We start from the raw sequence: 144,179 nt of genomic DNA, 5'->3' as shown, positions 1-144,179 counted from the left end.
AGACCTACAGCAAATATGAAAGATCGGGCCTGAAAGAATGGAAAGTACTCTGAGAGTCAGGAACTGATAGCAGAATGAAGAAAGCTGAGGGGGTTAAAATAATAATAATGCAGCAGTGGAAGATAGGGATGAGATGGCTCTCTTAGTTCACTGGCTGTCCCTGAGTAACAGAAATGCAACTATGAATAATCCACAGTCCCGGCGCTCAAGAAGCAAGAGTTTGGGGTGATTAACACCGTTCACTCGGACCAACCATTTACACTTCTGTGTGAATCTGGACAGCAGCCCTTTCCCAGAGTAGGGAGAAAAGAGCGCCTGAACTCCTGGTACGAGCTTGGCGACGATGGGGGTGGAGGGAAGGAAGGAACGTCCGTCCCTTCCTCTGCAGTTTATATAAAGACGTGCTTCGACCCCAGACTTCGCTGCAGGAGCCAACGCTTGCCTAACTGTACCCATCTCTTCCCACCCAGCCATCAGCTTCCACATTGCAACTTCTGGGCGCCTAGGAGGAGGATGGGAGGGGCGAAGCAGAAGGGGCGGGGCCACCTCCTCTAGGCCCACGGACCCCACCCTACAGTCTCAGGTCACATTACCGCGAGAACGCGGAGTGCCCGGAGCGGCGCACGCGCAGACCTGTCAAGCCCGCGCTTCAGGTCCCGCCCACCTTCGCTGGGGGAGCTCTGTTTGGAGTTACCATGGAGCCCGGCCGGAGGACGCTGCTTGTCGCCGGGGCAACCGGGAAGGACAAAGCTTGACCGAGCTGGCGGCGGCCACATCGGCAGCGATGGTGTCTAACCCTGTGCATGGCCTGCCCTTTCTCCCGGGCACGTCCTTTAAGGACCCCACGGTGAGGACTTGTGTGCCCACCCCCACCTATCCCCGCCTTCCGAATACCTAGATGGGTTCCCACTTAGTGCCCCTCCATTCTCCACCCGAGTCAAACCCGTCCTCTGCCCCGAATTCTCTCTTCAATGCAGTTCTGTTGTTCTCTTCTACACAGCCTCATCCGCTCTCCCGTATCCTTTGCCACCCCTCCATCCCTCTCTTCAGTTTTTGCACTGATCCCTTTTTCGTTCTCATCCCCTTAGTTGCGTTCGTACTGCTCGGTTCCTTCAAACCTTACCACACCCTACTCCCAAGCTCCCGTTAGGTCCTCACCCTAGTTCCTTCTCTCACACCATACTCTTGTCTCTGCTCAGCTCATCCCTGACCTCGGATAGTCTCCTTCCTTTCGCCCGCTCAACATCTCTCCACCTTCATCCTCATCCTACCTGTTTCCCCCAGACCCGTCATTCTCGCCCTGCCTCCTTCCTCTTCTTAATCCTGGATCCTAATCTTTACATTCCCAGTTCCGTTTCCTGTCTTGGATGTAAATGGTTTCTATCCCCTTATTTCCATCGGGCCCTTTCGCACAGTCTCCGCCCTTCGCGTTTCAGCTTCTATACAACCTCATCCTTTTTCTCTCTCCAGCTTCCACATTTTGTACTGTCTAATCCTACACTCTGTCCATCTTTGTTTTCTGTTTCCATTGCGGTTTCTCTTCAAAATTTGCTATCTTCTTCCCAAACCATCACCCTTCTCTGCTTTGTAGATTTCCCGTTCCCCTCAGTCTCAATGGGTTAAGTGCTCTTTCGTCTTCCCTCAGCCCTATACTTTCACTCTAATATTTTTGTAAAAAGCTCCTGTTCAGATTGTGCTTTGCTTCCCCCAAACTCAGGCATTTGTTGTCACATTTTCTAGACAAATTATTTAATATTTGTTTCAGTTCTAACAATGTTACTAAATTATATGTTCTGCAAAATCAATATTGAGATTCAGTACACTGATTATCATAGATGAGGCAACGGTAATTTATATGAATATAGTTTAGTAATTTAGACTCTTAATTCCTCTCCATATTCACATAGCTAAGGTAAAATATTTAGTCAACATATTTTCTTCAGGAAAATAAATTTAAATTGAAAATAAAGTGTAGTGAGAGAATTTGGGTTCTCTCTCCTTTGTTAAGACACGGCAGCATAGATTTTCAGTTTCATTGGGTTTCCAGTTTTATGTAATTTAGAAAATGTTATAGGAATTTTACTGCCCTGTACAGAATCAGCTTAAAGGCAGGCTTGAGTTGATTTGGGGGATTACAGAGATGTGAATGGAAGTGCCAGGATCTAAAGATACTTATTGCCATTCTATAAGTAAGGCGAACTGTGCAGTGGTTATATTTCATGTTTTAAATACACTGGCCAGGTGTTAACCAATTTGCCTTATTTGAAATTTGAAAATATGGTCACTGTATCTTCAGCAGCGAAGTAATAGGTATATATAATTCTGAAGGTGAATATATATATTCAGAAGGTGAATCATAATGAGTGAGAAGGATAGAGAGGCCTTGCCATGGGGTGCACCATGGGTCATAGCTGAGTGATGACAGTGATAGCTTGTTGAAAATGAAGAAAGCAAACTAGTCACTGATGTTGCTCTTTTATTTGTTTGGTTGCTGAGGACAAAACCCAGGCCTAGCACCTCCTAAGCATGCACTCTACCACTGAGCTATACCCTTATCCCCTACTGATATTATTTCTACCTTTAGAGGTGGAAGAAGAGGTGCTTGATGCTGTACAAGTTATTCAATGAGGAAATCAATTCAGCCCATTTTGGTTTGTATCTTGTGTGTTATGCACTTGAGCAGTTATGTCAAGTGACTTGTGGCACTAAACACAAGACCCTTTATAAAAAGTCCATAGTGGCCAGGCGGGGTGGTGCATGCCTGTAATCCCAGCTGCTCGGGAGGCAAAGGCAGGAGGATTGTGAGTTCAAAGCTAGCCACAGCAATTTAGTGAGGCACTAAGCAACTCAGTGAGACTCTGTCTCTAAATAAAATACAAAATTGGTTGCGGATGTGGCTCAGGGGTCCAGTGCCCCTGAGTTCAATTCCCAGTACAAAAAAAAAAAAAATCCATAGTACATAACTCTTTTAGCAAGAGAAGTTTATTCTGTTGTACCTTTCATGTTGGTACAGATCTTGAAAACTGGTAGGCAGGGCTTCAAAGAAATTAGAAGATAAACAAGTAGGTCTTTTGTATTTTGTATTTTAATTTTTTTTTTTTTTTGTATTTTGGAACTGGGGATTATTCAGGGGCACTCAACCACTGAACCATATCCCCAGCCCTATTTTCATTTTATTTAGAGTCAAGATCTCACTGAGTTGCTTAGTGCCTCGCTTTTGCTGAAGCTGGCTTTGAACTTGCTATCATCTTATTTCAGCTTCCCAAGCCTCTAGGATTATAGGTGTACACCATGGTGCCCAGCTTTTGTCTTCTTAAATATATATTTTGCAATTAATTCCAAATTATACATGTAGTTAAGTATTTTACATATAAAAATTTGAAAGTAACCTCATATTACAAAGAATGGAGAAAGGAAAAATTAATCCAATTTGCTTTTCTACTCTTTCATTTTTTTAATTTATCTTTATTTTTTTCTAACTATTGAGAATATGTTCATTATATATATAATGTATAAAAATAAAATACATAAAAATCAATATAATTAAAAAATGTATAATATAGACAGAAAATGTTTGCCAAATCCAGTCTCTCTTCATATTTGCATGCTTACAATTGTAGTATGATTTTTTTAGTCTTATTAAATCATAAATCATTTTCTTCAGGTTGCTCTGTGGTCTGTAAAGCCATTATTTTAATGACTTTGTGTAATAGTCCATTACTGAGTTTTCCATCATTTACTCATGTCTTCATATGTTTGTCTTTTAAATTGTTTCCAAAGTTTTACTGTTGTAAATAACATTCTTATGGGATGCTCGAGGCATATAGTTCTTTCCCATAATTTTGGATTATAACCTTAAAATCAATGATCAAGAGTAGAATTATTGAGTCCAAGAATTTAAATACATGCTATCTAGTTGCTTTCCAAAGAGTTTTATGAATCTATCAGTGTGGCACATAAAAACAAACAGGGCTTTTAATATAAAGCACTTTCTAGTCCAGGTAAAAATAAAATTCACAGACCTTTGTCTTCTGGGTTCCATGATTCACAATCACTGAGAAGATTAAAAAACATAGAAAAACTAGTAAAAAAATTAAGTGGATAGAGGAGCCCAGCATGGAGACACACACCTGTAGTCCCAGCTACTTAGGAGGCTGAGGGAGAAAGATCATCTGAAATCATGAATATAAGACCAGCATGGGTAACACAGTGAGACCCTGTCTCAAAAACAAAAATAAAATGCAGATGAGATAGTATTTTAATCTTTCATGTAAGGTGAGCTGATAGTTAAATTGAGCATTATAGAGAAAGATTTTAAATTTTAACATCTAATAGTTCTTTCCCTCCTCATTCCTAAGTGTTATAGTTTAAAATACAGAAGCTTTTAATGTAGGTAAACTTTAAGATGTAAGTTTTGTGATATTTATAAGCAAAGGTTTGAGTTATAATATTTTAAAAATATTTTATATAACAAACATATAATGTTATTAATGACATATTTCTTTTCTTCTCCAGAAAACAGCTTTCCATAGAAGCCAGACGTTGGGCTACAGGAACGGCTATGCAGTTGTTCGACGTCCAACAGTTGGGATAGGTGGGGAGCGGTTACAGGTCAACCAGCTGTCTCCAGCAGAGCTGGATGAATTGGCCAATAAAGCACCAGTTCTAACTTATGGCCAACCTAAGCAGGCCCCACCTGCAGAATTCATTCCAGCACATGTAGCTTTTGACAAAAAGGTATCACCTGGGATTCTAGGGTACCCTTGAATTTAAATGCCTGAAAGCCAACTGGCTACAGAAAACTTAAATAGTCAACCACAGGATTCCCACAGTGCTCTCTGGAGAAAATTGTTCAAATGCCTTAACCCTTACTCATAGACAGCTGAACTCAGGCTTGAAAGAAGCTTTCTTTAGTCAGGAAGTTGATTACAGAAAATAATTCCCTGTAGACCTCACTGGAATATTTGCAGATACAATTAAAGAAAAGTTGGTTGAATTCTAGAATAGTGAGTTCATATTGCCCTATGTTTACCAGCTCTATGTTTTCTGTTTCTTAAAAGTACTCTATTCTGCAGCAATGAGAGATGTTTATTCTTTATGAAATGCAAAATATCATCTTTAAAACAATGATCCCATCTATTGTCAGTTTTCTCCAGGCTGTCTCTATAAGTTTTTGTTTTTCAGGAAACACTTTACATTTAAATGTTACATAACCAAAGGGTCATAGAAAATTTTTGTTTGTTTCTCATTTACTCTTATGCTTTTGCAGTGTGAGTTGCTTTATTTCCATCTCTTGATATTTCCACATAATCCTTTCTTTTCTTCCCCAATCTTTTTTTCTCCTAAAAAATCCTCTTTCTTATTTTAGGAACATGGTCATACATTCATTCATGGACTGAACCTAAATATGCACTGAACAAATTATAAATTATATAATTGGCTATATTATTGCCATTTGCTTATTTTTCTTGTTTATTCATAGCCTTAGCAGGCACTGATAAATCAGTATAGAAGAGAGAGAAGTGAAAATACAAGAGAAGGGTACATTAGGGATTTAATAATTTATCAAGAAATCCTTGTATGTTCATTTTTACTAAAAAGAATAGTAAATGATTATAATAAAGTAGAAAATGAGGGGCTGAGGTTTTGGCTTAGCAGTAGAGTGCTTGCCTAGCACGTGCAAGGCCCTGGGTTCAATCCTCAGCACCACATAAAAATAAATAAATAAAATAAAGGTGTTGTGTCCAACCACAACTAAAAATAAAAATAAAATTAAGTTATTTTATATTAATTGTTATTAATTTATGCTTATTTAATATTATTCTTTTTTATTTTAATTTGTTTTTAATTGCTGATAGATCTTTAGTTTATTTATTTATATGCGGTGCTGAGAATCAAGCCCACTCAGTGCCCCACACATGCCAGGCAAGTGCACTACTGCTGAGTCCCAGCCCCAGCCCCTAATATTATTCTTTTTTTAAAAATTTTTTAGACTTGGGATTGAACTCAGAGGTACATTATCATTGAGCTACATCCCCAGCTCTTTTTTACTTTTTATTTTGAGAAAGGGTCTTATTATATTTCTGAGGCTGGCCTTGAATTTGCAGTCCTCCTGTCTTTTCCTCAAAGTTGCTAGTGTTATAGGGGTACACCATTGTGTGGCTCATTGGCACTATCTTTAAAGAAATGTATTGTGGCCGGGCACAGTCACACATACCTGAAATCCTAGCAATTCAGAAGCTGAGATAGAGGACTGAAAATTTGAGGCCAGCCTGGGCAACTTAGTGAGACACTGTCTCAAAATTTTGAAAAAGGGCTGGGGATGTAGCTTAATAGTAAAATGTCCCTGGGGTTAATCACCAGTACCAGAAAAATAAAAATAAAAAAGGTTAGTATACATAAATAATATTATTATAACATTCACATATTTATTTTCTAGCTTATTTATTTTTATCTTTATGATTTTTAGATAAATAATCTTTATCATAGATATGAGACAGACAGTAGTTAAATGCATGGTTTTGAAACTATTTTGTTTATTTGTGGGCTTTTCTGAATTAAATCAGAATTCAATGTTTTAAAGACTGTTTTGAGGTCCTTTTTTTCATTTATTTTTTATTTTTTGATAACAGGGATTGAACTCAGGGGCACTCAACCACTGAGCCACATCTCCAGCCCTCTTTTGTATTTTATTTGGAGACAGGGTCTCATTGAGTTGCTTAGTGCCTTGCTGTTGCTGAGGCTGGCTTTGAATTCATGATCCTCCTGCTCAGCCTCTGGAGCTGCAGGGATTACAAGGCATGTGCCCACTGTACCTGACTGGAGGTTCATTATTGATAACCAACATATTTGTTCATATTCTGGATATTCTTGAGGCTGTTCCTCATAGACAGAATATAACTTCATTTCTTCTTAGGTGATAAAGAACAGGACATTTTCTACATCTACTGTGAATCCCCTGATCTTTTCTCTTTGTTCCCATATAATTTTCTCTATCATTACACATTGTATTCTCTATTTCAGGCTGACTTCCCACTCTGTGTACCTGATGTTACTCTTCTTCCATCTTTTCATCTTCAACTTTCGTATTTTCATTTCAAACAAATATGGTATCCTTCTCTAGCTAAGAAACAACCGTAATAACAAAACCTCCTTTTACTCTGTGATTTCTTTAAGCAAGAAAACTTTCTTTCTCAGTGGAATATCAGATAATTTACAATCTGATTTTCTCTGTCCTCAATCTCAAAATTCCTTTTTCCTGAGTAGCTAGTATTATCCTTTTTGCCAAATCTAAAGAGGTTTACTTCACCCACATTTTCTGACCTGCTTACAACATCTGACACTGTTGACCCTTCCTCTCTTCTTGAAACTGCTTTTTTCTTGCTGCCATGATTATTCCTCTCATGATTTTCCTCTTCCTCTCTATTACTTGCTCTTTCTCTGGTATCTCTCCCTCCTGTCACTTCTTCACTGTAAGCATTTTCAAGGTTCTGTGCTAATTCTTATATTATCTTCTTGAGACACACCCCCTTTTCATAGTTTCACCTTTTCCTCAATTAAGACAATTCTGGCCTAGTTGAAACTCTGATCTGTGTCCCTCTCCCCATGGGATAGCTTCACCTGGATGAGCTGTTAGCACTTCAACGCCTCTGACTGACCTCATCTTCCTTTTCCCTAGATCTGCTCTGCCTGTGCAATTTCACCAGATAATCTGAGCTTGGAACCTGACCGTCTTCTGCCTTTTCTCCCCACATTCAATGAGTTACTGAGTCAAATATGTCTCACTTTCATTTCCTCTATCACTTTTGTGGCTCAAATGAGCAACTAGACAACTGTTAATGTAGGCTCATACGTAATTATTTGCTTATACTAGGTCTACTACCTCCTTTATTCCCTGAAGCACAACTTTGATTCTATCACATCTTTAGTAAAATGCTTTCTGGATCCTTTAAACGAATACTGTGAACATTATCACCACCCATCTGGCTGCTCTGACCCCAACTTGAAAGATATCTTTCTTTAATCCTTCTTTCTCCTCACAACTCACATCCAATCAATTAATAAGCTCTGTTATTTTTAACTAATCTGTCCACGTTTTTCTATCTTCAATATTATAAATTCACTTTCCATACAGCAGTCAGGCTTATCTTTTAAAAATTAAACTATGTTACATATTGACCATGGTTGGTTCCATGACTTCCCCATCATATGTAGAGTAAGATTCAACTGTACAGTTTCCTCCCTCCCCTTAGCCTAGATGGCCTTCCCTGATGTTTTCTTACTCTTTCCTTCATCTACTGTGTTTGAATAATAATGGATTTCTTTTCCTCATTTCCTTGAAATGGAAGCACTTCCCCCACCCCATCCCCCCATTTCAGGGTCTTTGCACATGCTATTTCTCCAACCTAGATGATGTTCCTTCTGATCTCAGGTGGCTCACTTTGTCTTATCATTCATATGCCTTACCTGAGGCTTTTTCTGACCACTGTACTAAGGAAATCTCTATTTTCTCTGTTGTTTTCCTTTCTTTGTTTTCCTCATGGCACTAATTTCTGGTCTCTGTCATTGTTGATAAGCTTAACATACTACCCACACAGGTAAGAGTAAAATTAAAAGAATGTGACAAGGCTTATTATTTTCATTGTATATGATATGGAAATATTTGTTCAGGATTTCCTCCTTCTGGAAATAAACACAAACATTCCCATGTTTATTTGTGTTATTCTGAGCACTTCCTGGAAATCAGAAGAACTGAGTTCTAATTCTGGTCTTCTACCAAAAGCATTGTAACCCCAGAAAGTCTCAATCTCTAGTTTACACATCTATAAACTCAGAAGGTTAGAATCTATAACTAGGAGCCCAGGTTGCTATAAAAAGTTCATGGAAAATACATTTTAAAACACATAAATATTTTGAAATATAAATATTTTTCCTTCCCTTTTATATAGTACATCAAGTTATTCTACTTGATGTTATCCCAGCTGCTTGCTAAATATCTTTTTTTCCCATCCAAATTTTTTAATGGTGCATTGTAGTTGTATATAATGGTGGGATTTGTTGTTACAAATTATTACAGTCACACAATATAACAATAAGATTGGCCAATATAATTCCCTAGTATTTCCCTTTTCCTTTCCTTCCTCCTTCCTCCTGGTTCCTTTCCTGTACTCTACTGATCTCCCTTCAATTTTCATGAGATCTATCCCCCATCTTTCTTTTCCTTTTTCCTCTCTGACTCCCACATCTGAAGAGAAAACAATGACCCTTGACTTTCAGAGTTTGGTTTGTTTTGCTTAAAAAATGTTCTCAAATTCCATTCATTTTCTTCTAAATGATATAATTTCATTCTTTTTTATGACTTACTAAAACTCCATTGTATATATACCACATTTTCTTTATCCATTCATCTATAAATGGCTGGTTCCATGTTTTAGGTATTGTGAATTGTGCTACTACAAACATGGTTATGCATGTATCAGTACAGTATGATGACTTAAATTCTTTAGGGTTGATATTAGGGAGGGGTATAGCTGGTCATATGGTGGTTTCATTCCTAATCTTTTGAGAAACCTCCATACTGATTTCCATAGTGATTGTACTAATTCATAATCCCACCAACAGTGTAAAATTGTTCCTTTTTTCTATATCCTCTCCAGCATTTATTATTATTTGTATTTTTGATGACTGCCATTCTGACTGATGTGAGATGAAATCTCCATGTAATTTTGGTTTGCATTTCCCTAATTGCTAATTATGTTGAATATTTTTTCATGTATTTGTTGGCTATTTGTATTTCTTCTTTTGAGAAGGGTCTGTTTAATTCATTTGACCGTTTACTAATTGGGTTATTTGTGTTTTTGTTAAGTTTTTTGAATTCTTTATATATTCTAGTTAATAATCCTGCTAAAGAGATTTTTTTTTCTTATTACCTTCTTTTGCAGTGATTTCTTTACTAGAAGGAGCACAGACACTATTCTTGATTACCACTCAACAAATGAGGACTTTTTAGGTTAGAGTATTCTTTACCTGAGACCTTATTTATTAATTTGGCTCTCTGTATCATGAATTACATATTGAAACTGTTGTTTTACCAGTTGTGTAGATTATATGGCAGAGGAAACTTAAGTACTTCTTTTATAGTCATATTTACCCCCAATTCTCAGGCCAAGTTCCTGTCACCAGATGTATCTACATGCCTTCCAATTTTAGAAAACAAACAGTTTAAGAAAAATGACTGTGGGGCTGGGGTTATAGCTCAGTGATAGAGCGCTTGCCTAGCCCATGTGAGCCACTGGGTTTAATCCTTAGCATCACATTAAAAAAATGAATAAAATAAAGATATTGTGTCATTTTACAACTAAAAATATTAAAAAAAAAAAAGAACATGGTTGTGGCCTCAGAATCAGTCTTTCATCTTCTTTCTCTGTGCTCATTCCTTTGATGGGTCATTTTAGATTCATAGATTGGACTGGCCTCCTAATGTTGACAAGCTGTCCTCTGAACATAGCAAATAATAACCTATTTGATATTTCCTCTTGAATATATAATAGATATTTAAATGAAACATGTCTGAAACAGAACTCCTAATTTCCCCCCAAACCTTGCTCCATTACCCATTACTATCAGTTTGATATTAATTCTATCTATTCTGTTTATGTCTGAGTCATCCTTGCCTATTCTCTAATGTTTATTTCTTTTCCAAAACCTTAGGTCTGCATCTTAAATTACCCCCTGCAATATCAACTTGTGCTGTCACTTAAATTCAGTAGTCTAAAATCAAGCTCACCAGCTGTCCTGTTAAAATTATCTTCTTTTTGTCTCAATTTTTATGGTCTTACCACTGTATCCCTAGCACTGTGTCGTTCATCCTCCTCCTTGCTCATTCTCAGTCCAGTCAGCCACCTTCTGCTTTTCCATTGTTGGTAACTAATTATTGCAGCCTGAACCATGGAAAGGGCTTTTAATGTGATCACCATACCTAGCATATCCTGCATACTGCTCCTGGGTTTCTTTTTGTTTGTTTGTTTGTTTTTGCATTACAATTCTTATTACACATATATACCACAATTTTTCATATCTCTGTTTATATATAAAGTATGTTGACACCCAATTCAAGTCTTCATACATGTACTTGGGATAATGATGTCGATCACATTCCACCACCCTTGCTAATCCCCTGCTCCCTCCCTTTCCCTCTTCCCTATCTAGAATTCATCTAATCCTCCCATGCTCCCCCTCCCTACCCCACTATGAGTCAGCCTCCTTATATTAGAGAAAACATTCAGCATTTGTTTTTTGGGGATTTATTAACTTCACTTAGCATTATCTTCTCCAATGCCATCTATTTACCTGCAAATGTCATGATTTTATTCTGTTAATGCTGAGTAAAATTCCATTGTGTATATATGCCACATTTTTTTATCCGTTCATCCACTGAAGGGCATCTAGGTTGGCTCCACAGTTTAGCTATTGTGAATTGTGCTGCTATAAACATTGATGTGGCTGTGTCCCTGTAGTATGCTATTTTTAAGACCTTTGGGTATAGTCCGAGGAGAGGGATAGCTGGGTCAAATGAGGGTTCCATTCCCAGATTTCCAAGGAATCTCCATACTGCTTTCCATATTGGCTATACCAATTTGAGTCCTACCAGCAATGTATGAGTGTACCTTTTTCCCCACATCCTCTCCAACACTTATTGTTGTTTGTCTTCATAATAGCTGCCATTCTGACTGGAGTGAGATGATATCTTAGAGTAGTTTTGATTTGCATTTCTCTGATTGCTAGAGATGATGAGCATTTTTTCATTCATATTTGTTGATTGATTGTATATCCTCTTCTGAGAAGAGTCTGTTCAGGTCTTTGGCCCATTTGTTGATTGGGTTATTTTTTTGGTGCTTAGCTTTTTGAGTTCTTTATATATCTTAGAGATTAGTGCTCTATCGGATGTGTGAGGGGTAAAAATTTGCTCCCAGGATGTGGGCTCTCTATTCACCTCACAGATTGTTTCTTTTGTTGAGATTGCTTCTGGATTTCCTTCTTCTTTTTCTGTTATTACATTGCCTAAAATCCCCTCATGTCCCCTTTGCTTATCTAACATTTTCTCACTCTTCAAGTCTAATATGTATTCTCAGTTAAGATTTCTCAGACCACCTATGCAGATTTTTTATGAACCATCATATTATCTGTTATCTGGGAAATAGTGAGATATGTGGAGAGAACACTGGGCTATGAGTCAATAGACTTACAGAGTTTCAATCTTAGCTCTGATCCTATTCCTCATATGGCCTCAGACAAGTCACTGTGGCAACCTGGGTCTAAGTTTTCTTTATAAATAAATGGGGTTGGATTATCTGATCAATTCTGTTTTAATAGTTTGCATGGTTATAAATCTGTGGCTCAAATACAGGCTATTTTATATTTGAATTACTGTGATCATATCTCCACTTGTAATTTTTTATAATTTACCCAAAATGTTACTTAATTATCTTTGTCTTTTGTTTTTACTATTTTTCTACTTTAAATATTCACTACACTTACCCATTTTACCTTTTTATTATGAGTTTTAAGGTCTTAATTTCATTGTAGCTATTTTTCTCCTAGGGAACAGCCAGTTTTCTTTCTTTCTTTCTTTTTTTCTTTCTTTCTCTTTTTCTCTCTTTCTCTTTCTCTTTCTTTCTCTCTCTCTCTCTCTCTCTCTCTCTCTCTCTCTTTCTTTCTTTCTTTCTTCTTGTTCTTCCACAGTAGATACTATACCCTTTCTAACAACATTGATGTGTAGAATTATTTTTCTGTTCATCAAGCTGTTCTTGTGTCTTCATTTAACGGTTTTCTTGATTTGTTCCTCTGAGTCTAGTAGAAGCTTGGGTAAACTCTCTGGTCTACTTAGAGTATCATTCTGATACTTTCTTTCTCTGAAGAGAAATATTTTTAATTTCTTAATTAAAAATATTTTAATTTTTATTTTTAAATATTTTTTTATTTTTCAACCATTTAAATAGGTTTTTTAAAAAACCCTCTAGGCCTACATGTCATAAAAAGAGGGTGACAGGGTAGATTTATAGTGTGGTCATGGATTGCAGTTTGCCAACTCTTGATTTAGAGAATGAATAATGAGTATTCATATCTCTCTGTGTGGTCCTCTTTTTCAGGAAGGTACTTAATGTTTTTTAGATGACAATGACAAATTAATACTACACCATTTCTCCTTGCCTTGTGTATTATAGGTGCTGAAATTTGATGCCTATTTCCAGGAAGATGTTCCTATATCAAGTGAGGAACATTATAGAATCCGTCAAGTAAAAATTTACTACTATCTAGAAGATGATAGTATATCCGTAATGGAGCCTGTTGTTGAAAACTCTGGCATCCCTCAAGGCAAGCTAATCAAACGCCAGCGAATAGCCAAGAATGATGTAGGAGACCATTATCATTGGAAAGACCTAAATCGAGGAATAGACGTAACCATGTATGGAAAAACTTTCCGCATTGTTGACTGTGACCATTTCACACAGGTATATTAAATATTTGTGGAAGTTGTGGGATCTTAGGCATCATTCTCACTTATAGCCAGATAAATTCGTTTCTTAGGGTAATGGGAGCACACTGATAATCTGTCCTGTGTGAATTATTATGTAGGTTAACTTAAGTATTGGTGTGCTATGTGTTGAATTGATATGTGTCAACACTATTTGTAACATTATTTTTTTAGAATGACATTAATACACATCCACTCAAAATCAAGCTCTACCATAGCTGAATCATTTAGTAAGAAACCAGTTGCAGTGGCAATTCAGATAGGAAGTAGGAGAGGTAATGCCTTTAATGGGATAGAAGTAGGGAAGAGGAAGAGTCATTGAACATTTTAAGTTCAAGTTTATAAAGACAGTACCACCTCTATTAACAAATAGGAGCCCCAAATTTCTATGTGTAGTTTATATAGTTTTTAAACTATACTTTGCTATATTTGAGGGAAATTTGTCTGATGGATTTCTGAAAAAATTTTTTTTGAATATTTTATATCAAGAAAAGTCCTTCACTTTCTCTATTTTGTAAACTTTGATTTTTTATGCAAAATTGGCTTTTCTTAAAGATATATATATATATATATATATATATAGAGAGAGAGAGAGAGAGAGAGAGATACCCACCCCCACCACACACACACATACATGTGATATGTGATATGATGACCTTTCTTTAGCATAGAGTATAAATATTGGGAAATCAATACAAACTTTTTCAATTTAAAAGAATTTCTAGCAGCAAGGCTTTTATGCCCTTTATCTCATACTACTTAATGCCAAATGTGATTATTACATGCACTGAGCTCCTATGAATTCATCAATTTTTTATTTGATAACTTATTTAATTAAATATTTACTATATACAGAGACTAAAGGGAAGTGAAGTAGTCATAACTATACTGTCACCAAAGACTCTGAATTAATAAATACTGAACCATTGTTCTTGGGACAAATGCAGGTTTAGGTTTCTTCTGATCTCTGATCAAAACATTTTTGTCAAACAATATATACCTTTTTTATGTATGTTTCTGTTCAAAGACACCTGATTTAATATATATTTCATTCATTAACATTGAGCTCATGACCAACAGCACTATAACTCACACCCCAAAGAATCTTATGTAACACATGTATTTTCTCCATCATTGGAGAAAATGGTGTGTTAGCCAATTGAGGTTACCATAACAAAAGCTCTACACTTTAAGACCATTTTAAACAGCAAAATAACCAAGAAAAAGGAGAAAAATGAAAAACGTGGCAAAAAAGATCCTTTTTTACAATGTGAGAATTAGAACAAGAAGGCAAATCTTCACCTTTTCTACCTCCTCTGAGAATGTATACATCTGGGCAACTCAAATTTTCTGCAACCTGTGCATGTCTGTGAATGACAACAACATGTAAGAAATATTCATTTTAGGGTTACAAGTAGATTTTAGCAAGTAGGGAAATTTACAAATATGGAATCCATGAATGTTGAGGATCAATGTATTTTAATAACTGAAATTTGACTAGAGGTATATATTTCTACATTTTAAAACTTACACGTTTGAACTGGGCATGTGGCTCAGTGGTAGAATGCTTGCCTAAGCATGCATGAGGCCTTAGATTCCAGCACTGCAAAAAAATAAAATTATATAAATAACTAAAAGCATACACATCTAATTAGTGTTCTTCATTAGGGGTGGACCTCTGAGAGGATAGAGCCCTCTCAGAGCCCTTTTCACAGCTCTCTCATAGTCCTTTTTCACTCTTCTGAGACAGCATCACACTCAGTTTCCCAGGCTGGTCTCAAACTTGCAATCCTACAGTCTTAGCCTCCCAAGTCTCTGGGATTACAGATGTGCATCACCATGCTCAGCTATTATACTTTTAAAAGGATGGAATGTCAAGTTGTATTAAAAGAAATGCCAGAAGTTATGGCATGATTTGAACCCAGAAACAGCGCCTCTCACCACCTCCTCACTGCTCCAAGTAAATATTTGGGGCTACAGTCCGAATTGACTAAACACATTAAAAAATAAATCTCCAGAAATCATAGATCTAGAATATATTATTTTTTGTGAGAGTTTTGTTTCTAGTGTAACAGGTATAAATCCTACTGCACCAATGCTTATGTGCAAGAAATATTGTTTTGTTTCTAAAAAAATAACATAAAACCAACTTGAGCCGCAGTCTAATTTGGCTTGTATGTTAGGCAGTTGAGGTTACCATAACAAAAATACTGTAGACTTGGTGGCTTAAACAGTATAAATTTATTTCCTCTGGAGGCTAGAAGTTGGAGTTCCTCATGGTGCTAGATAATGGAAGGGTTCTAGTGAAGGCTTTCTTCCTGGCCTGCAGACAGCCCAATTCTTTGGTGCTCACATGGCTTTTTTTTTTCTTCTTTTAAAATATTTGTTTTAGTTATACATGGGCAAAATATCTTTATTTTGTTAATTTATTTTTATGTGGTGCTGAGGATCGAACCCAGGGTCTGACACATGCGAGGCGAGCACTCTACCGCTGAGCCACAACCCCAGCCCCTCATATGGCTTTTTCTTAGTGCATGGGCATGGAGAAGGAGAGGGAAAGAGAGCATGGGCACAAGTGAATACTCACAGAAGTACTTTTAGTTTTCTGACTAATCTTATTGGATCAGAGCCCCACCTTTTTTGGCCTCATTTAACCTTAACTACTTACATACATAAAGGCTCCATCTCCAAAGAGTCATGTTGGGCATTAGGGATTTAACATGAAATTTGGGGGGTACATAAACATTCCATCTATAACAGCTAGTGTTTCTAATCATTCAGCTTTGCCAAGATTCCAAGCCCTAAGAACAACAAGAAAACAGACCCACTCCTAGGCCAAAAGGATCATATAGGCAGGGCCCACAGACTGTCCAGAGACCAAGGGCACCTCTCTGATGCTTGGTATCAGTAAGATCCTGGATCTCAGAATAACTGAGATTGGATGGCCTGTCTGGGGCTACATGTGTACTTCAGAGAACTGACACTGAGCACATGTACAGGTCCTGCTTGTTTGAGGCCTACCAACCTGTAAATTTTCTAATCTGGAGAAATTTTCTGCTTTCTGGTTTCTTGCCTCAAAAATTATTCCATTTTCTCTTATCTTCTTGGTACATTTTAGAGTAATATCTTCAAAGAGTTTAGGCTTCTTTAAAAAATAGGAAAACTTCAGGAAGCTTCTATGTTCCTGCCAGAATTGCTAAGGTAAAATTTAAAAAGGGCTTGCTTCTGTTGGATGTAATAGAAGAGAGTAAAACACCCATTAAATGCTTCAGTCAATAATTGTGTTACACTAATGCTTCATTTCAAGAGAAAATTTTATAGTTATTATCTTTAGTTCAATAGTTTTAGTGGAAGTTAAGATTATAATATTTTCATACTGAAATGAGATTGGATATCATATCTAATAAAACTTAATACTGACTTCACATACTAGTTAGCAGTAGAGATAACACTCAAACCAATGTATCATGGCCCTGAATTCTATATATTTTTTTATTGAATTGTCCAAAAGAAAGCTATATGATTCTCAAAAATTTTTTTGTTAATTTCCAGTTCAAGAATGTCCTATTCCTTTCTGATATTAATTAAGGTACAGTTTATTGTACTTTTTCTTTCTTTTTAAAAAATATTTTGTTAGTTGTTGATGGACCTTTATTTATATGTGATGCTGAGAATTGACCTAGGGCCTCACACATGCTAGGCAAGCTCTCTATCACTGAGCCACAACCTCAGCACCGTATTGTACTTTTTCTTTTCTTTTCTGAACTGGGACTTGAACCTCTGAGCTATATCCCAGATTTTTTTTTTCTGTGCTGGCAATTGAACTCAAGGGTGCTCTTACATCCACAGCCCCTTTTCACTCTTTTGAGACAGCATCACACTCAGTTTCCTAGGCTGGTCTCAAACTTGCAATCCTATTGTCTTAGCCTCCCAAGTCTCTGGGATTACAGGTGTGCATCACCATGCTCAGCTATTATACTTTTAAAAAGATGGAATGTCAAGTTGTATCAAAAGAAAATTACTTAGAAAATAATATTTGTATTTGTAATTAGAAAAACAAAATTGAGGATCTTATCAAATTAAGTTGATTTTGTTGACTTTTTCTAGTGAGATATGAATACTTGATTTATCTTTCCTATTTTGCTAAAACATTTTTTGGTCTAAAATAACCAGTGGGTATGCTTTCTTTTCCTTTTGGTGAGGGGGATCAATTTAATAATATACTTGTTTTAAGTAAATTGGAAAGTTGGGATATGATTTCATCTTATCTTAGCCATTGTTCAGCTTGCTTGCACACCAAATGTGAATTGCATACTATTGAAAACATAATTAAGTTCCAGATGTGTGTTTTGAAGCAAAATACACACAAAGTAATTCTAGGATTTACTCTTCTCTTGGGCACCTAACTTGATTCATCTAAATTCATATTTGAATCCAGTTACCTTACCAGTATGCCTCCCAACTAACTTAGCAAATAACCTACTAATTTTATAGAATATGGAATACTTTGGATATTACATATTAATATCAATTGGGTAAATATCAATCATTATTTCTATCACCATAAAGTTAACTGAAGATAATATTTCTATGATATGCTCAAGTTACAAACTAGTGGTAATTTGCATAATGGCATATGTATTATTATTGCACCTATTTTATACTATCAGTTTATTACTTATTCCAAGAAGCTCTAAGAAAAATTATCATTATTAATTTTGAAATATTTAGGTATATTTGGAAAGTCAAGGAATTGAATTAAATCCACCAGAAAAGATGGCTCTTGATCCTTACACTGAACTCCGGAAACAGCCTCCTCGTAAGTATGTCACCCCATCGGACTTTGATCAACTTAAGCAGTTTCTCACCTTTGATAAACAGGTAAGTGACCTGGGAAAGAAGGTGCACTTGTTTCAAAATATGACACATGTGTTTATTGGCAAGCTGTTTTACTAGCTTTATTGGTAATGATTTTAAAATATTATAATTTAACCATTTGGATACAGTGCTGTCTTTTTGGTTTCATGTAGGGTTAGAGTTATGCCAATGGCTAAGTTTCTTATTAGAGATCAAAAGAATATTGTGGAGTTAAGTTTTGTGAATCTCAACATATGTTCACATCTTAAAAAATTCCTGAGCTACATCTACTCCCACTTTACATTTTCAGTTGACCATTTCTTTCCCCTAAAATGCATTAATCTCATAGAATCTTTTTGGAAAACCTGAAGTGGATTATTGGGAAATTTCAAAGCTGTTGCATATTTTTTAGTTTCTAATATTAAAATAGTTAATTTCACAAAAACCTCAGTGTAAATGCTTCCTTTTTAAATGTTATGCTAATGTTGGAGTACAGAATATTGTGAACATTTTCCGACTCTTTGTTCCAACCTTCCTAATTCTTTTCCTTGTAAGTCCAAGTGTGTAAATTGATTGAATCTTCTTTCCCTAGTAAAGAGGAAGTGAAAAGAGAAAAATTATCCTCAATACTTGGTTATTTTCCCACCTCTCCCAGAAGTTAAATTTCTTTTTGTTGAGAAGATTATACCTAGTGCTATGGTCATCTTTTAAGGATTTTCTTTGTATTAGTCATTATCTGTTATTACTTGCTATTTAAAGATTATGTTGATACTATTACTAGAAGATGTGTGCTAATAGAACCAGAAAAAAATAGACTGGTTAATAGTTAATAGATGAAAATTCTTTCCATCTTTTCATACTAATTATATATCAACCATTCACATGTATCTTTATTGATTTATGTAAGCCACTGTATAGAGTACCTCTTTGCTCTCTTAATTCAGCTTCTCTTTCATTGATGAACATTTTGAGTTAAAGTAAGCTCTTCTTAGCACAAATAAGCCTTTTCTTCTCTCCAGCTATTAACATCTGATAGGTACCCCAAGATGTTTTAGGATCTTTGATGAATATTTTTTTTTCCATTTACCATCTGAAATTATCACAGTCTTTCCAGATAATCATTTCATTGTCTCATGTATAATGCCAAAGTAAGTTAAACTCTCCAGTTTTAGAATTCTTACTTAAGTTTTTACTTTGAATTCCACAAAGGTTCTTCGATTCTATGCAATCTGGGATGATACAGACAGTATGTTTGGTGAATGTCGGACCTATATCATTCATTACTATCTAATGGATGATACAGTGGAGATTCGAGAGGTCCATGAACGGAATGATGGGAGAGATCCTTTCCCACTCCTGATGAACCGTCAGCGTATGCCCAAGGTTTTGACAGAGAATGCAAGTATGTTCAAATTATCCTGTTATTGAGGACTTTTTTTTTTTAATCTTTAAGGAGTTTTTATTCAGTGTGGTTGTTCCTTTATACTTGAAAAGTTCTAGATGTTTTCTTAGCAAATGGTTCTTAGGTTCTTAGCAAATGGCTTTCCCACAATACCCCACCGTTAACTTGATTCAGACATGACTCCCAGACAATCTGGTAGAGATGACTGATATGTAGATCAAGGAAACCAAGCAAAAATAGCAGTGGGAGATTAATTTAAGGAAAAGTGGAATAGGTTTCTGAACTGAAGTGATTTAATAATGGATTTTTATTGTGCTTTTTAAACAGGACTTGTGATTTAAGAATGTAGCTTAGCTTAGCATTTTCTTATATGCTTTCCTGATTTCGCTTCTCATCTCAACTAATTTGTAAATAGGAAGTTTCTATGTGATTTAACTTGAGATTTGGAAAGACATGTCTGTAACTCAGAGGGAGGGATCCAATTGCTCAGAACCTACTCTTTTTTCACTTATCTAAAATAACACCTTGCATGTTGGATGGTAAGAAGGCAACAAAATGGTAATGGGTAGCTGCTGTTTAATATTTCCTAGGATAAGTAGGCTTACTTTACTTATTGACTTAGCAGTTAAAGACTTTTCTCTTACAAAATGTCATCTTGGTCTCATGTAATAGCATCTCCAATGTTTGAGAGTAAAACAATTTTGCAAATGTGTTCATTGATTTTTTTTTCTTTTTACTATGTTTTTTGGAACTAGGAGATAAGGAATTCTAGGTATTAAGCAAGAGGTTTGACTAGATTAGTGACTATAAACAAATTGGGCAATGCAAAGGCTAAATTCAACCCACCCAAATGTATTTCTTAGCCTGTACAGTGTTGTTGTTTAATGCACTGTTTTTTGTGAGCAAGGAGTTGGAGGATTTTTATCCCTGTGAATATAGATAAATAAAATGTGGTGAAGGTGCACCTTGATTACTATGAATTAGTGAGAAGAAATAAACAAGATGTACACAGAGAGCAAATGAATGGATCTAAAAAAGAGTGCTGTGTAGAAAACAAAGAAAGAGAACAAAATAATGCACTAAAATTTATATAATGTGAAACCCACACAGAACAATACTACACATGGTACACATTCAGTCAAAAATGCTGTACATTAGTGGCAGAGGAGTCTGGGGTTGGTCCTTTACAGTGATTCTGACCAGAGTCAGAATCCTACAGTGCTGGACCACAGGCCAGTGACTATGGATGAGGCATGTGGGCCTACCTTGACCCATGGGAGAGGATTGGGGAGAATGGACTACCTTTTTGAGGTATTCCCTGGTTCGTGCTGATCTCAAACTGTAAACTATTGCTGCACCTCAAGGATTTAGAAGAAAAAAATCAAACAAAACCTAAAATTAGTAGAAGGAAAGAATAAAGATAAGAAGTAAATGAAATAGACACTTAAAAGAATGTAAAAAAAATCAATGAAACAAAGAGCTGGTTCTTTAAATATGTTAAAAAAATTGACAACACTTAGCTTGACCAAGAAAAAGAGAAAAGACACAAATAAAATCAGAGATGAAAAGGGAGACATTATAGTTGATACCACAGGCATAGAAAAGATCATAGGAATTATGAACAACTATATCCTAGCAAACTTAATAGCCAAGAAATGGACAAAATCCTGGACACATGCACCTTATCAAGACTGAATCATGACAAATAGGAAAGTTGAACTGACCAGTAACAAGTAACAAGTTGATGAATTAGTAATAAGTTTTCCATTAAAGAAAAGCCCAGGGACAGATTACTTCACTGCTGAATTCTACCAAACACTTTGAGAAGAACTAATACCAATTCTTCTCAAATTATTTTAAAAAACTAAAATGGTAGGAGTTATTCTAACCACAGTCTATGATGTCAGTATTACCCTGATGTCATAACCAGACAAGGGTATAACAACAAAAAGAAAACTAAATGATTAAAAAAAATTGATATGGAGGCAATTCTTTGAAACAAATTCTATGAGGCCGGCTTTATGCTGATAAGAAAATTATAGGCTGATATCCTTGGTGATCATAGATTGAAAAATCCTCAACAAAATACTAGTAAACCCAAACCAACAGCACATTAAAAAGATTATTCACCATGATCAAATGATTTTCATTGCAGGGATGCAGGATATACAAGTTATGTTTTAGATTTGAAATGTCTCCCCAAAGCTCATGTATGAGACAATGCAAAATTTTTCAGAAGTGGAATGAGTAGATTATAAGAATTATGTATTAATCAGTGGATTAATCCTCTGACATGAATTAACTGGGTAGTAACTGTCAGCAGCTAAGGTGTGACTAGAGGAAGAAGATCACTGGAAACATGACTGTGGGGTTTATATATTCTCCCTGATGAGCAAAGCTCATACTCTGCTTCTGGTGGCCACATTCCAAGTAACTTTCTTCTTCCACACCCTTCTGCCATGGGCCTCACCTCAGGCCCAAGGCTAATGAGTTGTCAGACCATGGACTGAACCTTTTAATCCATTAGCCAAAATAAACTTTTCCTTCTCTAAGTTGTTCTTGTCAGGTATTGGACACAGTAGCAAAAAGCTGACTAAAACATGTGATATGCCATATCAACAGAATGAAGAACAAATACAACATGATCATCTCAAGAGATGCAAAAAAAGCATTTGCTAAAATTCAACCTTTCTCTCTCTCTTTTTGGTTTTCATACACTTTACTATTTATTTATAATATTCAACATCTCTAACAATGAAAATGCTGGGTAAATTAGGTAAAGAAGGAATGTTTCTCAACACAATGCCCATTTAGAAGAAGCCAATAGCTAACATTATACCAAATGGGGAAAAGCTGAAAGTTTTCTAAGATCTGCAACAAGACCATAATGACAACTTTTACCACTTTCATTTATCATAGTAGTAGAAATCCTAGCCAGACCAATCAGGCAAGAGAAAGAAATAATAAAAAACATCAAAATTGGTCAAGAGGAAGTCAATGTCACTGTTTTCAGATGACATGATCTTATATGTAGCAAACCCCAAAGACACCACCAACAAAAACAACAAAATCAGAACTAAAAAGTTAATTCAGCAAATTTTAGGATATAAAATAAATATACAAATATTGCTAGCATTGCTATATGCCACTGTGAATTATCTGCAATAGAAACAAAGATAGCAATCCTATTTACAATAGCTACTAAAACCAAATACACAAAAACAACTAGGAATAAATACCTAGAGGTGAAAGATCTCTACAATAAAAATTAAAATTATAGAACACTGATGAAAGAAATTAAAGAAGACACATAAAATAGACATCCTGTGTACATGGTTTGGAAGAAGCAATATTATTAAAAAGTATATACTAAGCCCAGATCTGCCTCGCTGACCTATGCAGGAGCTCTTGCCCAAGGTAGGCCTGAGACCACCCCGTGACCAGCAGACACCTGCCAGAGCTCAGGCTTACCCCAGGACCACCTCTGCCCACTGGTAGACACCCACCAAAGTCAGGCTCAGCCCAGATCTGCCTCGCTGACCTGCACAGGAGCTCAGGCCCATGGTAGGCCCAAATCCATCCCATCAATGGCAGACACCAATCAGAGTTCAGGCTTGACCCAGGACTACCTCTGCGCAGCAGTAGATACTGCTGGACTCAGGCTCAGCCCAGACTTGCCTTGCTGACCTGTGCAGGATCTGGGGCTCAGGATAGGCCCAAGTTCATCCCATCCCTAGCAGTCACCTGCCAGAGCTTAGGCCCAACTCAGACCCAACTGGCTGACATGTGAAAGAGCCAGGGCCCAGGGTAAGTTTGGGTCTGCCACACTCCCACCATCACCTGGGAGCCCAGGTCTAACCTACTTTCATCTTGAGACACTGCAGCCATCCCCAGAGCCTTCTCCATGCAGTAGCCTCTACCTTGGACAAGAGAGAGGGCCTAGAAGCAGCTGCATCTTGGATCAGGAATCCCAAAGCCAGTATAAGGCCCATCCTGTCAGCCCCATCTCTGAAAGACATTGTATTCATCTTGGGGCACTTCCACTGCTATCTCCAGTTACCTCCTGCTATTGCCACCTATAATTGCAGTAGCATCTATCCTGGAAAACCGGCAGTGCCTGGAAGCCCAACACCAAGGTGAAATACAGATAATCTGCACAGATGCTACAAGATGATAGGGTAGAAACTGTAATACCTCAGATCCACACAGCAAGTAAGGAAATCCCATAGACAACATGAAAAAATAAGGGAGGAAAGTGCCCCAAACAAACCAGCATACTATAATATCAGAACCCATAGACAGTGCAGTTGATGAAATGTCAGAAAAGGAGTTCAAAATGTTTATAATTAAAATGGTCTGTGAATTAAAGAATGACCTAAATGAGCAAATATAGGCAAAAATTGGTCACTTCAACAAACAGATAAGAGAGCAAATATAGGCAACAATTGAAGACACCAATAAATAGATAAGGGAGCAAATACAGGCATCCATTAATCACACCAACAGAGAGATAAGGGAGCAAATACAGGTAGAAAAAGATTACTTCAAGAAAGAGATAGAGACTTTGAAAAAAATAAATCAGAAATCCTTGAGATGAAGGAAATAATAAACCAAATAAAAAAAAACTCAATAAAAAGCATTATCAACAGACTAGATCACTTGGAACACAGAAGATCAGATAATGAAGACAAAGTATACAATCTGGAAAATAAAGTTGACCACACAGTGAAGATATTAAGAAACCATTAACAGAACATCCAATGATTATGGGATAGCTTCAAAAGACCAAATATAAGAGTTATTGGGATAGAGGAAGGCACAGTTTCAATCCAAAGGAATGCACAATCTCTTCAATGAGATAATATCAGAAAATTTCCCAAACATGAAAGATGAATTGGAAAATCAGATACAAGAGGCTTATAGGACACCAAATGTACAAAATTACAACAGATCTATACCAAGGCACATTATAATGAAAATCCCTACCATACAGAATAAGGATAGAATCTTAAAGGCTGCAAGAGAGAGGAATCAGATCACATATAGGGGGAGACCAATTCATATCTCAGCAGTTTTCAATTCAGACCCTCAAAGCCAGGAGATCCTGGAACAGCATATACCAAACTCTGAAAGAAAATAGGTGCCAACCAAGAATCTTATATCCAGCAAAATTAAGGTTTAGATTTGATGATGAAATGAAAACCTCCCTTGATAATCAAAAGTTAAAAGAATTTACAACTTGAAAGCCTGCATGATAGAACATCCTAGGCAAAATATTCTAAGAAGAGGAAATGAAAAACAATGATGAAAATCAGCAGAGGGAGGTATTACACTAAGGGAAAAAACTAATCGAAGGAGAAACCAATTCAAGTTAAATATCAAAAATAAACAAAAGTAGCTGGGAATACAACTCATATCTCAGTAATAACCCTGAATATAAATGAAGGTGAAAGGTTGGGGAAAATCATACCATTCCCATGGACTGCAAAGGCAAGCAGGGGTTTCCATCCTTGTATCAAATAAAGTAGACTTCAAGCCAAAATTAATCAAAAGGGATAAAGAAGGGTATTTCATACTGCTTAAGGGAACCATTCATCAAAGAGACATAACAATAATAAATATATATGTCCCAAACAATAGAGCATCTACACTCATCAGACAAACTCTTCTCAAGTTCAAGAGTCAAATAGATTACAGCACAATACTTCTGAGTGACTTTAAAATACCTCTTTCACCAGTGGATATATCTGCCAAACAAGCTAAACAAAGAAACTATAGAACTCAATAATACAATTAAAAACTTAGACTTAACTGACATATATAGAATATTTCATCCTTCAATGAGCGAATACATTTTTTTCTCAGCATCACATGGATCCTTCTCTAAAATATACTACATATTATGCCACAAAGCAACTTTTAGCAAATATAAAAAAGTAGAGATACTACCCTGCATTCTATCAGATTATGATGAAATAAAATTCAAAATCAATGATAAAATAAAAAATAAAAGCTATTTCAACACCTGGAGACTAGATAATATGCTACTGAATGAATAATGGGTTCCATAAGACATTAAGGAGGAGATTAAAAACTTTTTAGAATGAGAACACAATTCTTAGAATAAGAACACAAATCTGAGACACTATGAAGGCAGTATTAAGAGGAAAGTTCATTTCATGGAATTCATTCCCTAAAAGAAGAAAAAGTCAACAAATAAATGACTTAACATTACATCTCAAAACCCTAGAAAAAGAAGAACAAATCAACACCAAAAGCAGTAGAAGACAGGAAATAATTAAAATCAGAGCTGAAATCAATGAAATTGAGACAAAAGAAATAATTTAAAAAATTGACAACACAAAAAGTTCATTCTTTGAAAAAATAAATAAAACTGACAGACCCTTAACCATGCTAATGAAGAGAAGGAGAGAGAAAACTCAAATTACTCACATACTGATGAAAAAGGAAATATCACAACAGACACTACAGAAATAAAGAAGTATCCAAGGGGGATAGGTTTTTAGGACCCTGTTGAGGAAATCAAAATCCACAATACTCGAGCTCCTTATATAAAATAGCATAATATTTGCATATTAACTACATACATCATCATAAATATATTTAAAATAATCTCTACATTATTTATAATGCCAAGTGCAATGTAAAGGGTATATAAATGGCTATTTAGGGAATAATTCAAGGGAAAAAAGGTCTGTACAAATTCAGATGCTATATATTTTTAAAAATATTTTTAATATGCATGTGTTGAATCTGTAGATGCAGAAACAATGAACAATGAGGGCCAAGTATAATAGGAAATTATGGAAGTATCTTTTTTTAGATGTTCATGGACCTTTATTTTATTCATTTATTTATTTGTGGTGCTAAGAATCAAACCCAGTGCCTCACACATGCTAGGCAAGCACTCTACCACTGAGCCACAGCCACAGCCCTAGAAGTGTCTTTCAAAAATTCTCTAAACCAGGGCTTTCTTTTAAGTCATTAAGATGAATCAAAATTATATATTTATGATGGACATAACTGAAGTATCAAGATTCTGAAAGTTCTTTCATTGTTGAAGGTAATTGTTTGAAGGTAATGTCAAATGTGTATTTGGCTTACTAAAAGCCTTCTGTTCAGCTGTTGAATGCCATGCACACGGTTCTGAAAATGTGTTTTTCTTTAGACTAACTTCTGAACTTGAGTCTTATCTTTTAAATGAATCTGGAATACCTCTTAGTTGGACCTTTAGTACTCCAGAAAGTTGAATGTTTTTCCTCACTTCTCTGAGCATGTTTAGTAGCTCATTCCATCATTTAAAAATGTTAATTTAATATACTTATGGATGAAGAAAATATTGTGCTAGGTATTGGAAATCTAAAACTAATAGAAGGCCATATCTCAAAGGCTTTATAACCTGTGAGAAATATACACCAATAGCATGAATTCACAATATCATGTGATAATGTTTCATTTAGAAATAATATTAGTGGCTCTGTATACTAAAATTACCTATCATAATGCAGATCCTGAAACTTTCATTTCAGTAATATGATAGATTGTTTATTTATAGAAACCCTAATATGTTATAATTTCAAATACAAATATGGCTCTTTTTTTTAAACCTGGCATAGTGGAGAATGGTGATAAAGGAAGAGAGCCCTTAAAGGCAAGAAGTGAGGTAAAAAACATCAGTTCACAAAGAAACAAATACTAGATGTGGAGTTTGTGCAGGGCTATACAGGAAGATAGGAGAAAAGGCCAGGAGGAATAAATAGGGTAAGAAGACAGGACTCTACCTATGAAGCTGGGATCTTAGAAGGATCTTAGAACTATCATGGGGGAACCACTCTGCCGACTTAACTGACGTAAATTAAAAATTTACTTTCTTCTTCAGGTCTTGACTCTGAACAGAATGGGAAAAAAGAATCCTCCAAAGAAATCCCACAAACCAACATTCTCACATTTGGAGCCAGAATTTACATATTCTGTTTGTTCCCAGAATCCAAAATTGAAAATTTAGATAATAATGTTGTGGTTTAGTAATGCCCACACTTGCCTGTTAAAAACAAATGTAAATCCATTCTAAAAAGACTGATTTTGAAACCCAGGTCTCAGTGAATTTCCATAACTAATAATCAGTAAATATATCCCAAATGCAATACTGATTTTACATTTAAAAATTTGTTAATTCCTTCATGCATAGATTGCTATAATCATCTCATTCATTGTCCCTGAACCCTGCCTCCAGTACTAGGTTACACTGTTCTCACATCAATGATTATGTTGAAATGAAATCATTATTTGTGTATTTGTTTAGTATCTGTCTCCCCAAACAGAATATTTTCTCCAAGAAGGCAGGAATTGTATTTATATTAGCAATTATTGCAATCACAATACTTAGTGTTACACTTAATGTATAGTTAGTCACTAATAAATGTTGGATGAATAAATGAGTGGGAAGTTGTACCTCATTTGGTTGGATCCCTCCTCATCATTAAGATCATCTTATATGTTTTATAGAGAAGGACATTTGTTCTTTCTTCCTGTAATGATTTCTTCTAAGCATTAATTTTGCTAAGCTTAGTGACTTGTAGTGATATTCCAGCTGCATTTGGGAGAAAGACTTTATAAAAACCCTTTGGGATATTATTTGTGTGTCCTGTCAATAGAAGGAAACACACAACCTTGTGAGAATGTAAGCAAAAGACTGTACTGCCCCAGGTTCTCAAGAATACTCAACTCATGTGCCAGGGTTTTTTTCCCTTTATGCTCATTCCTTCCTCTTTTCTCTTTAATCCCACCTTATGTTAGAGAACTTCCCTCAGTGTGTGCTGGAAATCTCTGATCAAGAGGTGTTGGAATGGTACACTGCCAAAGACTTTATTGTTGGGAAACCACTCACTATCCTTGGGAGAAATTTTTTCATTTATGATTGTGATCCATTTACTCGACAGTTCTACAAAGAGAAGTTTGGAATCTCTGATTTACCACGCATTGATGTGAGCAAGCAGGAACCACCTCCTGTAAAACAGGTAATAGAATAGTAGTAGTTCTGAGTATGGTGAGAAAAAAAAATACTTTATGTAGAAATTGAAAAAAATTAAAAGAGAACTCCTATATGAATGCTCAATTAAAAAAACAATTGAAGAATATGTAATAGAGTAGTTCACAAAATAAATATAAGCGGCCAATTGACACATGAAAAGACCTTCAATCTAATAATCAAAGAAATGGATTGAAAATTATAATGTTTTTGAGTCTGTCTAATTTAAAAAAGATTCACAATATCCAATCTTTGCCCATGTGAAGGCATGTGAATTTTCACATACTATTAATAGAAAAGCCAATCAGAATAATTTTTCTGAAGGGTGGTTTGTCATTTTGATTTTTAAAAATAAAATGTTATATATTTTTGGCCTAGAAAATGTCTTTGAAGACAAAGAGATATGTGTTTTATAGTGAAATAAAGTATAAGGCGATTGACAATTTAAATTAAGATATGTTAATCCATGTAATTAGAAGACTTAAAGGCCTGTAAAAGAGGAAGTAAGTCTGTGTGTACTAACATTGTCCAATGTGCATAATACATTTTAAGTGTATTTATATTTATAACATGATCCTATTTTTGTAAATTTCCCTATATAATATCTGCTTATATATACTAAGGAAAAGACCTGGAGGGATGTCAGCTATATTATTAATGGCAGTTGGTTCAACATATGGGAATGTGGAGGTGCAGATGACCAGAGAACTTCCTTTTTGTACTCCTATGTTTGGCTTTAATTTTTCTTTTTGTATCAAATCAGGTATTGCTTAAAAAAACATTTTTATTTTATTTTTTAAATTTTTCATTTATTTTTGTTGTGATCAAATACACACCAGCATACCATCTTGACCACTTAGAAGTTCATGGTATTAAATAGTTCTTTTAAATTGTGGTTTTGTGTGTATGTATGTGTGTGCTAGGGATCAAACCTGGGGCCTTGCCTTATGCATGCTAGACAAGTGCTTTACTACCAGGCCACATCCCCAACCCTCATAAATTATGTAGAAAACAGGAAGTTCCAAATCAAAGTTACAATAATACTAGCTTTTAGACAATTTTTAAATGTAATGTATTAATCTCTTAATGAGTCTCTATGTATTCACTTTTATCAAGATTTTTATTTCTTCATATATCTTCAAATTACTACATAGCATCCTTTAATTTCATTTAACCCTGAAGGTGCAGGTCAGTTGTAGTGACAACTAACTTCCTCAACTTTTGTATGTCTAGAATGTTTTAATTTCTCTCACATTTTTGAAGGCATCTTTGCTGCATATTGACTTCTTAGTTGATAAATTTTGTTCTTTTGAATATTTTTTGCCCACTGCCTTTTTGGCTTTCAATGTTCCTGATAATAAACTTGCTGAAAGTCTTATTGATGATCCTTGTATGTGACAAGATACCCTCTCCTGCTGCTTTCACGATTTCTCTTTTTATCTTTGTATTTTGAAAGTTTGATTATAATATGTCTTACAGTGTGAGTCTCTTTGAATTTATCTTACTTGTATTATCAAGCTTATAAGATATTTTTATTCATGGCTTTCATCAAATTTGGAAACTTTCCAGATATTATTTCCTTCAAATATTCTCTCTTATCCTTTTTCTTTTCTCTTCCTAAGATACATACACTGCATATATCGGCATATTCCCACAGACACTTTAAACTCTGTTCATTTTCCCCATTTTTTTCCCTTTATATTCCTTAGACTCAATAAATTCCATTATCCTAACTTCAAGTTCACTGATTCTTCTGCTGGTTCAAGTCTGCATTTGAATAACTTTAATTTTCAGCTCCATAATTTCTTTTTAGGTATTTTATTTTTCAATTCATATTTCCATTTTGTCCATGTATGTATCTATTGATTTTTTTCATGTCTTCCTTTTGTTCTTTGAGTACTTTCAAGACAGTTGTTTTAAAGTCTTTGTCTGATAAATCTGCCATCTGAGTTTTTTTCAGGGATTGCTCTATTGAATTTTTTCCCCACTTGAAAGAGCCATACTTTTCTAGTTCTTTGTATACCCTGTAATTTGTTGTTGTTGAAAACTGGACATATAAATTTAATAATATGGTAACTCCGGAAATCAGATTATTCTCTTTCTCTATAGTTTGCTGGGGTTTTGATGTTGTTGTTATGTTTTCATTACTTTTATTTTCAATTGTTGTAGGCAGTTTCTGTATTAAGTATCAGCCTGGGGTATAAAATGAAGATCTTTTGAAGTCTCTTCTGCATATTTCCTATGCAGTAATTTAAAATTTTTCCTTGTATATGCAGTTGTTTTTGAATGTCCTTCTTGTTAGTATCAAGCTTCCAAAAGAGGAAAAAGAATAGTGAAATGCAGGAAATGAGGTACCAGCCCTTTAGAGTTACTTCCTCTGAGAGGGAATGGCTTGTAGCAGTGCAGGGAGGTGAACGACAATGGCCATCTGCCTGTTTGTCAATTCTCTGTGATCAGAAATAGCCATCACTGATCCATACTCAGATCCCCAATATTTGGAGGACAGAGTAATTTTTTTTTTTTTTTGCCTCCTCTGGCTCCTGCTGGTTGTATGCAAGTTATGTAGTCTGCTTGCCGCAGGGTTGAGGGGTATAGGATTGGTAGCTGCTACTGTATAAGAGCTGAAATTTATGAAAATTCACCAATTTACTGCTTAGGCCTTCTACTGAAAGTTACAAGTCTTCAAGAGACTCCAGAATTTAAAAATTGCTACCTCAGATTCTGCAGTGTAATTGTTGTTTAGGTAGAGAGAGTGAGTTCTGGTATTTCCTACTTTGGCATCTTCCCAAAATTTTCCCTTGTATTATTTTTATAACATTTTTATTCAGTTTGATTTTTTTTAAAAAAAGAGATATCTTTTAAAATTTCAGATCCTAGGGTATTTCATTATTCTTTTCCTATTCATCATATTTATCATATCCTTTTACTTAAAAATGGTTGGGAGCAAAAAAAAAACAAAGACTGATTAATTAAAGATGTTGGAAGATGACCTTTGGTTGAAACATAGCTTTCTTAGAGCCACAGTGGGACACACAATTCTGTGTATTCCAGAAGTCTACTCTGATCTGAGAATAAGTTCATAGCACCTTATAATGTGCAAAAGTAGTGATATGATAAACATGAACCTTCAGAATTTTATCCAAAGCACATATTTTAAAGAATTTCAAAAGAAAATTGCAAGTCATAAAAATTACATATATAGTAAATTGAAGAAGTATCTAAGGTATTAAGATGGTATTGTATCATGAACTAAGAAAACTGGCTTTTTGTTATACTTGTTTGTACAGAAGCACCTCATACAAATCTCTCTATGACTGTGTAAAATAGGATATTAATACCTACCCCCATATTTATTTTGCTGGTGTGTGCATAAAACCACATCGTTGGGCTTTTTCTCCTCAAAAGGAATAAATAAAAGGATGGAATTATTGAATTCCTCCAGCCCAGGCCCTTCATTTTTGCCTCATTTCCTTCTTCTCCTACTTTTACTTAGCCAATAATCATACTAAATTATATGAGATTCTGCCAATAGAATGTTCTGTTTCATTCTGCCAAACTTTCTCTTGTTCTCTTCCATCTGCTTGAACCACTTTTCCATCATCCCTTCACATGGCTAATTTATACTTTAACACTCAGTGTTGGCTTTCTCTCCTCCAGGAAAGCTTCTCTAAAGTTCCAGTCAAGGCTAATAAAAGCTTTTTGTCTCTGCTCTTGGGGTATTGTATGCCTCCCTCCTCCCTGGCATTCATCAGTTATATTAAAAATTCTGTTTATGAATATTTTCTACTGGACTATAACTTCCTTGAGGCCATGGACTATATTCTTTTCATTTTTCAGCTCCTAGCACCTATTGCAGTGCCCAACAAATAGGAGATATGTAATATGTTTTTTGAACTGGACTATTGAAGACTGCCTGGAAACATATGTTATGTTCCCCAGGAAGGCAGCAGATATCTTTAGACAAGTCTTTCAGAAACAATGTTTCATAAAACCAGTTAAAAAGAAGGATTTGGATTTTGGTAGACTATGAGTTCCCATGAGCAATTACATTTCTGGAAGGAAATATGTTAGCTCTTGCTGTCAGTTTTTTCTCTGATAAAACTCATAAAAGAGTGTTCACTGATTAAGAATTATAATTAATCATCTGTTGCTAAATTTGTTTTGTAGAAGTTGATGTACTACAGAGAAAATATCATAGGAAAAGATCTAGATTTTTTATGAAACAAATTATTCTACCACTTTAGCTTTTAGATAAGGACAAGGCAAAATGGTAGTTTAAGGTACTTGCCCATTGTAAGCCACAAGGCATTTCTATTATACATCAAAAATTCATACAAGAAGGAGGTAGTATGGACAGGGACTGCAACATAGTAATTCCCTTAATGAAAAGGCTTTGATCCATCTTTTAACCCAGTGAAATCTTTTGAGTCTTAGGTTACCTCTGTCCCTCATACCCTCATAATCATTACTATGATCTCCACCCCCCACCCCAGTAACCTGTCTTTTAAGGGGGGAAAAAAGGGATGAAAAGCTTGGATAAAGAACAGAGATAACTGAAGAACCACAGTAGATTTTAGTTTGTTTTTCTCCCCTTCTCCTTGCTTCTATGTTTAATAGAAAAAAACTGTATATATAATAAAACATCCATACATATGGCATATTAACTATAGCATTGGTTAATTTTTTAATGACTTCTCCACAATATATAATTCTCATATTAATAAATTCTCTGCCAATCTCTGAAAATCTTTGTTAGAGAAGAATAAGAAAGCTCCAGTTATCAAGAAGCAAATACCTTTCAGTCCTCACATGAATCATCCTTGGTTATTACACATCATTTATTTTAACTCTAAACAACATAAATGGAAACCAAGTATGGGAAGCTGTAGCAGGATTGAGATAGATAAAGCTAGAGCCAAACCAATGGCCAAGGACAGTAGTAAATATAAACTGGGTATATTTAATTTGAGAATCAAGGCACTTTTAGGTCAAACTGCTTTGCTAGGTCAAGAGTAAGTAACTTTAGATCCAATGACCACATGTATTTTATCTTGGCTGGATCCATCTGGAGGAAAAGGAAGGAACCAGTGTTAAGAAAGCTAATCTGATTGGGGTTGTCCCTAAAAAGAATATCTGAAGGAATATGAGAATCTCAGGCTCAAAGTGTAGTAGCTTGGTTAAGAAAGCTCAGGCATAACTCTGGTAGGTATGTCATATAAACAGGAGAATCCAGGAGTGATGATGATGTCCCATGGTCAGAGTGGCTTATCTATTTTAGAAGTGCAAGAAGCAAAGTGCCAACCCCAGCCATGATGATTTAAGAAATGTCATTACTCTACTCAGGGGAAATTAAGTATGATTCAGAAAATACAAGTAGGAATTTGAGAGAATAAGGCTCAGAGACCTATAAATGCCTCTCTGTAAATTCCTCAACCCTTGATTGCACCTCTAATCAGGATGTTCCCTCTATATGTTGATACATATGCAGAGTAAGTTCAGGACCACCACTTTGATATTTCTGCCTGGTCTCTTGAGAAACTCAAATGTTTAATGTGTCATATCTCAGCCAGAGGTCCCTCTGTCACAATAACCTGAATATTTATTGGGTATTGATTTTGCAATTGAAGCAAATTAGGCCATTGTCCACCTGCTGAATCCACTAGTCATATTCTGGCCATTACCTTTAATTACAGTCCTAACAAGTGGGTGAGTGGGTCGAAATTCCAATTAGTATACCTTAGATGAATATAATGGAGTCATTTGTTTTTGAGGGGATATCCTGTTATAGCTAGAATTGGGGACTATATGAAATAATTTGATAATGAGCCTGAATATAATATGTAAAAATATTTTGAGAAAGCATGTGCAAGTTTAAAATATATATTATAAATAATTTTTTACATTAAATATATGTATATATACATTAAATATATTTATATTAAATATATACATTTACAAATATATATATAAATAATATGTATTTATATGTGTGTGTATATATATAAAAAATACATACACACACACACACACACTCACATACACACAGGCTGAGTTTCCTGAGTGTACATGATAAAAAAAGAGTCAAAGAAAAAGAAGATTGTTGATGTTTGCCTAGTATTGATGTGGAAAAGGAAAACTTAGTCTCTGACCTAAGATTTTAGGTAAACAAATTTCAGCATTTTATAATGATGCTTTAAGCTCCTCTTCTATGTAAACAAAGGGTCTGAGTTCTCAAAAAGTATATCTGCCCTCCTCTCCTGTGTGGCAAAAATAAAGAAATAAGAATATTAAAAATATAGAGATAAATAGAAAAAAAATGTATGAATAAAGTCCTGACCACCCCTTTGCCACCTACAACTTACACAGAAATGCATGCACACTTTGGGTGATCTGAGAAAAGAGTTTTCAGATCTGCCACCCTGAGGCTAGCATCCTAAAACAAAGAGACCAGAGAGACCCATGTGCTTCACCATCTTAGGGTGACCATAAGGTCATTTTCACTGGCAGGGTAGGATTAGGTCCTGCTTTGGTAGTAAGTAATCAGGGGACATCACTAATAGTTTCTAGCCCTAGCAGTTACATTGTAGCATCATTAGTCATTTCTGTGAGCAGTAAACATCATAAAAAAGGAAGAATGGAATTTAATTTTTTCTGATTGAATTTGTATATAGTGCAATTGGTTTTGAATAAGTGTTTTCCAGAGGATTTTTTCCCCCAGAGGATTTTTTAAACTTAACTTTGATGTAATTTTTTTTGTGGGTGGGTACTAGGGTTTGAACTCAGTTTAACCACTGAGCCACATCTCTAGCTCCTTTTAGTGTTTGGATTTTTTAAATTTTATTTTGAGACAGTGTTTCACTAAGTTTCTAAGGCTGGCTTTGAACTTTTGATCCTCTTGCCTCAGGTTCCCAGGTTGCTGAGATTATAGGCATGAGCCACCACACTTGGCTTTAATATAATTTTAACACAAATAGCATCTGCTTTACTTCTTGGATCCTGTGTATTTCTAGGAATTACCTCCTTACAATGGTTATGGATTAATTGAAGATTCTGCTCAGAATTGCTTTGCTCTTATTCCAAAAGCTCCAAGAAAAGATGTTATTAAAATGCTGATGAATGACAACAAAGTGCTTCGTTATTTGGCTGCACTGGTGAGTCAAATTTTTATGTACCTCCTGTTAGAATTGTGTACTCTTGTCCAATTTGCCTGTCTGTTTTTACTAAAACAAGTACTGAATCTAGACCCTAGTCTTCAAGAAGGTTGAATAATATTGAGTATAGTACCCCTGAACTAAGACCTAGCTGAAGTCCTGAAGTCCTTTCTCCCCCATGAACCTTTTTTAGATCATTAATCTCTCTTTTATTCTTCAAATTTCAACAGACCTTGTTGCCTCTTTAGTAAGCATTTATGAAATTTTGTGCTGTATTCAAATAATTTATGTGTCTTTCCAGGTAATGTGATTTAGTAATGTCTTACTAAATTTTATTATTAGCTGTGATATCTAGCTTGATATATTTTATATTCATTAAATGTAATAAATTGAGTCATACCATATTAATAGACACTGCCTTTTAGAGGTTATGTGATTATGGTTAAGAGCATGGAGATTGAAAATAGACATAAATTCAAAATTAAACTTCACACTTTTTTTTTAGGTACGAAGGATTGAACCAGGAGCATTTAACTATTGATACACATCCACAGTCCTTTTTAGTTCCTGAAACAGGGTCTCCCTAAATTTCTTAGCACCTTGCTCACTTATTGAGGCTGGCTTCGAAATTGCAATCCTCCTGCCTCAACCTCCCAGGCCACTTGGTTTTTCAGATGTGAGCCACCAATGCTCAGCTAAACTCAAACATTTTTAAAACCATGTTTAAGGAGGTAAACAATAAGATAGAGAATTTCAGCAAAAATTGAAAACCAAACCAAAAAAGTCTATTTTAGTTTTGAAAAATTGTCATATTGGTAGAATAAAAGAGAAAAGATAGATTCTGAAAAGCATTTGATAAAATTAGTCTCTTATGATTTAAAAACAAATCTTTTAATAGAGAATAAAACATTAATTTTTTAATCTTTTAAAGGCTATCTACCAAAAATCTACTGTAAACAGTATACATAGTGAGGAAATGTGAGCAGTATACTTCCTGACGTTAGGAACAAGGCAAGACTGCTCTCACACCTATGTTCAACATTGTTCTGGAATTTCTTGCTATGGCAATAAGATAGGAAAGTACAGAGAAATGCATAAGGAATGAAGAGGAAGAAATAAAATTTTATTATCCAAAATTAGTGGTTTTATATGTAGAAAATAAAAAGAATCTACATTCTATGTTAGTAAAGTCAATAAAAATGTCAATAAACAAAAGAAGTTAAAAATACCATTTACCATAGCACCAAAAATATTAAATTCCTAGAAAAAATCAAACAAAAGGTATATAATACCCAAAACAATATAAAGAAAATTAAAGAAGACCTAAATAAATGAAGGGGCATATTATATTCATTGGTTAGAAATTTCAGTATTATAAAAATATTTGCTCTGAATTTATCCATGATTTCAAAGTTGTTGTAACCAAAATCCCAAAGTGTTTTTACTTTTGCAATTTGACATACTGATTCTATAATTTATGTGGAGATGCAAAGCATCAATAATAGCCAAAACACTGTAGGAAGGGAATCAGATCAGTGGATTTACTCAGCAAAACATCTCAATGTATTATACAGCTATAGTAATGAAATCAATATACTTTTGGTGCAAGTATAGATAATTATACCAATGGACTAGGATAGTCAGCCCAGAAACAGAGCTACATGTGTAAGATACATAGCAAATATGGCACTACAGAGAGGTTAGGAAATAAGTCATTTTTAATAAATTATATCAGAACAGGTATATCCACATGGGAAAAAATAAAAATATTTGAACTCTACTTCACACCAAAAATAAAAGTAATTCTGAATAGATTGAAAATTTAAATATGAAAGGTGAAACAATAAAACTTCTTAATGATAGTATAATCTTAATTTGTAGTAGAGAAGATTTATTTAGTAGGAACCAAAAAGCAGTACTTGTTTTAAAAATGGGTAAATTTAACTACATTAAGTTGAAGAATTTCTGTTCCTCAACAAAAACACACCAAAAAACAAAAACCACCATTGAGAGAGTAAAAAAGGCAACCTCAGAATGAGAGAAAATGTGTGCTACAGAAATCCTAAGAACTCATATCCAAAATATGTGAAGGACAATCTCAACTCATCCCTTCCTTCCTTTCTTCCTTTCCTCCCTCCCTTTCTTCTCCTTCATTCCCTTTCCTTCCTTCCTCCCTTCATTCCTTCCTTCTTTCTCCCCCCACCCCCTCTTTTTTTTTATTTGTATGGGGGATTGAACCCAGGGGTACTTAACCACTGAGCCACATCACAGGCCTTTTTATATTTTATCTTGAAACAGGGTCTTGCTAAGATGCTTGGGGTCTCACTAAGTTACTGAGGCTGGCTTTGAACTGGTGCTCCTCCTGCCTCAGCCTCCCAAGCTTCTGGGATTACAGGTGTGCGCCACTGTGCCCAGCTCAATTCATTTCATATCAGGCATTTCATAATAAAAGAGAATATCAAAAAAGCCTTTAAACATATGAGAAGGTGCTCAGCCTCCTCAGTAATGTGGGAAGTGCAAATTACTACCTCAATGAACTACTTCTCCTCACCCATCAGAATGATTAGTATGTTGGTGAGAATATGGAGCCATAGGATCTCTCATACTCTCAGTGATACATCCACTTAGTAAAACAATTTAGCATAGTCCAGAATACCATATTGTGCCAAAATGATAGTATTCTATTTATACACTAAAATATAAAAATGTTCATAATAGTATAATTCATAATAGCCAAAAGTAATAGCCATAATATCCATACTAGACCTAAGTATCTACCTATTAGAGAATAGATAAATAAATGATGGCTAATTTGTACAATGATTTGAATTCTATACAGTGAAAATTAGTGAACTGTAGCCTAAAATATTAGCATGGATAAATCATATGAACATAATTTTGAGGGAGTACTGGGGTTTTAACCCAGGGACACTTAATCACTGAGCTACATCCCCAGCCCTTTTTGTCATTTAAGACAGGGTTTCACTAAGTTGCTTAAGGTCTCAATGAATTGCTGAAGTTGGGCTTGTGATCCTCTGGTCTCAGCCTCCTGAACTGCTGGGATTACAAGCATGTGCCGCCATGCCTGGCCAAACATAATTTAAAATGTAAGGTTACAGACAAAATTAATACATACATGTCATATAATTTCATTTATATTAAGATTTAAAAGCAGTCAAAACAAAACTATTTTGGGATGCCTGTTTGTGATGATAATAAAGAAAACCATAAAACTCAAGATAGTGGCTTTTTTGGTAGGGAAAGGTAGCATATAGAGAGCACTTTCTAGGTTCTGTCAGTGTTCTATTTCTTGACATGGGTGGTGATTACATGGTTGTTCACTTTGTGAAATTCTTTGAGCTGTATATTATGGGTTTTTCTTTGTTTTTGTAGTTTTCTCTGTGTTGTAGTTCATGATAAAAAAACATTTAAAAGAAAGCCATCAGAATTATTAGCAATGAAATACTGGGTATGTTTGAATGGTCAGGGAAAAAGAAGTGATATTCTTTCTGGTCAAGGTAATTTTCAAATGTTTTTTCTTGACTTATTTGCTAAAGTAGAGAACTGTATTTATTAGGCTCCTCACAAAAGTTCTAAAAAAAGAAAGCATGCTGGACAATCAGGGGAAAAGGTGTAGGAGTGAGGTGGGGACTTCAGAAGAAAAGAGGGAAATTAAGTTAAAAATGACCAGAGACAAATATCAAAAGGTTCAGTATAATTGAGTTAATATAAGGAGTTCAGACAAGGACACTGGACATGTTGTGAGACAATAAAGTGAAAGAAAACTAGGCAGGTGATGGTTGCCTAAGTAAAAATCTGCTGGGTAAACTGCCTGGGACTCAGAATAGAGTGCTGGCCCAGGAACTAGGGGAAGTGTAAAAAACATTAATTTGAGCACAAAAGAAAAACTTTATGCCATTACAAGAGAAAAATTGGTTCTGATGCATGTCCTGCCTGTCAAAGAAACTCTGAAGACCCAAAACACAGAAGAATCCAATTTGCTCAACAAAGTTTGTTTACATCAGGTACTACACATGGTGGTTGTCTGATATGAATTTTAGTGTACTATGTTAGGTCCTTTGAAAAATATGTAATTACATTATTCACAAATGAGGAGCAAATCATTCAACTACTCAAATTTTCAATTTCCTTTTTTTTTTTTTAAATTTTGAGACAGGGTCTCATTAAGTTGCTTGGGGTCTTGCTAAGTTGCTGAGGCTGTCCTCAAATTTGTGATCCTCCTGTCTCAGCCTCCTGAGTAGGTGGAATTACAGGTGTGCACCACCATGCCCAGTAATATATCATATTTTTTAAAAGTTGTGGCCTGGAGTGTAGCTCAGTGGTAAAGTGTATGCTTAGCAAGCTAGTTGAGGACTTGAGGAAGTGTTAGAAGAGCATAAAAAACAGAATTTGAACAGTGATTTTTAAAACAGTGTACATGCCCTCCAAAGGGTATACAAGACCATTCAATATGTAATGTTTGTTAAGAAAATATTATTTTGTCTGTTTATTTTATATTCTTTTTTTTTTTTTTTGGTACCCTGGAGTGAACCCCAAGTCTTTAACCACTGAGACACATCCCCAGCCCTTTTTCATATTTTGGAGACAGGGTCTCGCTGAGTTGCTTAGGGCTTCACTAAGTTGCTGAGGCTGGCTTTTAACTTGTAATTCTCCTGCCTCAGCCTCCCATGCCACTGGAATTACAGGCACGTCACCATGCCTGGCTATCTATATCTTACTTATGAGTGCACTTATTTCATAGCCCCCAATATTTTTATATGTGCTTTGTAATGCATAAAATATGTAGCAGAACTTATGTTTATTGATTGATTTTTATTATATACCTGGCTCTGTAGGAATTTAAATTTGGGGAAACTGGCTAGATTAGGAATCTTCATAACATCTTCTTTTCTTCACCCTTCTAGGAATCCCCTATCCCAGAAGACAAAGACCGCCGATTTATCTTCTCTTATTTTCTAGCCACTGATATGATCAGTATCTTTGAGCCTCCTGTTAGAAATTCTGGTATCATTGGGGGCAAGTACCTTGGGAGGACTAGAGTTATTAAACCATTCTCTGAGGCAGAAAACCCCATCTACTATGGCCCTAGTGACTTCTTCATTGGTGCTGTCATTGACGGTAGGTCCAAACACAGTTCAGAATTTCCCACTGACTGAGTAAATGGGTTCTTCTTAGTTGTAATTTAATTAATTTAAGTTTTGTGAGAGGAAATTAGGTTTTATTCCAGATGAGATAAATCTAGTAAACTTTTATAAGTGGTATAATATCTTAACCTCATTCCTTATCAATTAAACTTTAAATTGGTTGCATTTGTTGCCACTAAATTTTTTACATTAATGCAACCATGTTAGTTAGGTGTTCACAATGGTCTTCCTAAAAGTTGAGAAAAGTACTGCATATTAATTTATACAGCTATTGATAATTCATTGGTCTGGGTTATATCGTTGGAGTGTTAATAGTATTTTATCTCTGATCACATGAGGGAAACAATAAAACTAAGTATATTGCTACCTCTTTCCAGTGTTTGGCCACCGATTCATCATCCTTGATATAGATGAGTATGTTCTAAAATATATGGAGAGCAATGCTGCCCAGTATTCACCAGAAGCACTCTCATCAATTCAGAACCATGTCCGAAAGCAAGAAATTCCTGCAGCAGAACTGGAAAAGTATGTTTGACTGCCTAGGATCCTTTTTGGCCTTGGTATATGCAAAATTTCCGGGAAGTAATTCTTGTCAAAATGAATGTGTAATAATATTTTAGATTTTCAGATTTCCCTCATCATATTGGAGTTTATTAGGTCTACACAAAAAGTTCCCTGAATTTAGTATAATAACTAGTAACTTGGAACTTTTTCAGCTACATTTATTTAGCAAATAATTATTGAATACCTGTATTTAAGATGCTGTCACTAGGTCATTGAGCTTTAGCAATAAATAAAATAGACAAGAAGTTGTTGACATCATGGAATTGACCTTCTAAGCAGCAAGAGATAGACATTAACACAAATAAGTAAATTATACAGTATACTAAGTGACAAATGCCATTGGAAAATAGGACAAAATGCACATGATAAGGGCTTCTGGATGGGGGAACTGGGTTGTAATCACTTAGTGTGGATGGTTGTACCTTAAGAAAGTGACCTTGAGCAATACTTTGGGGAGTTCACCTGGTGGACATCTGGAAGAATAGCTTGTATAAAGAGTACAAAGTCTCTGAGGGGTAGCACACACCCAGCCTAGAGTATTCAGGTAGCAGTGGCCAGCAGTAGACTAGTAGGAGTAGCTAACATGGAGGGAGGTGAGGGAGAAGAAGAAATTGAATTAGAAAACTAACAAGGGGCCAGGTTGTGTAGGGCCTAACAGGTCTGTGGAAAGATCTTGGTCTTTCTCTGAATGAAATGAAAACCCCGTGGGATTTTCTGAGTAGAGGAATAGCAAGATGTGATATATGTTTTAAAAGAATTACCCTGGCTGTTCTGTTGAAAATAGATTAGGAAGGAGACCAGCTAAGAGGATCACAGTAGTAATCCTGGCAAGACATGATGATGCATGGACCAGGGTGGTGAGTGGAGGTGTGGGAGAAGTGCTGTGATTTCATTATATTTTGAAGGTAGAGCCAGTGTGACTACAGACAAATTATACAGGGGCTATGAGAAAAAGAGAATAGATAAGGATACTCTAAGGTTTTTGGTATGAACATCAGGAAGGAAGAACTTGTCATCAACTGAGATGGAAAAATGTGGACTATAGATAGGAGGTTTTTAGTGGAATAAAGGTGGGAATTTTGGTTTTGGATATACTAGGTTTAATACTTAAAAGAAATAGCCAAGTAGAAATGTCATATAGACTGTTGGGTATGTAAGTCAGGAGTTCAGGTGAGAGGTCTAGGCTGAAGAAGTCAATGTGGCAGTTGTTGTCATATAGATGATATTTTAGGCCATGAGACTGAATGAAATTTCAAAGGGAGTTAGTATAGATAAAGAAGTGAATAGCACAGTGGGGTAATCCAAGTTACTTGGAGGCTGAGGCAGGAGGATCGAAAGTTCAAGGCCAACCCCTGCAATTTTTTGAAGCCCTAAGCAACTTAGTGAGACCCTATCTCAAAGTAAAAAAATAAAAGGGGCTGTAGTTCAGTAGTAAAGCATGGGCTCAATCCTCAGTACCAAAAAGAAAAAGTGCAGCTAGGCTTTGAGGTCCTCTGATGCTAAGAACAGGAGAAACTGGAAAGGACCACCAGTAGGCAGAAAGAAAGCCAAAAGAGAATGGCATCCTGGAAGTCACATAAAGAGAGTATGGACAGTCCTCCTTTCTCAGTTGTGTGGGACTTGAAACACCATTGAGTGACTGTGAAAAACAACTGTAGTAATATAGGAAAACTTACTATTATTCTGCTAAAAATTTTTGTCACCATATTAATTCTGATCATTATGTTCATGTAGGGAAACAAAAAAAAAAATGGTAACACTAGTTTTTACTCAGCACATTGTAGTTTAAAACAGTGGAAACTGAGAAGTAAAATATTTTATTTTTGAAAAAAAAGTATCAAGAGTAGTTTGAACAGTGCTTGCCTTGTTCTCATTGTGTAACTTTGATACAGAGTGAACATGTTTTCTGTGACTTGGCACATTGTCATACTCCTGTTTAAGTTTGGTCAATTTCTAACATTTTTATCATTTTTACCTTCAAATGTCATGAAAGATATTCTAGAATTTCTTTACTGAGGGTAAGTTGTCTCTGAGAGTTCTTCTCACGGCAGTATTTTTATGGGCCTCCAAGGCATTCTTGTCCTTTTCATTGCAACTGCTTTCCTCACCTGTGTCAGTAGCTTCACCTTCATGGAGTTCCTCTGGCCACATAACTACCATCTTTTGAAAGAAAGCAGCATCCACATTACCACAGTCAACTGTTTCTTTCATAACTCCATTTATATTTGACCAGAATTTCACTTTTGGACAATTCCCTCTTTTGATGATCCATTTCTGTAAAATATCATGTTGCTGTGTCCCCCAAGAAAGGGGAGGCAAAGTAGTTATGCACTTGGCTGTGAATGAACTGAAAAACAGATGCACGGGAACCACGAGACAATAGACTTGGAGACAAGTGATGTGATTGTCACTGATCATAATGTGCATCTGCTATTTATGTTACACTAAAGATCTTACATAGAAGTTTTTACTTTATGCAATTACTCAAGGTTAATAAACTGTGGTAACTGGGATTTGAACCATGTTGTTGAGGGACTGGATTGTTTTATTAAATGGTGGTGACTGAGATTCATGCATCTTAGAACTGTGCAAATCTGGAACTGTCATTGTATCAAGGAAGATGGAATGATTTATGTGTCAAATAAGGATTTGGCATTTTGCACAGAATTGGGGAACTTAGTGAGGAGTTTAGGGCAAAGAGAGGCATAAGAAAATTTAATGGGAGTGGATTTAAGAGAGAATGGAAAGAGGAATTTTTGACCAGAAGTACAGATAACTCTTTTGAGAAGGTTTGGTGCAAAGGTGAACAGAGAAGGAGTGGAGAAGCTGGCAGAGGAAGCAAATTCAAGACAGGTTTTGTTTTGTTTTAGCTTTAAAATAGAAGAAATAATAGCATTTTATATATGAAAATTCTGTAGTAAAGAGAGAGAGAGAGAGAGAGAGAGAGAGAGAGAGAGAGAGAGAGAATTGCTAGAGTATGTGAAAGAGGATGGAGTTAGTATTCAAGACAAGAAGGTGGCTTTAGGTAGAAGGACTAACCCTGCATCTAGGTCAATCATTCTTGAATATTTTGGTCATAGGACACTTTTGAAATCTTAAAAATTATTGAGGACCCTAAAGAATTGTTGTGTATCTTTATTTATATTTAGCATTCAAACTATATATGAAAAATTTAAATATTAATTTTTAAAAGAAGAATAAACTCATTTCATGTTAACAAAAAATATAATTTCCGTGGGGAAACAAAACTCCTCCATTTTCTCAATCAAAAGCCTTCAGTGAAAGGATGGCATTGTTTTATACTTTTGCAAATCTCTTTAATGTCTGGTTTTACTAATAGAAGAGAGCTGAGTTTTTATCTGCTTTTTTATTTAGCCTTCTATGATATCATTCCTTGTGAATCTTTGGAAAACTCCATTGTGCACTTTTGAGAAAACCTGAGTAAAATAATAAATAATGACCGAATTATTATGAGGATAGTTTTGGCCTTATTAACCCCCAATAGCATCCTGGGAACCTTCAGGGATCCTGGGATTATTCTTTGAAACATTGTTCTTTGGCAGCAGGCAGGAAGGCAAGGCACCTGGGTACAGATGCTGGTAAGTGCTTAGATATGCTTGGGACCCCTCCTGATTGTGGCAGTGAGGTAGTCAGTAGGAAGAATGAGAAGTTGTGAAATGCTTTATTTATTGAATATATAGATGAAGTTAAAAATGAATATAAAAATAAAGTGAAAAAGACATAACATTATTTAATCTCCTAATGAAAAAGAGAGAAAAATGCAAATTATAATCCACAGATGCCATCAACTGAAAAATGGATTCTAATTCCAGAGATGTTAAAATATTTGTCTCAGGCCTGAAGAAACAGGGCAGCTGTCTAGGAAAGCGGGAGGCTTAGTGGGGACTAAATACCACTAAGGGTCCATCCATGGTCATATTTAATTCAAGTACTTCTCAAAATACTTTGTTCTGTAATTTCCCCATGTCTGTGCAAATACCAGCAGACAATAGAAAGCTACTTGCTTCAGCAAATTACCTTTCAGAAAAATCACATTTTTGATTTTGTATTGAGAAAAGAATACCACTGGGGGTCAATAAAAATAAAGAAAAATTCAAGTTCTTGGTTAAGAAATCTATTGCTATCCTTGTTTTGATCTTCACTTCTCCTCTTTTTTGATGGGTCAGAGATAAGTGAGAGATAATTCTTCAAGATATGAATCCAAGTGTCATACCTTCTTTGTCTTCTAGCTGTTTCATCTTTGGCTTGCTTCTACCTTTCCCATCTTATTATGAATCTCACAGTAAGGAAATACAAATCCTTTATTTGACTGAGACTAATGAAAGGGTATTTGTCAGGCCTGAGTGAAAATTTTTATGTCACATGATAGTTACAGGAGAAGAAAATTTGGAATCAGCCATTTTTTTCTCTGAACCAGAAAATTAGAATGGTAGCTGAGTATTGGACTGCATTTTGAAGTTCTGAAATTCTTTTGGGGTCTTGATTTCTCATTGCAATTTTTTAACTCATATTTAAGGATAACAAATGCCCATGCTCTACACAAAACCTGCATGTTTGACTAGCGTAACACACAAGTCCAGATAGATTATTCTTGTTCTATTTTTGTATCATTTATGACCTTCAACTTCAAGACGACCTCCTCTTCTTTCTTTTTCTCTCCTTTTTCTCTCCTGCTGCTTTTCCCAAGGAGAAATTTCCATATATTCTCATTTGTTTTTCCATTTTCTTTAAGCCCCAAGCTCTTCTATATTTTCTTTTCAGTTAGCTTCAAATATGAGATCAAAGTGATCCAGTATTTCTACTCTTTCCTTTAGAATGTTTCTATATCATTACTCATTGTTTCTTTACCTTCTTTTGGCAGAGTAAGTAGCTTCTATTTCTCCAAATTTAATTCTTCTATTTATGTCTGAACCCACATTCTGACTTTTCCAAAATTGAAGTGCTCCTTGTTAATTGCTTTCTTGAAGGTCATTTCTGTTTTCCAGATATAATGGTGTCATCTCATTAATTCAACATATTCTTGAGCTTATACCATATGTCAGACCTTGTAATAAATATATGAGAGAATGGGGAGCTTGGAATATAGAGCAGGAGCTGGCAAATATCTGCTTGTAAAGGCACAAATGGGAGATGATTTAGGTTTTGGGGCCGTACCATCTCTGCCCTTGCAGTGTGAAAGCAGCTATTTGTAAATGAATAGGAGTTCCTATGTTCCAATAAAACTTTATGCCTAAAAGAATGCAGGCAGCAGGCTGGATTGGCCTCTGTGCCAGTTTCCTGATCCTCTACTCCAATATTTGGCCTTCCTGACTTACGTGTGTTAACCACCCATTTTTTGACGCCCTCTTTTTTTAAGTTCTGGAAAGCTAATTATTCCTACCTCTCTTAAAGCCTATTTTATGTATCTTTTTCCTACTTACTTCTAGTAGGCTGGTGTTTCTCCAGGTCCAGTTTTTGGTCTTGTTTGCCTTCTTTAAACTCCCTTAGTATCACACAGTGTGTGAGCTGCTCTCCATCCTAACCATTCTCTGGAAGGAATTCCTACATTTCTGTCTGCTGTAGGTTCTAGGTATTTTGTCCATATGAATCACTGGCACCTCACACTTGTACAACAAAAAAGTCATTGTCATTTTCATCTTTCCAGCCCACCTGCTTTTGGCCCTGTTTTTTCTTTCTGCCTATCTGTCCCATGGAGTTGAGTTAGCAGTGAATTGTGACGACACATAAAACACCAACATAATGATGAGAACACATGAGACAGTCAGTAAATGCTAATTCCCCTCTTAATGCAATCATTATCTTGATTTGAAACCTTGGAGATAACCTTGACCTCTTCTATTTTGCAGCACATCCAATACACTGTATTCTTTTGTTTTATTCTCCAATCTCTTGCCTCTGACTTCTTATTTTCTTTCTCAACACCATTTTCTAATTTAAAGCTCTCTATCAGTTAGAAGTTACATTTGCCTGCACATGATAACTGCAACAGTAACAACACAGCAAACTTACATCAGCTTAACCCAGTGGAGTTTGATACTTCTCATGGAACACTATGTCTGGAGGTAAATAGACTCAGGCTGGTGTGGTGGCTTTATAATGCCATCAGAGATCTGATGTCTCTCTCCTCAGCTTTCCCAAGTACCATTTGTCATCATGCTTTTCACTCTGTGGCCACAAAGTCATGTTCCATCTCTAACTTTACATCTATATTCCAGGTCAGGAGAAAGGAAAAAGGGCAAATGGTAAAAGGCCAAAGAACTAGAGCCAGGTGCCGTGACTCACACTTCTAATTCCAGCAGCTCAGGAGGCTGAGGCAGGAGGCTCACAAAGTGAAAAGCCAGTCTTAGAAACTTAGTGAAACCCTACACAACTTAGTGAGACCATGTCTCAAAATAAAAAATAAAATAGGTTGAGGATATGGTTCAGTGGTTAGGTGCCCCTGGATTCAATCCTTGGTACCAAAAAAAAAAAAAAAAAAAAAAATTCTGATAAGAATGTTTGTGAGATGGTTTCCTTTAACTGCTACCCCTCCCCCACCTATTACAGATGAAAGCACTGAGTTGCAGAGCAGTTAAGGAACTGGATGAAGATTATGCAGCCTTAAAATGGCCAAGCTGAGATTTTGAACCAGGTGCCCTGAGTCCAGAGCCCAAGTTTTGTACTACAGTCTTTTTGCTTTTCCAGAGAAAAGCACCAATAAATCAGACACGTTTTCACTTAGTAAAACTCTTGGCCATAACCGAAGCTCCCTGGGCCAGTGACTGCCTGTCCTGGGATGGGTTTACCTTTACTGGGGCAAAGGGGAGGTATGGGTTACAGATCAAGAGCTAAGGTCACGCCAGGAGGTCTACACTGAGTCTTTTCAATAGAAATGGCCACTTAAATCTCTGATCCATTATTATAACTGCCTTCCACCAAAAAGAAATACTGTAGGAAAGGGAGAATAGGATTTCAGACTATTTACTTAAGAAAATACATTAGTTCCACTCAGTTCCTGCTAAGCAGAGGACTTGCCAGGGTGCTTGTAGCAGAATATTCTAAGAGCAGACTGAAAAATCATTAACATTCATCTTACCATCTTACCCATGGGATCACTCTATAGAATACACATTTACTTTTATGGAAAGTAAAGGTAGAGCATTGGAGGGCTTGGAACAATTTTTATCCACGTATTGGGTTCTCCAGCCACCTCTCAGTAGGCAGTTCCTGCTAAGCATAACTAGCAGGCCCCTGAGTTCCATTTAAAAAATATATTTATTTATATATTTGTTTTAAGTGGACACAATATCTTTATTTTCCATTTTTGACCCATGGGAGCAACAACTTGGCCTACAAATTGCTGCTCGCTTATGGAATGGGCCCTGGCTTGTGCCCTCATAATAAATTAGGGGCTCTAACTTTAACTATGTCTGCCTTAAACAATACCACTCCTTGCCATCTATCTCTGCATATATTCCATCTTCTTCAAAGGTTGCTGATGCCTGGGCATTTTCCCTGATGTATGAAAGGAAATGGGCATCTGACTTCTTCAGGGAAGGAAGAAGTATTGTCTTTGTTACTAGTCATTTTTCCCAAAGTGATTGGATGATGATCACATTTTGACTTAATATGCTCCATGGCTCTAATTCCTGAAACTATGTGCAGAATGAGGTTTGAATAGTTTGTGACACTAAAATAGTTCCTTGACAATCATTTATAATTTAGTATACATCACTGGAATTACACCCATCAGTTAAACATAGTCTGCTTTTATAATACATAATGCCATAGGTCATTTAGTTACTGGTGATTTTTATGATGATTTTTATTGTTTTGCCATGCTGTAAAAATAACATGTTCACATTTTTTAAATTAAGGGAGTAAAATTTAAGTAATGCAAATAAATATAAGCAAAAATATGTTGAAAATCTCATATCCCAGAGATGACTTCTAATATTTTGTTTTTTAATATGCATATGAAATGTACTAATTCTATCATACTATTTAACTGATATTGTGAAATATTTTATGAAACATTGATAGCTTAATATATTTTGGGTAGACCTTATACTCAAATATTCCATCTACTACTTCTCCATTCCCCACAGGAGACTGTCTTTCATTGTTTCCTTTTTTTAAATTATCTTCCCAGAGTTTCATTACATAATATAGGCAAATTTGAATATATATTTTTATTCTCCCATGAGTTTTACACAAAAGCTAGCACTTTGTTTTCATACTCTAATACCTCAATTTTCTAACAATCTTCCACTCTTTCTGCAGCATTGTTGATGGCTTCATTATTATTCCATTACTTGATTAAAGTATTTTAACCAATTTCCTATTTTTGGCTACTTAGGCTATCTAAAAACATTCTCATAGATTTATATTTTCATACAATCCATGATTATTTCCCTAGGATAAATTATTTGGAATTCTTTGCTTGACCATTTACTCCTTGTTTAAAATGACTCCTGAAAGATTATACCACTTTATATCTCTCCCAGCAACCATCAACAGTAGGTAAAAGGAACTTAATTTAAAAGAGGCTAGTTGCAACAGTGAACTTTTTGAATATTATATACAAGAAAAAATAAGAATAGAAATTCAGTGGGTTAGTGGTTTTGAAGTCATGGCAGGAGAGGGATTCAGTAAGAGGTAGTCAGGCATCCTTGGAAGAACATGTTGGAATGGAGTGAGACGTGAGTTCTGGTCTTGCCTCTGATATGAATCTGGGATAGGTCTTTAAGTCTGTTTTCCAATCACTGAAAAAGGGAAGAATGCTTACTGGGTTTTTCTGGGTTCATTTTGTTCTAAAAGAATTTATGAATATGTGGGAAACTTTTCTAGCTCTAAAATTCCTCAATTTTGTAGCTGTTGCTTCTTGTTCAAAGGAAATAAAAATTGAGCTTTTACTTAGGGTGCTGTGTTTTGAAGGTACAGGCCTTCCTCTTCCTAATGCTCTGTTATTAATTTCTCTTCATTTCAGTAAAGGCTAAGCTTAAACTTCTCACCACCACATAGGGCAGTCCCTTAACTTCCATAAATGAGCCTTCACAAAATTCAAGGAGAATTGGAGAAAGAAAGTTAAAACTACAAGAGATTTCTGGCTGCATAGTTATATGCATATTTTTTAAAACACTCAGACATTTATTTTTAGATAGGTAATGTTAATCTGCAGGAAGAGACAATCATGTGGTTCCTGTAAATACCAAATATGGGATGGCGGTGGTATTAGCTTTGGCTCTTTGTGGTGCAGTGATTTAACATATGGCAAAAAGAGAGGCAATGAAAAACTGCCCCCTGTCAGGCCTTCCCAATGTGGGCATTGGTCATCATCCAGCTTCCATGGGCAAGTGTTCTACTGGTCAGCTCTTTGTCAAAGCTGTTTGTCATTAGAAACTTCCCTGACTCCACCAAGTGAGAACTTTGGTCACTGAGATAGATTGGTCAAGAATAAATACCATGTCCAGTCATGTCCTTCCTTTCTCTACAGCAAGCAAGCTAAAGAGGAGCCAGGCAAGCAGGAACTGGAAGCCTTAATTGACACAGTCCAGAAGCAACTGAAAGATTATTCATGCAAAGATAACATACATGAAGCATTTCAAGCTCATGACAAGGAAGCATTAGGATATGTGGACAGAGAGATGTTCTTTAAAATCTGTGAATCCTTTAACATCCCAATTGATGACTCCTTGGTTAAGGAGGTTGGTATGAATTCCTTTTGGGGGTTGATTGTAGAGGCTAAGCACCAATCATTCTTTCCTAAAGGCAATTGTATGTGTATTTTGTTTTAAATGAGAGAGATTTAAAAAAAAATTAAAAAAGAGAGATTTAGGATATTTCAATCATAACTACTGTCCTTGATTATGGTATTTTCCCTGATTCTAGCATTGGCATCCACTTCTCAATAAGTGGGCCTGGGACTAGATAGCACAGAGTGTTGATAGACCAATACGTCAGGGCTGAAGTAAGGCAGCAGAGATGACCCTGGATGGGGAGCTGCCAAGAGGAGACCCAAAGACCAGTTGATTGAACAGGATGGTAGAAAGCCTTTAATGCCCTTCACGGCCAACGTGTAGCTTAGCCCGTCAGTAGGGCTAGCATGTGGACACAAACATTGCCCAAGCAATATGTAAGGGTATGGTCAGCTACAAATAGACAAAAGGCAAGGAAGATCTTCTCCTAGAATTTTCATAAATCAATTAAGTTTCATGCTGTTCCTTCATTACTAATTCCTTTAGTCAGGGTTCCCCTGAAAGTCAGAACAAAATCCATCCCCTTAACACATTTGCCAAGGACTCTGGTTTACTATCTTCAAAATAGTCACACTAAGAACATTGAAATTCTATAGCCCTTCTTGAAGATATTTAAGCAGAAACCAAGTTCAGAATTAAAGATTCATTTAGGAAAGGATTTTGTTTAGGGCTAAAGTGACTAGGTTAGAGATGAGTAGTTTTTATGAACAGGAATATTAGCAAGGAGTAGAGGCAGGCAGAAAGAAGGGTATTTGTTCATGTGGGCCAAACATCCAGTTAACTCCCCAGACCTTAGATTGACAGCATGCCTACTTTGATTTTTAGTAATTTATACCATATGACATGGGAACTGACTTGGGAGAGAGGAATGGCTGTCATTGGGAAGTGGGACAGGGAAGGGAAAGCTGGGGTAGATTTGCACATGTCTTACAAAGACTACCACAGGAAATCATTCTGTTATCAGTCACAGCTGAGTTTCAGGGGACACAGTATAAACAGTAATAGAACTAGATTCTTTTATTAGGTTGCAATATTAGGAACCTACTATATAAGAGTCTTATTTCCTGGTAGACAAAGGCTTCTACTTGAAACAATTAAAATTGCTTTGAAAATGACAGCACCCTTATAAATATGGGTGTTCATCTTGAAATCTTGGGCAGGTAATTTATACCATCCAACTTTGGTTTCATTAAGTTGAAGATGATGGCAATGTATGACCTACCTACAAGGTTTATAGGATCATTTATGAATCAACTGAGGATATAAAAACTGAACTTTGGGTTTACAAAGGTGAGGGATAAGTGTGCTCTGCAGTTAAATTGAAGGAAGCCCACCTGATTCATTTGTTCTCTTTGCTCTCTTCTGCAGTTAATCAGGATGTGCTCTCATGGAGAAGACAGAATTGACTATTATAACTTTGTTCGTGCTTTCTCAAACTGATGTGGCTGATGAGAGAATACAATATAATTTTTTTTATGTTGGAGCCACAATTGGAAATATATCTTGTAGAGCTCCTGAAGTTATATTTCTTTTTTGATTATATTTCACTTCTCCAAAAATCTCAATTAAATTGGTTTTTATAGGATTAGTGCCTTATTTGGGGTGGTTGGGGTATTGTCATGGTTAATTTTATGTGTCAATTGACTGGGACACAGACTACCCAGATATTCCATCAAACATTACTCTGTTTTTTGATTCAGAATACATCTGAATTGGTAAGCAAAGCAGATTGCCTTCCCCAATGTGGTTGGGCCCAACTAGTCATCTGAAGGCCTGGACAAAACAAAATGGCTGACCCTCCCCTGAGTACTAGCAAATTCCTCCTGCCTGACTGCCTTCAAACTCAAACTGAAACAACAGTCCTTCACCTTCAGGCCTCAGAAAGGAGCTACACCATCAGCTGTTCTGAGTCTCAGGCATTTGGACTCAGATTGGAACTATACCCTCAGCTCGCTCTCAGCTCTAGCTTGCCAACTCACCTTCAGCTTAAGGGGCTTAGGCTCCAAAATGTGAATCATTTCTCATGGTAGTAATCATTTATACTACTACTCATTTATTTCTTTGTATATGTCTATACACATACATACGCATTCTGTTGGTTCAGTTTTCTCTGGACAACTGTAACAGATATAGCATGATTAAGTGCAGGATGAGTGAGAATTTTCTAGAAACATTTGGGATATTGAAAATAAGTGCATAGCATCACTGTTGCTGCCAGCCAATGGCCCCCACCACTACCTACCTGCCTGTCCTAATATTGTAGAGAAACATAGTATGTGTTTTTAAAACTCTGGTTCAAGGCCCATTAGTTGACCTGCATTTTTTAAAAATGGAATATAAAATATCGGTGTGGAACAAATGTAGAGTATGTATTTTCATGAAACTTGTTTCCTGAGTGTATTTGATGGGTTATGAAGTAAAATGTTTTTCTTGATGTGGGTGCTGTTTAAAAAAGTAGAAAACCTTCTCTTTTAGAGAGTCTGGCATTAAGATAGTGGGGGAAGACTGATAGCAGTTGTTGGCTCTCTAATGAGTTCTAAATGACTTTCTAGCCAGTGCTGCTCCTTAATCCAAGTCAGTTACCAACTTCATCTTTTCAAATGCCATCTCAAGTTCTTCCGTGCCACCCAAAATATGGCATGAATGAGGATGGAGTTACACAGGATGCCTGGGCCTCCTCAGAATTGCTGGGAAGCTGCCCTTGATCTTTCCTTCCCTAATGAGCTGTTACCTTTAACCAGTTTAAAGGCTGTAGATGCATTGTTGATGCCTCCTTTTGCTCCAGGTTATTATCTCAGGAAGAACCCATACTTTGTTTCCTTCAGTCATTCATAACTATTTTAAAATTCTCAAATATTTAAAAAGTCCACTTCAATCTTTAAAAAATACTAAATTCTATCCTGTTTTCCCAGCTCAGTCCTGCCTCAGGCTTGGAAGCCATTAGTAGAGTATATGTGTTGGGACAGGCAAAGTCCTTTCTCTGGCTTTTGTTCCCTTTGTCTCTATTCAGGCCAGCTGCTGTTTGGGCCCAAGTAGGATCCAGGAAGGGTTAGAGGGCAGAACCAGAGAAAAAGGAAACTTCTCATTTCTATCAGGTAATGTCATCATAATTTGGGTGTGTCCAAAGCCTATCACTTTCTCCAAGGACACCGTGTATGTGTGTGTGTGTGTGTGTGTGTGTGTGTCTGTGTGTGTGTATTCTTAGGGCACCTTCACACAGGGAACCTCCTTGTGCACCATTCTCAGATGCAGATGGTCTAGTAGCCAACTGACTGCCCTGCTGTAACAGTCTGCTGCCCAGGCTCTTCATCTGTCAAAAGGGGGCCCTTTCAGCCCTGCCAGGGTGTGCACTCATGCTGAAAGATTCTCTTGGTTCTGCTGTTAGGTAGCTATCCTTGAGACTTGTTTTACATGAGAATCAGGCACCCCAAATCTTGTGCTCTCCAAACTCCAAGAGACACGTCAAACCACATCTGTTAAAGTCATCCCCACCCCATCTACCCCTTACTTAGCTTGCAGACTTGCTATATCCTGATGCCCTTTTCAGAAGTCTACAGTCTCCAATACATTCTCCATCATCCCTGCCTCTTGAGGAAGACAGAAGCTCACAAAAGCTTTGGGTCCCTCCAATGCAAATCTTTCATGTATCAGCCCAATTGGCAGCATGTGGAAATACTTTCCAATTTTTGTCCTCGGCATTGGGCCTTAGCTGAAATGGAGATTTAGGAACATCCCCCTCTACCTGCCCTTTGAAATCCAAGTGTTCGTAGACTTTCTCTTTTTATTTCCCTTTATCTTTTCCACCAGATACAAGAAATATCTTTCTATTCAATTACTGAGTACTAGGATTAAACTTTCAGCCCCACTACAATTGTTAGAAGCATCTCAGCTAGCTTGAATAAGGTTCATATATTCCTCAAGCTTGCTTTCTACTTCTCACCTGGCCTCCCCTCCCAAGCTCACCCAAGATTGAGAAGCTAAGATCTGACAGCACCATCACAAGGTATGAGCACTATCTCATGAAAGACCCTAGCCAGCAGGGCATTTCTTTGGTGTCCTCACACTGTTCACCGGTTAAGTTTCCACAAGGCAGCAACTGTAGAAATCACCAAAATCAGAGCAAATCACTTTCCTACTAAAATCCTGAATGGCAGTGCAGTCATTAGATGTCACTAATTACCATGTGCCACAGTCACAGCTGGGCTCAAGTGAAGGAAGACAGCAGAGTTAGCCTACAGCAAGCAATATTGTAGGAAGAAATGGCCATCATTTCCAATTGGCCACCAAGGAGTTTAGTCAGAGAATTTCCATTACCAAGTAGCACTGGCATTGGAGGCACACTGGAAGCCACAGCTATCAGCTTTAACTAAAGGATATGAGGGTGATTTGTGGATTCAGGGCTAATCATATCTTGTGGAGGAAGATAGTCTGTGAGGTAGCCACTACTGACTGTCCTGAGCTGGCACCCTGTCTGTACCACTAGGGGGCCTTGAAAATGCCACCTAATAATTAGGTGTAGTAAACCCATGTCTTTGAGGATGTTTGGGACCAACAAGTAGAAAAGACTTCTCTAAATGTTTCCAGAGAATCGAGGTTCACTTAAGTAAGTGACTCCTGAATATCTTGCTGGCACCCAAGTATGAACAGGTCCACTTTAAAAAAATGTTTGACAGCTTTACTTATTCCATGAACTTAGTATTCACTATCACTATAAAACAAAAACAAAACCCCTAGCTAGGTCACCTATGTTCTCTCATGATGGAGGTTAAGTGCTGGAGTCACCTGGTTTCTCACACACAGCAGGACTCCAACTCAAACCTGCCAAAGCTCCCCCCTCCCCGATTAGGTCCACTCACCTTCACCTCAAGAAGATGTTCTCTGGTAATTCTCACACCCCGTGGGTGTCTCTGACTGACTAACCTGTCACTGAACTCATCTCCTGAGCTTCAGCTACAGGAAACAATAGGCCATATAAGTGACATCAAAAACAAGTGCCCACCATTACTACTAATACTGGGATGTCTTCGAGTCAGCACCAACATACTTGGTGGCACTGAAGCCCATGTCCTCTAAGCCAAATGACATCATATGATAGCAGGCATTAAGCATAGAGAGCTTCCTTCTGGAGCCGCCTGCTCACAAACCCCATGCTAAGAAAATCCCCTTTTCTACTTTACTTATTATAGATTGAATTAAAATGATACATATTACCATCCAGCACTTTTTATAACTGATTCTCCATCCTTCATTCCAATTCCCTGATTCATATCACCACAGTGAACAAATATATCTCAAGAAATACAAGAAATGACTATGGAGTGAAAAGTTTTAGACATGAGGGCTAAAAGTGATGTAAAGTCACTTGTCAAGTAAACAAACATAAGTATCCAGATTAAAAAGCACTCCTACATAGAAGCATGTCAAGTTATTTCAGAGACGATTAAGACTGATAATTCTATGCCTTTTATTCAGTTATTACAGAAAATATTTGATCATTTGTTTCAAAATGTACATTAAAAAATCCATACAAAACTGTAATTTGTTTTAAAACCAGACAGAAACAGTGGAAAAAGGATTTTGAAAAAAGTTCACCAAAAGTAAAACAGACATCCCTCCCCCCAACCCTTTTACATGAAAGCATAAATACGGCAGGTACAAATTTTCCTTGAGTTCCTTGTGGAAATTTGGTCCATAACATGAACAGGCTAAAGTAGAAAAACAAAGACAACTTGTCCACATTTGCATTATGAGTTGCTCAGGGCACCAGCAGCCTCAGTTCATCCTTCAGATGTTTATTTCAGAGGAACTGAAAAGTGAGGTTTGTAGTCTCAACATATAAACACTCGAATCTGCACCCAACAGGACGGTGGTACTCACTCCCACAGCCAGACCTGCTCAGACCTCAGGGCTCTCCACCCAGGGCTGATTCTCCATCCTCTCCACGTGCACAAGAAACTCTGAAACATTTTTACAGAGTGATGGTGACACCACGGGCCTCACACAGATTGTATTCCCAGACGCTGACTTAGATCCCATCCTGAGGATGTTTTTTTCTCCTTTTCAACAGATTTTTTATTTTTAAATATAAAGACTTCTAAGATGATACCACACGTTCTACAAGAGGGCCACAGAAACCCACCCAGCATCATGAGTGACAGCAACATGGGGAAATGGCTGACATTTCTTCTGTAAGGGATGATGACTACCCCTCCCAAAGATCCCTCCTCCCCACCTATTGCAGGGCAATGTAAGGGACAGAAAGGCCTTTGGAAAAGACCACGGGCTGGGAGGGTTATTGCACAACCCGGAAGGGTGGGAATAGGCATGCAGGCAGGTGAGGGGCAGGGAGGAGGTTGTGGCTACTAACACAAGTTCACCCCGATCAGGAGCTGTAGCGGTTCTGCAAGTGCTGGACTAAACTCTCTGTCAAACAGGTAAGGAGTTAGGTCTCTGGACCAGGAAGTACAAGTAAACACCTTCCACAAACTTTGGGAAGTGAAATAGATCAGAAGAGGTTACAGCAAGAGTGCCTTTGTTTCTAATATGGGGTGAGAGGAGACAAAGGTCAGGACTTCTGTGTGAGACAGGGTACAGGGGCTGCAGGGGTAGTGCTGGAGCCTCGGTGCTTCCCTTCACAAGCACAAGGCACAGCTGCCTGCCCTTGGGCCACTCACAGGCTTCTATAGCCCTCCAGCAGGCCAGAAGTGAGCCTCTACAGGGAGAGGCAGAAATGAAGCAGATAACACAGAGCCTACTACTATGTGGGGAGGGTGTCAAAGTAAATGAGGAAAAACTGTTGGTCCGTGTCCCTTTTATATGTACTGTACCGAGTGAGGTATGATGGTGTCCTTGGCTGCATATGCTCAAAGCCCAGAGCCCTGGCAACTGGGGGCTGGCCATACAGTACAAATGAAGGCCACACGGCAACATAAGGCACTTATTACACAAGAACAGATCTGCTTAGGACAAGCACAAAAATTCTACGGGGGTTGCCAAACACTAAAAGGCTACGTAGAGCCTGCAAGTCTGAATGCTTTTTATCTTCAGGGCTGTGCTGATCCAGCCATCTCCATAAAAGAGGACATGAGTGGGAGGTGAGGCCACAAAGGAGGCGTGGTCTTTTCTAGCCTCTCAGGAGGTGTAGTTAATACTCATGCAAACAGGGAGAAGGTGGGAAGCTGGTGAAGGCTTCCTCACAGTGGACCATGGGCCAGAGGGTTCCAATTTATTCTTAGGTTTTCAAATGAACTGATGGTTCTCCAGTAACCACCACTCCTTCTCCTGAGGAAAGACTGTAAGCTCAGGAGCAGGAGAGGAGAAAGACCATCCAACTGCCCTGACTCTTGGGCCCTCAGCCCTCTCCATCAGTGGAGAACAGAGGCCATAAGGGTTTAAGATCCACTTGAGACACTGAAGCCCTTAGACATTAGGGAAGTTAGTTATGTTCAGACAATCCTACCTTTTCCCACCCCAGATATAGGCAAAATAAACAGGAAAGACTGACACCTATCAAAGAAATGCAAACCAAGGCCTTCCACAGCCAAAGGTGTTGGCAAGCCTCTTGTAATTAAAGCTTCCATGGTACGTAACTTTACATTGTGGAATTTTTGGAGGGCATGCAACTTCTTTCTTATTTACCACTGAGACAAAAATCCAGGGGTACTGAGGAAAGAGGTCTGAAAACCTAGATGCACAAACCCACCCCTAGCTTTAGGGTCCCAGGGATTCCAGTCAAGGGAAACACTGTGAAGGTGGCCAGAACACATGTCTCTTTTGATTTAAGAGGTGGTAAACTCCCTTTTCCCCCAGAACCATACACTACCTTCAACAAGAACACATGAAACTTATTAATAGTGCAGCTATCAGTGCCTAGAAGGTAAAAATAACTTTCCCATCACTGAACTTGGGAGAATTGGCAGCAGGGGCTCCTCTATCCACCAAAATGGCCTCCCTCTCCTACCACTGCCATCTGCTGGCATCTGAGTGCAGCTGTACCAGTCAGGGATGTCGAGAGGCAGTGACTGAGGTAGATGAGCATCTTTTCTTTTGCCCTTGGCGGATGGTGCTAAGGTGCCTCTCCAATGGAGGGGTCTGCAGGGCCTGCACAAGTGGCTTGGTGCTTTGGGGATAGGATAGACTAAATAAAAATGAAAACATAGCCACAGTGCCCAAGTTAGTACAAGCTAGCCCAACCTGCTCTCAGGATCAAGTGGAATTGAGTTATTTAAACTCTGGCAACATGGTTTGTGTCAGCTTGCCAAAGTCTTGACTTTGCTGTGACATAAATGTGCCAGGGAGGCAGGTGGGGGAAGGAAATACCCTACATTAACCTCTAAGCATCCACAAACATCCCTGAAGCCCAGGATGGCAAGATGTCAGGAAGAAGAGAAAGATGATGGAAAAATGCACTTTCAAAAAAACTGACCTGCTTTCTAAGGGTACTAAAAAGAAACCCAGGGTAGATCTTTCCAATTCCATGTTTACCCCATGGTCTCAGGGGGTTTTCCTTTTAATGCAGAATAAAATTATACAAACTCCCATGACTGAACCAACCCTTGTCCTTTAGGAAACACTCTAAGTTGACCCCAGCCGCAAGGTTCATGGTACCACGCCCAAGGCATGATACACCTGCAGCACTGGAAGCTTGCAGGAGATGTAAGAAACATGGAGCTGTATCCCGGGACAGAGCAATGAAAACCCACATACAGGAGAACGGGGGCGGCTGGATCCAAGACTTCAGTTGCTCTGCTCACTACCACATCCCTAGGCCTCAGAACACTGCAAGCATGCTCTAAGTATCCACTGGGGGCATGACTCAGCAGCTCAGTCTGACTCACCTGAGGGTAAGAGACCTCCTACAGAAGGCTGGTGAGGCTATGACAGCCAGGGAAGAACCCAGAAGGTCATCTGAGCCAATGCGGGAGGAAGGTGGGTTTAAGAGACTGCTGGCTGGGCTCAATACTCTCTCCATAAGTAGTTCCAGGCCAGGTAAGCATGAACTCAGTTACTGTCTATGTAAGGGCTGTTGGCCTGAAGTGACAAGGGGGTTTCAGATCAGCTCTGCTGAGTCAATACCAAGCTACCTGCTTACCAACATTCTTCTGTGCAGCCCAGAGAAGGGTCAGGGAAGGAGAGGAAGGTTAGAGGAAAATGCACACTCTCAAAAATATTGTCCTACTTTCTAAGGGCAATCCAAAGAAACCAAGGGCAGTCTTTCCAATTCTGTATGCTTACCCCAGACAGAGACAGAAGTCTACAGTGGTGTTTGGAAACAGATCCTTCGGTTACTGATAACTTAAACTTTGTCTACAATGTTCTCCAAGTGACTTGGAGAAGGGGAACTGCCTTGATGAAAAGACCCCTGTCCCCATTTTTTGGATAAAAATCCAAGGTCTGATCTCTACCATGATGTCAAAGAGAGGGCCAGTATGCTAGGTGACATTAGCATTCCTGTGCCACCAAGAACTGCTCCCCGTCGCCTCAGCACAGGGCTCAGGGGTTCTTAATCAGGACCTTTTCAAGCCTACCTCCCCTTCAGGAAGTCCTCGCAAGACAGCTTAAGGACCTGGCAGCCTTGTCTTCAGGTGGAGGGGACAGGAAAGAACATCACAGGGAGGGAGACAGAAGACTTCTGTCAACAGGGCTCTTCTGCTCATCCTCATACAGCTCTCGCTGTAGTTGTGCTTAATAAACATCAGCAAGCGACAAAGATTCCAAAGAACACTCACAAGTAAGGCCAGAGGGCAGATGGCCAGGTGACCCTCTCTGGGGCACCAGGGGACTGGTGTAGGGTGAAGCCCTTGAGGCTTAGTGTTTCTGCAGCTACAGAGATGAAGTCAAGGTAGAAAGTTTGACCTGACAGGGTTGGCTGGTTCTGGACTCCAGACCAGCGCATCTCAGGCAGGTTTGCTAACTGTTTGGTTTTGAGTGCTGGTGAATGGTTGAAGAAACAACAGCGGCTGGCATTGCTGGAGAATGGCACAGGCTGACTCCTGTGTCTCCTGTCGTGTTACCAGTCTGCCTGCTGCTCGGCATGCTTTGCTCTTGCTCTACAAGTGGGAAGACTTGTCCTCCTTTCGCACTTTCCTCCAGAGTGAGTACAGGCTAGTTTCAATACAACTCCAGCACGGGAAGCCCTCTGGAGTCATGGGACCCAACAGAGTTAATACCGTCCTCCTGGATCATGTTGCCATGTCCCAAAGCCAAATGCCTCGGCATTCACAACCAGCAGTGGCTGTTTTGCCTCAAGATGGCGTCTGTAGAACTGGAATCAGACATCTCATCAGTTAATCAGCACCAAGGAGATTAAGATCCAAGAGGGCAGGCCTCTCCTCTTCCTGCCCATCCGCATAAGGACCACCAAGGGGCCTGCTACCAGCCCCACATGAAGCTCCTTGGCACAAGGCTTCCAGATGGACAGGTCCTGGGAGTGATGGACAGGACCACAATCTTAGCTCCCTCCCATGGTAAAAACCAGACACAGAAAAATTGCACATTAACGTGAAATAAAGAAGAAGAAAAAGCAGCAGCCACGAAGGAAGAGAAAAAAGAGGTGAGAAGAAGAATAACCATGAGGATCTAGGTTTCTAGAAAACCCAACACAGGACAGAGGTGAGGCCGTAAGTGGCTTGAGGGAGTGACAGAAGAAGATTTTTGGCTTTATTGAGAATGGTTTATGGAAGAATAAGAAGAGAAAGCCAAGAAGAAACAGAAACCCCCCCTCTCTGAAGACAGGTTTCTGCTATTTGAGACGGAGCATGTCAAGGAGGAAGGAGGAGGCAGTGTTGGGGGCCTGGGTTCCTTGCCTCCCTGTTGGGCCCCCACCAAGAGGATTCCTGTTCTCAGCACTTTGGCCTTAAGGAGACTTGAGTTTCTTAGTCCGTGGGGATGTTCCATTCTCTGCTTTCACAACTCCATTTTCATGATAACCTGGGAAGTGGAAAGAGACAGACATATGTGGGGTTTCTGCCAGGACTGAAGCAGGAGAATGAAGGATCGGGGCAGATCAAGGAGTGGGGCCACTCAGCCCTCCTGATGCACCCCCAAGAGCCAAAGTGGGCATTGGGCAGCAGTTTCCTATAGCAAACAGAAGTGCTGACAGCTCTGGGTAGGTTTCTGCTTTCCCCAGTATCTTAGACAAATGGCTCCATTTGAGGTGCTAGGTTACTGATTGTGCTTAAGCTTGGGGCTGGGGATGACACACAGAAACACGGTATCAGGTAGCTGCTCTCCTGCCCAGGCCTGGGGCTGAAGTGAGAGCTCCCTGGAGTCACCTAAATGATGCCAGTGCCCACAGTTCCTTTCAGGCTTCTACGGGGCACCAACTCATTTCAGCAATAGCTCCTAAGAATGGGGGCAACAGAGAGAGGGTACAAAAGGCTTTAGGGAAAGGCCTTACTCAGATGCCTCACACTCCTCTGGCAGAAAAATTGTGCTCTTTTATTGTTGTGGAAAAGACTTCCATGTGCTTGATCCAAATCAAATAGGCACTTCAGAGGCAGCCTCTGGCCACTCCCCCACCCCCAGGCCTCCTCCTCACATCCAGCTGTGCACGTGTCTGCTTCAAACACACAAGCCCTTGCCAAGCAGGCAGCTGCCTGGAGAAAGGCAGGTGAGTCAGAAAACAGATCCCAGTGCAGACAAGCTCCCAGGCTGGACAGGAAGTGAAGGGCTGGGAATGCTCAGGGACCTATGGGGGTAGGTGATAAGTGGGGTGTGTGTAGGGGCCAAAGGACAGGTAGGTGTCCCACCCCTGCCACCCACCTAGCACTGTGTCATTGTGAGTCATTCCTGAACAGAGAAGGAGCCAACAATCCAGGAAGCAGAGGCAGGCCGAGATGCAGAACACAAGGGCAGGTGAGGACACAGCAGGGCACTGTGTAGCACAGGGCATGGGTGGGGGTGGCAGCAGCAGCAGCAGCAGCAGAACTTGGCTGGGCTCCAGAAACCACCCTGAGGACATGTTTCCCGCCAGGGGTCCCCACCCAGCACAGCCCTGCCCCACAGTGGCCTGGGATCCTGGCCTAGTTAGGGCCAGCCCTGCCCACACTCTGTCCTTGGCCCATGCCCAGCCACGCGCCAGTCACAGAGCCCCAGGCCCAGGGAAATAGTCAGGAAGGAGGAACCAGCAAGACTCGTGTGTGGCGTGCCCAAGAGCCGCCAGCTCCTCCCCACCCATCCCAGACAGACCTCACCCTCTCTTAGCCTCGGGCCCTGGCACTCACCAGATTCTCTCTTGATGAGCCTGGCTGGAAGCCTTGGGGCAGCTGGGACTCTCCTCTTGGCGCTCTGCTCATTCCAGTATTCCCGCCAGTGCCTCAGCTGGGAGTGGATGAAGCGCCACATGAGCCAGGCCTGGGCAGCACACACCAGCAGTAGCATGCAGAGCCTGTGAGGCAGAGAAGCTGGCTTGAGGGCGGGGCTTAGACCAGAGTCCTCAGATGGGGAGATAAGGCCTGGACTGTACGGCTTCCATGGCCAATCCCCTCACATTGCCACTATCATTAGGAAGAGCATGTGCTGTGGTCATTGTACTAGCACACTTCAGCAATGCTGAAGTAAGAGAGACAGGAAGGAGGTGGTTATGCATCAAGCTCCACAATCACACTACTCTCATGCCTAGGGGGAGCCTCATATCCATAGCACAGAGTAAGGCTAATATAAACTCCACAGATATGGGTAGAATTCAAATGACTGAATTATGATATACCTGAAATAATTCTGAGAGTGGCTTCTCATCCAGCATGTCACTTAAAAGAGCAGCAACCTTGGACAGTCACACCTTCCAAGGCCTGTATACTCATGGTAGCATATGGCTTCTGGTTGTTTCCCTTGACCACCGGCCAACCTCTGGATGATAGGGGTTTAAAGAGTCCTCACATGGTTGTAAGGATCAACTGAAAGACCAGACGTAAAACCTCTTGTGCACCACAAAGTGTTGCACAAAGGTAAGAGAATTTGTATTTGGATTGAGATCCTGACTGCAGTCTGAGCAAACCAGAGCCAGGAAGTAAAGAAGGTTTTGAGGGAAGCAGAAGGCTGGTATCTCCTCTCCCCTCAGGCCTGATGTTCAGAGATTTCCAGCTAAACCTCAGCATTTGGGAGACTCAAAGGTCTGCTGCCTCTTGACCTTCTGCAGGAGTTGTGCCAAGTTCAGAAGGTTCCTGGCAGCTCTCAGGGAGCCCTGATTCATCACCTTGGGCTTCTGCCCAACTCACCTGCAAAGCAAGGTGTTGAAGTTCCCTTTCTCAGGGTCAAATGCCTGGTTTTCCATGCGAGCCAGTCCAAAGCCAATGGCCAGTACAGCGAGGGTGAGAATGAAGAGGCGTGTGACCCCAAACACAGCAGCCCAGGCATTAAACCTACTCACAGATGCAGAAAACAGATGTTAATCTTTACGGCTCTTGAAAGAACCTTCACTCAGACCCTGAGTGGGAAGAGGACTCAAAGAGGGCCTAGTAAGGTACTTGAGAGGTATCTTCAATAAGATGCTCCCCCACCACCAAAAAACCTTAGGTGCAGCCTGCAGACAAGTAAGCACGTAAACCCAGGACAAGAGCCTCTACCCGCTCAGGTCTCAGGGGAGGCCCATGTTCCTAAGGCCTCTGAGTGGGCCAGTCCCTGGCAGCTCTACTTACAGTTTCTCATTGTTTTCGTCTGCGAAGTAGAAGAGTCGTGCCATGTGGAAGAGGAACTCAGTGGAGTACTGCAAAAGCAGCAAGATCAGGCCCAGGCGGCTCAGGCTGCAGACAAAAGATGAGCTTTACCCTCCCCACAAGCAGAAACCATGGCCCCATCTTTTCCTAGGCTGTCCCGTGTGCCTGGACACTGCTTTCTACTCCACTTGCTAGGTGGGCCCTGATTCATCCTTTAAGATTCAGGTTAGCTATTGCACTTTTCGGAGTTTTTCCCAAAGCCTAACCTCCCTCGGCTCTTCCCTGCCCTATCTGGGTCAGGTGCCCTTGTCTGTTCCCACCATGGACCTGACATAGGCTCTTCATAGCACTCACTCATCATCCTGCTAGAACCAAGCACATAAAAGGTGCTCAGAACAACTGTGCAGAGGTTGGAAACATGAAGGGTTCCTGCTATGTGATGTCATTATCCCAGTCCTTCAGACTGAGAGTGGGGAAGCAGGAGGCACTTTTCCTGTGTGGTGCTCCTGCAAAACCATTGGGGAGATGGTGCAGAGTGGTTTTCTTAGACCCATGCTACATGTGACCCATGAGCATCCAATACCAGGTAGAGCTGGCACACACAGCCTGCACCCCTCCAAGGCCCATCCAGGAAGTGACTTGGCTCTAGGCCTCTCTGGGAGACCAGAGGTTGAGCAATGCTACCCTCCTGGACTCTATTAACCCAACCCAGTCATTCCCACAGGATGCCTGCTGTGAGAACCCAGGAGACAGGGGCTCGCAGACCTCCAGGCACTAGCAAAAGTTATACATAGCAAGCACTCAAATGACAGTCTAGAGGAAGTATAGGGAGCTCAACCCTATGTGGATAAAGCTCAGGTGAAGTCCAAATTATAAATGAAATGACCTTTTCATCCTACATAAAAGAGACCCTCAAGATCAAACTCTAGGGCTAGGGTGTGGCTCAGAGGTAGAACGCTTGCCTAGCATGTATGAGGTTCTAGGTTCGATCCTCAGAACTGCATATAAATAAATAAAGATAAAGGTCCATCAACAATTAAAAAAAAAAAAAAAGAAAAGATCAAACACTATAGCAACTCTGTGTACTCCAGAACAATCAAGCAGTAAACTACTCTCCATGACATTATAAACCAAAGAGAAGGGAATCCTAGGGTCACGGGCTCAAGCAGCACTTGGACACTGAGGTGGAAGCCCAGCTTCAGGCTACCTTTAACCTGCAAAGTCATGGTTCAAGGGCCAGCATCTGTCAAATCTTCTCTGGTTTTCTTCAGGTTGAGGCTATCACTCTCTGACTTCCCATGGCTGGTGAAACAGACCTTATTATAGTGCTCATCACAGTAAATTGTCCTTACAGTAAATTGTCTATATCTCTCCTACCAGATAGAGAATGAACCACTGAAGATCAAACAATATTCCATTATCCTTCTCTGCGTCCCCATGTCTTAGCATGGTACCTGGTACACAGAGGGCATCTAATCAATGCCTTCTAATTGAATGATTGTGAATAGCAGAGACATAAGAAGGAAAGGAACTCTGGTGGCTCAAGGTCTCACTCACTTTAAGAGGTATGCTCCAGCTATGTGGATCAGGTACAGGCAAATGTACTGGAGCTGGCGGGGAATCTCCTCCTGGAAACAAGAGCAGCAGACAGTAAACTTGTCCCTTCCCTACCTGAGGATGCAGGGAATGCAGAGAAAGTGTGAGGGCCAGGTCCCCCTAACCCTCCAGGACTGGGTGGCTTTAACTCATAGTACATGTCACATCAGAGTCCGTCGTGCTGGGCTGCTGCAAAGTTTAAGGGTGAGGCAGCAGCTACGGGTCTCGTGTCAGAGGGCAAGGTGTGGACTGAGAAGTAGAACATGGGGACTGGGGAAGAGGGCTTTTGGAAATAATTCAGAGTGAAACAATTTTTTTTTAAAAGCTGTGGAAGTGGCAAACATCTCTCCAGGATCTTGACATTAGATTTTGCCCAAATCCACACTCCTGGAAGAGGCAGGCAAGAGACTGACACTGGTGGCAGGTTCCAAAAGGCACTGCCACAGAGGCTGAGTCAGCATTTACCTCAAGCACCAAACACCCCATCACCAGCCCACACCCTGTGCTCTGGAGGAAGGGAAGGGAGGCAGACAAAGGGAACACAGGAGGGGAGTGGAGAATGAAGGAACTCCCTGGGGCGGCAGGAAAAGCACATACTCACCTTCCGTACCTTCTGGAAGTAAAGCTCGGGAAGTGCATGCAACCAGTAGGCCAGCTGGCACAGGTAGAAAAACTTCACCTGGAAGCTGGAGAAGAGGGAGGAGTCTCAAAGAGGGTACAGCACCACATTCTGCTGGTACTTGCCAAGCACACAGGTCCAGGAGCTAGGGGGCAAGGCCTGCCACCACTACATCCACAGTGGCCATGCCATATACAAGACCATCTAAAGGGACATGTAAAGTCCATGGAAGAAAAAAGCAGTATCACAAGTGTACAAAGGAGGAGGAGTTCTTCAGCCTCCAGAAGGGAAAGCTGAGGAAGGCGCTGATTCCAGGGCACTTTGGATGGACATGGTGACCATAGAAGACAATGAACAATGGCTGGATTAAAGCAGCAAAGGAAGATCTAGCTCAGCTCTACATTCTTTGCTATTGTTGCTCTGAAAGGTCACAGGAGAGGCAAAAAGTGGCCTCCTGGAAACTAGAGATGGGCCTGAGACATGGCAGCACCAGAGAGGCACGGGATGTTGCCTCTGACAGAGCATCAGCCACAGATGATGGACAGGAAGATGTGCTGTGAATGGCACAAAGCCAAAAGACTCTGTGGGGAGTTCTACTTTGTATCTATGAGTTTAGGTGCCTCTGTGGGAAGAGCCAGTGCAGGTGACATTTCACTTGGGGATTCTCTGGGAGGAAACAGCCATACACAGGCCTACTGTCCACAACACCATGCCTCAATAGGTTCAGGACATGATCTGGTCCTCATGCCAGTTGGCCCTGTAATGTTCTGGCCACACTGTGGGATGAGAAGTCAGGGGACCACTTGCTCCTCCCTGGGGACCAGGCACAAGAATACTCACGAGAGGTACACATGCGGGTAGTCTTCCCAGAGGCTTCTTGGGTTTGTTAAGTATCCTTCCTGTGGTGGGTGAGAAGAGAGCACTTAGAGATGTGAACATGGGACCTACTGGGGTCCTGTCACTGGTCCAGGGGTCATGGCTGCACCCAACCCCCACGTGCTGAAAAGAGTAAGGAACAGGAAATGTGAAGACATAGAATGCCTATACTGGGCCCCACTGGCTCTCTTCCACCAGTGAAAGCCATGATCTAGTGGGAAGTGCCATGTTCAGGGTCTGGACACCTGGGTATGAATGTGGACCTGACATGTACCAGCTGTCTCTACCAAACAGTTCATTTGTTCCCATAAGCTGTAAAATGAGGTTATGAATACCATCTCAGAAGAGTTACTGTTGGAAATCAACCTGATAGTTCCTGGACAATGTCTAGTACGATGCCTGGCCTGTAGGCACTCAGAAAATGCTTACAGAATGAATAAACACGTACTAGAATCAACTTCCACTGGAAAACTGAAAGCTGAGAGTGACTTTTCAGATCACCATAAATAAGAACAACAGCAGGGCCCTGCAAACCTCACTGTGTATCAGGACTCTGACCCCCATCTTATGTTGCATCATGATTGCCACGTGTCTCCAACACTCTAGTGAAGTTCCATCACACTAGAGCATTTTCTTGCTCTCCTTTATGTCCCTAACAAGTAGCCCCATACCCTATACACAGAGGGGGAAGTAACCTGAAAACCTTCCCATCACACAACATCCAGAAATGGAATATAACAAATATGCTTTTAATAGGAAAGCAGAGCTCACAAGAAAATAAAGGAAACCCCACCCCCACCTCCAGAACCCAAAGAAACAGGGAACTAGAAGCCAGAGCAGTAAGTGACCTGTAGCAGCCCAGAAGGCACAGTCTTAGGACCAGGGTTGTAGTGCCCATACAGAAGACAGTGCCTTGGGAGATGGAACCCAAGATGCTAGTATGAAATGAGGACCCTTGAAGGGCTACAACCTCAGAAAAAAGCAGTCTAGAAGGTGTTGCTGATCCAAAAAAAAAAAAAAAAAAAAAGTCTGCTTAGTCAGGCCAAGGACGAAAATTTGCCCCAAATACCCACAATGTCAGGTTTGCTCTCGCCTGGGTCTGGAGTTCAAACCACCTCGGTGATTCAGGAACCACCAGGCTGATAAATCAGTACTAACAGCATGTTGTAGTCCAGTGATACCCTGAGGACATACCATCACCTAAGGATACATGGGATTCCCACAGATAAACCCTTGAAATATAAAAAATGAGCTTATAATCCAAGATTGTAAAACATAGAAGGAAAAAGTCCACCTTCAGCAAGAATCAACTGACACAGAGTCCAATAACAATATGTTAGTTGAATAAATGAATGATGGATGCTTTAAACAATTTTTTCTGGGGGAAAAAAAAACAAGGGCTCTTGTTTGTTACTCAGAGAAGTTTAGATTAGTATGACCTCTTGAAGACAGAAGGAAATGGAATAGAGAGAAAAGATCTGAAATGAGATGGTTTTTCAGTAGCACAGCTAAAAATCTAAGCTAGGCCACCAATTTCCTGGTTCTAGAACTCCAAGAAGGTTACTTCAGTAATCAGAAAATCAGTTAAGCTGGTAGCTGTATGGTTTAGACGTGGTATCCCCCAAAAGCTCATATATGAGACAATGCAAAGTTCAGAGGAGAAATGATTGGGTTATATCCTTAACCTAATCAGTGATTAACTGAGTGGTAACTGGTGGCAGGTGGGGTGTGGCTGGAGGAAGTGGTTCATTGGGGATATGGCTATGAGGTATATATTTGTAGCTGGCAAGTGGAGACCTCTCTCTCTGTTTTCTGATCATCATGTGAGATGTTTCCCTCTGCCACACTCTTCTGCCATGATGTTCTGTCTCACCTTAAGCCCCAAGGAATGGAGCTTACTGTCTTATGTATGGAGACTTCTGAAACTGTGAGCCCTGAATAAGCCTTTTTCCTTCTACAATTGTGCTGGTGGAATCTTTTAGTCACAGTGGTGAAAAAGCTGTCTACAACAGTGGATTTGATGAGAAAACTGAGAACCTTGACTGTTTGCTCCAAAGGTAAGAGCAGGGGTTTTACAATGCTCAGGGGGATGAGAAGGTCAACTGGTTTAGTGAGAAGCACTCCAGTCTACTGTCTGTTGGATCTGAGATTGTATTTCCAACTGAGGCCTGATCCATCTTCAATCACTAACTGCCCTCTGGCCTATCATTCTGTGTACAATCCACACTGCCCCAGTGCCATAACTTGGGACCCCATGAGCACAATGACCTGATAGACCCAATCAGATACACATCCCAATGCAGTCACAATAACTTACAATGGAAGGAAAAGTCTCACTCAAACCCTATGGCCGCAATTACAATCTCTTCTCACACCTCCACCCCACTCCCTTGATCACACACAGTGGCAGTGAGCTCTTTCACACACCCACATTGGTGCTACCCATTCGCCTCCCCTTTCTGCCATTAACACATCAGATCTGACCCCAGGCACAGTGACACCTGGTCTTCCACACTCTCTTGCTTCCTTCCAGGGAAATCAGAGGGGTGAGAACAACCCTTCCTAGAGGAAGCAGCAATGCACTTCACAGGAAAAATGGTACTTCTGGGACTGAGGTGGAAGAGGTGCTTCTGCCAAAAAAAAAAAAAAAAAAAGATGGGCCAAGAAAAGCAGCTCTGTGAGAATGCCGCAGCCTGCAGGGTCTTGTGACTTGCAAATGGGAACCCCCTCTGCTTGGCCTCTTCACTTAAGAGACAAAGAGGTCAGAATCTGGAAGCCAACACGCCAAGAAAACTCTCCAGAAAAATGCTGCCTTCTTGCGAATATCCAGTCCACTGGGACTGGAGGAGGATGGGCGGAGGGAGGAAAGCTGAGAGCGCCAGAGGAAAAATGACTCACTGCTCTGAGAACAGCCTTTTCCAGACCTCTGTCCAGGCAGCTGTCTGAGGGAGAGCTGGGCTGGGCCACCTCTGAGCTTAGACATGCCAAGACACCTGAGTTCCTGAGGGCCACAGAGGCACAGCAAGCACCTGTAACTCCTTCTGAACCCCATCCGTCCAAGGCCTCTGCAGATGGTTTGGGGGAGTTCTTGAAATCCTCTGTTCTCTTGTGACTCTGCATATCAACTCATAAGCTAAGCAAGGCCTCAGCATGCTGGAGCGATTCCTTCTGCTTCCACAACAGCCTTCCTTTCTGGGGAATGATCAGAAAGAACCGCAAAAACAGCAGAAGCCAGACATAATCCAGCCAGTTGCTAGAATCAGGCGTTCCCTATATTATTTGTTCATCAGGAACAACCATGTGCTACAAATCTGCTCCAAGGTGACTAGTCTATTAGTAGCAACCAGTACTGACACTAATTCCCCTCCACCAGATTCTCACTGACCAGTGGGTTTTAGGTTTTAAAATATGAAAGTCAGACATACCAAAGAAGTCAGGCAAATGCTCACCCACCCTGCATTCTCCAGTGGAGTTTTATTATGGTATTTTTTTCCTCTTTTCCCCTGAACAACGAATAATATATCAAAGATAAATTGAAAGTCAAAGGTTGATGTTCTTATTTGGTTGGTCCAGCCATACTCCCATCACTCTGACTGCACATATACTAGAAAAATGCCTAAATCAAACACAAAATAAAACTGGTATTTTTGGTAAGAGGGATTTGGGATATATTTTTCCGTTTAACTTTTTTGTATTACTTTAAAAACATGATCGTCTATGATGTTTATGAAAATCATCAATTCATTACATAAAAAATTGTTGAAGGCTAGAGAAATAAGATCATGTGCAGCCTATTCATTCCTCACAGCCAATATTTAATGAGCACTTAGTATACGTCAGGCACTCTATAAAGGGTATAGCATAAGCACGGTGCCTGCTAGCAAATAGCTCAGGGTCCAGTGTGAGGCAGGCACAGAGAACTACACATGAACCAGAAGAACACCAGTAATGGGTGCAATGCATAAAATGCAAATGAGGGGCATTCTGTGAGCAGGTAACACTTAGGAGGAGACTGGATAGCAAGAAGGAGATGGCCATGTGATGCCTGTGGAAATAGCACTTGAGCAGAGGAACCACTAGTACATAGTCTAGGAAACAGAAATGGCCAAAACAGTAAGAGGAACAAAGGTGGACACAGCAGGGCTGTGTCCCCTCAGATCAGACCAGTTAGGCCAGTAGGGCCCATATGACATGAGTGAGGGGGAAAAAACCCAATTTTACTTCAGCTATGAGAAGAGCTTTTAAGCAGGGTAAATGCATGATTTTACCTGGGTTTTGTACAGATCCATCTGGTAGAGCAGTTAATGGGTTGGGGCAGGGGGGCACAGAGTGGACACAGCCTCCCTCTGGAAGGAGGACATTCAGTGTGCAGGTGAGAAATAACAGGCACTCAGGATTTACGACCTCGACACTGCTGACATCTGGATCAGAAAACTCTTGGCTGTGGGATTTGTCCTCTTCAGTGAAGGGTATTTGGTAGCATTCCCGAGCTCCACCTACTGTGTGTCAGCAACCTGTTGCCAGGTGTCCCCAAAGGAACAAATTCCTAGACCACTGGGCAAGGGGTAGCTATACAGGTAGAAAGCAACAGACAGAATTTCAATGTGTTCTGGGGCACAGAGCTGTTGGACCCACTGATGAGCTGACTGGAAAATTAAAGAAAGAGAAGAATCATGAAAAATTTTCATCATAAGAGAAAACTCTTGAGTTTAAAAAAACTAGCGTTTTTTTTTACTCCTTTTATAGAATTCCTCTTGCTCCTCCATCACTTTCCTCCCATGCAGATAATGAGGCAAGGAGTCTAGCGATGTTACTAAGAGGTAGGATCTGTATGTTTCCCTGATCTCTATGTCCTGCTGAACGTGCTGAGTGGAGAACTGCTCTCACCACCCAACATAAAAGACTGTTTGGAATTTCCCCAAGAAAAGCCCTCCATGCTTCCAAACTAATTTCCATCATCCTTTTCTAGTCTGTAAAGGACCGAGAAGCAAGACAACAGTTGAGTGCTTCACAAGCTAAAAAGGGTATTGTAACTTCGCTCTGGCCTCCAAATCTGCCCCCCATGTGTCACAGCTAGGGTGGAATGTCTGGGGGTGAGGCTGAAAGGGTAAAGTGAGTCACAGATGAGGCAATATTTCCCATGAAAGATCAGTTGAGTTACATGTCCTTGGGTATCCTGAGGCCATTCTACCTCAAAGCAGCTAAGGTCTCCAGAGGTTAGCATGAACTCACTGGGGGTGGGGAGAGGCCTGAAACTCCAGTTTCAGGACAAGGGAAGGGTATATGCAAGGTAAGTCCACCAGAGGAGAATGACATGGACTTCAGCTCAAGAGAATAATAGTCTTAGGTCCCTCATTTAAAATTCCTAGTGTACTGCTTGGAAAAGCCACTTTACAATGAAATAATAATAGGAATAAAAGCAATATACAAAAGGACATGATGACTCTTGCTTTAGGAATATTAAGTCCATATTCAGCTCTGGGCCCATCCCTGTCACAGAAGGCACAGAGGAGGAATGTGTGGGAGGCAGGAAAGGAAATCGCAAAGAGGTCATAGGGTCGTTGAATTTTCTTTTTTTTTTTTTTTTGTATATGAACTTCAGAATTTATTTAAACAGGAAACCTGTAGGTTTGAACAAGAGGGGAAAAGGAAGGTAAAAAATAGCATCTCCAGGAAAACAGCCCAAAAGGCACAGGGTGCCTCTTGTGCCCTCCCAAATAGCAAAGCAGATATGAGGAGCCCAAAGACCTCATGCCTACCCAATGAGGCTCTGCACACACTTTAGACTACCGAACTCTAAGCTTCACTGTATAAAACACACTTGAAATGTGTATCAAAATCACCAGCCAAAATAGCTTTTCAAAGCTGAAGGCTCAAAGCCCAAGTTTAGACATCTTCACAGTGTGGAATGTCTGCAATCCTGTGTCCCAGTATGAGGAATAGCAGCGTCCACCAAGTGGTGCCTCTGTACTTGGGCCACTGACCACAGAAACCACCCTAGGAAGGCTGATAGGCGCTGAGTGACAGCAAAAAGGCACATGTCCCTGTTCAAGCTGCTCATTCCTGGGTGATTCTTAGTGTTCTTTCTACTTACGTAATCAAGATAATCAACTGAACTTATCAATGCTCTGGGATGAAAATGGAAGAGCACTTATTACAGAACTTTTGTTTTCATATTTAGTAATTTAAAAACTCACTGGATTTTATAAAAATTTCTTCCAACAGGTTACTGAATCTACAAAACTGAGAATTTCACCAAGAAGGACTGCACATAAACCACAAAAGCAACTCATGGACAAGGGCTGCTCTTATTGCAGGTGGCCAATAACACTGTTTTAGGTCATGAAATTAGTATCTCATGATAAATATTCTGAGTGAAGACTGCATAGTTTGGGGCACAATTGCACATTCAGATGAAGCACTGCTGATCAAGGCACACAGAGCTGGGAGCTGGAAGCATCCAGAGGTCCTTAAGACTTCTCTTCCTCATCTTTAATTTCGGAAATTCTGTCTATAGATTTAAGGATTTCAGCAACAAAATTCAATGTTTCAGCTCCAGAAACCAGTTGCTTTATGGAGGCATGTGCACTGTTCATGACAACACGGAGATTCTGTAAGGCCACGTCAGTGTTTTGCTTTACCACCGTCAGGCTGGCACCCTGGCCTGACCTCAGGGCTTCATTCTCGCGCTTGAAGTTGGAGACCTGTGCCTGGAGCAAGTTTATTTCCTGTTTCAGCTTTATGATGTGATTTTCTGCCTTTACAGCCCGTTTCATCATCAGCTCCAGGTTCTGATCCACCTGCTGGACTACTGACTCCAGGTCATGGTAGTCACTCTCCTCCTTGATCATCTTTGCTTCTAGCTTCTGCTCAAGCGTCCTTACCATTTCTGTTTGAGTTTCAGAGAAGCTCTGAACCTCATTCAGCTTTCTTCTTAGCTTAGAATTTTCATCTTTCAGTGCTTCATAACTTATCTGCAGCGTTCGCAGGTGTCTGTCTCCCAGAGACTCCCCGTGAGTTGTAAACTCTGCACTAGGACTCCCTGCTGGGGATGCCAGAGAGATGCGTGAATCTGTGTCACTCAGTGTCCAGGCGGGCAGAGACTGCCAGCTCCGACGGGGTGGAAAAAAAGGAAAGGTACGTGCCACAGGGTGATGTGCTGGCCGTGGCCCTGGAGGAGTGAGTCTTTTCCATAGCAGATGGTAAATAGGCCCCATTCCACCCACTGTCTTCATCTTCCTCCTCCTCACCCACGATTTCGCCAGCCCCTGTGGGGTCTTCAAAAAATGGCTGCTGATATTCCAGGCCATACCCCACAGTCTGGGGGGTGGGAGAGCTGTGGTCCAGTCCCAATGAGTGCCTTGAGGCTTCCTTTGGATAAATTCTGCTATTGGTCATGTCATCTTTCGTCGGACCAAGGTTCTTGGTTTTCAGAAACTCTTTAAAGGAGAATGGATTTGCTTCTTCAAGGTCTTCCAGTTTGTCACCTCCAAAATGGGTCTCCTGAGCTCCTGCTGGGCCTTGCTTAGTACATTTCCCTTTTCCATAGCCAAAATCTGTGTCTCCCACGGAAGCCAGCACCGGGCTGGGGACATAGCACATAAATGTCGGCCGAATGCCGAAGAAGTGCGGGTGCAGGTCCCCGCCATGGGGGCGCTCACAGTCTAGCTGGGGGTGACAAGACCTGCGCTCATAGAACGCAGCAGCGTCGGGAACGACGAGGCTCCGGGCCCGGGTCAGCGGGGGCCACCCGGGTGGTGCGCGTAACCTGACATCGCCGCAGCGGCCTACGCGGCCCTACGGCCCGCCGCCGGTCGTTTTATTTTCTACGCCCAAGGTCGGGATTTCTCATGGGAACAGGTTATAGACAGGAGGGATTCCAGGGAAGAGTAGGTGTTAATTAAAAACTTCCTAGCATGACAGGCAGGGTCTTGTTATAGTGAACCTCAAAGGACTATCCACATTCCTTTATAAGAAGAAATTCTGCTGTATCAAAGATGCCTTGAAATAAATCCTATTGTAGAAAGGGAAGGAGATAAATCATTTGGTCCTGTAGGCAAGTGTGGGAAAGGGCAATATGTAGACAGGGCAATGCTGGCCTTGTGTATGGGAGGCCAATGCAGAAAGCAGAAAGTAAGCTGGATTTGGGGCTGGACTTCCAAGGCCAAGCAATCCTTGGAAACACATAGCTACAGATAATCTGCAATATCTGAGCTTGAGATTCTTCAGTCTATAACACAGGTACTGGAATGGACATGAAATCAACCTTATGGAATTGGCCTGGTGAAACTATATAGTGCTGTGTACGTACATGCTATAAAGTGGCATCTATGTCATTTAGCCTCTCATAAAATACTATGTGAGTGCTAAGAGTTTTAGTTCTAAGAAAGTTACACCTTACTCTTCTTCTTCTCTGCAGGCCCTTTGTGGTCATTCATCAGCAATACAAGAGACAGAGCTGCCTCTCACCCATCAGCAGTCCCGAGGGCCACTCACCGTCAACACCACGTAGAAGCACCACACCACTGAGCTGAGATGAAAGACGACCAGCTGTCCAGATTCATTGAACTTGCTGTGTTTGACTTTGGAGAGATGAAGCCGTTTGCTGATTTTCTAAAGAATAAAGAAAACCCCACATATCAATAAACAAGAGCATTCATATCTGACAGATTTCAAACTCGTTTCCTCCCCATGAAAGGATTAAACATTGTTAGAAGTTTGAGCCCTACTATAAACCAAGTTATTAGTGCAAGCCTACTGCATACATACAGTGCTTAGCTTAAGGCAAACGTTTTGAAAAAACAGCAAGACTCACATCTTTCCCCTATACATAAAGAAAACAGCCCTTAATCATGTCACGTACAACAGAGCCGTAAGGACAGTCTTGTCATATTTCAGACAGTTTCTCCTGTGTAATAAATACTGCTGTCCCATGTGCTGATTAATGAAGGATGTTGAGGACAAACTGTGGTAAGGGAAGTCCATCAATAGGATCAGCCAGGGGATACAAATTAGGAGGTGCACGGATTCAAAACTGTAGTTTCCTCCAAGGCAAGGTCCTCTACCCCCAAGGTATCTCCCCAGCTCCTGATCTCAGAATCCAGACATTGCACTTACATCTAAAATGTATTCTTGAACCACAGCGTGCAAGATGATGGTGATGAAGATGTAGAACAAGATTGTTACCAGATCCTTCGGGCCGTAGTGGTAGTGCACCGTCTCACTGTCTGTGGGGGTAAGAAAAGCTCCATCAGCATCCCCAGGATGAGGAAAGCTCTGCGCCCCCAAAGTGAAGACATGAGAAGCAGGATGTGCCATCAGACACTGTTTGCTGTAGCACTAGACTTAGAAGAATGTTTCTGCCCCAGCATCCTATCCAACATCTGGACTTGGCCCTTGTGAAGCACAAATCAGGGAGGGCTAAGTGTACCACCATATTTTAATGACTGTATATCTCCTAAGTCTGGGCAGGAGAGTACAGTGGTTAGGAGCCAGGGGTTGAAGACAACCAATTTCCATTGTTGGCTCCATCACAAGCTAGTTGTGTGTCTTTTTTAAGTAACTAACCTTTCTGTGCCTTCATTTCCTCCCCTGTAAAATGGGACTATAGTTACACTCCATCAGGGCAGCATAGCATGGGTTAAGAGTGTGAACTCAGAAGCTTGACTGCCTGAGTTTGTATCACAGCTCTGTCTTTTGCAACCCATGTGACCTCTATGTGTAACCTTTAAATGCTTCAGTTTCCTCATCAGTAATAGATGAATTTATTAGTATAAATTGCTTACAACAGTGTCTAACACATAGTAAGTGCTATATGAATATTTGTTACTGTTGGGCTACTATGAGGATTAAATGAGATAATCTGTATGCCAGATGCTTATTACAATACCTATAACTTACAGCAAGCCTGCAACAAATAGGGATTTATTAGATAATGGTAATAAATTAGATGGAATCCCAGACATAGAAGTCTTGTAAAACTCTGCCACTGCAGCCTTTTCCACAGACAGAGGCTGGCTCCAGTGAGCAGGCGGTAAGTCTGCAGGAGCCTGGGGAATGCCTGTCGGGATCTTGCAGCTCTGTAACCCACATGCTCTGGGCAGACACTCAGGCTTCCTCTCCAGCTGTGCTGTGTTGCCCTGAGTCATACACATGAGTCATTGCTTTGTTGGAATGCATTTACAAGAGGTAGACCAGGGTCTGGCTGGCCAGAGGATGAAGTAAAGTCAAACTGGATCACTATGAGAGTCACCCTTAACCTCAACACCGTGGATTAGGAGAATGTGACAATGGGTGGTGTCAAGGACAGAGAGAACACGAACTTTGAAATCAGACAAACTTTCCTTTTCGCTTTTCCTCCTCTTTTCCACAAAGATCTACTCTGTGAGAGGTCATGGGCTAACCTGTGAAACGGAGATAAAAGATGCTGCCTGCCAGGCAGGGGCACAGTGGCATGTGCCTGTAATCCCAGTAACTCTGGAGGCTGAATCAGGAGGATCACAGGTTAGAGGTCAGCCTGGGCGACTTTGCAATACTTGGTTTCAAAATAAAAAAATAAATAAAAAGGGCTGGGAATAGAGCACCTCTGGGTTCAAACCTCAGTACTATGGGAAAAAAAAGACACTGTCCTTGGTAACCAATTGCACAGTCCAGCAAGGAGACTGACAAACATACAATTACACTACAGAAAGGCACATGCTGCCAAATGGCAAACGCAGAGGGCCACAGCGAGAAGGCTGGGCTCTAGCTGGGGTGGAAGTGCAGGGGTCCCTGGTCAGTGAATGGGATACCATGGAAATCCAAGAATAGGCAGATAGTGGTGTGGGCATCCTAGGCAGAGAAATCAGCATCTGCCAAGGGTGCAGGGAAGGGTACTGGGGCAGCAGGAAGGGAGTCAGGGCAAACAAGGAAACTGATATCCTGAAGACAAAGAGAAGATATCCAAAAATTCAAATTAGACAGGAAAACAATGAGACTTGGGTTTTGGAAAATTTACTCAGCAGCCTGAACAGTGGCACATCTGGAGGTGAGAATTCCTGGAGGTGAGGGCACCAGGAGGTGAGGGCACCTGGAGGTGTGGGCACCTGTCAGGAACCTGCCCTGTGATCTAGGAAGGGAATCATGGGGGCTGAATTAAGGCAGGAGGAGAGAACAGGAAGGTGGAGGAAGGGTGTTGATGGTGAAGAAAGAACAAATGAGACATGGTGGCAGATGGGAACCAGGCACCGAGGACTAAGAAGACACAGGAGGTGAGGGAGAAGAGATGCACATGTGACTCGGCCTCTGTCTCTGTTCCACCATCTGTGAGGCTGGGATTGCATTTTCCCTGTCTTCCTCATAAGGGAGGATCAAAGGAGACAAACTTGATTGCAGCATATTTTGAAACTATAAAATAACACAGTCAATGTTTCACCATCAAGACCAAATGGGATTTTACTGAATCAAACAAGTATAGCCTAAAATTTGTAAAATAACACCCATGGGGGCTTCAGGTTGTTTGTTCTAAAGCTTCCTAAGGGTCACCTGCCTTTCTTTACTCCAAACACTACAGTTCCAAACAGAAGTGGTCACAGCCTTAAATCCTTCTTGAAAGAATGAATATACAGAGCCTGGGGGGCAGCTCTGCAGTGGAACCCTAGCCTGGTGTGTGCAAGGCCCTGGGTTCTACCCTCAGCACCACAAAAAAAGGTAGGTAGGTAGGTAGGTAGGTGAATACACTCTTGTGTCCTTCATTGTTGAGCTGCATGCATATATGCTTATCACAAACCATGTGCAGGGCTCTGGACCGGGTTGGGAAGAGAGTAGTAGGTAGGTGGGCAGAGCCCCAGCCCTCTTGGAGCTTAGCACTTGGTATGGTTTGGATGTGAGGTATACCCAAAAGCTTACGTGTGAGACAATGCAAGAAGTTTCAGAGAAGAAATGATTGGGTTGTAAGAGTCTTAACCCAATCAGTGAATTAATCCCCTGTTAAGGATTAACTAAGTGGTAACTGAAGTACTAGGATGTGGCTGAAGGAGGTGGGAATTGGGCATGGCTTTGGAGTCTATATTTGTATCTGGCAAGTGGAGACCTCTCTCTCTCTGCTTTCTGATCACTGTGTGAGCTGGTTCCCTCTGCCACATTCTTCTGCCATGATGTTCTGCCTCACTTGGAGGAGCCCCAAGGAATGGAGCCCACCTTCTAAGGACCAGGACCTCTGAAACTAAGAGCCCTCAAATAAACTTTTCCTCCTTTAAAATTGTTCTGGTCAGATCTTCTAGTCATAGCAGCGAAAAAGCTAACTAAAACAGCATTGTATACCAAATCCTCATATACTTATAAACCATACATGTATACAGCATAATTTGGTCAATTTCATTCCTCCCTTTTCCAGTCCCTCCTTCCTATCACCTTCCTCGATTCCACTGATCTCCCTTCTATTGTCATGGGATTCACACTTCCAATTTTATGTATACCTAAAAAGCACCAATTAAAAAAAAACTATAAATGAATAGAAGGAAGACCAGTAGAGTAGAGGAAGGGGAACGGCAGGAGGGAAGTGAGAGGGAAAGAGGAAGTAATGAGACGTGATTTCGAGTGAATTATATTCTATGCATGTATTCTATATTCTATCAGTTTCTCTTTGGAATAATAGTGTTGGAGTAAAGAAAGGCAGGTGACCCTCAGGAAGCTTTAGAACAAATACCTGAAGCCCCCATGGGTGTTATTTCACAAATTTTAGGTTGTACTTATTTGACTCAGTAAAATCCCATTTTTGCCTAATAATGATGGTCTTGATGGTGAAATATTGAGTGTATTTAGTTATTTTATAGTTTCAAAATATGCTGCCATTAAGTTTGTCTCCTTTGATCCTCCCTTATGAGGAAGACAGAAAAAATGCAATCCCAGTTCAAAATGAACCCCCAAATTATGTACAACTATAACATATTAATAAAAACATTAAAAAAGTGGCTAAAGAAATTTAGCTCAGCAAGAACAACAACAAAAACCAACTCAATTTGAAAAATGGGCAAAGGACTTGAATTGATAGTTTCCCAAAGAAGACATATGAATGGCCAACAAGTACATAAAAGGATGCTTAACATCACTGACCATTATGGAAATGCACATAAAAATCACCTCACACCTACTAGAGTGGCTACAATAAAAAAAAGTATTGGTGAGGATGTGGAGAAATTAGAACACTTGTGCCTGTTGGTGGGAATGTAAAATGATGTTGTCACTATAGAAAAGAGAATAGTAGTTCCTCAAAAAATTAAAAATAGAATTACTATATGATCTGGTAATCGTACTTTGAACATAAACTCAAAAGAACTGAAAGCAAGAGCTTAATGAAGTATTTGTATATCCTCACACACAGCACTGCTAACAACAGCAAGAAGCTGGAAGCAGCTCAAGTGTCTATCAATAGATGAATGGGCAGACGAATGTGGCATACAAATAACACTAGAATGTTATGCAGCCTCAGAATGGAAAGAAATTCTGTCACAAGCTACAACATGGGATGAAACTTGAGGATATCACGCTACATGAAACAAGTTAGTCACAAAAAGACTAATATTACAATTCCACTGGTATGAGGTTCCCAGAGTAGTCAAATTCATGGAGAAGTGTTGATGGGTGCAGGGGCTGAGGAGGGAATGAGGAGTCACTGTTTAATGAATAAGAGAGTTTCCATTTTCCAAGATGAACCCAGCTTTGGAGATTCATTTCACAACAATGTGAATACTTAACATCACTGAACTGAACACTTAAAAATGGCAAAGATGGTAAAATTTATGTGTATTTTACCACAGTTTTAAAAACACAAGCGAAAACTAGCAACAAGTGTGGTAAGTGCTCTGAAGTGAACCCAAGGCTGGGTTGGGGTAGGCTGGGGGCCTGCAGAGGTTGGGAATCACAAAGGGCCCCTTATAGATCACACTACGATGCATGGATTGTGTCATAAAGGCAATGAAAAGTTCCTGGAGGATTTCAGTTCCTCATTTACAAAGATCCCCCTCCTGCCATATGAAGCCTGAGTTAGTGGCAAGGGTGGAAGTGGGCAGCAGTCAGGGGCAAGGGCAGAATTCCTGGAGATGGGGAGACAGAAGGGGTGTTGCCCTAGGAGGGTGGCAGAACCACAGAGACAAATTCGTTGGATAGATCTGGGTGACAAAATCAAAAGGACCAGCAGATGGCCTGGCTGCAGGGAATGATTCTCAACTTCCTTCTGGAATTTTAACTGTATTCGGTACCCTCAATTTTTGATCTCCGAGTTCTTCAGAATGCATTATCTTCTTTGATACTCATAACCATCTCATGAGATGGACAAAGAAAGTGGATGAGGTAACAGAGTTCAGAAAACTCACAGACTTAGGGATATGGTTCATTTAGTAGTTCTTGGTTTCCAGTGCTCCAGCCCAGCCTCCAAAGGTCATATCAAGGTCAACAGAACCCTTGAACCTCCTCCAGGGCTTCATTGCTGCTAATACGCTGCTCCTTTGAACTCATTCTCCTATACTCATAACAAACAGTGTCAGACCCAAATTCTCAAAAACAATGCTCTGACTCATACAAATCACCTCAACTGCTTTCTGACTTACTATCTTCCTATTTTTGATCAGAGTAGCAAAGGAAATTGGTTGGACTCCTTCTGCTTTCTAGAGATCAACAGGCATTGGAACTTCCTTTAAACAAAGTGATAACTAATGATTTAAACTTTTATTATAAAAAGTTTTGGTTGTTCACCAATTCTTATAAAATGGCTCTCATTACTGAGATAAGAGTAACTGGTACTTACGAATTACCCTGTCTACAGAGTCTCATAAAGAATGGCAATGGTTCGGCAGTAACCTTTCATAATTTTTTAGAAGAGTAAGTTTTGGCATGTCTCTGGGCTATCAGACCAGAAAGGGATCTAACTGATGATGAGCCACAGAAAAATGCCTACAGGGGTCAGGTGGGTAACAAATGGGTAAAGTGGTCCAGTTGTCTTTCACTGTGGAGACCCATTGTAGGAAGCAGGCAATATCCTTCACTTCCATACAGAAATATGCTTTTAACTATTCTTTTTTAAATGTATCATCTTCTTGGTATATCTTTCACATCTCCACTCTGAGAGAGAAACAAGTATTTAAAAAAAATCTTTCTTTTAAACCTTTCTAAGAGAAACACACAGCTAAAATTGAGATAAATGGCAAATGACAGGTAGCCTCAGTGTCAGAGACACAACAGAGATCAGTGGTGACTGTGGAAAACTCCTGCATGTGTGTCCATGGGGGTGAGGGAACTGGTGGGGAAGCTGCTTCTCAGCCATTATGGCTGAGAGACAGATATCGCCCAGTGTGGACAGATTCCTGATATTTCAAAAGCAAAGAGAGATCTTTACAAGAATCATCTGATTTTAAAATGTTGGTGACTAACTGAAAAATTTTAAAAAACAATATATGAGCCAACACTAAATTGGCTAAAGAAAACACATATGCAGGCCAGCTCTGACCACAGGCCACAAATCTGTGGACAGCCTAAATGATCCAACACCTTTCCAGCAGCAATATTCTATGAGTCTTCTATCTACATATCCCCTGGAATATATCAATATGCACTAGTGTAGAATTAATTAGCTTTGAAAGAGAAAACCTTCAGAAGTGATCTTGCCCTGTAGATGGGTCATCCCATGACCCATCAAAAATGACACCTGCTCTGCTTGTCACTGACCACAGATTAAGAGAGAACTAACCTTGGCTGTTTTAATGACCTCTGTGACCTCTCTGACCCTGTTTTGTTTCCTGAAACAAATAGGAACTTTCCTATATTCCTTACTTCACCTGTAAGCAGTGTCTCCTGCCTCTCTTCATGTTTCCCACCCTGTCTGAACACTGCTATGCAGTCTCTGACCTCCTCCTCCTCACTTGGGCTGCTGCCCATGTGTTGCTGCAGTCCCATCTGCTTTTCAAAGCTCATTAGAGTCTCGGCAGCTGCCAATAAGCTTTCTTCCTTTGTCTGAAGAACTGGTTACTTAAAGAGCATCACAGTATTCCCTGGGCCCTTCTTTCCCTCCCAGTTTGTTTTCTAATCCCTGTAAATCTGATGTGTAAAATAACTCTGTTCACATTATTTCAAATCTTTTATACTATATATAAATCCAGAACTTAGATATGAAAAAATTCACCATAAGCAAAATTGAGAGGCTTGGGGTGCAGCTCAGAGATATAGCACTTGCTTAGCATACCCAAAGCCCTGAGTTTGATTCCCAGCACATATACAAAAATAAAAAAGGCAAATGATCACCTGGGGAAAATATTTACAATTCAGATCAGAACTAAAAGGCTAATCTTGCTAATATGTAAAAAGGTCCTAGAATAAGGATAAAAAGATAAAAAATCAGCAGGTAAAAAGTAGACAAAAGATATGAACAGAAAATTCAGAGAGAAAGGAAACACAAATGGCTCTTACCCACTGAAAAAGATGCTCAGCCTTACATAGAAGAGAAATGCAAATACCTGAGATACCATTTCACACCTATCAGATTGGCAAAAACCCAAAGCTTGCAAATACACTCTTGCTGAGACTGTGGGGAAGCATCTTACACACAGCTATTAAGGGAATGCAAAATAGTACTACCTCTTTGGAGAGTAATTTGGCAATTTCTGTTGAGATTACAAATGTATCAACCCTTGAAGCAGCAATTCCACTTCTGGGAACACCTCCTAGAGCTCGTATTTGCCACAATAAAAATGACACACGCACAAGGTGATGCACTACAGAATTATTTTTAACAGTAAACTAATAAAAGCAATCCAGGTTGTCTTCATCTAGAAGAAACTGGTAAATAAGATTCAGATATACAGGTTGGACATTCTAATCTGAAAATCCAACATCCAAAATCTTTTGAGCACCAACAATATGTAGTACAAGTAGAAAACTGCACAGCCAAATTTATGTGTCAGATTGCAGTCAAAATGCAAGCTAAAAATACTGTATAAAGTTACCTTCAGGATAGGTGAATAAGGTATATATGAAACATAAATGAATTTGTGTTCACACATGTGTCCCATGCCAAGATCTCTCTTCACATGTATGCAAATATTCCAAAAATCACCAAATAGCTGAAACCCAAATAACTGAAACTTCTTAAGTATTTAGGGTGAGGCATGTTCAACCTGTAATGTACCATAGAGACAGATACACAGAAGGATGACTCAAAGTGTGGCCACAGCATCAGAATCATCTGTGAGCTTAGAAATGTACATTCTTGGGGCCCAATCCCAGTTTCTGACCAACCAAACTCAGAGTAAAGGGCCCAGGAATACATTTTTAAAAATACCTCCAAGTGATTCTGACCCAACTAAAATTAAAGAATAACTCTATTAACAAAAAGAACCAGAGAGAAATGAAATGAAGAACAGGTAAAACTAACCAGGGGACTGAGAATGGAGACTCCCTTGGGAGGCAGTATTTGCTGGAAGGGGCATGAGAAAGCTGCACTTTGATGTAGATCATGACCACATGGGTGTGGACATATGTAAAAATGCAGCATGCTGTACTCTTACAAATATGTGCATGTCACTGAGTCACATATTGATACAAAATGATATCTAAGATACATTATTTAGTGGAAAAAAAACAATGTACAGAAGAGAACGTATTGTATCCCACCCTTCATATAAGAAAAGAGAAGCTGGGCAGGCGGCCCACCCATGTAATCCCAGAGACGCTGGATGCTGAGGCAGGAGGACCACAAGTTAGAAGTCAGCCTCAGGAACTTAGGGAGGCCCTAAGAACTTAGCAAGACCCTGTGTTAAAATTAAAAATTTAAAAAGAGCTGGGGATGGAGCTCAGTGATAAAGTATTCCTGGGATCAATCCTTAGTATTCCCCATGCCCCTCCAAAAAAAAAAAAAAAAAAAAAAAGAAAAAGTAGAAAATAAAAAAATATGTACTTTCAGTTGCACAAAGCAGTACTCGAAGGCAGATAAGAATTCCTGGAAGAATTTGAGCAGTGATTGCTCATACGGCCAGGATGGGAACAATACTAAGGTCTCTCTGACTCTAGACAACAGGAATAAAACCTCTTCTAGATAACAGAAATAAAACAAACTACCCTTTTTTCACAAAGCTATAAAAATAAAATAGACAATTGACTTAAAAACTGTAAAGTTCTGTACAAATAAATGAAACCATTATGACCATTTCCACAAAAAGAATCAGAAGATGAAGGAACAGAACAGTCACTGTACAATAACCAGGGGGAAAAAAACCTATCTGGGTACTCATGTAGAATAAATAATACAAAGGACAGTTGTAAGCCATTTATTGGCCAAGCACTACACTGAGCATGTCTGGTGACTGACATCATTTACTCCTCACAGTAATCCTTCGTATTATCCCTGTTTACTGACATGGCAGCTGTAGCTTAGAGACAAGCAGAACTGTGCCTGTAGGATCTGAAGCTTGTAGGGTGGGGCCAGGACCACCAATGCTAAGAGCCACACCCATTGTCTGCCTGCCAGGCCTCTCTGCTTCCTGATACCCCTTCAAATCACACAGTAGGTACATTCATTGAGCCTTGAAGGCCTGTCACACTCCCCAAGGTGTCAGGGAAGACAGGGCTTAGACATTCAGGATCACGTGGCCTCAAAGGGTAGCATTCTGACCCCCACTCTGCCTGGCCACTTCCTCTCTGGCCTCCCAACCTGGAAGATAAGGCCACTGGCATTTTAACCACAAGCACCATGTTGGTTCTCAGACATGTGTATACACACACACACACACACACAAACACACACACACACACACACACACACACACAATGTGTGCTGTTATGACTGAATCATGACCCTCCCCTGTCCATGCCCCACCCCTGTTGAAGTCCTAATCTTCAATGCTAGAATGTAATCATTTGGAGGTAGGATCTCTACAGAAATAAGTTAAAATCAGGTGGTTAGGGTGGGTCCTACAATATGAATGGTGTCCTCAGAACATAGAAAGTTTGGACACAGAGACAGATACACAGAAGGATAACAATGTGAAGAGATACAGGGAGAAAACAGCCACCTACAAGCCAAGGAGATCAGAAACTAATTCTCTCTTTCACTCACACGCACGCACACACGCACGCACGCACACACGCACGCACGCACGCACACACACATAGCCCAGAAAATGAAAGATCTAGGTGGAAGATTTTCAGATACCATTTTTACGCATATTGTGGTTTAGAATCTATTTTCTCCAATTTTATACTACCATAGGAAGATAAGAATACAATGATGATGGAAAAAGATGAGAGAATGAGGTTAAAGTAAATTTGGTAAGAAAAGCCCTAAAATTCTGCATTGTTTTCTGGAGGCACTACTTCTTTGTATAGGGATATAGCCTTCCCTGTAGGATTCAGGCAAAAAATACAACAAGAATTTCTAGGTGCCAGGCACAGACCACAGACCCACAGCAGTTTACAATTCTGTGGCTTCATACGACACTCCCCAGACATGTCACATGCATTCAACAGGCTGCCAAATGCAAAGAATGCTTAAAAAAACAAACTCACTGAGAGCCATCCAGGAAAAATAAACCTCTCAAGGATCACACGCAGCAGCAGCAACAACAACAAAAAATCTAAAATTTGGGCATTTCAATACTTGTATAAAAATAACAATTTCAACAGACCTGTTGTTAAGCTGAGGACAAAAATTATTACAAGAACACATGCTTAGGGGAAAAAAAAAATCCTGGCTAAAAAGAAGAAAAGATATGATTAGAAGAAATGGGGCAATGACAATCAAGAGAGATGTGAGGTAGGGTCTGGGCCAGAGGGTGCACGGTAGGGGAGCGAAAGGAGAAAGAAAAGGCAGTGTCCAGGCAGGCGTGGAGCTGGCTAACCAACAGCCATAGCACCTTGGGGGGTTCTGCTCACTTAAGACTCTAGAAGCTCCACCCTCAGTGGGATAAATTTTCTAGGATGTGATGGGAAACAGGTTAAAATCAAGTCTAGGCTGGAAGGGGACCCCTCCAGGTTGCATGGATGTGTTCCATTTGTGAAAATCCATCAAGCAGACTGCTCATTTGTCCACTTTTCTGCACAATAGTTACACCTAGTAAATTTTAATTAGTGGAAAAAAAAAATCAAGTCCAGGCTAGCTGTTAGGTAGAGGCTTCCTACAGCCAGGCACGGTAGTGACTCTGGTTTATTTTTTCCCTAATCATACAGACAGAACCTTGAGGCCAGAGATGATCTTGGTGGTTGTTTGGCACAACAGGATGAGGACAGAGCCAGGTCTCTGTCTCATTGGTGGGCATCCCCTTATGCCCAACACCCAGCCTTGCTAAAGTTTCCCTGGATTCTGGTGCTGCATAGTCTGTGGGCAGCCCAGCCCCTCCTCTGCCCTTACTAGTACATCTTTGGGAACATAATCACCACTGAGCCTCTATTTGCTGGACTATAAAAGTATCAGGCCAGGCTAGATGAGGCTCAAGTCTCAGTTCTAAGGGCCACAGGTTCAGGATGGGTAGCTTCATCTGTAATGAAGGGGACCCCTCCAGGTTGCATGGATGTGTTCCATTTGTGAAAATCCATCAAGCAGACTGCTCATTTGTCCACTTTTCTGCACAATAGTTACACCTAGTAAATTTTAATTAGTGGAAAAAAAAAATCAAGTCCAGGCTAGCTGTTAGGTAGAGGCTTCCTACAGCCAGGCACGGTAGTGACTCTGGTTTATTTTTTCCCTAATCATACAGACAGAACCTTGAGGCCAGAGATGATCTTGGTGGTTGTTTGGCACAACAGGATGAGGACAGAGCCAGGTCTCTGTCTCATTGGTGGGCATCCCCTTATGCCCAACACCCAGCCTTGCTAAAGTTTCCCTGGATTCTGGTGCTGCATAGTCTGTGGGCAGCCCAGCCCCTCCTCTGCCCTTACTAGTACATCTTTGGGAACATAATCACCACTGAGCCTCTATTTGCTGGACTATAAAAGTATCAGGCCAGGCTAGATGAGGCTCAAGTCTCAGTTCTAAGGGCCACAGGTTCAGGATGGGTAGCTTCATCTGTAATGAAGGGGACCCCTCCAGGTTGCATGGATGTGTTCCATTTGTGAAAATCCATCAAGCAGACTGCTCATTTGTCCACTTTTCTGCACAATAGTTACACCTAGTAAATTTTAATTAGTGGAAAAAAAAAATCAAGTCCAGGCTAGCTGTTAGGTAGAGGCTTCCTACAGCCAGGCACGGTAGTGACTCTGGTTTATTTTTTCCCTAATCATACAGACAGAACCTTGAGGCCAGAGATGATCTTGGTGGTTGTTTGGCACAACAGGATGAGGACAGAGCCAGGTCTCTGTCTCATTGGTGGGCATCCCCTTATGCCCAACACCCAGCCTTGCTAAAGTTTCCCTGGATTCTGGTGCTGCATAGTCTGTGGGCAGCCCAGCCCCTCCTCTGCCCTTACTAGTACATCTTTGGGAACATAATCACCACTGAGCCTCTATTTGCTGGACTATAAAAGTATCAGGCCAGGCTAGATGAGGCTCAAGTCTCAGTTCTAAGGGCCACAGGTTCAGGATGGGTAGCTTCATCTGTAATTCAAGTTCAGTTTCCATCTCCAGAGCCACTGCTGCCCACCTGACTCTTCTCTTTCTTGTCTCCCATGAGCTCATCTTACAGAGAGGGGCCCAGTTTGATATGTGATACCAATCTTTCAAGTATATGGCACAACACTAATTTCTGCCAGCCAGGAAAGGAAATAAGAAACTGAGTTCTGGACAATGGTCTTTGACTGAATGAGGCCTTAAAACCATCTGTCTGAGTGGTTTATAAGAGCAGTGTGTCTCATCTTAGAAGCAGCTGTGGGAACAATCACCAGGTTATAGTGTGGGAGGTTCCTAAGCTTTTTATCTTTAGCTGCAAAATGCAACAAAACAGATGGAAGTGATAAAACTAACTGGGATCAACAGAGCCAGGGGATAGTTCCTTGTCACCTCTGATCACTGCAAAACAAGCCCTTCCTCGAAGAGATCCCTGCAGCTCAGCCTTTCTGTTCTAGGTGTGCAGCACCAAGCAGGCCCAAGAACATCAAAGCTACCAAAACTCCCTTCCTAAGGAGCTGCAGCTCTAGCTGGAAACCAAATCGACTCAATGTTACTCCCCACCTCTCTCTACCCAGTGCCAGAACAAGTATTTATAGAAAAACCAAAACTGGAAGAGGACAGAAAGATGCAAATGAATTATTACATTTGGTGGGTCTTCCCATCTTACTTTTGAGGTTAGAAGCTCAGGATTATTTGAAAACCTAATTGGAGCTTTTCACTCATGTAACCTATAGCCAACTTCTCAAACTTTAATGATCTTGTTAAATGTAGATTCTGCTATAATAGGGCCTGACAGCCTGCATTTCTAACAAGTTCCCAGATCATGCTGATGGTGCTGGTCTATGGAAAATCTGAGTAGCAGACACTTAAGAGGACTCCTCGGGCTTCCTATATTGAGGAAATCCTGGGGTTAAGACAGTGACCATTGCTCTCCATTTGCAGATGAGGGATGGAACTCCAGACATTAATGGTTTGTCCAGGACAACTCAGCATATTAGTGGCACAACCTAAACAATCATGGAAATATAAGCTTGACTCTAATGGACCTTTACCTGCTCTCTATCACAAGGGAGGCCAGCAAGCCTTGGGTCTGCCTATAGCAAGACTCAAACTCCTATTATTTTCTGACCTTTTATAGTCTATATATAACTTCTTACCATAATACCAAACACTCTGGGGTATTTTAATCAGAAAGAAAGACCAAGAATTTCTAATGGTAAGAACAGAAACCTGACATTTTATTCCTTTCAAGAGCTGTGTAGGGTGTATGGTTGACAGAGAAAATCCATTAAATTTGAATTTCAGATAAACAAAGAATAAATTTCTAGTGTAATTATGTCCCATGCACAACTTAGGTCATACTTATACTAAAAATAAAAGTATTTAGTATTTATCTGAAATTTAAATTTAACTGGCAGTGTTAGATTTTTATTTGCTAATTCTGGCAAACCTAACAGGGTGGCAAGTAAAAATAAGAAGAGCAAGGCTCTGGTAAAAAGGAGCAACTCATCCTGCTTCATCACTGTATACCATCAAGACAACCACAAGGAGCCCCGTGTGGTGGTAACTCCACTAGAATGCCAAGCATCATTATAATCATTCTGTGTCTGTCTCTCCTTGGAGCTTAATTTTAATTTGCTGATCATAATGCAACAAAATCCTAAGCTTGTAGCTGGTGGTATGGGTTGAATTATGTCCCTTCTAAAATTCACCTGATGTCCTAACTCCCAACACTTCACATGGTGACTTTATTTGAAAATAGGGTTTTGCAGATTAATTCTTTAAGATGAGGATGTAGTGGAGCAGGAAATCTGGACAGAGACTGACATGTGAAGCCTGACATGCTACCACAAGCTGGGAGCTGCCAGAAGCTTGGAGAGAGGCCTAGAACAGGCCCTTCCCCAGCACCTTCAGAGGAGCACAGCCCTGCTGGTCCCTTGATCTCAGACCTCTAGACTCCCTAGTCTGAGACAATAAATTTCTGTTGTTGAAGCCACTCAGTTTATCATACTTGCTACCATAGCTCTAGGAGACCAAGACTGAGAGCTTGGAAGAACAGAGTAGAGAAAAAGAGGGAGTCACAGCTAAACAAGGCAGTCAAGAAAATGCCTCAAAGTCACTCTTGTGTCTCTTTTCCTTAGAACTTGAAAGTCTCAGAAAGGAAGACAGGCATTTACAAACAATAGACCACTTTGTATGAAAAGTCTCTCCTCTACTAAAATTCAATTGTAAATGTTGAATTGAGTGAGTTACACAGGACTTAAAGAAGTCTTAGAAGTCAGAATTTACCCTAGTTAGACAAAAAAGGAGACATTTCCAAGTTCTCCCAGCCCTGAAAAAGTTTTGGGGGAGGGTTTTAGAAATCACAGCCTTAACAGACCTGTTATTGTAAAGTGTTTTTTTCCCATGAGAAGTCTGCTTTCCTCCAGTTCTTACAAACCAAACATTACCATATTGGGTTGGTGATTAAGGAGCTCAAAACAGAATTAAGCAGGCTATTCTGATTTCATTGTCTCTCTTGATTATCTTCTTGTCATATTTCGAATAGCCCCAAATGGCAAGATTTAAACAGATAGACTAACAATACTTTATCTTTTCCTTCTAAAGTAACTGAAACCCCCTTGGTCTAGCATGGATTCTAACATACCTCTACCTGGGCCTCCTGCAAGCCTGGAGGAGGATTCCAGAAGCAGAATCCAATAGTCCCACCCTGGAAAAATGCCAACACTGGCTGGCTGCAGGCACACTGGCCTGTGTTCAGTCACTAGAACACGCTGGGTGTTTGTTCCTCTAGCGAGGGCCTTTACACACGTGAATTCCTATTTCAGGAAGGCTTTCTTCTGCCCAGATCCCTCTTTATGTCCCCAAGCACAACCCTCCTTCACCCCTTACAGCTCAAAAGTCAGCTTCTCAAAAACACTTTTGTTCTCACCCATTCATCTTTACCAATCACACAGCCTTGTATACTTCCTTTATGACCTTATTTCAATTATAATTATGTACTGTTTATTTATTATCTATCTCTCCCTTAAATTGCTTTCCATGTAGGGCTTGTCCCACAATAGACACACAAATACTTGTCTGGATTGATCACGGAACTAGTTAAACACATGAAGACAGGATGAGATGGGCAGGGGCACTCCCAAGATGACGAGTTCTTCACGTCCAGAGGTCTGGTCTGGTCCTGGAGCACACAGCCTACACCTCTCACCTCAGCTGTGAGACAGACGTAGTAGGTTATTACTTGTCTGCTGATTCTCTAAGAAGGCTCTTTCTATGATAAAAGAACTTCCTGGGCACGTGCACATCAACTGATATGGTTCCCAGGACAATACTTTCTCATGGCAAATTATTAGTGTTGAGTTATAATCTGGCATTCCACATAAGTTGCCTTGGGGAAGAAATGAAATGAAAATACCAGCACAGTATTTGATAGTTGAACATCTCTCTATAAATTTACAAACTGACATGCTGACCTTTAAAAAATGAAAAGCCTATGTACTTTTATGTTTACAGAAATTCCTCAAAAACTTAGAATTTATGGGTCATAAGTATTAGATAACAGGATATTTTGGAAATGCATCTAAAATATTTAAAAAGTTATTATACTTGACCCAGAAATTCTAGCAGTAGGAATTTATCCTGTGAAAATAATCATGAAAGAACACAAAAATCCAGCTGCAATAATGTTCACTATAGTTTACAATAAAAACTAGAAACTTAAATATCCAATAATATGAAGTTGACTATACAGTTTGTGGTAGTCCCTATTAAGAAACACTATAAAGCTTTTAAAATATCTTTTGAATGGAATAATAATCAATAATACGGGAAAGATATACTACATTCTACTAACAAAAAAAGTGTTTCACCCAAAAATGTTTTAACTAAAGATTTTGCTGAGTGTAGGGTCCATGTGTAGTTTCTATCTTCTTATGTTTTTCTGTATTTTATACATTTTTCTCGAAGAGTTATATATTTCTCATATAAATACATTCTGAAAAATACTTAAAAATAAATTTTACCTAGTTACAGAAGGATAAATACTATATGATTCTGTGTGTATAAAGCACCTAGTGTTATCAGATTGGGACAGAAGGTAGAATGAAGGTTTCCAAGGGCTGTGAGGAGGGTAGAACAGGGAGTTGTTTAATGGGTATGGAGTTCCAGTTCTATAAGATGAAGAGAGTTCTAGAGATGGATGATACCACAATGTGAATGTCCTTAATGCCACTATACTAAATGGTTAAGATGGTAAATTTTGTGCTGGGTACAGTGACACATGACTGCAATCCCAGTTATTCAGAGGTAGTCAGGAGAATCACTTGAGCCCACGATTTGAGGCCAGCCTGGGCAACATAGCAAGACCTTGTCTCAAAAAAAAAAAAAAAAAAAAAAAAAAAAGATGGTAAATTTTATGTTATGCATATTTTACTACCTTTTGTTTGTTTGTTTTTTCCCTTTTGGAGATGGGACTGCAGGTGCATGCCCTGCTATTTTATCACAGTTTCTAAAAAAACAACTAATTTTTAAAAAATTCATTAAATAATACATATATATATAGGTGTCTCAGGATTTTTAAGTGACAGAGTAAAAGAAACATGACTCTGACCTTGGACCATTATGGCATTGAGCAACAGAATCCATTATGCCTACCAGGGCTGGAGTATGACATGGGACCAACAGGCCTCTGCCTTGTTCCTGAACACTTGTGCTACCTGTGGCCTTTTCTGGCTCATTGTGGTGGTCTTTTCTGGCTCTCTAAGACTGAGACATGCTTTCTCATGGTCTCTCCTTCCTAGGAATGGAATTTTCTTCCTATTTTGTCACTGTGTTTCAGTTTGACTCTTCAATGAATGAACTGAGTTGGCTGCCCCAAAAGTATGACTTCTGCCAAAGCCTGGCCAGTGACTGCAGGGGACAGGTGGGCCCAGGAAAGACTTGTGGCTGCATCTTCTGTGGACCACAGGATCATGGATTAGCCATCAAAATCTTTCCACTAGTAGCTGGTAGAGTCAGACACAGAGAGAAAACTCATCTTAATGTCAAGGCAATGTACCTCTCTAGTGCAATGTACCTCTCTTTCTCTAGGGGAAAGCTAGATTCAGCAAGCAAACATCCTCCCCTTGTTCAACAAGTGGGCACCCACACTTTCTAGATAAGAAAAAGTGATGCCTGGCTCCTGGGGTGGGAGCTGAGAAGCCCACTGTAGACCCAAGGCCCAAGGGCTGGTCTTGGCCTGAAGATGTGTTGGTTTGGTCCACATAATGGTGGCCTGCTCACAAAATTTCAAAATTAGTTGCCAACATTTAAAAAACAAATTCTTCTGTCCCCCTTTCTTTCTTCCACCATTCTCCATTGATAGGGTCTCCCTACATTGCCCAGGCTGGTTTCAAACATGCAATCCTCCTGCCTCAGCTTCTTGAGTAGCTAGGAATACAGATACATAACACCATGTCCAGTTACTTTAAATCTTTTGTTTGTTTGTTTGTTATTTTTTGGTACTGGGTATCAAACCCAGCACTTTGTGCAGGCTAAGCACAAGCTCTACTGATGAGCTATAATCTCTAAAAATCAGTGCACTTCTACCTAGAGATTTCTTCCAATTCTCTGGGGGGTGGGGGGAATAAAGCTCTCAGCCAGCCTGTGTTGATTACAACTATGTGCTAACAACTGGCTGGAGGTGAGCAGAAGCTACCCCTTTAGTGAGCTCTCTGTCCAGTTCATCCCAGCTTAGACTAGCCCAGCTCTGTGCCCACCTGGCTCTGCTGCTAAAGAGATGCAGCTCCACAACTGTTCTGGAAACTGCTTATGAAGACCTGATACCAGGCACCACACAGGCTCCCCAGAAATACATGGCAACTGCAGGTCAGATTATGGTGCAACCGCCAGGGTCAATGGCTTTCCTGTCAGTCCTGTCAAGACATGTGTCTGGGTCTGGGTTTACTCCCGACCCCAATCCAGTCAGCGTGCAGCGCTCTGTTCCCAGAGCAGATCTCCATGCACCATCACAATGAAACATCCTGGCCACCCTCCTTGTTGAGAAAATTAAGAAGATTTTTAGTTCTCTTGAGAAGGGATCAATGGTCATGGTGCTGTAAGTTCTGTCCCCAACAGAATGAACTAGAGGCTCTAGGGAGAGGAGTCAAAAATGGAAGCAATCCAGGTTGCTTATCCTCTGACAACTGCAGCTGGAGCACAGAGGGAAGCCCCTCGCTGATCTTGCACTAGGAGGATGAGATGAAATCACTGAAAGGTCACACTTGCACAGGGGAGAGGGATGTTTTCCAAGTCCTTCAGGGTTAACAGGACCAGGCAAGATAGAGCCCAGTGCTTTTCTTACCTGCTGCAGGCACGCTAACGTTATACTGAGGTAAAATAAATAGGAAGGCAGTCTTGGCTGTAACCTGCAAAACAAAGGAAAAAATGCTCCAGTTTAACTTCTTGGCCACATCAAAAGAAACAAATGGAGTCTGCTACCAGTTCCCAGAGCCTATCTCTTTTACATCTTAGACCCCAGACCTCTAGGATGAAGGGTTTTACCTAAGGCAGAGTTAGCACCAATTTTTGTTTCATTTTTCTTTAATGACATCCCTCCCAATACCTGCAGAGAAAAAAAAAAAAAAAAACCTTGGGCTCCAGATGGTATTGAGACTTGTATAAACTGCAGATGGAATGAAACAAGCTGCACTCGGCAGGCTTAGAGCTCACAAGGGAGGGGTACAAATCTGTCATTCATTCATTCATCATTTTATTCATTCATTCATGCATGCATGTGTGTATTAAGTTCATTCTATGCACCCAACTTTGTGGAAGATGAGGTCACAGACTTCAAGGGGCCTAGGACCCACCTGATGTTTCTCCAGTGTTGGGTTTTGTTTTTTTTTTTTTTTCCTGAACATTGGACAATGACCCCAGAAGTTTAAACCTGAGCTTCAGAAACAGAGAACTCCAGCTGCTAATTTCACATCTACCTATTATGGGGTATGGTACAAAACATTACATCCCACACTGCTGGCTTGTTTATTTCGAAAGTTACCTTCAATTTTTTGGTGGGCTGTGAAAAATGTGTGGTTGTCACCTGATTATTAATAGCTAAATCTGTACTGTGACAATTTAGCCAGCAAAGGAGAGATGACAAAATGTGGGGATTTGAAGCTTGAACTGAAGAACTGTCTGGGTTCAGATGTTGGCTCTGCTAGCCATCAGCAATTCCACATTCTGAGCATCCTTATCTATAAGACTGGAGCTATTTGTAGTCCCTTAGCTGGTCTGGAGTGAAACTCACCTTGAGATGCTGTTGAAAGATCCCCAGATGTGCAGCCAGGGCTATGAACCATCACCTACCCTGTTCTAAGAGGGGCACCAAGGCTAGGTGAGAAGGAAGTAACTTTCCCAGAGGGCCTCAGTAAGGGGCTAGTGGTTTTCCTCTAAATACTGAGGTCAGAAGACTGCACATGGTGTGAGGTGGGCAGGGGGCCAAAGTAGTAATGGAAATACAGAAAAGATGCTTACAGACTCCCCATGTCACTCCAACTCCAGACACACCAGTGAGAGGGGACTGTTCTTAGCCTACCCTCCTTTAAAGAGAAAAAGCATCCCCAGCCAACTAGATCTGTGGCTCTGAAGTGGGCTGTCATTCACTTCCTACAGGAGGCGATGCATGGGGAGCCTTTTCATGCATTTGTGCTAAGGCCTTAAACATGTGCTACAAGTGTGCAGGGAAAACCCAAATGGGATCAGTCATGAGAAGGCACTCTGGAGAATAAAGCACCAAACATGCAGGTCTTCCTCAATCCCCATCCCAAAATTTGATCACTTTGGTCCTTAAGGCCTTCTTCAATCTCCCCAACATATCTTCCAGTCCAATTGTCTATATTTTCTTTAGAACAGATGTGCTGGGTTTCAGCTGAAATGTTCTACTCACCTCTTCCTTTGGGGGGCTTTGACCCCTCTCATTTTGTATTCTCCTTCTCCTATACCCCATCTCTGCTTGCAAGCGCACCCGCGCGCACACACACATATCACTAATCAGAATATCATCCTTCATGAACCAGCTCAACTGTGACTTCCTCAATAAACCTTCCCTAGATGCTCCCAAGGAATGGTCTGTCCTTCCCTGGAAGGTCAGTACCACACTCCTCTGTTATCATTTCTACATAGCTTTCATCAGGCCATCACCTCCTGGAAGATGGAGATTGTGCTTCTCATTTATCTTCGCATGTGCTCTCCAGTACCTAACCCAGATGCATAAAGTGCTCAGTAACTTCTAACTGAATAAGATGAAAAACAAAAAGCCCAATCTATTTCCCTCACCTGTAAATGTTTCCCCAGCCTCCAGTGGGAGCCATCCCCAGCACTGTCACTCAAGCTGTCCCGTCACACATAGCCTTCTCCTTAAGACCTGCCCAGCTCCTAAACCACCCAAATCCATCTCTAGCACAAAGTCCTTCCAGATCACTCTGGCACCCCTGTCTGAACTACTCATAGTGCTCATCCTTAACCCAACCACCTTTCTTTCTGTATTATCTGGCATTAACTCCTTCAGGGTTAAATTCTGTCTTCACAGACTAAAATCCCTATGAGGAAAGATCAGAGGAGGCAGAAGAAATGGGAAAAAGGAAGTAGAGAAGAGAAAGGCAGGCAGGCAGAAAATATTAACCAAACACTCTATCTTGCCCCAGCATATATCTCTCAAACTTGGTTCATTCCGAAAATGTTCTCATCTTCTTAATCTGTGGGGTGGAAGGGCTTCCTTAGGGAAATGCTTCTCCTCCATTGTGTGTGGGCAAAGGGTACATGTGGGGTTACTTCTGGTGCCTACCTTCTTCCTGAGAGAATGAAAGAGATAGATCCTCTGCCCAAAACAGGAGCCCAGCCAGCAGGACTCAAGTCTCTTGGGCTGTAGATCTCCTAGGCGAGACTGGAGGAAGTGCCAGACAGTGCTACAAACCCACAGAGTCTGCTACTTTGGTTCCTGCAGTCCTGGCCCTGAAGTTCTCATGGGTCATCAGCCTCCTGAGGTTGGCTGGTGTCCATTTCTAAGAAATACTATTATTTAATGTGTATAGCACTAGTGTTCAACTTTGGCTACAATTATAATCCTGGAGAAGCTTTAAAAATCTCTATGCCCGGACCACACCCCAGCCAATTAAACCAGACCCTCAGGGGCATCGGCATTTTGTCCAGCTGTCCAGAACATTCCAACTGGTGGCCAAGTCTGAGAACCATTACACTTACTTTTTTTTTAAAGGAAGACAGAACTTGGTTGTGAGCTTCACATACATTCTTTCTCGTCCTGTATATACAGTCAATTCTCATTATTCACGATAGTTATGTTCTATGAAGTCACTGTGAACATGGAATCAGTGAATACTAAAACACTGCACCTAGAAGTAGGGTCCTAAAAGCCTCTGTACACTTTTTTACCAGCAGATAAATATATAATCTTGTTTTTTGTGTGTGTGCTTCCATTTAAAATTCCTTACTTAATGTATAGGGTCAATTCTTTAACATTGAAATTATGGCCAATAGCACTATATCTCATGCCTGAATCAAGTTTATTTAACACACACATTTTCTCCATAAGGCACAGCCATCTTGTGCTTTGGCACATGAGACAGCACTCCAACACGTCATTTGGGGACCATTTTATAACACTGAAATACCAACAAGAACATAAAAAATGCAAAAAGAAAAAAAAAGTGGCACTAAATCAACTGCAAAAAGGACACTTGTTCACAGTATGTGAGCTGGAACAAGAAGGCAGAGCACGGCCTCATTTCGTCTCAGCTGGGAACATGCATGTTGGGCAACCTGAAGCTTCTGCCCCACTGTGTACATCTGTGAATGACCACATGAAAGCCAAATATTAGTTCTGGGGTCATATATAAATTTTGACAAGTAAGTGAATTTGCAAAAACAAAATCCACAAATAATGAGGATCAAATATTTGAGGGCAAACATGAAGGTCAGCTCCACAAGGTCCAAGATCTTTTGAACAGCTTTATTATGGTATAATTTATACACCATGAAATTCTGTCATTTCAAGTGACAACTCTAAGGAATTTGTCTTCATTTTAAAACTGTCTCTCCCTTCATGGGAATACAAATTCAAGGAGAGGAGCTCAACTGCCTTGATGATGATCCTCAATGTACAGCTGCAAAAGGTATGGAGGACACAGTTACACTAAGTAATAAATGCTTGATATCTGGTCACAGTAATCAAGCAAAAGAGCCAGAGCTCTGCTCAGCTACATGATCTGCAACCTGCTACCTGCTCATGCTTATACTCCTGTGCACATTTCCCATCCCTAGATCTCTCCCAGTATTGAGCATGTAGTAGCTATCCCATAAATACCCATTTGATGAACTCATCCTGCAAGCAGCTGTGATATTTGGTAACCACAGATGAATGCTTAACATATGTTTTCTGAACATGATTCTAAGAGAACAGGATTTAGGATCCTGAATTAAGGCAAAAATACTAGATCTAACATTTTTCCTTCCTTACCCCATGGGAAGTGGTAGCAGAAACCAATTCTAAAACATGCATCTTTCTTTGTAAGTAGCTATGCTTGCTCCCACTTTACCATATCTGAGCTAAATGGCATCAGTTTTCCTGTTTTATGGAAGAAGAAACTAACCCTGGGGCACAGACAGGCAAAGTTGTTTCCTAAGACCTCATAACTACACAAAGAGGAAAGGTAATATTCAACTCAGTTTTACAAACTTACTCCAAAATCAAGCTTAGCAAACCCACAATATGTCAAATAATAGAATGGTAACATAAAAAGGAAGCCAGAGGTGGGCGGTGAGAAGTAGCGGGCAGAGAAAGAGAAAGAGGAGGAAAAAGAAGGTGACATTAGTCAAAAAAGAGCAATTCTACTTGTCCAGCATGAAAAACACTCTCTGCTTTCAAAGGCCCTTTGGAACCCCAAATCTTCATTCCCTAACCCTCTCCTGACCTCAGACCAGGTACCAAATGATTATCAAGCCCCTTTCCGCAAGCACTGGCTGGGTTCATGTAGCACAGAGGGCGGAGAAACAGGGCCTATTAAAAATGTCATTCCAATTATTTCTCATCCCTCTAAGGCTGTTTATAGGAAACATTATTGAGTTTAATAGCATTTTAAATGCCAAGCTCAGTGGGTGAAAGGTTAAAAGTGACAACATGCTAATACATTAATGCAAAGAAGAACACTAAATTACATGGGAGGGGCCACCTCTCTCTCTCTGTCTCTCATACACACACACACACACACACACAGAGAGAGAGAGAGAAAGAGAGAGAGGGAGCGCTTCATTAAAATTTTAACTCAATCAGGGCATCAAACATAAAGTCAGGGATGTTGCATGTGCCTGTCTAGTCCTAATAATCCCAAAACTCTTCCATTTGCCATGTTCCATTAGGGGCACATGAACTTGAGCCCTTGGTTGCAACTAGTCTAAAAGTTTTGGTTACATTTCTGCTTTCTGCTAAGTGTGCTGGACTTGAATTCCATACTGTCTGCTTGGGTCATCTTGGGCAAGGTATTTAACCCGTTTCCTTGTACAAGAGTTAAAGTTATGAAGGGCTCACTCAGTGCTGGGCATGGTCCTAGGGACTTCACACAAATCATCACATGCAATTCAACAACCTTATAAGGTATACTAACAATAACCCATTTTAAAAAGTATGGAAAGGATAAGGCGAAAGGATGTGGTTTTCTTAAAGATCCTGCCTATACCCAGCTCCAAAAAGCCATTATTTTCTGATTCCACTTCTATGCCAAAAACATTCTCACACCAATAAACTTCCTGAGAGGTCTTTCCACAAGTTTAAAATGTATTGCTGCTTCCCCACCGTTTGAAGATGAGTTCTGAGTATCATCTCTGTCTGACAGGCAGGAAAATGAAGCCTGCAGGGTTAACCACTGGCTGCCAGCCACGGGTCACAGAGGCTTCCAAGTGCCTGAGTCCATTCTCCTTTCACTGCAAGTTGATAGCTGAGCACCAAAGATAAAAGAGAAGAATTCAATAAAAGCAGTCTCATTGCTTCCCTGGAGGTATTCAACCCTTCAGGTTTATTTTGTTTTTCTCTCGGCAGACACATCTGTTCACTGGCACTGGGAAGGGGCTGCATGTGTAGATCAGGCCAGGATGGAGTATCTATTACAGAAGCAGCTCTGCTCTGAACTGCTGGTGGAGGTCCCAAGGATGCCAACCATGCCCACCTGGCGCATGGGTCCCTCTACTGACAGTGAGGACACTCATTTCTTCTCCTTGAAAGCATAAAGTCAAGTAAATTGTCCAGCTGAGGCTGGAAAATTTCCCCTCTCCCCCAGCTCCGCCTTGTTTTCAGGAAGCCAAATCATCTCCACTCAGGCTTTCCCAAAATTTATTTTGCATCTTTCTGCTGAGGCACTGGATAGGAAAATTTCAGTCAGACAGGAAAACATTGGAAAGTTACACCCAATTGGTAAGAAAGAGTGGGGTTGTTTTGTTTTGTTATGTTTCAAATAAAAGAATCTTCTAGTCTTTCATTCCTGGAGTGTTGGTTTCCTAAACTTCTTGCTTCCCAAGATCTTGGTGGGACTGCTAATCACCACAGCTTCTTGTATGTGAGGAGACACAGGTAGGCAGGTCTGTAGCGTACTGCTGCTCAGTGACAGCTGAGACAAAGATGCATTTCACTCCAGCTTTCTGAAAATCCCTATTTTGGATGACCAGAGGCTGGCTGACAGGAAGAACACAGAGAGCAGAGCTCTGACAGTAGCTTCCTGTGTGGCTGTTAGCAACACCTGGAGATTCTGGTTTCCTCACCTAAACTGCCTTTCCATGAGAAATGAGCAACCGTAAACAAACACACAGGCTACAGAGTCTCCACGAGCCTGTGATCACCATGCTGAACAGACTCACTACTGACAGTCACAATCACAGTCTTAGATCAGATTTTAAAATGGCAATGTATTTATATGAGAAAAACCTGTCACTGGAATAGCCAAGCCATGCTTATAAAATCACATTATTTGCTTTATTACAGTCATCAGTTCAAGTCTAAACTTTATGCTGGGATAAAGAGGAATTAAGAAAGGGGAACATGAAGAATCATAAAAATCTTTGAAGTTGGGGTTTAAAAAAAATACACACACACACACACACACACACATACATATATATATATATATAGTTCAAACTTGCCATTTTATACACCCCAATTTGGGAAGTTAGTCAAATACTAAAAAAAACAGAGGTAGCCTAGGGACAGCTTTTCCGGCTTCCTTTATATCCACAACTTAGAAATTTAAGAAGACTGCATATTTATGCAACCTGTACTTGCAGGTTGAAATTGACCCACTTGCCTACAAATATTTTATATATTTATATGAAATATATGCATGTGTGTGAATTTGCATTCCCTCTACTAAATCCTACATACCTACACACACACACACACACACACACACACACATACACACTCTAAAAAAGGGCCCTGGATAGATATAAACTCATTACTTCTTTATACGCATCACTCTCCTCACAGCCTTCTCCAATAGTTTTTCTCCTTCTTTTGCTAGCACAGTAGTATATTCATAAACTATTCCTTATGGAAGTTAAAAATTAAATAAAAATTTTTAAAATTCATGCAAAATGATTTTTAAGAATATTAATGTGGGGCTGGCGTTGTGGCTCAGTGGTAGAGCACTCACCTAACACTTGTGAGGCACTGGGTTCGATCCTCAGTACCACATAAAAAAATAAGTGGATAAAATAAAAGTATTGTGTCTGTCCATAACTTAAAAGAAAAAATTAAATTGATGTGGTCTAAAACATATTTCTCCTGCATTACATGGCAGAGTTCAGATTACTGGTTGTATGTGGATATTAGAAAAACACACATTGGTCAGAAAAAATATTTTTACTTTTGGCCAAAAGACATCTGATAAGATCCATTATCATCTTTAAAATGAATTAAAACTTGAGGGGCTGGGGATGTGGCTCAAGTGGTAGCATGCTCACTTGGCATGCATGAGGTACTGGGTTCTATTCTTAGCAGCACATAAAAATAAAATAAAGATATTATGTCTACCTAAAACTAAAAAATAAATTTAAAAATTTTAAAAAAGAATGAATTAAAACCTGAAACAGAAAAAAAAGGGTTTTGGAGTACAGAATTTTAGGTTGTGACTTTTTTTGAGTTAAGATTAGATAACATTTTAAACTTGACTGCAGGTAAGAACCACCTTACCAATACATCACAATGGGGTTTTAACTGCAGTTTTTGAAGCCACTTTAGCTCCATAAGGCAGGAAGTGACACAAAAAGGGGTAATTCTAATCATTACAGATAAGTTGGTGACAGTCGATCACAAATCATAAGCAAGCATTAGCACACGAGCATTAAAACTAGGTGCCAGGGAGAGTCATCCCCTAGGAACTTCTGGCATTTCCTGGTGTTTGGGGAAATAAAAGGATTATTCAGGGCTCCTCAGACCTGGCAAAGCTAGGGCAGGCAGGCCCAGGTGTATTTGCCTCCAGTTGCTTGTTTGCACTTTGAGAAGGGGTGAGAGGGCAGAGGGTGATCTACTGTGATCATTATCAATGATTCTCTACCATTTGGAAAGTTTCCAGCTCAGAACATCAGCATGTCAATCCCTGCATTTACCTGAAGAGCCAGGCTTGTGTTTTAGAGCTTGGTAGAAAAATGAACCTTGAATTCACAGGGATGGAGCAAAATGAAGGCATCTCCAGGGTCATAAACCAGCCTGTCCACAGGGCTGACTCTCACAGAAAGTCTTGGGATTCTGGGTGAAGGGCACACGAGGAGGTTGTTCACCTTCACCCATGTTTGAACTGAGCAAAGAACTGGGGCTGGAAGGTGAATATAAGTTTTTTCAATGTTAGATGGGTGTTCTCTGCTCCCAGTTCCCAGACATCCCTCCTCCACAGAGGGAGCTGGGGAAATGATGGGTTCATGGGCCATTCCAGTAGCATTAGAAGACACCGGGGCAGGCTGGAGACTCTGCTCTGTGCGCTGTAGTCACAGTGTGACTACAGCGCATATTGTTCCGATGGGAGACCATCAGAACAGCCTGAACTGGTGTGAGTTCTTTGGCTTGAGTAGACAAGGACCACTGGCATGAGGGCACAACTTAAAGGTAATGGTTTGAGTCAGGTGACTTAAACCAAGACCAAAAAGGTTAACTAAAAATTTCCAGCATTCAAACATACCTGTTGCTCAGCAAATAATATACCCAAGGGGGATATGCAGAATCACCTTGAAAGTGAAGGGAGATGACAACCCAGAGTGCCAGTGTTTCCAGGAAGACTGCTTCAGAGGAACAGGAAACACAAATCTAACACCAAAGGCCTGAACTCAGGTAAACACTACCCACACTTTGTCACAAACCAGTCAGCCTACACCCCTAAAGTGAAAAACAAAGTCTGGGCAAATGTCAATATTTAGATTAAATGATTAAAAGCCATATAGCAGGATTTCTCTCTCTCTCTCTCTCTCTCTCACACACACACACACACACACACACACACACATACACACACACACACAGAGTTACATACATTACTATGAAATCTCATTATATTAACTTGAAAGAGACGTTCTAAATAATATCTAAAAAGAATTGGTGCTTTTTCACAGCCTGGCAAGGCCAGTCTCTATCCATGCTCAGCATCCTACCTTCTCACTGTGACCTCACACAGGAGGAAGGAAGCTCAGGAAGAAAACCAAACATCAGAGGGAGAGTGTGCACCTGCCTGATCTTATAGCTGGTGCCTCAGAGGCATCAGGCCCTCTCACCCAAGTCTCAATGTGCAAAAGCCCTTTGCTGATGATTCCAGTCTTAGAACCAGATTCTCTTCCTTTTTTTCTTCCAACCACTTCTATTCCCTACCACCACCACTGCCACCACTGCACCCACACCCTGAGGCAGCAACCAAAGCCCTGGTCATGTACAGGGCAGACTGAAGAACTACCCCTGGGTACAGTTTCTGCCATCTCCCCACAACCAGACATTGAGCAAGGCAGCAGACCCATCTACCCAAAATATCACAGGCCCTTTTCTACAGTTCTCTGTGGCTTCCTGTTGCCAGGAGAAAATCAGGACCACTGTGTGGCATTCTAGGACTTCATAGGGAGCCCCACCTCCCCTTCCAAGCTTTGTTCCCCTAACTCCCGGACACAGGAATGCTGGTCCCCTCACTCCAAACTCTAGCCAGCCAAGATTTGCACCCCAGTTAGACAAATCAGTATGCAAAAGACCATTCACAACCTGCTATGATTTGGGTATAATTTGAATGTTCCCCCAAGGGCCCATGTGTCACAGACTTAGTCCTCAGGTGACATATTGCAAGATGATGAAACTTTTAGGAGGTGGGGTCTGGTGGGAGGTCCTTAGGCCACTCAGGGAGTGACCTTGAATGGGTCTCTTCCCCTCTCTGTGCTTCCTGCCTCAACATGTGAGCTCTCCCTCTGCTACTCCCACCACAACACACTATCCTCACTAGAAAGCCAAACCTATAGGCCTGCCCAGCCTTGAACTTGAACCTCCAGAACTATGAGCAAAAATAAACCTCTTTACTTCCTAAGTAGCCTGTGCCAGGCATCTCATTATAGTGACAGAAAGCTAATACACAACCCATCAAAGTCACTTCTAAAGGTTTTGTCCCTGGGTGATGATGTCAGGAGGTGGGGCCTTGTAGGAGGTCCTTAGGTCACTGGAGGTATGCCCTCAAAGGGGCTAGTGGGACCCCAGCCAATTCCTCTCCCTTTTGCTCCCTGGCTCCTAATGAGGTGGGCAGTTTTGCTCTGCCACACGTTCCTGCCATGATCTGCTGCCTTGTCACAGACCCAAAGTAAAGGATCCATTTGATCATGACTGAAAACTCCTCAATTGTGTGCCAAAATAAATCTTTTCTCTTTATATTTTGTTATAGAGATAGGAAGCTGACTGATACAATCATCCTTATGAGGGAGCATGTTCAGGGGTTCAGGAGACCAGCAGAAGAGTTCTGACTGATAAGGTTCTGAGGCCACCCCATGCTCCTGTGAAACCTTCGCCAATGAGGTTCTGACTGGCCTGGATCTTGAAGAGATGAACAGGCAAAAAGGAGACAGGAGAGGCGCTATGGCAGAGGGAATGACATGCACAGCAGTAGGGAAGGAGGAGAAATATGACTCCTGGGGAAAATGATGGTTTGTGTATGGAAGGTGATGTGGCTGTAGGCTGACAGGAGCCAGGTCCCATAAAGGGCATTATATGGCAGGTATGCAAATTGGACCTATTCTACAGGGGGAAGTGCCTCTTAGGATTTTTAAGCACTTTTGACACAGTCAATTTCCACTGCAGAGATTGCATCTTGCCATGGTATAGAGAACAGGCCAGAGAATGGCAGAAAAGACGGACCACACAGAAAATAGTCAGGAGGTCAACACAAGTAGCAAGAAGGGATAACACAGGCCTACACTAAGGTCAACAGCAACAGACACAGGATGGTGTCCAGTGATTTTCAGAAGAGTCGACTGCACATGACATTAAGGTGAGGAGTGGTCAAGACTGGTGCTCAGGCACTGTACAGAACAAATACATGTGTGTAATTTAACAACATTCTCAGGCATCCTTGATGGCTGGGGTGGCAGAACAGAGAAGGTGCAGACAGAGAGGTCAGAGGAATACAGAGGAAGGAGGCCCAGTAGCCAGGAGAGGACAAAATTCTGAGGAGTCTGCTCAGTTCAGCCAGCAGCTCCAGGGAGTTTGGATCAACCCAGGATGGCAGTGAGGACTATGTGAGGGCAGGAATCATTATTGTGTCCACTGGTGGGTCCCAAGAGGAGAACAGTACTCAGCATATAGTGAGGCCTCAATAAGTATGTGGGAATAAAGGAATGCATGAAGTGTCCATTAGATTTGGGAACCAGAAGATCATCAGTAACTTGCTGAGTGAATGCTGCAAACAGGAGCAGGCAGAAGCTGGCGCACAGGACATGGGACAGAGTGTGAACTTCTTATTTGAACAGACAGCTTGATGACTAAAGAAAGAAAGAGACAGGGAGCTAGAGGTGGGGTGGAAGAAGTCTGAGCCTGTGTGAGGAAGGAGAAAGAGGAAAGGTGAGGGGACCGCAGGGAAGTTTCCCTGAATCACATCAAGGCCAGGGGTATTTCTTTAGGAAAAGAGATGCAGAACTGCAGGGAAAGAAAGGGTGTCCAAGGGGGAACACTGGCCCTCAGCAACTCCCTGTCTCTCCCTGCCCCAGATCCCAAGACTCCTGGCCTCCTCTATAGTTCTGACACTTATCTGGATACACATACTACATATATGCTCAGTAAACACCCCTTGAATCGATGTAATTCAGAGGATATCGTGCAAAACAGGATGTTGAAGAGGAATATGACAACTTACAGAAAGAGGAAAAAAACAGAAACAAAACCAATCATCCCTAATCAAATTCACAAAAGCCTGGGGAAATCCTCCACCATCTAGTCAATGAACTCTTCAGAACCAATGCTATACTGCCACTCTCAGCAGCTGTGACTTCGTTTCATTCTGTCTTAAGAGGGAGAGGCAGGGCCACATGGATGGATTTACAAGAGCTGGCTGCTCTGCAGGTTCCTGGGAGGAGACATGCTAGGGGAACTGAGGGCCAGAGGTGCATGAACTGCTTCAGCTTCCTAACAGTCTAGGAGCCTTTACTGCCTCTTGGCCAGACTGATTGGTTTGGAATTGTAACCCACACGCACACAGATAAGCTCCTGGCCACCAGCCAGGGTCCATGCTCTAGGGCAGGCCACAGCTGCCACCACAGCCACAGGACAATTCCAAACTTCCTCCTGGATCACACAGTAGCCACACAGGGTTTTCCAGAGAGGTCAAGGAAATCATTAGAATTGTGTGTATGAGCACACGTGCACATGTGCACGCAAAGCAAGCCGAAAGACACTTTCACACCAAAATACACATCTTTATGTAGTGCTGTCTCTAGCAAAATGAAAAAAACTAAATTGATCCTTCAAAAACAAATATGCATTAAGCATAGGCTCTGGGAGAAGCACAAAGCTACAGGCAATAAGAAAATAACAAGACCTACTTTCTTCCTTCAAAGACCCAAAGTAGGAGCTATTCTATCAATCTAGTCTTATTGTTGAAATGGTCAGACCAACTATATTTATTTGAACATTTACTGTAAGCCAGGCAAGGCTAAGGCACTTTATCTAATTACCACAAATAATAATCCTCCACACCCCTGAAAGGAGCAATAATACATCTAATGTGTGAGATCTTACAAAATGCCAGGTCCCATGCTAAACACCAAACAGGGATTACCTCATCTAACTTCCACCTGTATAAGGAATGACCACATTGCTACCTACAGGTCTCCTAGCACATGCCAGGAACTGCTCTGAACACTTACAGAAATGATCTCATGTGATCCTTCCAGATATCCTAATGTACAAAAAAAGTGAGTCTCAGAGAGCTCAAGAAACTTTGCTGAAAGCACACAGCTAATAAAACCCAGAAGTGGAACTGGAACCCAAGATACATCTGACTGTGACATTTAGACTCTTAATCACCATGCTATATGAACGATGTGCCCCAAATCTAATGACAAAAATGAGACTTTGATGAAGTAAGTTTTAAGACTAGAAAAGATGTCACAGTTCAGAACAGGAATGTGAGAGACTGTGGAGACTCTCCCTTAAGAGCCCAGACTATGTGTTCCTTTATCTTTGTATCCTCACTGTTCTAGGCACAAAAGAGGGACTCAATGAATATCCACTAGTGCTCCAGGTTTGCAGGGGAAATTTGGATCTCCTCTGGAAGACTTCTAGGAGGAGGTGAGCTGATCCAGAAAGACAGACAGAGAGTGAATTAGTGGCTGGGGATGGTGGGGAGGAAGCACTGGAGGAAGCCCAGAAATGGGACAGTTCAGCTTAACTTAGTCGTAGTAGTTTTGGGGACTCTCCACTATGTGGTCCAACTTTACGTCTTGCTGTCTACATGTGTCCCACACAAGCTAGTCTAAAATGGAAAAAAGAAAGGAAGTGTGGCCCTCTGGCCCCTAAAGCTTTTATCTATGCATTCATTTATTCTTTCCTTCTTCAAAAAGCTGCTGGGCCCCAGAGTGGATTGGTTTTGTCTCCTGAACTCATCAGTGGGGACATCATCCATTCAAGCACCTTGTGCTTTTCAAGATTGGCTTCCCAAAATAATGCAAGCCACAATAAAGAAATGAGCACCTCTGTCAAGGAAATTTTGTAACAACATTTCAAACTCTTTCTTTCTCCCCATAAAGTCCTAAAAACTGTCCCATAATTTACCAATTAAATTTATTCAATTACCTAATGGACAAGTGAGTCTGAGCTCTTTTATGTGAAATCATCAAGGGAGCAATTTTTTGTTAGACACAGATATTCAAAGACTACTGGTAATCGAAATGGTGACTTGCAATCCTCCTGCCTCAGTCTCCAGAGTTGCTGGTATTACTGGTGTGTGTCACCACAGCCAGCTTTAGAAACTATTTATGCTGCTACACTGGAAACTCCTGTTTATCCCCGAGAGGTGAGTGTGCAAAGCACTGAAGTAAGAGAAGGAAATGGGTTTGGTAGTACTTAAGTTTTATCTGAACCAGCCACAGAAGTTGGAAGCAGAGGCAATTAATATGCTGCCACTTTAAGAAGCAGGGAGACTCTGGTCTCTCCAGAAATTGGGGCAATAGATGTGGTACAGTATGTGGCTTATTGCAATCAGGAAATGTCTGTCCAAAAAGACTGTTGTCACAGATTGTAGTATTTCAGGAACATCAGTTTAACTTTGCCACCCTTTCTGATTGCCTGTCATCACACATAAGGCAGGATTCAAACAGGAGTCAGAATCTATGCGTAGCACTGGGCTGGATAATTCTCCACCCTGCCCTGTGACCTAGGACACAGAGCTTGACATTTATGGAGTCTATTAATGGGCTTCAGGGTGAATATACAGGACATGAGAAGAGCATCTATTACCCAGCTCCCTCCCTACGGGGCAGTTCTGGTAGTGACTTAATCTTCTTCCAAATGTCCAGTCCCTCTCCTTCAATCACACCTCTCACTGATATTCCCTCTCTCTATCCTTTCATCTTAGGTCTCTACCACTTCACCAACAGACCCTCTAGACTAGGGGCATCTCCCCACTTTTCAAGCCCTAGAGTGCTTTACTATTCCTTATCTCTTTCTGGATTCAGTCCACACCCTAGTTAACAATGCCTTCAATAACCTTTTCTCAATTACCCCATCTGTTTCCTGATGAGACCCTGACTGATATGGCCATACTTCTCAAATAAAAGGCTTAATTCCATCACCACTTAATAATTAACCTCGTCAAAAGAACCACTGGAAACAGGATACTAAGTCAGGAAAATTCTCTTCCATACACAAGTGCTGGTCCTATCCCTCATGCAACCAATGGGGGCAGACAAATAGCCACTCTTTATGAGGTGCCTAAGTTCTGAATGCCCAAGTGTGGATAACAGTATCTGGAATGGTTTCCTTTGTGCAGAAAACACCTCAGAACTGGCTTCTCACAGACTCTGATCAAAATGAACCACCAATGTGGGTCAGCAGCTGCCTGGTGTCTCAAGGGGACTCTGCCTAAGAAGGAAGCGGGTGGTGCAGGATCATGAGGGCACCAACCTCAGTCATGGCTCTGTGAACACTCAGCCACACAGCTTATATTATTTTAGAAAAACCACACCCATTATGCATGTGAATGGTTTTTACTGATGAATAATATCTTTTAAACAATGATCTGCAAGGATCTTCACCTCTGTGTGCAAAGATGCTCTACACAGTATCACTTGATGGCAGGGGTTACCCCGGGCTTCCCCAGCCATTTACCTCCTTTTCACAAAGGGATTCTCCCTCATTTTTTCAGGGTAGAGCAGCAACTGGAGTAAAAGTGGGCATGAGGGGGTGTTGCTGAGCCGGAGAGAGTCTATACACAAAAGGGTCACTTATCTCGGGGATGTCTTTCTACCTTTTCCTACAGCTGAGTAGCTTGGGGGCAAGTTGTCTGCCAAGCTTCCCGCCCGTGTAAACACTATGGCACCAGCTGGAGTTTGGAATCTGCTGAGTCTCTGCCAGCTGGAGACCTGGAGATGGGTTAGATTAAAGGAATGCGTAATGAGAGTGGGGGTAGAAGACAGAGGCTGTATTTACACACTGAGGGTCTGCAAGGGTCAGTTAGGACTGGCCAAAGGGGGCTCTCACAGCAGAAAAATATGAAGAGAAAAGGAGGGGGTTTCAATGTGCCCAGGCACCACACCATACCCAAATGGCTCAAGGCTCATACATTCAGTTATTTTTTCCCTTTTAAAAACTGACTTCTTTGTCCCTGTCTCAGTTCTCTGCAGCATTTCCCCCAACCAATTACACACAACCCTTTGAAAAGTTTGCAGCTGGCCGCTCAAGAAGGCTCAGCATGATCAGACAACACGGACACTTGATCCCTACGATCCCAATTTGGGAACGTTAACACGGAAACCCAAGCCACGTGATGACAAGCAGGCCCTGGGCAGAACTGAGGCCAGGCAAGAGGGAAAGGCACAGAAAGCCAACAGTCCCAACAGCCAGGCCAGCCTCCAGACTTAGAGAGCATCTGCAGGATCCCAGCTGCAAGGCCCAGAGGGCAAGGATAGATGGGGCAGCCATGGGCAAGACTAACCAGCCATTCAGCCCTTCTGCTGCTCTCCAGAGCAGAGTGGGACAAGAACTGATTGAAATCATTAGTCCCTTATGGGTATTTGGTGGCCACACCTGCTAGGAAGGCCATTTGCATCCCTACTGCAGACCCTGCAAATAGGGGTGAAAGTATACTCTGATAACATCAGTCCATGAAATACTCTAAACCTCAAAGGGTTGCATGTACATAGGAAGAAGCAGGCAGCAGGCACAGCACAGCACAGAGGCAAGAGACCTGTTCTTGGTGGCTTGGCTACTACAGGATTGGCAGCCTCTGGATCCTCCCACTCCTACTAGATACCCTGATCTTTCAAAGACATTCTCTGAAGTCCCTTTGCTTCCATGGATTGTTCCCACAGGCTTCCTGGACATGATTTACCTCCAGGCCTGGAGTCCAAGCCTCTGGTCCTCTTGTGCCCTTGGAAAGCCCTGCTAGAGTAGCCACCTCTATTCCAGCATCACCCGGACTTCTGTCCCAGTGGAGGGTCCTGAATTTTCACCGGAATCATGCAAACTAGTGTCAGGAGAAAGCTCCATTCTGGTTTTCCCCGGGTGGCAGTCTAGCATCCCCAACTGCCCCAAGAGCCCCCTGTTGGCTTTTTCCTATATTCTTTTATTAAATCCATTATGTCCATTCCCAGTGCTACTAAGTAGAGCAGCACACCTTTTTCTCACCAATTCAAATGAGATGCTGACTTGCTCTGCCTCAAGTCTCAACCCACCTTCCTCCCCACTGCCATCACCCAGCCTAGAACTGCCAGGGAAAAACATAAACAAACATATATACACTTCACACAGAGCCCCTTCCGTGACTACCCACTGCTTAAAGGATAATGACCAACTCTTCAATCTGGCATTCCTGAACTTCCTGCTCTCTACACCCTTGATTATAACAACTCTCAACACAAAAGCACAATCTCCCTGGGTATGTGAAAGTATACTCTAATAACATTAGTCCATAAAATACTCTCTGAGGTCGAGGAATATGTTTGATACAAACACATAATACTCATTACTACTATAGTCAAGGCTCTGACAAGGCCTGTAACAGAGAAATATGTTAAGCCTAGCATTTTCCAAGCTGGTCTGGCCCAAGAACTGTTTTGTAGCATTTAATCAGAGATTCTCTGAATGCTTTTTTTGCCTGGAACAATACCAGTCCTCTATTTTTCCTTACCTTTGCCCTTCTGCCTTGACTTTCCTTTTGAAGGTTAGCTTTGGCCTTACCCTAGAAGTCTTCTCACCTATCCTAACCTCACCCCATGGCTGGCTGCATCCTTCCCTCACCTCTGAAGCACTGCTGCTGCACCTCCTTGCTGAAAAGTAATAGATAACAAGGGTTAAGAGCTCAATTTTGCATTCAGAAAGACCTGTGTCCTAATTCTGCCCTCATTCACTCTGAAACAGAGTTGTTCATCTTATTTGGTGTAGACAGAGACAGAATCTATTAAAGAGATTAGTGGTACTAGAAGATCAAATCTAGCATATGGCCTAGCATGTCATAGGTATTCAGTAAGCAATAATTAGTAATTTTTCTTATTTAAAAAAAACCCATTACTTTGTCATTTATGATTTTCAGTGTTATCTTCTAGGTGGGAGTCCTGTTCCTCCTCCTACTTTCTCTATATGAAGTGGGTCTAAGTAGGTGTTGACAGGCAGCCACCACCAACAGCTCCATCTTCCCCCTGATAGCAGGTGAGTGCACACCTTCCATATGCTGGAAGGTAAAGAAGGGTAGGTAGTTTACCACCAGCCCCGGGTTATCAGCCCTCGGCAAGAGGAGATTCTTCAAGGCAAGCAAGTCCTCTAACTTCACAGAACCCCTCACTGATACCACATGCCCTGCCCCCACCACCTGTGAGCTTCCCACACCCCTGGCCAGGGGTGCGGTGGGACAGGTGCCTTTCAGAAACCAGAGTGAACAGTTCTCACCAAAAACTGGAATGGGTGGCCACTTCCACACCACCCCATGCCCCACCAGGCAGCAATGGGCTGCTGTGTTGGGTGTATACTTTAAATTTTCAATTGCCATTTTAAAAGCTTAAAATTCCACCACAGGCCATTGCATTCATGAGATTTATGCAGTTAATATGTGGAACTGAGAAGTTTCATTTCCACTTTGAATCAATCTTGAGTTTTTCTTGATATTTTCATATAGGCTTCAATAAAGTTTAAAGGACCCCTGTATTAACCCTCTCTTCAAAAGGCTTCTGTAAAGTGGAGTTTTCATTTATAGCAGGTGGAAATGAAATCTCTAAGGTCCAGGGCATGGGCTCCTCTCTCCAACACCCTTAGCAGCTTTGCTGCAGAGCCCTCCTCCTTGTACACTGGCCTTGCCCATGTGCCAGCTCTCTCCACCTCACCCCATGAACCTCTCCTCCTCTCCAAGCACTAATCCAAACTTTCCATCTTTTCCCATACAAGACAGCTTTAATTTGTCTTTTCCTGATCATCAAAATAATATATTTGTTGAAACAAATATCAATGTATATGAGTAGACAGATGTAATTATGGAGAAAAAAATTTTAATTACTTGAAATTCTATTGCACAGAGAAAATCATTGATAACTACTTTTTTCTTTTTATCAATTTCTTGTGACACAGTGGATGTGGTGCTGGGAATTGAACCCAGGGCCTCACACATATTAGGCCAGCTCTCTACCACTAAGTCACATCCCCAGCCTTCACTGATACTATTTTGATGATCATCCATACAGATGATACAATAAATTCAAACTTAAAAAAGGTCCACATCAATATGGCATTCTTGAATCCATTTTAAAAAGAAACACAATCCTACAGTCTATGATATTGCACAGAGATTTATGTCATCATTTTAAATTGATTTAACCAATCCCTTACTAGTAAGCATTTAGGAACAGACTCATCTTTTAAAAATGTGAACATCTCAAAATATTTCGCTATACTACTGAGTGGGAAAAAAATCAGAATTCAGTCTGTGAAGTTTTATTACATCCATGAAAAACCATAGTGTCTGGGCACAAAAGCAGTAGAAATTGAATCAACTGTTAAATGGAATAGCTTGAAGAAATCTTTTTACAGAAGTCATATTTAAACAGTAAAGAAAGTTCCTCAACAATAGTAACTTATAAAGTTAAAAAAGATCCCTATTATTTTTTTTTAAATGTTCTGATAGTTAGGTCACGGTTCTGTATAACATATTTCAAGCAGCTGATCCCCATGTAATTTACCCTCATAGAATTCTTCCCAGTAGGAAAGGGAGATATAGTACCAGAGTCACTTGATCCTTGAGAAGGGGAAAAGGAGAGGGGTCATTCTGGAGCTCACAGTCTTTGCCAAAAGGCATCCATGGGCAACACATGGCTGGAGGCTCAGAGCTGAAGCTCAAGAGTACATGGGCTCACAGTCTTCAAGGAGAAGCCCCCAGCAGATATCTCAACCTGTCTACTCCCAGTCTTGGTCCAGGCAGCAATAGCTGGGTAAGGAATGAAAGATGTGTCTGGTGAGGAGTAGGCACACCAGGATATACAGACTACACAAAACCTGGAGCCTAAAAATCAGAAGTACAGAAAATGGCTGCTTAAGGATAGCTGCAATATGCATGGCATTATTTAACATTCATGTACTAAAAATGACACATATTGATTAATCCTTTACTGTACATCAGGTTCTGCTAAAATGCTATACATTCATTAAAAATTTACTTGGTCCTTCCAAAAACCCAATAAGGTGGGTACAAATATTTTCATCCTTTTGTCAAGAAAACTGGGCACAGTTAAGTAACTTAACCAAGTTATCTAGTTCAGTGAAGGAGTGGTCAAAAATCAGTCAATTTGAAATCAAAGTTTGCACCTGGGCTGTACACATGTCTTTGTATTTATAAACATGATTCAGTGGGATACAAAGTGCTTATCCAGATGGGAATGGCAATGAAGCCTCAAACCTGCAGCTTACTTTTCTGGGGAAGGAGATCCTGCAAGTTCATCACCATAGTAAGCCTTCTTCTCCTAAGGAGGTCCTACACTGGACAGTACAGATGCCATCACTATCTTCCAGGTTCAATGGGTCGTCATAGAAATGTACAAGACCAAACGTGACCTGGAGCCAGCCCTCTCCAATCTGTTTAGTTTTACATATGTCCTTTGTCAGAGCCTTCAGCCACATCACCATAGTCATTTTTTTTTAGATGTGAAATGGAGAAAACACACTTCAGAATAATCACAGGAGTCATTCGTGGCAGAAGCTGAGCTTGCAAGCTGAAGATTGGTATATTTAGCTTAAACAGGACGGGTGGAAGGTTAGGATACTATATTTGGGCAAAACATTGATTTGGGGTTTGGTGAAGTTCTGGTTTTGGCAGCAGTCTTCTTCTGCCCTGCCCCCACCCCAGGCCACATGGGCCCAGCTACAGAGTATGGCTCTTCTACATGCAGAATCTGCTAGCTTGGTCTCCCCAGGGCTTTGGAGAGTAGAGGAGGCACAATTCCTCCAGGGAGTGAGGAGATGCTAAACACAACCAGCAAGCAGACAAGAAGGAAGCCAGAGAAGCAGAAACCCTGGAGACCTGGTTGGTGGTGTGGTTCTGCCTGGGACACACAAGAGGTGAGGTGCTCTTTCTGGGAAAGGACCCAATCCCAGAAAGAGCACCTCACTACTCTGACCATGCTGACCATAACACTGGCTTTCCCAGTCTTCTTCCCCCGCCTCCCCGCCCCAGACTGAATGGGGAGTATATCTTAATCATCTCAGAGCAGGTACTCAATTAATGTTTGTGGAATGAATGAAATGAGTTCTACATGTTAGTCATACAATGTGAATGTGGTCAACACTACTTAAAAATACACTTAAAAATGGTTAAGATGGTAGATTTTGTTATGTGCATTTTACCATAATTAAAAAATCATCCATAATGACATATATTATAACCAAAAAGAAAAGAAGAGGTGATGGCCCTCAGATACTTCTAATACTTACCACATGAAATTTAATAGCATGTAGGTTGAATAATTTGAGTTTAAGAACTATGGGGAGGATTAATTAGACAACTACAGTGAATAGTTGTCTAACGGTTCAATAGCGAATCATGATTTATTCAAACAAAAAGTCACAAAGCAATAGCAAACAGGACCCTCCCACTAGGCTGTCCCCACGTTCTACAGCAAAAGATTCAATAATTGTGCCAGAGGCTAGAGATGTGGCCCTAAGCCTGTCCAAGAAACTATACTCTAACATGTGAATCTCCAAGAAAAAATTCACAAGCCTTTCTGGCCCACAACCTTCCAGTCTCCCATTGACCCAGGGATTTCAAGAACCTGGCGCCTACATGAGGAAACATTTATGTTATACACATGACAGATTAACAGGAATACCATGAGTTCAAATGTTGGCTCCTCAGTTTTCTAGCTGTGTGACCCAAGGCACATGACTTGAGTTCTCCAGGCCTCTGTCTCAGATTTAAAATGACGCACAGGACTCAGGCTATGAAGTCGGAAGCAAGACTGTGAATTCTGGCTCAGCCACTCGTGAGAGATGGAAGTCTGGTCAGGTTAGACTTTCTAAGCCTCAGTTCACGCATGTGTAAAACAGGGTAATAACAGCATCTGTCTTCCACAGTGACTATGAGTACTGCATGGGAAAATACAGCCAAAGTGCTTATCACAAAGAGGGCACTCAAAGCACAAGGCATGAGTTATCATTGATTCAACAAACTGTTGAGTACTATGTAAATGCTACCCATCCTTTAAAGGCTAAGCTGAATCCCATTCTTCACGATGCCCTGATGGCTAGAATCTAAAAGCCCTCTCACCTCTGGGCTTGCTTACCACGAATGTACTAGCATTTAGTCATATGCTGTTATGAGTATTAAATCCTATATTGATATCTAATGTTTCAGATAAATGTCTTATCTCAAATATCCTTTCTTTTTCCCAAAGAACAACTGTGGGGAAGTCGAATGAATTTAAAAGATATACACAACTACTGTAAAATAATTTTTAAAAAGAGAATGCTGAAATCTGAGTTAATGTTAGCAATCTGCTGTGCTTTTTCCAGGTTTTGCCTTTGCACATGCAAATAGGTTTTTATTAAAATGGGCTCATTCCATACATGCTAATCTGCAACCTCTTTTGTTTCGGACATTAATCCATGACCACACATAGAGACTGACATCATATTCTTTAAACAGTGACTATGTCCACTCTATGGTTATATTAATAGTTTACCTAACTGGTTCAATAGAGATTGATATTTAGTTGTTTCAAGTGAATTATGGCATGAGGGCAAGGGCAGCATCCTGTGTGTTTCAGCAACTCCACAGAGTTAGCATGGTGCATGTGGTAAGCATTCAGTAAACTATCATATGAACTCTAACAACATTTGCCTCTGAGTCACAGCTGGATTATTATCCTTCAGTCCATCAAATATGACTCCCATAACCAGCACCACTATATAAAACCAGAATAATGAGCTACATTTGTAACTGACTTTGAGATATAATTCTTAGATGAAAAATACAAGCTATTCAATATGATTTCAATGCTGGCTCCTTACCTATATTAAAATTATTTAAGACCCAGCAATTCCCCACATAGTTGTATACCCAAGAGAACTGAAAACATATTATCCACACAAAAACCTGTACATGAAGTGTGGGCAGGATTATTTATAATTTCCAAAAAGCAGAGACAATACAAATGTTGTTCCGCTAATGAATGGATGAAATATGGTATATCCATACAATGGAACGAGTCTGTCATAAAAATGAATGAAGTACTGACACGTGTTACAACATGGATAAATCTCAAAAACATTATGCTAAGTAAAAGAAGCCAGACACAAAGGGCCACATATTATACCCAAAATAGGCAAATCCAGAGAAAGAATGTAGACTAATGGTTTCTGGGCTGAGGTGAGTGGGAGCAAGAGGAAATGAAGGCTACCAGGTTTCTCTGGGGAATGATGGAAATGTTATGAATTAGATAATGATAATACTATGATACACAGTAAAGATTCTAGAAGCCCCTAAAATTATATGTTAAAATGGGGAATTTAATGATACATGGTATCTCAATTAAAAATACAAAAAAAAATCTTTAAAAAGGGGGTTATCAAATGGCAATTCTACTTTACAGCTTATTTACTAAAAATATTACATGAGAGCCATCAAATACTAAGTGATCTGCTGAGTGCTAGAGACACTATGGTCAGCAAGGGCTGCGCCCCTAAGAAACTGAGGTCCCATAGCCCCTAAGACAAGCACAAAGAGCAATGGGACCATATACAGACAAGGGCTGTCAGGACCAGGACAGGCTGACCTGAGGGAAGAACTTACATGAAGGGCCAGAGGAAAGAAAAGCAGCATGGAGCAGCTGAAAGATAATTCATTATTCAAACATACCAAAGTAATTTAAAATATCTAGGTATTTGTTTTCTATTACATATTGGGCACTGTGTTAGATGACAATATATAGCATACTGTATTTTCATGGGTACATGATAGAGTCAATGGCGGATTCATTGATTTAAATTCATGGTATTTAATAAGGACAAGAACACTTTTTCAATATGTTTTAAAAAAACAAATACAGTTATGCTTTGGCCCATTCATTCCACCTTTGCTATGCCCAAATAGACACAAGATCTGCTCATATGGATTCAAAATGACATAAATACCATGATATTCATTGTGACATTGTTTATAAGAGCAAAAGACTGTAAACTAACCAAGTATCCATCAAAAGGGAACTGCTAAATGAATTAAAATGAACTTGCATTAAGAAAGACTACGAGATGTTATAAATCAATGAGGAAAATGTATGGACATGGAGAAATCTCCTAGATATCTGAGTAACTAAAAAGGTAAGGTACAAAACAGTGTAGTCAATATGCTTCATTTTGTGTAAGAAAAGAGACAAAAATATATGTACATGTGTATAGATATTGATGTACTGTCTTATATATTTATAGCTGCTTGTATTTGCATAAATAAACTGAACAGGAATGACACACAAAACTAAAAGTGGTTACTTGAGGGCCAGGGACAGGAAGGTGGATGTGAACCGGTGAGTGGAAAGGGACATTTCTCAATGTATTTCTTCCCATCAGTTTTTGATTTCTGAGTCATGTGATGTATCACCAAATAGGACCTATACCAAAATTTTTTTTTCTCAGCTTTAAAAAGCTGAGATTGTAGGTTCTCTATCTGCATGCATATGCTAAAGTAGCCAGCATTACTAATGTGCTCATAAGCATCTCTAAATGGTTACCTGAAAACCCAGAAGTGACAGTGTGGACAGAAAAACTTCAAATAACCACAAGAGCAGAAAGGCCACTCAAGACACACTGTGTGTACACAGGACCATCCTTGATAAATTCACATCAGCCACGTGTTAGGTACAGAGGTGCTAGGGACACTGAAAAAATATGAAACAACTCCTTCCTTTAGGGTGAGGTAGGGGGTCACAGCAAGATCAAGGAGCCCATGTCAGCCCTATTGCCCATTATCTGTTCATGTCACACCCTTGCTCAGAAATCTTCCAGGGCTCCCTGTTACCTAAGCTGACACCAAGTCCAAACGTTTGGACAAGGGCCTCCATGGCCTGTACCCCTTGCTTGTCAGTCCAAACTCATCTTCCACTACTGCCAGTCTTAACACACACACACACACACAAACTTCGGCAACACAGAGACACTCACCAGTCCCCCCATGCTTTGTCTGTCTAGAACACCCTCTCCCCAAAATGTCTGCCTGGTCAACATCCCTCAGGTTTCAAGGCCCAGCTACCCTTCTTTTTAAAATACTTGTCCCTAACCCTCCCAAGGAGTTTTGCTATCTTCCTGACCTGCAACTGGACCTTGAACACACAAGTGCAGCAATGATACTGTCACCTCTCTGAAGACTCTTGGCTCTTCTGAAGAGGCAGAATGTTCACCTTTTCATCTTTTATGCCTAGTCCCAAGAACAGCATTTGGCAGAGAGCAAATACTCTCTGAGTCTGTTGAATGAATAAACAAAAGAAGGCAGAGGGGGTTCGAAAGAGGAATTCACTCTACTAGGAAAGGAAGGCCAGGAAAGCATCCTGAGCAGGTGTTCTCCTGCAATATCTGAGGTGGACATAAAAAGAGAAGCCGGAGTTGGCAGAATGAGAAGGGACTGAGGAGAAGATTCAGGGGGCAAGGGGGTATGAACTAAAGCAGAGAAGCAGGGAAGACAAGGGATCATTCAAGAAGCACAGGTGGACTGGTTTGCAAGGAGAGACAGGCAGAGGGGAGGCCTGGGGCTATGCAGAGGAGTCCAGGACAAAGGAAGCCTTGAAGACTTTAGCTGCTCAGACCACGAAGCCTTGAAGCCTTTAGCTGAGCACCCCAGGAGGAGTTAAAGTAGGAGAGACCATGCTCAGCTCTGTGTTTGAGAACAGTTCATGGTGGCTGCATGGAGGAAGGATCACAGGGAATGAGGGGCTAGGGCCACATCATGCCTGCCCACAGCCATTCAGGTGAGAGATGCCACATGTCAGAGCTAGGGACAAGAACATTAAGGGCAAGAGGTGACTTGGGAGTAATTCAGGAGGGAAAACCAGAACAGACGTGTAGGACAAAGCAAGCATGGACCAGGAAAGAGGGGAAATAAAGAGTTTCTGTTTGGTATTTGTATTCCTGGAAACTGCAAACTACCGTCCTGTTAGGGAGTGGGGAGGCTAATAAAATCATAGGTATCACCAACTAGCCTTGGTAAGAAGATCCCCAAGGTGCCAGAACAGACCAGGAGAAAACCTCACTGCACCTGTCTAGGGGCCTCGTAAAAGTTTAGGGATGAGTGGATCACATTGTCAAAGAAATCTCAAAATTATTTGCTGACACCCCTGTTACGTATGAAATACACATAGACCTCGGCATTTAATGAGCACTCAATAACTTTTTTGAATCAATGATACATATAGGCCATACCGACCTCTGCCCACCAACCACCCTTGTCCCTCCTTACCCCCTCTATAACTAGAAACACCTCCACAAGGGGAGCTGACATTCTCTCAGCCTCCACTGAGCACTGAAACAAAGCCTGCTTCCTCAGGTAAGGCCATGGGACCCACATGCAACTCTCTTTATAGTTTATTTAGCTAAGAAAAAATAAAGAATAAAGGAAAAAGATATTATAACTTGCTAAAGACCTCCATTTTAAAAAAACAGAAACCACATAACAAGTAAACAAATAGCTTTTTAATAAACCTGAAGAACACTTCAGTGGTAAAAGTCATGCAGAGGCAACACAAGACAGTACAACAGAATGATATCCATGTTCAAGGGCAAGACCAGCATCAACGCAGCCTCAGAGAGATAATTAGGTCTACAGAAACACTGTTTCTCTCTCTTAGGCTCAATGTTGGTGCCCACCCCACACCTGGGCCTTGCTGCTTTATGTGTCTCATAAAACATACAGGAAAGAGATCTGAGAATCAGTACCAGGAAGCATTCTGGTGTATGGGTCCCAGCTGCTCCGTGGAGCTTACTTCCTGGCTGGTGGTCACGACAGAAAGGTCCCCAGGTGGAAGTTCTCACATGGACCACTGCAACGCCTCCCAACCAGACTCCCTATGTCCAGTCTCACCTTCTAAACCACTCTCCACAGCAATGTCATCACATCACTATCCTCCCCAAAACTCTTCAAAGGCTCCTCATTACACCCAGGATAAAGTCTCAACTCCGGAGCATGACCCGATAAGACACTCCATGATCTGGCCTCACCTTCACTATTGCCCTTCCTTCCCATCCCCAGAGCATCCTATGTCACTAGTTTATAGACTATCCCAGGCTCCTCCCCACTCCCACCTTCCTCATCACTCTATCTGCATGAGGATGTGCTGTTCTCTCTGTCTAGGACCTCGCACATCTCCTCTGTTCCTAGCCTTACTTAGCATGTGCCTACTCCAATTCTCAGCTAGAAGCCCCTCCTCCAGGTTGAAACCCTGGCTGAAGTTAGGAAAATTCATCCACGTGGCTTTTAAAGACTTTTAACATCAACCCCCCATCATGATCCATAATGCCCCTTTAGGGTGGGTGGAGGCAAAGCTCACAACTCAGATAGGAAGGTCATAATCCTCTGAGCCTCCACTGCCCTGCCTTTGAAACAAGGAGAGGACTTTTTAAGGAAGCTCCTGAATTTTGCAAGGACAGAGTATTGTTCATTTTTTTTTTGGGGGGGGGGGGGTACCTAGAATTGAACTCAGGAGCACTGAGCCATATAACCCAGTCCTAGTTTGTATTTTATTTAGAGACAGGGTCTCACTGAGTTGCTTAGTGCCTTGCTTTTGCTAAGGCTGGCTTAGAACTGGCTTTGAACTCATGATCCTCCTGTCTCAACCTCCAGAATCACAGGATATTTTCCCCTGTGGAAATCCTGTTTGGTAGAATAGGATTGCATGCTAGACACAGACAACCAATATGGCAACTCAATTAGAATACTAATCCTCAAGTGACCGTCTGCTTATCTGTCTTCTTTAATAAACAGGAAGGTGAGTTCCTTTGGGTCAGGCAATGAGTCTTTTTTCTGTGTTCTAAACACCTAGAATGATGGCTCTCACAAAAGCAGTGATTAATCAACATCTGCACAAGAAGGCAAGAACTAACTCTGTCCAGACTAACCTACCTTAGGCCACAGAAGCAGCAATGCAGAAAGGTAGGACTGAGAGTAACACTGGCCAAGTTACACTTGACCGTCCCACAGCTAAAGGCTAAAGGTGTGGTAATCGGTCAGTGACAATCTGGCAAGGTCATAATTGTCATGCCTAGAGTTCTCTGGACACAAGAAACTCAGGGAAGAGAGGCCAAGAAGCCTCACATTCTTATTTTTCAAACTCCAATAATGACCACACAAGAATAAGTTGTGTCAATATGTTAACTGGCTTCTATTTCAGATTTTATTGCCTTACACGGAGTAGGCATATTTGCTGAATAAGTTTTTCTTTTTTTAAAAAAAAAAAGTCAAAGTCTGGGTCACTCATCTCATGCATGAGTTTTGGGGGACACCTAATATCTTTCAGGGCTAGGTGATAAGAATGCCAAAAATGCTTCTTTCGATGTCTTGGGTAATAAATGTACTGTACAGCAGACCAACTATCCTTTTTATTTCAGGGCTAGAAAGGTGTTGCTCCCCAGAAATTCCTAGGGATGAATTATTCTGGATATCCAAATTTTCTATATTACTTGTTTTAGTCAGCTTTTTCGTAGCTGGGACCAAAGGACTTGATAAGACTAATATCAAAGGAGGAAAAGTTTATTTGGGTATCATAACTTCAGAGATCTCAGTCCACAGATGGCCAACTCCATTCCTGGGCACAAGGTGAGGCAGAACTTCAGGGCAGAAAGGAATAATAGCAAAGGAAAGCAGTTCAGGTCATTGTACCAAGAAGCAGAAAAAGAGAGACTTCCCTCACCACAGACAAAACATATACCCTAAAGGCAAACCTTCAGTGACCCACCCCTTCCAGCCACACCTTGACTGCAATTAATCCTTATTAGGGGCTTAATGTACCAATCAGTTAAACTCTCATAAACCAATCATTTCACCTCTGAACCTTCTTGCCTCATCTCTTGCCTCATCTCATTTTGGGGGACACCTACTATCTTTCAGGGCTAGAAAGGTGTTGCTCCCCAAAAATTCCTAGGGATGAATTATTCTGGATATCCAAATTTTCTATATTACTAGTTTTAGTCAGCTTTTTGGTAACTAGGACCAAAGGACTTGATAAGACTAATATCAGAGGAGGAAGTTTATTTGGGTACCATAGTTTCAGATATCTCAGTCCACAGATGGCCAACTCCATTCCTGGGCACGAGGTGAGGCATAACATTACCACAGGCCTAGGTTTGAAACTTTAACATTAGTTATTGTGGCTAAACATACTTCTAAAATGTAAATGAGTATACAGGTTGCAATGCGTTCTGGGTGTTAGATTTTTTCTTTGCATATATATGTCTTGGAGATAAGAACCAAATATAAACATGAAAAAAAATTTTTTTGGTATCAGGGGCACTCAACCACTGAGCTACATACATCCCCTATTTTGTATTTTATTTGCAGACAGGGTCTCACTGAGTTGCTTAGTGCCTCACTGTTGCTGAGGCTGACTTTGAACTTGTGATCCTCCTGTCTCAGCCTCCCAAGCCATTGGGATTACAGCCATGCACCACTACTGACCCCGGATAAATGTGAAATTTATATTTCATATATACTTTATATATATTGCCTGAATATAATTCTATTATTGTTATGAACACTGGAGATTGAATGTGTGGTCTTACAAATGTGAGGCAAGCACTCTACTACTGAGATACAGCCTTAGCCCCCAAATAATTTTATAAATAAACATTTTAAATAATTTTGTGCATAAGACAAGGTTTCATGGTGTGGAATTTTCCACTTATGACATCATATCAGTGCTCAGATTTTGAAGCATTCTGGATTTTGTATTTGGGGATTTCCTTTCCTTTTTCATGGAACTACAGGATAATCATTATGATCGTGTATTATACTTTACTATTCTAATAATTTTAAAATCCACTGCAGCTGTTTGATCATACTAAGAAATACCAAGTGTTCAGATTTTTTTCATTTCTTATTTTTTCTAAGTATTTAATAATGGACAACTCTCCCACCAGTCTATCTATACCACCTATTTTCGTATTCTTTCTTCTATAAGCTTGATAACCATTCTCTATAACATTGTGTGTAAAGCAAGAGCAGGTGGGTTTTGAACAGGGCCTGAAGGACTAGCCTGGGTATGAAGTCCAGGACATTAGGGCACAGGATCAAGGCCAACACCAGCTACTCTGACCTGAATCCTGTTCCTCAATTATGTTCCAAATGGATGAGGCAGCCACAAAGAGGAACTGAACATGGTCAAGATATTACTCTAATACTTTTTACATGTAATAATAATATAAATAACACATACTGGGTTCTTATGGTGCACCGAGCCCTCTCCAAAGTGCTGTGTTTCTATTAGCATTTTCAGTACTCCCATCAACTGTCTGATATATTATTATCCCCATTTTATGGAAGAGGATACTAAGGCATGGAAAAGTTAAATGATCTGCCTAGATGCCACTGCTACTATGTAGAACAGAATTCAAGCTCAAGCAGTCTGGCTCTAGGGCCATGCAAGACCTTGACCACTGTAGTCCATAGCCTCTGATGATTTCCCAACAGAGCCCACACCACAAGGATCCCTTACTCATTATTACTACAAAAACAAAACACAAATTCATAAAGCAATGTGTAGACCAGCACTGTCAAAAGCACTTGAAATGTAGCTGGTATGCATGAGAAATTGATTTTTAAATTCAAGTTTAATTCATTCCCATCATTTAGAAGAAAAGAGCAAGCCATTTTAGGTTAGAATAGTTGAAAATATCTGCAAGATGAAGTAGGAACCTGTAGATGTAGCACTATATATTGCTGAGCAAGGCCTGATTTGGAGTGCCATGGGGGTTGTGGGACCAAGGGGTGTCAGATCACAGGTTAGGTTCAGATACTACATTGACCCTACAGATCTCAAAATAAAGGCTTCAGAAGTGCACATGTGTCTGTGTGATGAGCTTGCCATCAAATATGAAAATACTTGCTCAAGCACAGAGTCTTAGCTACATTCAGAGGTTGGTGTGATAAAACCTGACTTGGCAGAGCAGAGGGCATGAGCCAATCTGCCCAGCCAGAGACCACGTCATGCTACTCCCTGGTCAGCCTTACAGAGGCCATTAGGGCCTCTGCTATGACAGTCACAAAGCCAAGCCCACCCCTTCCTATCCTGGACAAAGATTCCTTTCTAATATATGGATTTTCTCCTTCCCCTCCCTGGGTTTGGCTAAGCTATAATTACATGCCAAACCCAACTTTAGGATAGAACTCAATTTCAACTGAAATATGAAATAAAGTCAAGATGAGAACTTGAGTGTTCTAACCTAAGGGAGTTACAACTTTACTCTAGTTTCTCCTACATCTGTATGATCGGAGGAAGGTGCATCTAATTAGCAACTGCCAACTTAAGTTCTCTACACATTTTCTGACCCTTTTGTACATGCCCATGTTAAAGAGGCACAATTGGGCCAATGAAGTCCACGATCCCATAAAGCAAGTGCAGCTCAGAAAGGTAAAGGGTCTCGAGTGTGCCACACAGCTATTTACCAGAAAAGCACAGGCCCTACTCCTCATTCCTTTTACCACACACTCCAGCACAATTCATGCCTCAAGGACACTGGAAGAAGAACACACCTCCTTCATGCCCCCCTTAGGCTATTTAAAAAAAATAACAAAAAACAAAAATCAACCATCACTCATTCCTTTCAACCTCAACATCCCTCTTCCAAACAAGTCACAAAAATCCATATGAAAAATTATTCCTTGGCCATAGAGGTCAAAAGTTGATCCAGCACAAAGTCAAGACTACAAAACTAAAAACATACTTTAAACTCCAGAAATGTAGGGTCTGAAAAGTTAAGTTCTGCTCCAAGTTCCGAGGAATTCCTCCTCTCAGCCGGAAAGTAAGCATTGTAAGCAGGCTCTGTGATTTCCTGCAGGACTCCAGGAATTGCTGGAGGGGAGGCCTGTTTACCCAAGGATTGCTCCTCCAGGTCAGGAGCCCCCAGACTGCTCTTAAATTTAAGGAAAGAGCTGGTCATGTCACCTCTAAACCCAAGCCACACTCTCCACAACTCCTGATGCTACCTTCTCAAAGAATCTGGTACTGTGTCAGACAGAGACCTAACCATCAACACTTGATGATTAATAAGCATGGGAGCATGTTCTGGGCATCCCTCAAAGGAGAGGGTGGAAGTCACCAGGGGAATAAAGGGAAGAGTTGTATAAATTCCATCTCTATCTGTTGTCCTAAAACATACCTTCAAATCAGGCTTCATGGCCCACGCCTGTAAACCCAGCAACTCAAGAGGCTGAGGCAGGGGGATCTCAAGTTCCAGGCCAGCCTCAGCAAATTAGGGAGATCCTGAGGCACTAAACAACTCAGCAAGACCCAGTCTCAAAATTAAAAAAATAAAAAGGGTTAGGGATGTAGCTCAATGGTAAAGCACCCTGAGTTCAAAAACTTGTACAACTAAAAGAAAAACAAAAACAAAAAACAGACACATCCTTCCCCCTTCCCAGGAGCCAAAAAAAGTCTTCATAATAGTGTCAGGTCACTCAATGAATTTGTTAAAACTCTCTGTGAAAAGGAAAAATTAAATACTCCCTATGAGAGGTATCTGCACTTTTGTAATAAAGATGAAGGAACAAACTGATTAAATTAACAATACTCCGCCCTTGCAAAATCCAGGAGCTTCCTTGAAAAGTCTTCTCCCGGTTTCAAAGGCAGGGCAGTGGATTGCTCAGAGGATTATGACCTTCCTATCTGAGTTGTGAGCTTTGCCTCCACCCACCCTAAAGGATAGGGGGTTTGATGTTAAAAGTCTTTAAAAGCCACATGGATGAATTTTCCTAACCTCAGCCAGGGTTTCAACCACTAAAGAACTCCCTCTACTAGAAATAGGACTTTCATGTGTGTACACACACATATATACACACTGCCCATTATAGACAGGCATACACATGTCCCCCACAAATTCCCATGCTGAAATACTAACCCCCTAAAACGATGACATTAGGAGATGGGACTTTTGAGAGATGATTAGGTCATGGGGTAGAGCCCTCATGAATAGGATTAGTGCCCTTATAAAACAGCCTAGACATTTACCAGTAAATATAGCCTATCATGCTAAGTGAAATAAGCCAATCCCAAAAAAACAAAAGCAGAATGTTCTCTCTGATATGCGAAGCTGACTCAAAATAAGCCAGCACTGGGTGGGGGTGGGGAGTTGTCACTGGACTGGATAGAGGGGAGTGGGGAGAAGGGGGAGCTGGGAATGGGAAATACAGTAGAATGAATAACTTTCTTATGTTCTTATATGAATACACGACTAGTGTAACTCTACATCGTGTACAACTACAAAAATGGGAAGTTATACTCCATGTATGTATGATATGTCAAAACACATTCCACTGTCATTATAACTAAAAAGAACAAATAAAAAATTAAAAAATCAAAAAGCTTAGAGGTTAATCTCTCCCTCTACCTTTTATTCTCTTTCTCACTTTTTTCTGCAGAGATAGACATCTATGAACTAGGAAGCAGACCCTCCCCAGACACTGAACATGTAGTGCCTGGATCCTGGACTTGCCCAGACTTCAGAAATATAAGAATAAAGTGTTGGTTGCTTAAACACCCAAATCTATGGAATTTTTGTGACAGTTTCTCCAGTGAACTGCCTTCAGATAGCTGTGCCCTACAAACTATCTAGAAGCGACCGCCAACTATTCTTCTCTGAATACTGACAATCCCACACCCAAAGGTCAGGTCTTACTTTAATCAATTGCCCTTTCCACCAAAAGCAATGGCTTGAGGTTGAAACCAAAGAGTTTGATGTTGCACCACCCACTCACATCAAGCTTTAGACTTGACTTCTGGGACTGGAGGTATACAATTCATGCCTTGCATGTACAGGCCCCAGTTCAATCCCCAGAAGAAAAGAAGGAAGAGGGGGAGTGAAGGAGGAAAGGAGGAAGGAAGAAAAGGACATGACTCCTATCCACAAATAGTACATCAATTTTAAGTCCCCACACTGTAACTTTTTTGCGTCACAGAGCTCCCATATGCACACAGCAGTACACAGACATTCAGGTGCTAAATTAATCAACACAGAACTCTTAAGGAAGATATATCAATTTCAAGACTTCTACCCATAGATTGGCATTTAAAGATAGAGTCTAGAATCCCAGTAGGTGGAGATGTAGAAGATACACCAGAGACAGTTCAGAAGACATGGCCTCAGTTTTGCTAAAAATTCACTCTACTGTCCTGGGCAAATCTCCCAACCTCTAGGGTGGGTGGGGTCTTATTTTTCTTTTCCATAAACACATTAGAAAACTTCTTGGGTTTCCCTCTAAGATCTTAAACGTGTATGGCCACAATGTTAACTTGATGACAAAGGCAATGCAGAAGTGACAACAAGAACCACCTAACTACATGGATGCTAGGTAACATCAGGCAGTAACTTCAATGGGAGGCAAATCCTGTGCCCATTTTTCCATGTTCATAGGTGATAGACACATACATTTGGGTCATTCTCTGTGGTCTCTTTCAGAGAGATGCAAATTTCAAAGATTATTCCAGGCAGAAAGTGGAACAATGACCCAAAGACATTACTTCCAGGTAATAAACAGATTCCACTCAGACAAAAAAAAATAAAGCAGCCTGTGGCTACATTCCGAAGACGCCCCATTTGTGGGAGCATTAGGGCTGCGCTCTAAATGCAAGCCAGACATTGTTGGATTCTTATTTTGGCTCCAACTCTAATGCAGAGTGGATGGTCCTTGGCCAAATTTCCTCCTCTAGAAGTTAGGCTCTGGATGGGTATGACAGCCTCCATAAACTATCCCGATTACAGGGTAAGGTCAGTAAAGCATTTCACAGATGTAAAATGCTGCCAATTCTTCCAGACAAATCAGAGAAGACATGAAGAGGCAATAGGGCTCTGGTAGAAAGCCACAGATCATCCTCCTTAACTCTAGGTTCCCACAATATCATCAGAGGACCCAGAGGCCTTGAAACCCCCCACTCATAATCTGGTCCCATTTCTCCTCTGCTGAAAATCACCATCCAGAAGAAGCCCTTGCAAAGCTCTATAAACCATAGTTACTCATAACATTAAGCAGCTGTAACTAAGTTAGGTTTGGTTCCCATACACTGAAGGACATTTGAGACAGTGGAGGTAAATCAAGGCAAAGGAGCACAGTGTGATAAAGGTCTGCTCATGAAATAGAAAGGATTGTTTGGGAACCGTTAGTAGTTTTACTGGTTTCTCTTCTCCCCCTTCTTCTTTAACCATTAGGTACCAATGGATACCAGATACACAGTGCTGGATAGAAAGGTTAAGTGATAGTATCAGCAGTTTCCCACCAAGGCCTGCTAATAGAGCTCTCACTGATTAGAAAGCACTTCTGTCCTTTGGGAACTCTAATCCAAGCTTATCAAACCTCTGGCTTCGTCACTTATCAGGGTGGGAATGAGAGGTACATCAGCTATGCCACAGAGTGATTTCTGGGGCCCCTGCCCATGAAGAAACAGATCAAAAAGGAGTTCATGCCTGGCAGAGTGAAGCTTTCACCATAGCAACACATGTTATTCTACAAACAGTCAGGACTAAGGCGCTCTGTTGTGACCAGCCTGGACAGTGCCTCTGAGAAATGCACGACTGAGGCTTCAGACAACAGGGCAAGCAAGAGAAAAGCGCCACCTATTTAGCTTGCAGGGCAGTCTTCTTATGGTTTTTGCTTCTCCACAAAGCTGACAGCAGCAGCACCAAGACCCACAGCCCATGTTCTAAAAAGGTGGATGTCAGACAGAAAACAGATGTTCATTCATACCACAGGGGACTCCTTGGGAAGAAAGGAACTCAGGTAGAGCCAGTGATTGAACCATTCAGAGAACAGACAGCTACTGGGGAATTCAGGGAAAGGACTCCATCTCAAAACATGTCTTCTCTAGAATGAAACGTAGCCAGGATACCCAATAACCATCCAAGGATGGAAGGTAGACTCAGAGATTAAACAATGAAGCCCACAGCAGTCATCAGTGTGACTGCTGAGCCCATCGAGGAAGGGGCCATTTGCCAGGCATAATGCTAATGACACATATGAGTCTTCATCTTGAAATTAGTATCAAACATTCACTAACTGGTCAATGCCTCTTCCTGGATATCACATTTTTGTCAAGGGAAGAAACAGGAATAACCAAAGTACCCTTATATTCTACACAATACAGTTAAACTGGAGGCTTGACCAGGAGAATATCTAGCTCCAAATTTTTGCTTTATGGCTCAAATCACTGAGCCAGACACATAGAAATCCAATTATCAAACAAGGACACCCCAAACAATAAGTAATCCCTCATGGTTTCCTCTAACACCACCACTGGACCATATCATAGACTAAAGCAGGGAAGCAAAGAGCTATAAAAGGGACAAAGGAACTCCTTCAAAAGTGCATTAGAAGTTAGTCAAAGAAAGACAACTTATGTCCACAGATGTATATCTGTGACATTTACATACTTCCTTCTATGAATGCAGTAGAAGAATAATCATTTTACAATGCTAACATTAAGAGACAGGCAAAGAGCCCATTTCAGGTTATAATACCTACAGGGATATGCGGGAAGATGTGAACTGTTGCCATAGCTAATGGCTATAACACATGAGATAAACTCATATTCTGCAAACATTTCATCCTGACAAGTCAGTCATCGAGTCAGGAACAAGGAAGAAGGCAGTTCCTGGAGAAAAGGTAGATATGCCACACCTACCTCCAAAACAACTAAAAAACAAAAACAGCCACTACTCAAAAATTCCTCTGGGTCCTAAATCCTTAAGTCATCACAGACCAAACAGAAACCAAAGCTACAAATGACAGAATTTCACAAACATTTCTTTCCACCTGCAGAGACTAATTTGAAGGGGGGAAAAAAGTTTCTGTCTCGAAATGACATTTTAAAGATAATGTATAAGTTGCTTCCTCTCTTTCCCCTTCTTCCCATTCTCCATTCGCTAATGAAAGAGTTTCCCTCTTCCCCTGTCTGCTTCAGTTGGAAACGTGGCACAGAACAGGACACTGGATGGAGAAGGGAAAGGGGAGGAGGGAGGCTAATTTCAAATCTGACACATACACACACCCGACCGGTGCCCACACCCTGAAGGACTGTCAGGACCAGACTCCACCTAAGAAAGGACCAAACTGTTGAGCAGAAAACTCCCCCTGGCGCCACCTCTCCCAAAAGCAGAGTTAAGAAAGAGAAAGCTGGAAAGGAAGGAGGGGGAAAATAAAGTTCCACATTCCTGACATTTTTTAGCCAAGTGCTGTGGCTGCACAGCCCAGCTCTATTCCAAACAGCCCTAAAGACAGGGAGAAATCCTGAATTCAGGGGAAAGAACCTGCCCCTGCCTTGGAAGTAGGATGACCCAAAACTAAACACAAAGGGTGGGGCAGGGGGAGAAGTGCTGGGGAGGCCAGACAGCCTTTCATGTGTGTTCCCAAAGGAAGTGATCCCAAGGGAAGGAATTTAGAGTCAACATCTCCCTAAATATAAGGAGCTGAAACCCTGAGGTTCTTGAGAGGGAAATGAAGGGCCATGAATACTACAGGGATGACTAGCAAGGCACAGCTGAGATGGACACACAGGGTTGTAGCTGCCCAGGATGTGGGATGGTGGGCAACATGAGGCCCATCTTATAAACCAAGACTGGGCAGGGGACCCCAGAGGGAGAGTGGTCAAGAGAGTTGCTCTCTGTGGGAAGAATAATGATTGAGTTTTCCTGGCCCAGCTTTGAAATGAAGGAATCCTGGCCTGGCACAAGACAGGAACTCAAGAGCCTAATGGCGTCTCCCCCTTTCTCCCCACACCCCCGCACCCCCCTCTGTACTCATTTCAATGAAGAACTATGTTGACTTCTGGACTGTATCCCTCCCCATCATATGCATCCCCACATACACTCACATCACATACACTCACATCAGGAGAGAACCCAGAAGACCTTTAAATATCCAGTCAGTCCTGTGCTAAGTTTTGAGGCACCTCCCCATTTCATCCCCTCCCTCTCACTCATTTTACTTCAAGTATGAAGATGCCTATATTGGTTTCTTTTGGACCCTAGATGTTTCTGTTCTCATTTGTAGAGGCAGCAGAGTTCAAAGCCCACCCCCGCCCCCTACCAAAAAAAAAAAAAAAAAAAAATCTCTGTACAGAGTTAGTTGGTGGAATAGACAGGACCTACTATGTGTCTAGCACAGAAGGCAAGTCCTTCACACTTGAGATTCAGAGTAAAGCCCTCTTTCTCACAGACCAGTAGTAACTGACAATCTACAGAGCACTTCTGAGAGGAGAAACCTGCCCTGTAAGTTTGGTAGGTCTAAGGTGCCATGGGAAGAGAAGTGGGGATGGTGGAAAAAGGGGGCCTACACGCATTTCAACCAGGCCCTTTCCATATTCCCCAGTCCATTCCTAAGGAGGAGAGAGTAGTTCCAGGAAGAAGAGTTCCTAGCACCTTTTGACTTCCAAAGATTGGCAGGTTTAGTGCACAGGACTTTCTACAAGACTAGACACAAGGATAGAAGGAGGTTTGGAGCTCACACACTATATAGCTCTTTTTACACAAAGATAAAGGAGGCAGAGCCAGAAACCTTAACAAATCCAGAAACATAGCAGACAGCCACAGGCTATGCAAGAGATGTGTCTGCTTCAGAGGGTGTGGCTATGAGGTTTATAGATGACACGTGTGTCTTTCTAGCCAGACACTCCAAGACTAGGTCCTCCTCTCCCAGGAGGCTTCCTGGAATGCAGGGCAGCAAACAGACACAGTGGTATCAACAAATACAAATCTTCTGTTATTTCATTAAGTTATCATTATGATAAATAATAAAAGTGCTCCAAGAGCAAGAAATTGATTCTCACATTAGTAGGAAACATTAAGGCTTCTATTGCTAACCACAACCACCTACAACCACCCTGTGAGGAAGACAAGGTATTACCAACTTCTTCAACAATGGGAAAACTTAGAGGCTGCAGTCAGTTTTTCAGTCAGACTAGAGACAGCAAAGAGTGGGGCACAGCACCATTCAATACATCACAGGAGGGCTGTGGAAAGGAGCTCTATGGAAGAGTAGAGACCCCTATTCCAGACTCAGACTCATTTCCTACAGACCCTGAAGCCCAGCCAAGGTCACATGCACACATCCAAACCTGACCTGGCCACCACAGAATGCCCCCAGTTTGAGGGCAGACCTACCAACCAAATAGGACCCTTGTCATCCACAGAAAGACAGGGGACCCAGAGACAGAGGCACACAGAAGGAGGAATCAGCCTAGGAATCCTCCATTTCCAAGGCAGCTTTTAAATGGTTACAGCTTCCAACACATCCCCCAGAATGCAGATAAGCAACCCTACCCAGAAGGGAGGACAAGGAGCCTACTCACAGGAACCAGAGGCGACCATGGTAGCCTTGAGGGGAGTGCCACTTACATATCTCATGCCTGAGACAAGATAGACCACAGCGAATCCATACCCAGTTTCCTCCAGTTCTACCCACTTTTGAAAATCACATTTCTCTCTTTCTGTAGGAGTAAAGAGTCTTTCCCATCAGCCCCCTTGGATTCTGACCCCTTGTTGGCTTACTAAACTCCCTGTTCTGAGGCCTACACCAGTGCACTGCTGACCTTATAGGATCCCATCTTCTGCTCCCATTCTCTGCCCCCCAATTTCAGCAGCCACAAGAAAATCACCTTTCCCCTAAAAGTATAGGGTATCCCTGTCCCTCTCCTTGGCCCTATAAAAGGGGTTAAGCTCTTGAGTCCATCACACATGGATCTAAAGGGACAGTCCATAAAGTGTCAAAGGGTACCTCAAAACTCGCCATTTATGCCATAATTAAAAATAATAAGCAGAAGGCCACTGCTGGGATAGAGCCAGGGCTACACGTGAACACCTGGAGCACGTTCCAGAGGTAAAGATGCAAAACACTCAGAAAATTAGAAGGGAGGTGAAAAGGGTCAGGGTTCCTCCCACGTAAGAGCCCAGGAAAGCTAGTGACCCCCATTTGGGACAAGACGGGTTGTGCAATGACTGCGGGTCTGGGAGTCTCCCGGCTTGACTCCTGGATGCCAAAAAGGAAACCCCACGCGTCGGGCCAGGGTGGCAGCGCTGCGGTTGGTTGAAGTCCAGACTTGGCTTCAGGGCTGCATAGAGGGTTGCAAGGATACGGTGGGTACCCAAGGGGGCGGCAGAGTATGGCACAACTGGCACGGCGCGAAGCTGGAGGTACTGTCTGGGTTGACTGGGGTACAGGCCAACGGGGGTCCAAGGCACAAAGCCGGGGTGCAGATAACGTGCAAGACAGCCCAGAGTTTAAGCTCAGATGAGGACCAGGGGACCTGCAGGAGTATCCCGTGGCGTAAGACAGAAGGCACTGCCTGCTCCTCCAGTACCCCCTCCTCAGTCTCTCACCTCGAACATAAGCCCGATGAGGACGCAGAGCACCAAGCAGAAGCCGATGTCCGCATGGTTGTGGATGACGAACTCTTGACTGAAGAGAGGGTAACTTTTCGTCCTCCTGCGGAAAGCCATGGCAGCGGGCGCGCAGCGGCCGGCGGGGCCCGCACCCTCGCTCACCAGCCGCAGTGCAAACTTCTCCAGCCACGGCCCGGTCCGCCCGCCGGCCCGCCGACCGCTCGCCTAGCTGCCCGCCCGCCCTGCGCGGAACAACTTCTGGGCCCCGCCCCCTTCCTCTGCCCGCTCCCGCCCCCGCCGCCCGGAACCGCCCCCGGCCGCAGCCCCCTCCCCACCCGCGGCCCGCACTCCGCGAGCAGGGCCCGCCCGGCCCCGGCCCCGGCCCCGCCCCCTGCGCGCTTAACCCTGCAGCCGCCGGCGCCGCGCGGGAGGCTGCGGCCGCAGTGTCCGCGGCTGGGAACTACGAGAGCAGCTCAGAAACCCCTCGGCCGGCGCCCACGCCGCGCCCGGTCCCATGCCCCGAGCCGGGGCTCACCACCTCCCGTGCGCAGGCCGCGGAGGAGGCGGGCGCCCAGGCCTGCCCGGACAGGAAGTGGGCCCGGGTCGCGCCCCGCTCCTTCCTCCGCGAGAAGGGAAGGGAAGGGCCGGGAAGCTTCGGGCGCGGAGTAGTGGGCCGCGCAGCCAGATATTCCCGGGGTGGCGAGCCGGGGCTGAGAGCGGCGCAGGTTCGGAAGAGGCAGGGAAGCTTCGGGCGGGCCTTCTCGCTGGCCACAGCGCCCTACTCGGACGATAAATGAATGGACGGCGGATCTAGTATTTGAGAGCTTGCAGTGGGCTAGGCAAGGTTCTGGGTGCTGCGAATGGGCGGCAAACAAAAGGCCCTGCCCTAGGGGGCTTACGTTCCAGTGGGGGGGAGTGGGAGGATGGGTGTGCTTTCGCCCTCTAACTTTTTGAGACCTGCGTGCTACCAAAAGTAAGTTTTACGCGTCTCACCCAAAGTCTTTCTTCGTATTAATTGATCTGAAGAAGTGGAAGAATAAACACAAGAAGAAAAAAGAACTTTCTTAATGAAAGTTTCTATCTAATATTGCATTTAAAATACTCCAGGAAGGACAAAAGGTCTTTTTAATAAATTATGTAGGCAAATGTTGAATTTAATTCTACCAGTAATGAAGGAGTCAACTAATCACTTTCTAGATTTACAGAAATATAAAATGAGCAAAGAACTATTTGGTTTCTATTTTTTTTTTTAATTAGGCCCACTGTTATTTCATTCTAAGTAAACATGATTTCTTAAAAATGGCACAGTGTCTGAAATGTGACTGAGACTGGATGGAGTTCCTAGAGAAATTTTACTTCCTAAGTCTGCACTATTTAGCATACAGTCTTGGATCTTAAATTCTCCTATTTGGAGAAAGGAAAGGAAAAAAGTGCAGTATTGCCTCTATTGAGTTAAACCCCACTTAATTTCAAGACTGACATTTTTTAAAGTTGGTCCTTAGCCTTGTGAGGAACAGAAAGTCCAAGAACTCTGGAGCACCTTGATTTTCTAACGAAGGCATGGTTAAAAATTTCCAACCTGCAGCCAGGCCAATTAGGCTGAACATATGAAGTGGTTTAACATGGGTACCCCGTGTTTCCCATGACTGTAGATGACGTTGTGGTGAGAATTTCCTGCATAACATAGGATGTTGTCAATCAGTTCACATTTAGAGTTTAGGCTGAAAGTCCTGGGAAATAAATCAAGTATTATAATCTCGTCATCTATAAATGATAAATCTGGTGTAAGGGATGACTTAGTGTTCATATTGCCAACAGCAAGTCCTGCCCCTTGAAGTATAATTGAACAATTAGGCATAGGGTTGTTAGATGCACGGTTTGATGGTTCATCGCTTTGAAACTCACAGAGGAAGTACTGCATGTCTACTTCAGCCATTGTAACCATCTCTAAAGGCCAAGTTTTCAAAGGCATCTTGAACCAAGTGATGGGTCTACTATTTGCCAGGACCTTCAGCCTAAATTTTTAATGTGAAGAAATTGATTAACATCTTTGCAGGAAATGTCCAACCCCTGTCATTCAATCAGTCATGGAATCCAATGAATACTTACCTCAGAATCTCTCTCATCAACCCCCACTTCCACCATTCCACACATGGCCCACACTAGTTACCCCTGAATCTCTCCCTTTAACATCCATTCCATTAGAAAAGTCTAAAGAGCACCTACTATCTGCCAGACACTGTGCTAGTTACTGGAAACAGAAAGATACGACAATCTCTGTGTGGTTTTAAAATATGTCCTCAAATTCTTTGTTAATTCTTCCTTCAGAAGTCTTCCATTGAGTTAGGGTGGACATAGTGACTCACTTCTAACAAACAGAGCATAAGTGATGATATGTGACTTCCAAGATTAGGTTATAAAAGGCATTTCACATCAGTCTGTCTTAACTCACACTGAGGGAAGCCAGCTGCCATATTGTGAGAATACTCAAAGTCCTATGGAGAAGTCCAAATGGCAAGAGCTGAAGCCTCCTGCCAGCAACTGGCACTAACTTCTTGGGTATGTGAGTGAGCCATTTTGAAAGCAGATTCTCCAGCCTTCAAATGACTGCAGCCCCTACTCATCTCTTGATCACAAACTCATAGACACACTAAGTTAGAACCAGCCAGTACAAAGCCACACCCAAATTTTTGACCCACAGCAACTGTGAGATAATAAATGTTTGCTGTTTTAAGCCACTAGATTTTATAATCTGTTATGTAGGAAGAAGTAACTAATATGCCCTGCTGGAGCTTAACAACATTTTAGAAGTGACAAAGACATCATTACAGTGCAGTGAAGTGGTGACTCTTAAGAACAGTTTGAAATATGTACACTATGAGTACGAAGCAAGAGTAACAATTCTGATGTAAAGGGAAGACGGCTGAACCTTTATCTGACAGAGATTTTAGTGATAGAGAATGCAGGAAAGGGTGGGAGATGAGTTTGGAGAGTTCAAATGGAGAATTGTTACAGGTTTTGAATACTATGATAAGAATTGTGACTTTATTCTGCAAACTGGGAAGGAATGTTTCAAAGCATGACTAGATCTGGCTTTGAAGGAGAACTATCAGGAATATGGAATATCATTCTGATTTTAACAGAATAGTGTCAGGAAGACCACTTGGGAAACTATTACAATCCAGTTAGACAAACAAACAAAAAAATGAACACTTCTCAAAAAGTAGTAGTGATAAGAATAAAAGTGAATTATTTCACAGATATTTATGGGGATTACCTAATTGGACTGGGACTCTGACTGCTTAAATATAAGAGAGTTGAGTGAGATAAAACTTTAGATATAAATCATAGTTGAAACATTAAATGTAACAGCAGATAAAGAACAGGCTTAAGAAAAGAAGATGGTCTCAGCTTTGAATGAGCTGGGGTTGGGGAGTTACAGGACATCTGAACACACACTTGGACAGTTCAATTGGAAATTGCTAGATTGGATTTGGGGAGGGAAAAGGTTTTGTGGATCCTCTTCACTGGGACTCTTGAAGCCATAATATTACACAAGTGTTTCCTCCCTGAGAGTGAGAAAAACTCTGAGGTCAACAAATTCCCAAAGAGCCCAACACTCAAAAGGAAGAGGAGGCGAAAGAAAGGAAGAAGGTGGGGTGGAAGACATGACACAAGAATTTCACAAAGACAGGTTAAGTCAGATAGGATGAGAATAAGATGAAACTCCTAAATCCTTGAGAAACCACTTTTAACTGACCATTGGAATGGGCTTACTGATAGGTAGATGGCAAAGAGGTAGAAAAGTAGTCTAAGTTTTAAAAGAAGTTAGGAAAGAAAAGAGGAAATTGATTGCATTTTGAAGAATGTGGGAAACCTGAGGAAGGAGTTTTGAATTATATTTAATTTTGGGGATTGGAGCATATTTGGAGTTAGAGAAGAAAAACCCACGAGAGAGAGAACTATTGAAGATACTAGGAATATGAGAGATTATTGATAAGACCAAAGAGGAAGCTGGAGGGGTGCTTCACAACAGGAACAAGAAGGAACACTCTTGAGATGGGGGCAGGGACCTGAGAATGGGTGGATATATAGTTACCTCTGGGGGTGGAAGAAATAATAACCCTCACATTTATATTGCACTTTACAGTTGCCTTGTGAGGGAAGCAAGACAGTCATTACCAACCGCTTCTGTATCTGTTCTGGGACACATGAATGACCAGGGGCCACATAATTAGTGGGTAGCTGACACAGGACTCAGGCCAGCAGGTCAGGCTATCAGCACATGGTCCTCTGTACTGGACCATACTGCAGCCTGCAAGTCTTCCTGAGTCATGACACTGTCAGATGAGCTCCAGGAGCACCTCCACTAATCCAGCCACAACTGCAAATTCGTCTGCATCAACTCTTGATCTGAATTGGAGTGGCCCCTCTTTCCCAAACAGACCTGGTGGCTTCCAATTTCTTTGTCTTTGTTCCCCTCACTACATCCCTTTGCCTAAAATTTAAGCATTTTTCAAGATAAAGAGTGTGTACCTCTTCCTTTACTAAGCCTCAAAGTTCTAGTCTAGAGGCATCCACAGAGTACCTCTCAGGAGACCAGGTTCTTCTGCTATCAGTGTTCTTGTCTCTGACTTTTAGTCCCTACTGGATAGTGTGAACTTCAAGGCAGGAATCCTCCTGTAGAATACTGTGCTGTTCTTACAGTACCAAGCACAAGATTCCCCCATCTTGTGTTATTACCAAGTGTTGGTTGAATTGCATGCTCAAATGAGAGATGCTGTTGCTATGGGTTTTATAAATATTGACCACCATCTCTAACATTATCTACATGGAGTACAGCATGCTCTTGTGTTGATAAATCCTTTCTATCAATTGTCCCCAAAGGAGGAAAGAGGTTCCCCCAAAAGAGGAAAATGTACTTTCTCACATAACAACAAATCAGCAGTTAGTTCATTCCCAGGGAGAAGTAATGTACCAAAGGCCAGAGTCTCACTGTCCTTCCCCTTTGGAACATTATGTTTGCTTTTGTCTCAGGCTTGTCCTGCATGTCTACAGAATAGCTGCAACAACTCCAGATATTCTGTCTTTCAACAAAGAATATCCCAAATAATAAGACCTCAACTTCAGATGAGAAGGGGAGGAGCACTTTAAGAAGTGAGAAAACTTCCCCAGAAATTCCTGAGACCTCATTGACTAAAATTGCTTCCAAGCCCATTCCTAAACTGATATTGGCAAAGTGAGTGGATTAGACATGATTAAATTAAATTCACCAAGAATGCATCTTCAGAATGGCTGAGAAGTCCAGTCTCCTTTAAAAACCCTGGCTAATGTTTAGCTGAACATAATAAGAATCCCAATGGCCAGGAAAAGGGAGGATTGGTGTGGAACAAAATATTCAGAGTATCTGAACCATAATTGTTTTTATTTTTTCACATTTTTGTTTCGGCCTCACAGGATGTGTATGTTTTTGCCCAAACAAGCCTTTCTTTTTTATTTCTGTACACTAGGCAAACGAGCCTTGCAAATGTCACTCACCTACCGGTCAATGTCAAAAGTGTCTGACTAAAGGGTCTTCAGCTTGACAAGTAGATGTGATCTGTGCTCTGGCAGTTGAATGTATTACTTTAGGCTCAACAGCACCTTTCCTGGAGTTGAGAGTATAGCTCAGTGGTAGAATGCTTGCCTAGCATGCACAATGTCTGGATTCAATCCCCATTACCACAAAATCAAAACAAAAACAGCATCTTTCCCCCAAGGAGGAGACTTCACAGACATCTGATCTTCTTATCCATATACCACCACAGTTTAACGGAATCAGTTGTGTACCAAAATGTGGAGGGCTGGAGTGCTCAGTTCCTGGGACAGGCAGTAAGGACTGGTAGATATGTAAAGAATTTTAAAACAATAATAAAAGTCTAAATTTAACGTCCTGGATTGAACTCTAGAATAGAAAAAAGGCATTAGTGGAAACACTGATAAAATCCAAATCAAGTCCAAAGTTTGGTTAATAGTGTCCAATGTTAATTTCTATGTTTTGATAAATGTATCTGGTATATAAGCTGGGAGAAAGGTATGTAGGAACCCTGTACTATTCTTGCACCTCTCCTGTAAATCTAAAATTATTTCAAAAGAAGTTGTTTTTTAAAAAGTTAAAGTTGACAGAAAATTGGTCTGCCTTTTTTTTTTATTATCACCATGCACCTGCCATTATAAACAATGTTAGTGATAAAGTACTTCTTCCCCAAATCTTGTGGCCTCGAACAATTGTTTTAGATACTTTTGAGTCTTAGTAATATGTATGAAACCTTCAATTTAGCACATTTTTATTATTTACCTTTTAATAAACATTTCATTCTGCATGTCAGTGAATCCTGAGGTCTCTTGTATATACACTTAGTCCCTGACACACATAGTCTCAATGTGTGCATTTGATTGTATCTGTTTGGAATCACCCAGATTTGTTGGGGTCATGGTTTGTGTTTCCAACCTGTAAGGTACTATAGATTCTTGTGTTTGAATCACATATTTGAAACAAACAATAATTATAAAGACAAAACCAGAGAACTTAAATTACCTTAGTGCTGTCCTTCTATGTGTGATTGAATCTTTTATTTGTGTTTAAAATTTAAAACTGTACAGTTCACAGTTCCATTATTATGATTTGGTTTTTGGTGTAAATATTTCTGGAATTTTATTTATTTATTTATATTTATTTTGTCATTGAGAGATGCAGGGTGTTAAACATGATCTGCTCCAGGTATCAAATGTGCTGAGAGTGAGGGAATTAAGATTCCGTGTATTAGATAATCCCTTAAAGCTCATATACCCATTCCTTCACTGTAGAGACAAAGAAAGCAAGGCCAAGATACTTGCTGCTATAAGGATTTGGAGAGTTAGATCCAGGACATACCCCGCCTCCCTCCTGGGCTGTTGCTCCCAGCACTGACTCTGTCCTATGCCGGCTGTCCTTTAGCAGACAGGCAATAACTCAAAAAAACCAAGTGTGTTGTCCAGCACAAGCTAGTGACTCAGTAGCAGAGTAAGGCATGGGAACCAGAGTTCCTAAGAGCTCCAGGGCTGTAACTACTACACCCTATTTCCCCTTTCCAGATTAATTCCAGACAGCTAATAAATGTACCACCTGATTTTCAGATAGGAAGAGATGGCATTCTTAAAAAGGGATGCAACTTAGCATTTGAGATGAGTAAATGTTAGTCAGAATTCCCATCACCAGAAAAATACTGAAATACAACATTTGAGAAGAAAGGGAACAATTTCAGGCAGTTTTCCACTGAGTTCTCTAATTTGGAGGGCATTTTGGGGTGGAAAAAATATTGGGATCTTAAATTTCCCACAAAATACTTGTCCTTAGTTTTCCTATGTGCAGTATAGCTCAGTGGTAGAATGTTTGCCTAGCATGCATAAGATTCTGTGCAAGGAGAAAGCAGTAATGATCTGAGAGGGCCATTTGATACAGTGAGCCATTGTATTGAGGTACATCTCTACAGCAAGAACTCTGTGGAATGAAAATTTTTATAGGACAAAACAGAACTCAGGAACTCCTGTTACTTGACTGCCATGCCTGCCTTCTCTGAGC

At 40.9% G+C, this 144,179-nt stretch overlaps 2 protein-coding genes and 1 pseudogene across 4 annotated transcripts; 1 reads left to right on the top strand and 2 right to left on the bottom strand.

The window, feature by feature from the left end:
- Positions 1-667: 667 nt before the first annotated feature.
- Efhc1 (EF-hand domain containing 1) lies at positions 668-53,098 on the top strand. The gene is made up of 11 exons (XM_076860086.2): positions 668-847; positions 4,516-4,737; positions 13,224-13,511; positions 18,266-18,415; positions 19,601-19,793; positions 28,611-28,831; positions 35,853-35,993; positions 40,919-41,132; positions 41,536-41,683; positions 51,219-51,429; positions 52,849-53,098. Exons 1-11 carry the CDS (start codon positions 785-787, stop codon positions 52,918-52,920), a joined length of 1,923 nt encoding a protein of 640 aa, XP_076716201.1. The 5' UTR covers positions 668-784; the 3' UTR covers positions 52,921-53,098.
- A 3,829-nt stretch (positions 53,099-56,927) lies between these two features.
- Positions 56,928-136,792, bottom strand: Tram2 (translocation associated membrane protein 2). Of its 2 annotated transcripts, none has more exons than XM_076858605.2 (11): positions 136,577-136,792; positions 96,134-96,197; positions 77,344-77,453; positions 76,723-76,839; positions 68,191-68,249; positions 67,333-67,417; positions 66,693-66,763; positions 65,118-65,222; positions 64,698-64,841; positions 63,705-63,868; positions 56,928-62,409 (listed from the first exon to the last, which is right to left on the bottom strand). In XM_076858605.2, exons 1-11 carry the CDS (start codon positions 136,694-136,696, stop codon positions 62,336-62,338), a joined length of 1,113 nt encoding a protein of 370 aa, XP_076714720.1. In that variant the 5' UTR covers positions 136,697-136,792; the 3' UTR covers positions 56,928-62,335. The 2 variants fall into 2 exon arrangements, with proteins under 2 accessions (XP_076714720.1, XP_076714722.1); XM_076858607.2 differs by having other exon boundaries at positions 67,342-67,417.
- LOC143402541 (endosome-associated-trafficking regulator 1-like) lies at positions 74,549-76,001 on the bottom strand (annotated as a pseudogene). The gene is made up of 2 exons (XR_013155496.1): positions 75,372-76,001; positions 74,549-75,271 (listed from the first exon to the last, which is right to left on the bottom strand). The product of XR_013155496.1 is annotated as an endosome-associated-trafficking regulator 1-like (transcript).
- Positions 136,793-144,179: the final 7,387 nt, after the last annotated feature.

Source organism: Callospermophilus lateralis, chromosome 6 (assembly GCF_048772815.1).
Source record: "Callospermophilus lateralis isolate mCalLat2 chromosome 6, mCalLat2.hap1, whole genome shotgun sequence".
Taxonomy (NCBI): Eukaryota; Metazoa; Chordata; class Mammalia; order Rodentia; family Sciuridae; genus Callospermophilus; species Callospermophilus lateralis.
The sequence above is the reverse complement of the archived record's forward strand: the minus strand, read 5'-3'. Positions and strand labels throughout refer to the sequence as shown.

Coding starts and splice junctions, on each gene's coding strand:
- Efhc1 (XM_076860086.2), top strand. CDS start 785: ATGGTGTCTAACCCTGTGCATGGCCTGCCCTTTCTCCCGGGCACGTCC. Junction 35,994..40,918: donor TTCGTTATTTGGCTGCACTG/GTGAGTCAAATT, acceptor TCACCCTTCTAG/GAATCCCCTATCCCAGAAGA. Junction 41,684..51,218: donor CCTGCAGCAGAACTGGAAAA/GTATGTTTGACT, acceptor CTTTCTCTACAG/CAAGCAAGCTAAAGAGGAGC.
- Tram2 (XM_076858605.2), bottom strand. CDS start 136,696: ATGGCTTTCCGCAGGAGGACGAAAAGTTACCCTCTCTTCAGTCAAGAG. Junction 68,250..76,722: donor GCTTCTACGTGGTGTTGACG/GTGAGTGGCCCT, acceptor CACCCACCACAG/GAAGGATACTTAACAAACCC. Junction 64,842..65,117: donor GACGAAAACAATGAGAAACT/GTAAGTAGAGCT, acceptor ATCTGTGAGTAG/GTTTAATGCCTGGGCTGCTG.